Below are 144,179 nucleotides of genomic sequence, written 5' to 3' on the forward strand. Positions count from 1 at the left end.
TGGGCCAAGGAGCGCCGGGAAACGTTCCAAAACCATATCAGGACTCTCGGCACCACCTAAATGTGCCAAAAAAGTTGACTTTTGGAAAAAGTCAATTTTTGACTTTTTCGTAAGGGGGGGAGGTTAGACATTTTTTCAAAATTTATAAAACGGTCAAAAATTACTTTTGGTCCAAGGAGCGCCGGGAAACCTTTCAAAACCACATCAGGACTCTCGGCACCACCCAAATGTGCCAAAAAAGTTGACTTTTGGGAAAAGTCAATTTTTGACTTTTTCGTAAGGGGGGGTGGTTACGCATTTTTTCAAAATTTCAAAACAGGTCAAAAAATACTTTTGGGCTGAGGAGCGCCTGGAAACGTTTCAAAACCACATCAGGACTCTCGGCACCACCCAAATGTGCCAAAAAAGTTGACTTTTGGGAAAAGTCAATTTTTGACTTTTTCGTAAGGGGGGGTGGTTACGCATTTTTTCAAATTTTCAAAAACGGTCAAAAAATACTTTTGGGCCAAGGAGCGCCTGGAAATATTTCAAAACCACATCGGGACTCTCGGAACCACCCAAATGTGCCAAAAAAGTTGACTTTTGGGAAAAGTCCATTTTTGACTTTTTCGTAAGGGGGGGTGGTTACACATTTTTTCAAAATTTCAAAAACGGTCAAAAAATACTTTTGGTCCAAGGAGCGCCGGGAAACCTTTCAAAACCACATCAGGACTCTCGGCACCACTCAAATGTGCCAAAAAAGTTGACTTTTGGAAAAAGTCCATTTTTGACTTTTCGTAAGGGGGGGTGGTTACGCATTTTTTCAAAATTTCAAAAACTGTCAAAAAATACTTTTGGGCCAAGGAGCGCCTGGAAACCTTTCAAAACCATATAAGGACTCTCGGCACCACGCAAATGTGCCAAAAATGTTGACTTTTGGTAAAAGTCAATTTTTGACTTTTTTGTAAGGGGGGGTGGTTACGCATTTTTTCAAAATTTTAAAAACGGTCAAAAAATACTTTTGGGCCAAGGAGCGCCGGGAAATGTTTCAAACCCACATCAGGACTCTCGGCACCACCCAAATGTGCCAGAAAAGTTGACTTTTGGGAAAAGTCAACTTTTTGACTTTTTCGTAAGGGGGGGTGGTTACGCATTTTTTCAAAATTTCAAAACAGGTCAAAAAATACTTTTGGGTCAAGGAGCGCCTGGAAACGTTTCAAAACCACATCAGGACTCTCGGCACCACCCAAATGTGCCAAAAAAGTTGACTTTTGGGAAAAGTCAATTTTTGACTTTTTCGTAAGGGGGGGTGGTTACGCATTTTTTCAAAATTTCAAAAACGGTCAAAAAATACTTTTGGGCCAAGGAGCGCCTGGAAATATTTCAAAACCACATCGGGACTCTCGGCACCACCCAAATGTGCCAAAAAAGTTGACTTTTGGGAAAAGTCAATTTTTGACTTTTTCGTAAGGGGGGGTGGTTACGCATTTTTTCAAAATTTCAAAAACGGTCAAAAAATACTTTTGGGCCAAGGAGCGCCTGGAAAAATTTCAAAACCACATCGGGACTCTCGGCACCACCCAAATGTGCCAAAAAAGTTGACTTTTGGGAAAAGTCCATTTTTGACTTTTTCGTAAGGGGGGGTGGTTACGCATTTTTTCAAAATTTCAAAAACGGTCAAAAAATACTTTTGGGCCAAGGAGCGCCGGGAAACCGTTCAAAACCACATCAGGACTCTCGGCACCACCCAAATGTGCCAAAAAAGTTGACATTTGGGAAAAGTCAATTTTTGACTTTTTCGTAAGGGGGGGTGGTTACGCATTTTTTCAAAATTTCAAAAACGGTCAAAAAATACTTTTGGGCCAAGGAGCGCCTGGAAATATTTCAAAACCACATCGGGACTCTCGGCACCACCCAAATGTGCCAAAAAAGTTGACTTTTGGGAAAAGTCAATTTTTGACTTTTTCGTAAGGGGGGGTGGTTACGCATTTTTTCAAAATTTCAAAAACGGTCAAAAAATACTTTTGGGCCAAGGAGCGCCGGGAAACCGTTCAAAACCACATCAGGACTCTCGGCACCACCCAAATGTGCCAAAAAAGTTGACATTTGGAAAAAGTCAATTTTTGACTTTTTTGTAAGGGGGGGTGGTTACGCATTTTTTCAAAATTTCAAAAACAGTCAAAAAATACTTTTGGGCCAAGGAGCGCCGGGAAACGTTCCAATACCACATCAGGACTCTCGGCACCACCCAAATGTGCCAAAAAAGTTGACTTTTGGGAAAAGTCAATTTTTGACTTTTTCGTAAGGGGGGGTGGTTACGCATTTTTTCAAAATTTCAAAAAAGGTCAAAAAATACTTTTGGTCCAAGGAGCGCCGGGAAACCTTTCAAAACCACATCAGGACTCTCGGCACCACTCAAATGTGCCAAAAAAGTTGACTTTTGGAAAAAGTCAATTTTTGACTTTTTCGTAAGGGGGGGTGGTTACGCATTTTTTCAAAATTTCAAAAACGGTCAAAAAATACTTTTGGGCCAAGGAGCGCCTGGAAATATTTCAAAACCACATCGGGACTCTCGGCACCACCCAAATGTGCCAAAAAAGTTGACTTTTGGTAAAAGTCAATTTTTGACTTTTTCGTAAGGGGGGGTGGTTACGCATTTTTTCAAAAACGGTCAAAAAATACTATTGGGCCAAGGAGCGCCGGGAAACGTTCCAAAACCATATCAGGACTCTCGGCACCACCCAAATGTGCCAGAAAAGTTGACTTTTGGGAAAAGTCAACTTTTTGACTTTTTCGTAAGGGGGGGTGGTTACGCATTTTTTCAAAATTTCAAAACAGGTCAAAAAATACTTTTGGGTCAAGGAGCGCCTGGAAACGTTTCAAAACCACATCAGGACTCTCGGCACCACCCAAATGTGCCAAAAAAGTTGACTTTTGGGAAAAGTCAATTTTTGACTTTTTCGTAAGGGGGGGTGGTTACGCATTTTTTCAAAATTTCAAAAACGGTCAAAAAATACTTTTGGGCCAAGGAGCGCCTGGAAATATTTCAAAACCACATCGGGACTCTCGGCACCACCCAAATGTGCCAAAAAAGTTGACTTTTGGGAAAAGTCAATTTTTGACTTTTTCGTAAGGGGGGGTGGTTACGCATTTTTTCAAAATTTCAAAAACGGTCAAAAAATACTTTTGGTCCAAGGAGCGCCGGGAAACCGTTCAAAACCACATCAGGACTCTCGGCACCACCCAAATGTGCCAAAAAAGTTGACATTTGGAAAAAGTCAATTCTTGACTTTTTTGTAAGGGGGGGTGGTTACGCATTTTTTCAAAATTTCAAAAACAGTCAAAAAATACTTTTGGGCCAAGGAGCGCCGGGAAACGTTCCAATACCACATCAGGACTCTCGGCACCACCCAAATGTGCCAAAAAAGTTGACTTTTGGGAAAAGTCAATTTTTGACTTTTTCGTAAGGGGGGGTGGTTACGCATTTTTTCAAAATTTCAAAAACGGTCAAAAAATACTCTTGGGCCAAGGAGCGCCGGGAAACGTTCCAAAACCATATCAGGACTCTCGGCACCACCCAAATGTGCCAAAAAAGTTGACTTTTGGAAAAAGTCAATTTTTGACTTTTTCGTAAGGGGGGGAGGTTAGACATTTTTTCAAAATTTATAAAACGGTCAAAAATTACTTTTGGTCCAAGGAGCGCCGGGAAACCTTTCAAAACCACATCAGGACTCTCGGCACCACCCAAATGTGCCAAAAAAGTTGACTTTTGGGAAAAGTCAATTTTTGACTTTTTCGTAAGGGGGGGTGGTTACGCATTTTTTCAAAATTTCAAAACAGGTCAAAAAATACTTTTGGGCTGAGGAGCGCCTGGAAACGTTTCAAAACCACATCAGGACTCTCGGCACCACCCAAATGTGCCAAAAAAGTTGACTTTTGGGAAAAGTCAATTTTTGACTTTTTCGTAAGGGGGGGTGGTTACGCATTTTTTCAAATTTTCAAAAACGGTCAAAAAATACTTTTGGGCCAAGGAGCGCCTGGAAATATTTCAAAACCACATCGGGACTCTCGGCACCACCCAAATGTGCCAAAAAAGTTGACTTTTGGGAAAAGTCCATTTTTGACTTTTTCGTAAGGGGGGGTGGTTACACATTTTTTCAAAATTTCAAAAACGGTCAAAAAATACTTTTGGTCCAAGGAGCGCGGGGAAACCTTTCAAAACCACATCAGGACTCTCGGCACCACTCAAATGTGCCAAAAAAGTTGACTTTTGGAAAAAGTCAATTTTTGACTTTTTCGTAAGGGGGGGTGGTTACGCATTTTTTCAAAATTTCAAAAACTGTCAAAAAATACTTTTGGGCCAAGGAGCGCCTGGAAACCTTTCAAAACCATATAAGGACTCTCGGCACCACGCAAATGTGCCAAAAAAGTTGACTTTTGGTAAAAGTCAATTTTTGACTTTTTTGTAAGGGGGGGTGGTTACGCATTTTTTCAAAATTTTAAAAACGGTCAAAAAATACTTTTGGGCCAAGGAGCGCCTGGAAATGTTTCAAACCCACATCAGGACTCTCGGCACCACCCAAATGTGCCAGAAAAGTTGACTTTTGGGAAAAGTCAACTTTTTGACTTTTTCGTAAGGGGGGGTGGTTACGCATTTTTTCAAAATTTCAAAACAGGTCAAAAAATACTTTTGGGTCAAGGAGCGCCTGGAAACGTTTCAAAACCACATCAGGACTCTCGGCACCACCCAAATGTGCCAAAAAAGTTGACTTTTGGGAAAAGTCAATTTTTGACTTTTTCGTAAGGGGGGGTGGTTACGCATTTTTTCAAAATTTCAAAAACGGTCAAAAAATACTTTTGGGCCAAGGAGCGCCTGGAAATATTTCAAAACCACATCGGGACTCTCGGCACCACCCAAATGTGCCAAAAAAGTTGACTTTTGGGAAAAGTCAATTTTTGACTTTTTCGTAAGGGGGGGTGGTTACGCATTTTTTCAAAATTTCAAAAACGGTCAAAAAATACTTTTGGGCCAAGGAGCGCCTGGAAATATTTCAAAACCACATCGGGACTCTCGGCACCACCCAAATGTGCCAAAAAAGTTGACTTTTGGGAAAAGTCCATTTTTGACTTTTTCGTAAGGGGGGGTGGTTACGCATTTTTTCAAAATTTCAAAAACGGTCAAAAAATACTTTTGGGCCAAGGAGCGCCGGGAAACGTTTCAAAACCACATCAGGACTCTCGGCACCACCCAAATGTGCCAAAAAAGTTGACATTTGAAAAAAGTCAATTTTTGACTTTTTTGTAAGGGGGGGTGGTTACGCATTTTTTCAAAATTTCAAAAACAGTCAAAAAATACTTTTGGGCCAAGGAGCGCCGGGAAACGTTCCAATACCACATCAGGACTCTCGGCACCACCCAAATGTGCCAAAAAAGTTGACTTTTGGGAAAAGTCAATTTTTGACTTTTTCGTAAGGGGGGGTGGTTACGCATTTTTTCAAAATTTCAAAAACGGTCAAAAAATACTTTTGGGCCAAGGAGCGCCGGGAAACGTTCCAAAAACATATCAGGACTCTCGGCACCACCCAAATGTGCCAAAAAAGTTGACTTTTGGGAAAAGTCAATTTTTGACTTTTTCGTAAGGGGGGGTGGTTACGCATTTTTTCAAAATTTCAAAAAAGGTCAAAAAATACTTTTGGTCCAAGGAGCGCCGGGAAACCTTTCAAAACCACATCAGGACTCTCGGCACCACTCAAATGTGCCAAAAAAGTTGACTTTTGGAAAAAGTCAATTTTTGACTTTTTCGTAAGGGGGGGTGGTTACGCATTTTTTCAAAATTTCAAAAACGGTCAAAAAATACTTTTGGGCCAAGGAGCGCCTGGAAATATTTCAAAACCACATCGGGACTCTCGGCACCACCCAAATGTGCCAAAAAAGTTGACTTTTGGTAAAAGTCAATTTTTGACTTTTTCGTAAGGGGGGGTGGTTACGCATTTTTTCAAAAACGGTCAAAAAATACTATTGGGCCAAGGAGCGCCGGGAAACGTTCCAAAACCATATCAGGACTCTCGGCACCACCCAAATGTGCCAGAAAAGTTGACTTTTGGGAAAAGTCAACTTTTTGACTTTTTCGTAAGGGGGGGTGGTTACGCATTTTTTCAAAATTTCAAAACAGGTCAAAAAATACTTTTGGGCCAAGGAGCGCCTGGAAATATTTCAAAACCACATCGGGTCTCTCGGCACCACCCAAATGTGCCAAAAAAGTTGACTTTTGGGAAAAGTCCATTTTTGACTTTTTCGTAAGGGGGGGTGGTTACGCATTTTTTCAAAATTTCAAAAACGGTCAAAAAATACTTTTGGGCCAAGGAGCGCCTGGAAATATTTCAAAACCACATCGGCACTCTCGGCACCACCCAAATGTGCCAAAAAAGTTTACTTTTGGGAAAAGTCCATTTTTGACTTTTTCGTAAGGGGGGGTGGTTACGCATTTTTTCAAAATTTCAAAAACGGTCAAAAAATACTTTTGGGCCAAGGAGCGCCGGGAAACCGTTCAAAACCACATCAGGACTCTCGGCACCACCCAAATGTGCCAAAAAAGTTGACTTTTGGTAAAAGTCAATTTTTGACTTTTTTGTAAGGGGGGGTGGTTACGCATTTTTTCAAAATTTTAAAAACGGTCAAAAAATACTTTTGGGCCAAGGAGCGCCTGGAAATGTTTCAAACCCACATCAGGACTCTCGGCACCACCCAAATGTGCCAGAAAAGTTGACTTTTGGGAAAAGTCAACTTTTTGACTTTTTCGTAAGGGGGGGTGGTTACGCATTTTTTCAAAATTTCAAAACAGGTCAAAAAATACTTTTGGGTCAAGGAGCGCCTGGAAACGTTTCAAAACCACATCAGGACTCTCGGCACCACCCAAATGTGCCAAAAAAGTTGACTTTTGGGAAAAGTCAATTTTTGACTTTTTCGTAAGGGGGGGTGGTTACGCATTTTTTCAAAATTTCAAAAACGGTCAAAAAATACTTTTGGGCCAAGGAGCGCCTGGAAATATTTCAAAACCACATCGGGACTCTCGGCACCACCCAAATGTGCCAAAAAAGTTGACTTTTGGGAAAAGTCAATTTTTGACTTTTTCGTAAGGGGGGGTGGTTACGCATTTTTTCAAAATTTCAAAAACGGTCAAAAAATACTTTTGGGCCAAGGAGCGCCTGGAAATATTTCAAAACCACATCGGGACTCTCGGCACCACCCAAATGTGCCAAAAAAGTTGACTTTTGGGAAAAGTCCATTTTTGACTTTTTCGTAAGGGGGGGTGGTTACGCATTTTTTCAAAATTTCAAAAACGGTCAAAAAATACTTTTGGGCCAAGGAGCGCCGGGAAACGTTTCAAAACCACATCAGGACTCTCGGCACCACCCAAATGTGCCAAAAAAGTTGACATTTGAAAAAAGTCAATTTTTGACTTTTTTGTAAGGGGGGGTGGTTACGCATTTTTTCAAAATTTCAAAAACAGTCAAAAAATACTTTTGGGCCAAGGAGCGCCGGGAAACGTTCCAATACCACATCAGGACTCTCGGCACCACCCAAATGTGCCAAAAAAGTTGACTTTTGGGAAAAGTCAATTTTTGACTTTTTCGTAAGGGGGGGTGGTTACGCATTTTTTCAAAATTTCAAAAACGGTCAAAAAATACTTTTGGGCCAAGGAGCGCCGGGAAACGTTCCAAAAACATATCAGGACTCTCGGCACCACCCAAATGTGCCAAAAAAGTTGACTTTTGGGAAAAGTCAATTTTTGACTTTTTCGTAAGGGGGGGTGGTTACGCATTTTTTCAAAATTTCAAAAAAGGTCAAAAAATACTTTTGGTCCAAGGAGCGCCGGGAAACCTTTCAAAACCACATCAGGACTCTCGGCACCACTCAAATGTGCCAAAAAAGTTGACTTTTGGAAAAAGTCAATTTTTGACTTTTTCGTAAGGGGGGGTGGTTACGCATTTTTTCAAAATTTCAAAAACGGTCAAAAAATACTTTTGGGCCAAGGAGCGCCTGGAAATATTTCAAAACCACATCGGGACTCTCGGCACCACCCAAATGTGCCAAAAAAGTTGACTTTTGGTAAAAGTCAATTTTTGACTTTTTCGTAAGGGGGGGTGGTTACGCATTTTTTCAAAAACGGTCAAAAAATACTATTGGGCCAAGGAGCGCCGGGAAACGTTCCAAAACCATATCAGGACTCTCGGCACCACCCAAATGTGCCAGAAAAGTTGACTTTTGGGAAAAGTCAACTTTTTGACTTTTTCGTAAGGGGGGGTGGTTACGCATTTTTTCAAAATTTCAAAACAGGTCAAAAAATACTTTTGGGCCAAGGAGCGCCTGGAAATATTTCAAAACCACATCGGGTCTCTCGGCACCACCCAAATGTGCCAAAAAAGTTGACTTTTGGGAAAAGTCCATTTTTGACTTTTTCGTAAGGGGGGGTGGTTACGCATTTTTTCAAAATTTCAAAAACGGTCAAAAAATACTTTTGGGCCAAGGAGCGCCTGGAAATATTTCAAAACCACATCGGCACTCTCGGCACCACCCAAATGTGCCAAAAAAGTTTACTTTTGGGAAAAGTCCATTTTTGACTTTTTCGTAAGGGGGGGTGGTTACGCATTTTTTCAAAATTTCAAAAACGGTCAAAAAATACTTTTGGGCCAAGGAGCGCCGGGAAACCGTTCAAAACCACATCAGGACTCTCGGCACCACCCAAATGTGCCAAAAAAGTTGACATTTGGAAAAAGTCAATTTTTGACTTTTTTGTAAGGGGGGGTGGTTACGCATTTTTTCAAAATTTCAAAAACAGTCAAAAAATACTTTTGGGCCAAGGAGCGCCGGGAAACGTTCCAATACCACATCAGGACTCTCGGCACCACCCAAATGTGCCAAAAAAGTTGACTTTTGGGAAAAGTCAATTTTTGACTTTTTCGTAAGGGGGGGTGGTTACGCATTTTTTCAAAATTTCAAAAACGGTCAAAAAATACTTTTGGTCCAAGGAGCGCCTGGAAACCTTTCAAAACCACATCAGGACTCTCGGCACCACTCAAATGTGCCAAAAAAGTTGACTTTTGGAAAAAGTCCATTTTTGACTTTTTCGTAAGGGGGGGTGGTTAGACATTTTTTCAAAATTTATAAAACGGTCAAAAAATACTTTTGGTCCAAGGAGCGCCGGGAAACCTTTCAAAACCACATCAGGACTCTCGGCACCACCCAAATGTGCCAAAAAAGTTGACTTTTGGGAAAAGTCAATTTTTGACTTTTTCGTAAGGGGGGGTGGTTACGCATTTTTTCAAAATTTCAAAAACGGTCAAAAAATACTTTTGGGCCAAGGAGCGCCGGGAAACGTTCCAAAACCATATCAGGACTCTCGGCACCACCCAAATGTGCCAAAAAAGTTGACTTTTGGAAAAAGTCAATTTTTGACTTTTTCGTAAGGGGGGGAGGTTAGACATTTTTTCAAAATTTATAAAACGGTCAAAAATTACTTTTGGTCCAAGGAGCGCCGGGAAACCTTTCAAAACCACATCAGGACTCTCGGCACCACCCAAATGTGCCAAAAAAGTTGACTTTTGGGAAAAGTCAATTTTTGACTTTTTCGTAAGGGGGGGTGGTTACGCATTTTTTCAAAATTTCAAAACAGGTCAAAAAATACTTTTGGGCTGAGGAGCGCCTGGAAACGTTTCAAAACCACATCAGGACTCTCGGCACCACCCAAATGTGCCAAAAAAGTTGACTTTTGGGAAAAGTCAATTTTTGACTTTTTCGTAAGGGGGGGTGGTTACGCATTTTTTCAAATTTTCAAAAACGGTCAAAAAATACTTTTGGGCCAAGGAGCGCCTGGAAATATTTCAAAACCACATCGGGACTCTCGGCACCACCCAAATGTGCCAAAAAAGTTGACTTTTTGGAAAAGTCCATTTTTGACTTTTTCGTAAGGGGGGGTGGTTACACATTTTTTCAAAATTTCAAAAACGGTCAACAAATACTTTTGGTCCAAGGAGCGCGGGGAAACCTTTCAAAACCACATCAGGACTCTCGGCACCACTCAAATGTGCCAAAAAAGTTGACTTTTGGGAAAAGTCAATTTTTGACTTTTTCGTAAGGGGGGGTGGTTACGCATTTTTTCAAAATTTCAAAAACGGTCAAAAAATACTTTTGGGCCAAGGAGCGCCGGGAAACGTTCCAAAACCATATCAGGACTCTCGGCACCACCCAAATGTGCCAAAAAAGTTGACTTTTGGAAAAAGTCAATTTTTGACTTTTTCGTAAGGGGGGGAGGTTAGACATTTTTTCAAAATTTATAAAACGGTCAAAAATTACTTTTGGTCCAAGGAGCGCCGGGAAACCTTTCAAAACCACATCAGGACTCTCGGCACCACCCAAATGTGCCAAAAAAGTTGACTTTTGGGAAAAGTCAATTTTTGACTTTTTCGTAAGGGGGGGTGGTTACGCATTTTTTCAAAATTTCAAAACAGGTCAAAAAATACTTTTGGGCTGAGGAGCGCCTGGAAACGTTTCAAAACCACATCAGGACTCTCGGCACCACCCAAATGTGCCAAAAAAGTTGACTTTTGGGAAAAGTCAATTTTTGACTTTTTCGTAAGGGGGGGTGGTTACGCATTTTTTCAAATTTTCAAAAACGGTCAAAAAATACTTTTGGGCCAAGGAGCGCCTGGAAATATTTCAAAACCACACCGGGACTCTCGGAACCACCCAAATGTGCCAAAAAAGTTGACTTTTGGGAAAAGTCCATTTTTGACTTTTTCGTAAGGGGGGGTGGTTACACATTTTTTCAAAATTTCAAAAACGGTCAAAAAATACTTTTGGTCCAAGGAGCGCCGGGAAACCTTTCAAAACCACATCAGGACTCTCGGCACCACTCAAATGTGCCAAAAAAGTTGACTTTTGGAAAAAGTCCATTTTTGACTTTTCGTAAGGGGGGGTGGTTACGCATTTTTTCAAAATTTCAAAAACTGTCAAAAAATACTTTTGGGCCAAGGAGCGCCTGGAAACCTTTCAAAACCATATAAGGACTCTCGGCACCACGCAAATGTGCCAAAAATGTTGACTTTTGGTAAAAGTCAATTTTTGACTTTTTTGTAAGGGGGGGTGGTTACGCATTTTTTCAAAATTTTAAAAACGGTCAAAAAATACTTTTGGGCCAAGGAGCGCCTGGAAATGTTTCAAACCCACATCAGGACTCTCGGCACCACCCAAATGTGCCAGAAAAGTTGACTTTTGGGAAAAGTCAACTTTTTGACTTTTTCGTAAGGGGGGGTGGTTACGCATTTTTTCAAAATTTCAAAACAGGTCAAAAAATACTTTTGGGTCAAGGAGCGCCTGGAAACGTTTCAAAACCACATCAGGACTCTCGGCACCACCCAAATGTGCCAAAAAAGTTGACTTTTGGGAAAAGTCAATTTTTGACTTTTTCGTAAGGGGGGGTGGTTACGCATTTTTTCAAAATTTCAAAAACGGTCAAAAAATACTTTTGGGCCAAGGAGCGCCTGGAAATATTTCAAAACCACATCGGGACTCTCGGCACCACCCAAATGTGCCAAAAAAGTTGACTTTTGGGAAAAGTCAATTTTTGACTTTTTCGTAAGGGGGGGTGGTTACGCATTTTTTCAAAATTTCAAAAACGGTCAAAAAATACTTTTGGGCCAAGGAGCGCCTGGAAATATTTCAAAACCACATCGGGACTCTCGGCACCACCCAAATGTGCCAAAAAAGTTGACTTTTGGGAAAAGTCCATTTTTGACTTTTTCGTAAGGGGGGGTGGTTACGCATTTTTTCAAAATTTCAAAAACGGTCAAAAAATACTTTTGGGCCAAGGAGCGCCGGGAAACCGTTCAAAACCACATCAGGACTCTCGGCACCACCCAAATGTGCCAAAAAAGTTGACATTTGGAAAAAGTCAATTTTTGACTTTTTTGTAAGGGGGGGTGGTTACGTATTTTTTCAAAATTTCAAAAACAGTCAAAAAATACTTTTGGGCCAAGGAGCGCCGGGAAACGTTCCAATACCACATCAGGACTCTCGGCACCACCCAAATGTGCCAAAAAAGTTGACTTTTGGGAAAAGTCAATTTTTGACTTTTTCGTAAGGGGGGGTGGTTACGCATTTTTTCAAAATTTCAAAAACGGTCAAAAAATACTTTTGGTCCAAGGAGCGCCTGGAAACCTTTCAAAACCACATCAGGACTCTCGGCACCACTCAAATGTGCCAAAAAAGTTGACTTTTGGAAAAAGTCCATTTTTGACTTTTTCGTAAGGGGGGGGTGGTTAGACATTTTTTCAAAATTTATAAAACGGTCAAAAAATACTTTTGGTCCAAGGAGCGCCGGGAAACCTTTCAAAACCACATCAGGACTCTCGGCACCACCCAAATGTGCCAAAAAAGTTGACTTTTGGGAAAAGTCAATTTTTGACTTTTTCGTAAGGGGGGGTGGTTACGCATTTTTTCAAAATTTCAAAAACGGTCAAAAAATACTTTTGGGCCAAGGAGCGCCGGGAAACGTTCCAAAACCATATCAGGACTCTCGGCACCACCCAAATGTGCCAAAAAAGTTGACTTTTGGAAAAAGTCAATTTTTGACTTTTTCGTAAGGGGGGGAGGTTAGACATTTTTTCAAAATTTCAAAACAGGTCAAAAAATACTTTTGGGCTGAGGAGCGCCTGGAAACGTTTCAAAACCACATCAGGACTCTCGGCACCACCCAAATGTGCCAAAAAAGTTGACTTTTGGGAAAAGTCAATTTTTGACTTTTTCGTAAGGGGGGGTGGTTACGCATTTTTTCAAATTTTCAAAAACGGTCAAAAAATACTTTTGGGCCAAGGAGCGCCTGGAAATATTTCAAAACCACATCGGGACTCTCGGCACCACCCAAATGTGCCAAAAAAGTTGACTTTTGGGAAAAGTCCATTTTTGACTTTTTCGTAAGGGGGGGTGGTTACACATTTTTTCAAAATTTCAAAAACGGTCAAAAAATACTTTTGGTCCAAGGAGCGCCGGGAAACCTTTCAAAACCACATCGGGACTCTCGGCACCACTCAAATGTGCCAAAAAAGTTGACTTTTGGAAAAAGTCCATTTTTGACTTTTTCGTAAGGGGGGGTGGTTACGCATTTTTTCAAAATTTCAAAAACGGTCAAAAAATACTTTTGGTCCAAGGAGCGCCGGAAAACCTTTCAAAACCACATCAGGACTCTCGGCACCACTCAAATGTGCCAAAAAAGTTGACTTTTGGAAAAAGTCAATTTTTGACTTTTCGTAAGGGGGGGTGGTTACGCATTTTTTCAAAATTTCAAAAACTGTCAAAAAATACTTTTGGGCCAAGGAGCGCCTGGAAACCTTTCAAAACCATATAAGGACTCTCGGCACCACGCAAATGTGCCAAAAAAGTTGACTTTTGGTAAAAGTCAATTTTTGACTTTTTTGTAAGGGGGGGTGGTTACGCATTTTTTCAAAATTTTAAAAACGGTCAAAAAATACTTTTGGGCCAAGGAGCGCCTGGAAACGTTTCAAACCCACATCAGGACTCTCGGCACCACCCAAATGTGCCAGAAAAGTTGACTTTTGGGAAAAGTCAACTTTTTGACTTTTTCGTAACGGGGGGTGGTTACGCATTTTTTCAAAATTTCAAAAACGGTCAAAAAATACTTTTGGTCCAAGGAGCGCCGGAAAACCTTTCAAAACCACATCAGGACTCTCGGCACCACTCAAATGTGCCAAAAAAGTTGACTTTTGGAAAAAGTCAATTTTTGACTTTTCGTAAGGGGGGGTGGTTACGCATTTTTTCAAAATTTCAAAAACTGTCAAAAAATACTTTTGGGCCAAGGAGCGCCTGGAAACCTTTCAAAACCGTATAAGGACTCTCGGCACCACGCAAATGTGCCAAAAAAGTTGACTTTTGGTAAAAGTCAATTTTTGACTTTTTTGTAAGGGGGGGTGGTTACGCATTTTTTCAAAATTTTAAAAACGGTCAAAAAATACTTTTGGGCCAAGGAGCGCCTGGAAACGTTTCAAACCCACATCAGGACTCTCGGCACCACCCAAATGTGCCAGAAAAGTTGACTTTTGGGAAAAGTCAACTTTTTGACTTTTTCGTAAGGGGGGGTGGTTACGCATTTTTTCAAAATTTCAAAACAGGTCAAAAAATACTTTTGGGTCAAGGAGCGCCTGGAAACGTTTCAAAACCACATCAGGACTCTCGGCACCACCCAAATGTGCCAAAAAAGTTGACTTTTGGGAAAAGTCAATTTTTGACTTTTTCGTAAGGGGGGGTGGTTACGCATTTTTTCAAAATTTCAAAAACGGTCAAAAAATACTTTTGGGCCAAGGAGCGCCTGGAAATATTTCAAAACCACATCGGGACTCTCGGCACCACCCAAATGTGCCAAAAAAGTTGACTTTTGGGAAAAGTCAATTTTTGACTTTTTCGTAAGGGGGGGTGGTTACGCATTTTTTCAAAATTTCAAAAAAGGTCAAAAAATACTTTTGGGCCAAGGAGCGCCTGGAAATATTTCAAAACCACATCGGGACTCTCGGCACCACCCAAATGTGCCAAAAAAGTTTACTTTTGGGAAAAGTCCATTTTTGACTTTTTCGTAAGGGGGGGTGGTTACGCATTTTTTCAAAATTTCAAAAACGGTCAAAAAATACTTTTGGGCCAAGGAGCGCCGGGAAACCGTTCAAAACCACATCAGGACTCTCGGCACCACCCAAATGTGCCAAAAAAGTTGACATTTGGAAAAAGTCAATTTTTGACTTTTTTGTAAGTGGGGGTGGTTACGCATTTTTTCAAATTTTCAAAAACAGTCAAAAAATACTTTTGGGCCAAGGAGCGCCGGGAAACGTTCCAATACCACATCAGGACTCTCGGCACCACCCAAATGTGCCAAAAAAGTTGACTTTTGGGAAAAGTCAATTTTTGACTTTTTCGTAAGGGGGGGTGGTTACGCATTTTTTCAAAATTTCAAAAACGGTCAAAAAATACTTTTGGGCCAAGGAGCGCCGGGAAACGTTCCAAAAACATATCAGGACTCTCGGCACCACCCAAATGTGCCAAAAAAGTTGACTTTTGGGAAAAGTCAATTTTTGACTTTTTCGTAAGGGGGGGTGGTTACGCATTTTTTCAAAATTTCAAAAAAGGTCAAAAAATACTTTTGGTCCAAGGAGCGCCGGGAAACCTTTCAAAACCACATCAGGACTCTCGGCACCACTCAAATGTGCCAAAAAAGTTGACTTTTGGAAAAAGTCCATTTTTGACTTTTTCGTAAGGGGGGGTGGTTACGCATTTTTTCAAAATTTCAAAAACGGTCAAAAAATACTTTTGGGCCAAGGAGCGCCTGGAAATATTTCAAAACCACATCGGGACTCTCGGCACCACCCAAATGTGCCAAAAAAGTTGACTTTTGGTAAAAGTCAATTTTTGACTTTTTCGTAAGGGGGGGTGGTTACGCATTTTTTCAAAAACGGTCAAAAAATACTTTTGGGCCAAGGAGCGCCGGGAAACGTTCCAAAACCATATCAGGACTCTCGGCACCACCCAAATGTGCCAGAAAAGTTGACTTTTGGGAAAAGTCAACTTTTTGACTTTTTCGTAAGGGGGGGTGGTTACGCATTTTTTCAAAATTTCAAAACAGGTCAAAAAATACTTTTGGGTCAAGGAGCGCCTGGAAACGTTTCAAAACCACATCAGGACTCTCGGCACCACCCAAATGTGCCAAAAAAGTTGACTTTTGGGAAAAGTCAATTTTTGACTTTTTCGTAAGGGGGGGTGGTTACGCATTTTTTCAAAATTTCAAAAACGGTCAAAAAATACTTTTGGGCCAAGGAGCGCCTGGAAATATTTCAAAACCACATCGGGACTCTCGGCACCACCCAAATGTGCCAAAAAAGTTGACTTTTGGGAAAAGTCAATTTTTGACTTTTTCGTAAGGGGGGGTGGTTACGCATTTTTTCAAATTTTCAAAAACGGTCAAAAAATACTTTTGGGCCAAGGAGCGCCTGGAAATATTTCAAAACCACATCGGGACTCTCGGCACCACCCAAATGTGCCAAAAAAGTTGACTTTTGGGAAAAGTCCATTTTTGACTTTTTCGTAAGGGGGGGTGGTTACACATTTTTTCAAAATTTCAAAAACGGTCAAAAAATACTTTTGGTCCAAGGAGCGCCGGGAAACCTTTCAAAACCACATCAGGACTCTCGGCACCACTCAAATGTGCCAAAAAAGTTGACTTTTGGAAAAAGTCCATTTTTGACTTTTTCGTAAGGGGGGGTTGGTTACGCATTTTTTCAAATTTTCAAAAACGGTCATAAAATACTTTTGGGCCAAGGAGCGCCTGGAAACATTTCAAAACCACATCGGGACTCTCGGCACCACCCAAATGTGCCAAAAAAGGTGACTTTTGGGAAAAGTCAATTTTTGACTTTTTCGTAAGGGGGGGTGGTTACGCATTTTTTCAAAATTTCAAAAACGGTCAAAAAATACTTTTGGTCCAAGGAGCGCCGGAAAACCTTTCAAAACCACATCAGGACTCTCGGCACCACTCAAATGTGCCAAAAAAGTTGAATTTTGGAAAAAGTCAATTTTTGACTTTTCGTAAGGGGGGGTGGTTACGCATTTTTTCAAAATTTCAAAAACTGTCAAAAAATACTTTTGGGTCAAGGAGCGCCTGGAAACCTTTCAAAACCATATAAGGACTCTCGGCACCACGCAAATGTGCCAAAAAAGTTGACTTTTGGTAAAAGTCAATTTTTGACTTTTTCGTAAGGGGGGGTGGTTACGCATTTTTTCAAAAACGGTCAAAAAATACTTTTGGGCCAAGGAGCGCCGGGAAACGTTCCAAAACCATATCAGGACTCTCGGCACCACCCAAATGTGCCAGAAAAGTTGACTTTTGGGAAAAGTCAACTATTTGACTTTTTCGTAAGGGGGGGTGGTTACGCATTTTTTCAAAATTTCAAAACAGGTCAAAAAATACTTTTGGGTCAAGGAGCGCCTGGAAACGTTTCAAAACCACATCAGGACTCTCGGCACCACCCAAATGTGCCAAAAAAGTTGACTTTTGGGAAAAGTCAATTTTTGACTTTTTCGTAAGGGGGGGTGGTTACGCATTTTTTCAAAATTTCAAAAACGGTCAAAAAATACTTTTGGGCCAAGGAGCGCCTGGAAATATTTCAAAACCACATCGGGACTCTCGGCACCACCCAAATGTGCCAAAAAAGTTGACTTTTGGGAAAAGTCCATTTTTGACTTTTTCGTAAGGGGGGGTGGTTACGCATTTTTTCAAAATTTCAAAAACGGTCAAAAAATACTTTTGGGCCAAGGAGCGCCTGGAAATATTTCAAAACCACATTGGGACTCTCGGCACCACCCAAATGTGCCAAAAAAGTTGACTTTTGGGAAAAGTCCATTTTTGACTTTTTCGTAAGGGGGGGTGGTTACGCATTTTTTCAAAATTTCAAAAACGGTCAAAAAATACTTTTGGGCCAAGGAGCGCCGGGAAACGTTCCAAAACCATATCAGGACTCTCGGCACCACCCAAATGTGCCAGAAAAGTTGACTTTTGGGAAAAGTCAACTTTTTGACTTTTTCGTAAGGGGGGGTGGTTACGCATTTTTTCAAAATTTCAAAACAGGTCAAAAAATACTTTTGGGTCAAGGAGCGCCTGGAAACGTTTCAAAACCACATCAGGACTCTCGGCACCACCCAAATGTGCCAAAAAAGTTGACTTTTGGGAAAAGTCAATTTTTGACTTTTTCGTAAGGGGGGGTGGTTACGCATTTTTTCAAAATTTCAAAAACGGTCAAAAAATACTTTTGGGCCAAGGAGCGCCTGGAAATATTTCAAAACCACATCGGGACTCTCGGCACCACCCAAATGTGCCAAAAAAGTTGACTTTTGGGAAAAGTCAATTTTTGACTTTTTCGTAAGGGGGGGTGGTTACGCATTTTTTCAAAATTTCAAAAACGGTCAAAAAATACTTTTGGGCCAAGGAGCGCCTGGAAATATTTCAAAACCACATCGGGACTCTCGGCACCACCCAAATGTGCCAAAAAAGTTGACTTTTGGGAAAAGTCCATTTTTGACTTTTTCGTAAGGGGGGGTGGTTACGCATTTTTTCAAAATTTCAAAAACGGTCAAAAAATACTTTTGGGCCAAGGAGCGCCGGGAAACCGTTCAAAACCACATCAGGACTCTCGGCACCACCCAAATGTGCCAAAAAAGTTGACATTTGGAAAAAGTCAATTTTTGACTTTTTTGTAAGGGGGGGTGGTTACGCATTTTTTCAAAATTTCAAAAACAGTCAAAAAATACTTTTGGGCCAAGGAGCGCCGGGAAACGTTCCAATACCACATCAGGACTCTCGGCACCACCCAAATGTGCCAAAAAAGTTGACTTTTGGGAAAAGTCAATTTTTGACTTTTTCGTAAGGGGGGGTGGTTACGCATTTTTTCAAAATTTCAAAAACGGTCAAAAAATACTTTTGGGCCAAGGAGCGCCGGGAAACGTTCCAAAAACATATCAGGACTCTCGGCACCACCCAAATGTGCCAAAAAAGTTGACTTTTGGGAAAAGTCAATTTTTGACTTTTTCGTAAGGGGGGGTGGTTACGCATTTTTTCAAAATTTCAAAAAAGGTCAAAAAATACTTTTGGTCCAAGGAGCGCCGGGAAACCTTTCAAAACCACATCAGGACTCTCGGCACCACTCAAATGTGCCAAAAAAGTTGACTTTTGGAAAAAGTCCATTTTTGACTTTTTCGTAAGGGGGGGTGGTTACGCATTTTTTCAAAATTTCAAAAACGGTCAAAAAATACTTTTGGGCCAAGGAGCGCCTGGAAATATTTCAAAACCACATCGGGACTCTCGGCACCACCCAAATGTGCCAAAAAAGTTGACTTTTGGTAAAAGTCAATTTTTGACTTTTTCGTAAGGGGGGGTGGTTACGCATTTTTTCAAATTTTCAAAAACGGTCAAAAAATACTTTTGGGCCAAGGAGCGCCGGGAAACGTTCCAAAACCATATCAGGACTCTCGGCACCACCCAAATGTGCCAAAAAAGTTGACTTTTGGAAAAAGTCCATTTTTGACTTTTTCGTAAGGGGGGGTGGTTACGCATTTTTTCAAAATTTCAAAACAGGTCAAAAAATACTTTTGGGCCAAGGAGCGCCTGGAAACGTTTCAAAACCACATCAGGACTCTCGGCACCACCCAAATGTGCCAAAAAAGTTGACTTTTGGGAAAAGTCAATTTTTGACTTTTTCGTAAGGGGGGGTGGTTACGCATTTTTTCAAAATTTCAAAAACGGTCAAAAAATACTTTTGGGCCAAGGAGCGCCAGGAAACGTTCCAAAAACATATCAGGACTCTCGGCATCACCCAAATGTGCCAAAAAAGTTGACTTTTGGGAAAAGTCAATTTTTGACTTTTTCGTAAGGGGGGGGTGGTTACGCATTTTTTCAAAATTTCAAAAACGGTCAAAAAATACTTTTGGTCCAAGGAGCGCCGGGAAACCTTTCAAAACCACATCAGGACTCTCGGCACCACTCAAATGTGCCAAAAAAGTTGACTTTTGGAAAAAGTCAATTTTTGACTTTTTCGTAAGGGGGGGTGGTTACGCATTTTTTCAAAATTTCAAAAACGGTCAAAAAATACTTTTGGGCCAAGGAGCGCCTGGAAATATTTCAAAACCACATCGGGACTCTCGGCACCACCCAAATGTGCCAAAAAAGTTGACTTTTGGTAAAAGTCAATTTTTGACTTTTTCGTAAGGGGGGGTGGTTACGCATTTTTTCAAATTTTCAAAAACGGTCAAAAAATACTTTTGGGCCAAGGAGCGCCTGGAAACGTTCCAAAACCATATCAGGACTCTCGGCACCACCCAAATGTGCCAAAAAAGTTGACTTTTGGAAAAAGTCCATTTTTGACTTTTTCGTAAGGGGGGGTGGTTACGCATTTTTTCAAAATTTCAAAACAGGTCAAAAAATACTTTTGGGCCAAGGAGCGCCTGGAAACGTTTCAAAACCACATCAGGACTCTCGGCACCACCCAAATGTGCCAAAAAAGTTGACTTTTGGGAAAAGTCAATTTTTGACTTTTTCGTAAGGGGGGGTGGTTACGCATTTTTTCAAAATTTCAAAAAAGGTCAAAAAATACTTTTGGTCCAAGGAGCGCCGGGAAACCTTTCAAAACCACATCAGGACTCTCGGCACCACTCAAATGTGCCAAAAAAGTTGACTTTTGGAAAAAGTCCATTTTTGACTTTTTCGTAAGGGGGGGTGGTTACGCATTTTTTCAAAATTTCAAAAACGGTCAAAAAATACTTTTGGGCCAAGGAGCGCCTGGAAATATTTCAAAACCACATCGGGACTCTCGGCACCACCCAAATGTGCCAAAAAAGTTGACTTTTGGTAAAAGTCAATTTTTGACTTTTTCGTAAGGGGGGGTGGTTACGCATTTTTTCAAATTTTCAAAAACGGTCAAAAAATACTTTTGGGCCAAGGAGCGCCGGGAAACGTTCCAAAACCATATCAGGACTCTCGGCACCACCCAAATGTGCCAAAAAAGTTGACTTTTGGAAAAAGTCCATTTTTGACTTTTTCGTAAGGGGGGGTGGTTACGCATTTTTTCAAAATTTCAAAACAGGTCAAAAAATACTTTTGGGCCAAGGAGCGCCTGGAAACGTTTCAAAACCACATCAGGACTCTCGGCACCACCCAAATGTGCCAAAAAAGTTGACTTTTGGGAAAAGTCAATTTTTGACTTTTTCGTAAGGGGGGGTGGTTACGCATTTTTTCAAATTTTCAAAAACGGTCAAAAAATACTTTTGGGCCAAGGAGCGCCTGGAAACGTTTCAAAACCACATCAGGACTCTCGGCACCACCCAAATGTGCCAAAAAATTTGACTTTTGGGATAAGTCAATTTTTGACTTTTTTGTAAGGGGGGGTGGTTACGCATTTTTTCAAAATTTCAAAAACAGTCAAAAAATACTTTTGGGCCAAGGAGCGCCGGGAAACGTTCCAAAACCACATCAGGACTCTCGGCACCACCCAAATGTGCCAAAAAAGTTGACTTTTGGGAAAAGTCCATTTTTGACTTTTTCGTAAGGGGGGGTGGTTACGCATTTTTTCAAAATTTCAAAAACGGTCCAGAAATACTTTTGGGCCAAGGAGCGCCGGGAAACGTTCCAAAACCATATCAGGACTCTCGGCACCACACAAATGTGCCCAAAAAGTTGACTTTTGGAAAAAGTCCATTTTTGACTTTTTCGTAAGGGGGGGTGGTTACGCATTTTTTCAAAATTTCAAAACAGGTCAAAAAATACTTTTGGGCCAAGGAGCGCCTGGAAACGTTTCAAAACCACATCAGGACTCTCGGCACCACCCAAATGTGCCAAAAAAGTTGACTTTTGGGAAAAGTCAATTTTTGACTTTTTCGTAAGGGGGGGTGGTTACGCATTTTTTCAAAATTTCAAAAACGTTCAAAAAATACTTTTGGGCCAAGGAGCGCCGGGAAACGTTCCAAAACCACATCAGGACTCTCGGCACCACCCAAATGTGCCAAAAAAGTTGACTTTTGGGAAAAGTCAATTTTTGACTTTTTCGTAAGGGGGGGTGGTTACGCATTTTTTCAAATTTTCAAAAACGGTCAAGAAATACTTTTGGGCCAAGGAGCGCCGGGAAACGTTCCAAAACCATATCAGGACTCTCGGCACCACACAAATGTGCCCAAAAAGTTGACTTTTGGAAAAAGTCCATTTTTGACTTTTTCGTAAGGGGGGGTGGTTACGCATTTTTTCAAAATTTCAAAACAGGTCAAAAAATACTTTTGGGCCAAGGAGCGCCTGGAAACGTTTCAAAACCACATCAGGACTCTCGGCACCACCCAAATGTGCCAAAAAAGTTGACTTTTGGGAAAAGTCAATTTTTGACTTTTTCGTAAGGGGGGGTGGTTACGCATTTTTTCAAATTTTCAAAAACGGTCAAAAAATACTTTTGGGCCAAGGAGCGCCTGGAAACGTTTCAAAACCACATCAGGACTCTCGGCACCACCCAAATGTGCCAAAAAATTTGACTTTTGGGATAAGTCAATTTTTGACTTTTTTGTAAGGGGGGGTGGTTACGCATTTTTTCAAAATTTCAAAAACAGTCAAAAAATACTTTTGGGCCAAGGAGCGCCGGGAAACGTTCCAAAACCACATCAGGACTCTCGGCACCACCCAAATGTGCCAAAAAAGTTGACTTTTGGGAAAAGTCCATTTTTGACTTTTTCGTAAGGGGGGGTGGTTACGCATTTTTTCAAAATTTCAAAAACGGTCCAGAAATACTTTTGGGCCAAGGAGCGCCGGGAAACGTTCCAAAACCATATCAGGACTCTCGGCACCACACAAATGTGCCCAAAAAGTTGACTTTTGGAAAAAGTCCATTTTTGACTTTTTCGTAAGGGGGGGTGGTTATGCATTTTTTCAAAATTTCAAAACAGGTCAAAAAATACTTTTGGGCCAAGGAGCGCCTGGAAACCTTTCAAAACCACATCAGGACTCTCGGCACCACCCAAATGTGCCAAAAAAGTTGACTTTTGGGAAAAGTCAATTTTTGACTTTTTCGTAAGGGGGGGTGGTTACGCATTTTTTCAAAATTTCAAAAACGGTCAAAAAATACTTTTGGGCCAAGGAGCGCCGGGAAACGTTCCAAAACCACATCAGGACTCTCGGCACCACCCAAATGTGCCAAAAAAGTTGACTTTTGGGAAAAGTCCATTTTTGACTTTTTCGTAAGGGGGGGTGGTTACGCATTTTTTCAAAATTTCAAAAACGGTCAAAAAATACTTTTGGTCCAAGGAGCGCCTGGAAACCTTTCAAAACCACATCAGGACTCTCGGCACCACTCAAATGTGCCAAAAAAGTTGACTTTTGGAAAAAGTCAATTTTTGACTTTTTCGTAAGGGGGGGTGGTTACGCATTTTTTCAAAATTTCAAAAACGGTCAAAAAATACTTTTGGGCCAAGGAGCGCCTGGAAATATTTCAAAACCACATCGGGACTCTCGGCACCACCCAAATGTGCCAAAAAAGTTGACTTTTGGAAAAAGTCCATTTTTGACTTTTTCGTAAGGGGGGGTGGTTACGCATTTTTTCAAAATTTCAAAACAGGTCAAATAATACTTTTGGGCCAAGGAGCGCCTGGAAACGTTTCAAAACCACATCAGGACTCTCGGCACCACCCAAATGTGCCAAAAAAGTTGACTTTTGGGAAAAGTCAATTTTTGACTTTTTCGTAAGGGGGGGTGGTTACGCATTTTTTCAAATTTTCAAAAACGGTCAAAAAATACTTTTGGGCCAAGGAGCGCCTGGAAATATTTCAAAACCACATCGGGACTCTCGGCACCACCCAAATGTGCCAAAAAAGTTGACTTTTGGGAAAAGTCAATTTTTGACTTTTTCGTAAGGGGGGGTGGTTACGCATTTTTTCAAAATTTCAAAAACGGTCAAAAAATACTTTTGGGCCAAGGAGCGCCTGGAAATATTTCAAAACCACATCGGGACTCTCGGCACCACCCAAATGTGCCAAAAAAGTTTACTTTTGGGAAAAGTCCATTTTTGACTTTTTCGTAAGGTGGGGTGGTTACGCATTTTTTCAAAATTTCAAAAACGGTCAAAAAATACTTTTGGGCCAAGGAGCGCCGGGAAACCGTTCAAAACCACATCAGGACTCTCGGCACCACCCAAATGTGCAAAAAAAGTTGAAATTTTGGAAAAAGTCAATTTTTGACTTTTTTGTAAGGGGGGGTGGTTACGCATTTTTTCAAAATTTCAAAAACAGTCAAAAAATACTTTTGGGCCAAGGAGCGCCGGGAAACCTTCCAATACCACATCAGGACTCTCGGCACCACCCAAATGTGCCAAAAAAGTTGACTTTTGGGAAAAGTCCATTTTTGACTTTTTCGTAAGGGGGGGTGGTTACGCATTTTTTCAAAATTTCAAAAACGGTCAAAAAATACTTTTGGGCCAAGGAGCGCCGGGAAACGTTCCAAAAACATATCAGGACTCTCGGCACCACCCAAATGTGCCAAAAAAGTTGACTTTTGGGAAAAGTCAATTTTTGACTTTTTCGTAAGGGGGGGTGGTTACGCATTTTTTCAAAATTTCAAAAAAGGTCAAAAAATACTTTTGGTCCAAGGAGCGCCGGGAAACCTTTCCAAACCACATCAGGACTCTCGGCACCACTCAAATGTGCCAAAAAAGTTGACTTTTGGAAAAAGTCAATTTTTGACTTTTTCGTAAGGGGGGGTGGTTACGCATTTTTTCAAAATTTCAAAAACGGTCAAAAAATACTTTTGGGCCAAGGAGCGCCTGGAAATATTTCAAAACCACATCAGGACTCTCGGCACCACACAAATGTGCCCAAAAAGTTGACTTTTTCGTAAGGGGGGGTGGTTACGCATTTTTTCAAAATTTCAAAACAGGTCAAAAAATACTTTCGGGCCAAGGAGCGCCTGGAAACGTTTCAAAACCACATCAGGACTCTCGGCACCACCCAAATGTGCCAAAAAAGTTGACTTTTGGGAAAAGTCAATTTTTGACTTTTTCGTAAGGGGGGGTGGTTACGCATTTTTTCAAAATTTCAAAAACGGTCAAAAAATACTTTTGGGCCAAGGAGCGCCGGGAAACGTTCCAAAACCACATCAGGACTCTCGGCACCACCCAAATGTGCCAAAAAAGTTGACTTTTGGGAAAAGTCAATTTTTGACTTTTTCGTAAGGGGGGGTGGTTACGCATTTTTTCAAAATTTCAAAAACGGTCAAAAAATACTTTTGGGCCAAGGAGCGCCGGGAAACGTTCCAAAAACATATCAGGACTCTCGGCACCACCCAAATGTGCCAAAAAAGTTGACTTTTGGGAAAAGTCAATTTTTGACTTTTTCGTAAGGGGGGGTGGTTACGCATTTTTTCAAAATTTCAAAAACGGTCAAAAAATACTTTTGGGCCAAGGAGCGCCGGGAAACGTTCCAAAACCACATCAGGACTCTCGGCACCACCCAAATGTGCCAAAAAAGTTGACTTTTGGGAAAAGTCCATTTTTGACTTTTTCGTAAGGGGGGGTGGTTACGCATTTTTTCAAAATTTCAAAAACGGTCAAAAAATACTTTTGGGCCAAGGAGCGCCGGGAAACCGTTCAAAACCACATCAGGACTCTCGGCACCACCCAAATGTGCCAAAAAAGTTGAAATTTTGGAAAAAGTCAATTTTTGACTTTTTTGTAAGGGGGGGTGGTTACGCATTTTTTCAAAATTTCAAAAACAGTCAAAAAATACTTTTGGGCCAAGGAGCGCCGGGAAACCTTCCAATACCACATCAGGACTCTCGGCACCACCCAAATGTGCCAAAAAAGTTGACTTTTGGGAAAAGTCCATTTTTGACTTTTTCGTAAGGGGGGGTGGTTACGCATTTTTTCAAAATTTCAAAAACGGTCAAAAAATACTTTTGGGCCAAGGAGCGCCGGGAAACGTTCCAAAAACATATCAGGACTCTCGGCACCACCCAAATGTGCCAAAAAAGTTGACTTTTGGGAAAAGTCAATTTTTGACTTTTTCGTAAGGGGGGGTGGTTACGCATTTTTTCAAAATTTCAAAAAAGGTCAAAAAATACTTTTGGTCCAAGGAGCGCCGGGAAACCTTTCCAAACCACATCAGGACTCTCGGCACCACTCAAATGTGCCAAAAAAGTTGACTTTTGGAAAAAGTCAATTTTTGACTTTTTCGTAAGGGGGGGTGGTTACGCATTTTTTCAAAATTTCAAAAACGGTCAAAAAATACTTTTGGGCCAAGGAGCGCCTGGAAATATTTCAAAACCACATCAGGACTCTCGGCACCACACAAATGTGCCCAAAAAGTTGACTTTTTCGTAAGGGGGGGTGGTTACGCATTTTTTCAAAATTTCAAAACAGGTCAAAAAATACTTTTGGGCCAAGGAGCGCCTGGAAACGTTTCAAAACCACATCAGGATTCTCGGCACTACCCAAATGTGCCAAAAAAGTTGACTTTTGGGAAAAGTCCATTTTTGACTTTTTCGTAAGGGGGGGTGGTTACGCATTTTTTCAAAATTTCAAAAACGGTCAAAAAATACTTTTGGGCCAAGGAGTGCCGGGAAACGTTCCAAAAACATATCAGGACTCTCGGCACCACCCAAATGTGCCAAAAAAGTTGACTTTTGGGAAAAGTCAATTTTTGACTTTTTCGTAAGGGGGGGTGGTTACGCATTTTTTCAAAATTTCAAAACAGGTCAAAAAATACTTTTGGGCCAAGGAGCGCCTGGAAACGTTTCAAAACCACATCAGGACTCTCGGCACCACCCAAATGTGCCAAAAAAGTTGACTTTTGGGAAAAGTCAATTTTTGACTTTTTCGTAAGGGGGGGTGGTTACGCATTTTTTCAAAATTTCAAAAACGGTCAAAAAAATACTTTTGGGCCAAGGAGCGCCTGGAAATATTTCAAAACCACATCAGAACTCTCGGCACCACCCAAATGTGCCAAAAAAGTTGACTTTTGGGAAAAGTCCATTTTTGACTTTTTCGTAAGGGGGGGTGGTTACGCATTTTTTCAAAATTTCAAAAACGGTCAAAAAATACTTTTGGTCCAAGGAGCGCCGGGAAACCTTTCAAAACCACATCACGACTCTCGGCACCACTCAAATGTGCCAAAAAAGTTGACTTTTGGAAAAAGTCAATTTTTGACTTTTTCGTAAGGGGGGGGTGGTTACGCATTTTTTCAAAATTTCAAAAACGGTCAAAAAATACTTTTGGGCCAAGGAGCGCCGGGAAACGTTCCAAAACCATATCAGGACTCTCGGCACCACCCAAATGTGCCAGAAAAGTTGACTTTTGGGAAAAGTCAACTTTTGACTTTTTCGTAAGGGGGGGTGGTTACGCATTTTTTCAAATTTTCAAAAACGGTCAAAAAATACTTTTGGGCCAAGGAGCGCCGGGAGACGTTCCAAAACCATATCAGGACTCTCGGCACCACCCAAATGTGCCAAAAAAGTTGACTTTTGGAAAAAGTCCATTTTTGACTTTTTCGTAAGGGGGGGTGGTTACGCATTTTTTCAAAATTTCAAAAACGGACAAAAAATACTTTTGGGCCAAGGAGCGCCGGGAAACGTTCCAAAACCACATCAGGACTCTCGGCACCACCCAAATGTGCCAAAAAAGTTGACTTTTGGGAAAAGTCCATTTTTGACTTTTTCGTAAGGGGGGGTGGTTACGCATTTTTTCAAAATTTCAAAAACGGTCAAAAAATACTTTTGGTCCAAGGAGCGCCTGGAAACCTTTCAAAACCACATCAGGACTCTCGGCACCACTCAAATGTGCCAAAAAAGTTGACTTTTGGAAAAAGTCAATTTTTGACTTTTTCGTAAGGGGGGGTGGTTACGCATTTTTTCAAAATTTCAAAAACGGTCAAAAAATACTTTTGGTCCAAGGAGCTCTTGGAAATATTGCAAAACCACATCGCGACTCTCGGCACCACCCAAATGTGCCAAAAAAGTTGACTTTTGGGAAAAGTCAATTTTTGACTTTTTCGTAAGGGGGGGTGGTTATGCATTTTTTCAAATTTTCAAAAACGGTCAAAAAATACTTTTGGGCCAAGGAGCGCCGGGAAACGTTCCAAAAACATATCAGGACTCTCGGCACCACCCAAATGTGCCAAAAAAGTTGACTTTTGGGAAAAGTCAATTTTTGACTTTTTCGTAAGGGGGGGTGGTTACGCATTTTTTCAAAATTTCAAAACAGGTCAAAAAATACTTTTGGGCCAAGGAGCGCCTGGAAACGTTTCAAAACCACATCAGGACTCTCGGCACCACCCAAATGTGCCAAAAAAGTTGACTTTTGGGAAAAGTCAATTTTTGACTTTTTCGTAAGGGGGGGTGGTTACGCATTTTTTCAAAATTTCAAAAACGGTCAAAAAATACTTTTGGGCCAAGGAGCGCCTGGAAATATTTCAAAACCACATCGGAACTCTCGGCACCACCCAAATGTGCCAAAAAAGTTGACTTTTGGGAAAAGTCCATTTTTGACTTTTTCGTAAGGGGGGGTGGTTACGCATTTTTTCAAAATTTCAAAAACGGTCAAAAAATACTTTTGGTCCAAGGAGCGCCGGGAAACCTTTCAAAACCACATCACGACTCTCGGCACCACTCAAATGTGCCAAAAAAGTTGACTTTTGGAAAAAGTCAATTTTTGACTTTTTCGTAAGGGGGGGGTGGTTACGCATTTTTTCAAAATTTCAAAAACGGTCAAAAAATACTTTTGGGCCAAGGAGCGCCGGGAAACGTTCCAAAACCATATCAGGACTCTCGGCACCACCCAAATGTGCCAGAAAAGTTGACTTTTGGGAAAAGTCAACTTTTGACTTTTTCGTAAGGGGGGGTGGTTACGCATTTTTTCAAATTTTCAAAAACGGTCAAAAAATACTTTTGGGCCAAGGAGCGCCGGGAGACGTTCCAAAACCATATCAGGACTCTCGGCACCACCCAAATGTGCCAAAAAAGTTGACTTTTGGAAAAAGTCCATTTTTGACTTTTTCGTAAGGGGGGGTGGTTACGCATTTTTTCAAAATTTCAAAAACGGTCAAAAAATACTTTTGGGCCAAGGAGCGCCTGGAAATATTTCAAAACCACATCGGGACTCTCGGCACCACCCAAATGTGCCAAAAAAGTTGACTTTTGGTAAAAGTCAATTTTTGACTTTTTCGTAAGGGGGGGTGGTTACGCATTTTTTCAAATTTTCAAAAACGGTCAAAAAATACTTTTGGGCTAAGGAGCGCCGGGAAACGTTCCAAAACCATATCAGGACTCTCGGCACCACCCAAATGTGCCAAAATAGTTGACTTTTGGAAAAAGTCCATTTTTGACTTTTTCGTAAGGGGGGGTGGTTACGCATTTTTTCAAAATTTCAAAAACGGTCAAAAAATACTTTTGGTCCAAGGAGCGCCGGGAAACCTTTCAAAACCACATCAGGACTCTCGGCACCACTCAAATGTGCCAAAAAAGTTGACTTTTGGAAAAAGTCAATTTTTGACTTTTTCGTAAGGGGGGGTGATTACGCATTTTTTCAAAATTTCAAAAACGGTCAAAAAATACTTTTGGGCCAAGGAGCGCCGGGAAACGTTCCAAAACCATATCAGGACTCTCGGCACCACCCAAATGTGCCAGAAAAGTTGACTTTTGGGAAAAGTCAATTTTTGACTTTTTCGTAAGGGGGGGTGGTTACGCATTTTTTCAAAATTTCAAAAACGGTCAAGAAATACTTTTGGGCCAAGGAGCGCCGGGAAACGTTCCAAAACCATATCAGGACTCTCGGCACCACACAAATGTGCCCAAAAAGTTGACTTTTGGAAAAAGTCCATTTTTGACTTTTTCGTAAGGGGGGGTGGTTACGCATTTTTTCAAAATTTCAAAACAGGTCAAAAAATACTTTCGGGCCAAGGAGCGCCTGGAAACGTTTCAAAACCACATCAGGACTCTCGGCACCACCCAAATGTGCCAAAAAAGTTGACTTTTGGGAAAAGTCAATTTTTGACTTTTTCGTAAGGGGGGGTGGTTACGCATTTTTTCAAATTTTCAAAAACGGTCAAAAAATACTTTTGGGCCAAGGAGCGCCGGGAGACGTTCCAAAACCATATCAGGACTCTCGGCACCACCCAAATGTGCCAAAAAAGTTGACTTTTGGGAAAAGTCAATTTTTGACTTTTTCGTAAGGGGGGGTGGTTACGCATTTTTTCAAAATTTCAAAAACGGTCAAAAAATACTTTTGGGCCAAGGAGCGCCGGGAAACGTTCCAAAAACATATCAGGACTCTCGGCACCACCCAAATGTGCCAAAAAAGTTGACTTTTGGGAAAAGTCAATTTTTGACTTTTTCGTAAGGGGGGGTGGTTACGCATTTTTTCAAAATTTCAAAAAAAGGTCAAAAAATACTTTTGGTCCAAGGAGCGCCGGGAAACCTTTCCAAACCACATCAGGACTATCGGCACCACTCAAATGTGCCAAAAAAGTTGACTTTTGGAAAAAGTCAATTTTTGACTTTTTCGTAAGGGGGGGTGGTTACGCATTTTTTCAAAATTTCAAAAACGGTCAAAAAATACTTTTGGGCCAAGGAGCGCCTGGAAATATTTCAAAACCACATCAGGACTCTCGGCACCACACAAATGTGCCCAAAAAGTTGACTTTTTCGTAAGGGGGGGTGGTTACGCATTTTTTCAAAATTTCAAAACAGGTCAAAAAATACTTTTGGGCCAAGGAGCGCCTGGAAACGTTTCAAAACCACATCAGGATTCTCGGCACCACCCAAATGTGCCAAAAAAGTTGACTTTTGGGAAAAGTCCATTTTTGACTTTTTCGTAAGGGGGGGTGGTTACGCATTTTTTCAAAATTTCAAAAACGGTCAAAAAATACTTTTGGGCCAAGGAGTGCCGGGAAACGTTCCAAAAACATATCAGGACTCTCGGCACCACCCAAATGTGCCAAAAAAGTTGACTTTTGGGAAAAGTCAATTTTTGACTTTTTCGTAAGGGGGGGTGGTTACGCATTTTTTCAAAATTTCAAAACAGGTCAAAAAATACTTTTGGGCCAAGGAGCGCCTGGAAACGTTTCAAAACCACATCAGGACTCTCGGCACCACCCAAATGTGCCAAAAAAGTTGACTTTTGGGAAAAGTCAATTTTTGACTTTTTCGTAAGGGGGGGTGGTTACGCATTTTTTCAAAATTTCAAAAACGGTCAAAAAAATACTTTTGGGCCAAGGAGCGCCTGGAAATATTTCAAAACCACATCGGAACTCTCGGCACCACCCAAATGTGCCAAAAAAGTTGACTTTTGGGAAAAGTCCATTTTTGACTTTTTCGTAAGGGGGGGTGGTTACGCATTTTTTCAAAATTTCAAAAACGGTCAAAAAATACTTTTGGTCCAAGGAGCGCCGGGAAACCTTTCAAAACCACATCACGACTCTCGGCACCACTCAAATGTGCCAAAAAAGTTGACTTTTGGAAAAAGTCAATTTTTGACTTTTTCGTAAGGGGGGGGTGGTTACGCATTTTTTCAAAATTTCAAAAACGGTCAAAAAATACTTTTGGGCCAAGGAGCGCCGGGAAACGTTCCAAAACCATATCAGGACTCTCGGCACCACCCAAATGTGCCAGAAAAGTTGACTTTTGGGAAAAGTCAACTTTTGACTTTTTCGTAAGGGGGGGTGGTTACGCATTTTTTCAAATTTTCAAAAACGGTCAAAAAATACTTTTGGGCCAAGGAGCGCCGGGAGACGTTCCAAAACCATATCAGGACTCTCGGCACCACCCAAATGTGCCAAAAAAGTTGACTTTTGGAAAAAGTCCATTTTTGACTTTTTCGTAAGGGGGGGTGGTTACGCATTTTTTCAAAATTTCAAAAACGGACAAAAAATACTTTTGGGCCAAGGAGCGCCGGGAAACGTTCCAAAACCACATCAGGACTCTCGGCACCACCCAAATGTGCCAAAAAAGTTGACTTTTGGGAAAAGTCCATTTTTGACTTTTTCGTAAGGGGGGGTGGTTACGCATTTTTTCAAAATTTCAAAAACGGTCAAAAAATACTTTTGGTCCAAGGAGCGCCTGGAAACCTTTCAAAACCACATCAGGACTCTCGGCACCACTCAAATGTGCCAAAAAAGTTGACTTTTGGAAAAAGTCAATTTTTGACTTTTTCGTAAGGGGGGGTGGTTACGCATTTTTTCAAAATTTCAAAAACGGTCAAAAAATACTTTTGGTCCAAGGAGCTCTTGGAAATATTGCAAAACCACATCGCGACTCTCGGCACCACCCAAATGTGCCAAAAAAGTTGACTTTTGGGAAAAGTCAATTTTTGACTTTTTCGTAAGGGGGGGTGGTTATGCATTTTTTCAAATTTTCAAAAACGGTCAAAAAATACTTTTGGGCCAAGGAGCGCCGGGAAACGTTCCAAAAACATATCAGGACTCTCGGCACCACCCAAATGTGCCAAAAAAGTTGACTTTTGGGAAAAGTCAATTTTTGACTTTTTCGTAAGGGGGGGTGGTTACGCATTTTTTCAAAATTTCAAAACAGGTCAAAAAATACTTTTGGGCCAAGGAGCGCCTGGAAACGTTTCAAAACCACATCAGGACTCTCGGCACCACCCAAATGTGCCAAAAAAGTTGACTTTTGGGAAAAGTCAATTTTTGACTTTTTCGTAAGGGGGGGTGGTTACGCATTTTTTCAAAATTTCAAAAACGGTCAAAAAATACTTTTGGGCCAAGGAGCGCCTGGAAATATTTCAAAACCACATCGGAACTCTCGGCACCACCCAAATGTGCCAAAAAAGTTGACTTTTGGGAAAAGTCCATTTTTGACTTTTTCGTAAGGGGGGGTGGTTACGCATTTTTTCAAAATTTCAAAAACGGTCAAAAAATACTTTTGGTCCAAGGAGCGCCGGGAAACCTTTCAAAACCACATCACGACTCTCGGCACCACTCAAATGTGCCAAAAAAGTTGACTTTTGGAAAAAGTCAATTTTTGACTTTTTCGTAAGGGGGGGGTGGTTACGCATTTTTTCAAAATTTCAAAAACGGTCAAAAAATACTTTTGGGCCAAGGAGCGCCGGGAAACGTTCCAAAACCATATCAGGACTCTCGGCACCACCCAAATGTGCCAGAAAAGTTGACTTTTGGGAAAAGTCAACTTTTGACTTTTTCGTAAGGGGGGGTGGTTACGCATTTTTTCAAATTTTCAAAAACGGTCAAAAAATACTTTTGGGCCAAGGAGCGCCGGGAGACGTTCCAAAACCATATCAGGACTCTCGGCACCACCCAAATGTGCCAAAAAAGTTGACTTTTGGAAAAAGTCCATTTTTGACTTTTTCGTAAGGGGGGGTGGTTACGCATTTTTTCAAAATTTCAAAAACGGTCAAAAAATACTTTTGGGCCAAGGAGCGCCTGGAAATATTTCAAAACCACATCGGGACTCTCGGCACCACCCAAATGTGCCAAAAAAGTTGACTTTTGGTAAAAGTCAATTTTTGACTTTTTCGTAAGGGGGGGTGGTTACGCATTTTTTCAAATTTTCAAAAACGGTCAAAAAATACTTTTGGGCTAAGGAGCGCCGGGAAACGTTCCAAAACCATATCAGGACTCTCGGCACCACCCAAATGTGCCAAAATAGTTGACTTTTGGAAAAAGTCCATTTTTGACTTTTTCGTAAGGGGGGGTGGTTACGCATTTTTTCAAAATTTCAAAAACGGTCAAAAAATACTTTTGGTCCAAGGAGCGCCGGGAAACCTTTCAAAACCACATCAGGACTCTCGGCACCACTCAAATGTGCCAAAAAAGTTGACTTTTGGAAAAAGTCAATTTTTGACTTTTTCGTAAGGGGGGGTGATTACGCATTTTTTCAAAATTTCAAAAACGGTCAAAAAATACTTTTGGGCCAAGGAGCGCCGGGAAACGTTCCAAAACCATATCAGGACTCTCGGCACCACCCAAATGTGCCAGAAAAGTTGACTTTTGGGAAAAGTCAATTTTTGACTTTTTCGTAAGGGGGGGTGGTTACGCATTTTTTCAAAATTTCAAAAACGGTCAAGAAATACTTTTGGGCCAAGGAGCGCCGGGAAACGTTCCAAAACCATATCAGGACTCTCGGCACCACACAAATGTGCCCAAAAAGTTGACTTTTGGAAAAAGTCCATTTTTGACTTTTTCGTAAGGGGGGGTGGTTACGCATTTTTTCAAAATTTCAAAACAGGTCAAAAAATACTTTCGGGCCAAGGAGCGCCTGGAAACGTTTCAAAACCACATCAGGACTCTCGGCACCACCCAAATGTGCCAAAAAAGTTGACTTTTGGGAAAAGTCAATTTTTGACTTTTTCGTAAGGGGGGGTGGTTACGCATTTTTTCAAATTTTCAAAAATGGTCAAAAAATACTTTTGGGCCAAGGAGCGCCGGGAGACGTTCCAAAACCATATCAGGACTCTCGGCACCACCCAAATGTGCCAAAAAAGTTGACTTTTGGAAAAAGTCCATTTTTGACTTTTTCGTAAGGGGGGGTGGTTACGCATTTTTTCAAAATTTCAAAAACGGTCAAAAAATACTTTTGGGCCAAGGAGCGCCTGGAAATATTTCAAAACCACATCGGGACTCTCGGCACCACCCAAATGTGCCAAAAAAGTTGACTTTTGGTAAAAGTCAATTTTTGACTTTTTCGTAAGGGGGGGTGGTTACGCATTTTTTCAAATTTTCAAAAACGGTCAAAAAATACTTTTGGGCTAAGGAGCGCCGGGAAACGTTCCAAAACCATATCAGGACTCTCGGCACCACCCAAATGTGCCAAAATAGTTGACTTTTGGAAAAAGTCCATTTTTGACTTTTTCGTAAGGGGGGGTGGTTACGCATTTTTTCAAAATTTCAAAAACGGTCAAAAAATACTTTTGGTCCAAGGAGCGCCGGGAAACCTTTCAAAACCACATCAGGACTCTCGGCACCACTCAAATGTGCCAAAAAAGTTGACTTTTGGAAAAAGTCAATTTTTGACTTTTTCGTAAGGGGGGGTGATTACGCATTTTTTCAAAATTTCAAAAACGGTCAAAAAATACTTTTGGGCCAAGGAGCGCCGGGAAACGTTCCAAAACCATATCAGGACTCTCGGCACCACCCAAATGTGCCAGAAAAGTTGACTTTTGGGAAAAGTCAATTTTTGACTTTTTCGTAAGGGGGGGTGGTTACGCATTTTTTCAAAATTTCAAAAACGGTCAAGAAATACTTTTGGGCCAAGGAGCGCCGGGAAACGTTCCAAAACCATATCAGGACTCTCGGCACCACACAAATGTGCCCAAAAAGTTGACTTTTGGAAAAAGTCCATTTTTGACTTTTTCGTAAGGGGGGGTGGTTACGCATTTTTTCAAAATTTCAAAACAGGTCAAAAAATACTTTCGGGCCAAGGAGCGCCTGGAAACGTTTCAAAACCACATCAGGACTCTCGGCACCACCCAAATGTGCCAAAAAAGTTGACTTTTGGGAAAAGTCAATTTTTGACTTTTTCGTAAGGGGGGGTGGTTACGCATTTTTTCAAATTTTCAAAAACGGTCAAAAAATACTTTTGGGCCAAGGAGCGCCGGGAGACGTTCCAAAACCATATCAGGACTCTCGGCACCACCCAAATGTGCCAAAAAAGTTGACTTTTGGAAAAAGTCCATTTTTGACTTTTTCGTAAGGGGGGGTGGTTACGCATTTTTTCAAAATTTCAAAAACGGTCAAAAAATACTTTTGGGCCAAGGAGCGCCTGGAAATATTTCAAAACCACATCGGGACTCTCGGCACCACCCAAATGTGCCAAAAAAGTTGACTTTTGGTAAAAGTCAATTTTTGACTTTTTCGTAAGGGGGGGTGGTTACGCATTTTTTCAAATTTTCAAAAACGGTCAAAAAATACTTTTGGGCTAAGGAGCGCCGGGAAACGTTCCAAAACCATATCAGGACTCTCGGCACCACCCAAATGTGCCAGAAAAGTTGACTTTTGGGAAAAGTCAATTTTTGACTTTTTCGTAAGGGGGGGTGGTTACGCATTTTTTCAAAATTTCAAAAACGGTCAAGAAATACTTTTGGGCCAAGGAGCGCCGGGAAACGTTCCAAAACCATATCAGGACTCTCGGCACCACACAAATGTGCCCAAAAAGTTGACTTTTGGAAAAAGTCCATTTTTGACTTTTTCGTAAGGGGGGGTGGTTACGCATTTTTTCAAAATTTCAAAACAGGTCAAAAAATACTTTCGGGCCAAGGAGCGCCTGGAAACGTTTCAAAACCACATCAGGACTCTCGGCACCACCCAAATGTGCCAAAAAAGTTGACTTTTGGGAAAAGTCAATTTTTGACTTTTTCGTAAGGGGGGGTGGTTACGCATTTTTTCAAATTTTCAAAAACGGTCAAAAAATACTTTTGGGCCAAGGAGCGCCGGGAGACGTTCCAAAACCATATCAGGACTCTCGGCACCACCCAAATGTGCCAAAAAAGTTGACTTTTGGAAAAAGTCCATTTTTGACTTTTTCGTAAGGGGGGGTGGTTACGCATTTTTTCAAAATTTCAAAAACGGTCAAAAAATACTTTTGGGCCAAGGAGCGCCTGGAAATATTTCAAAACCACATCGGGACTCTCGGCACCACCCAAATGTGCCAAAAAAGTTGACTTTTGGTAAAAGTCAATTTTTGACTTTTTCGTAAGGGGGGGTGGTTACGCATTTTTTCAAATTTTCAAAAACGGTCAAAAAATACTTTTGGGCTAAGGAGCGCCGGGAAACGTTCCAAAACCATATCAGGACTCTCGGCACCACCCAAATGTGCCAAAATAGTTGACTTTTGGAAAAAGTCCATTTTTGACTTTTTCGTAAGGGGGGGTGGTTACGCATTTTTTCAAAATTTCAAAAACGGTCAAAAAATACTTTTGGTCCAAGGAGCGCCGGGAAACCTTTCAAAACCACATCAGGACTCTCGGCACCACTCAAATGTGCCAAAAAAGTTGACTTTTGGAAAAAGTCAATTTTTGACTTTTTCGTAAGGGGGGGTGATTACGCATTTTTTCAAAATTTCAAAAACGGTCAAAAAATACTTTTGGGCCAAGGAGCGCCGGGAAACGTTCCAAAACCATATCAGGACTCTCGGCACCACCCAAATGTGCCAGAAAAGTTGACTTTTGGGAAAAGTCAATTTTTGACTTTTTCGTAAGGGGGGGTGGTTACGCATTTTTTCAAAATTTCAAAAACGGTCAAGAAATACTTTTGGGCCAAGGAGCGCCGGGAAACGTTCCAAAACCATATCAGGACTCTCGGCACCACACAAATGTGCCCAAAAAGTTGACTTTTGGAAAAAGTCCATTTTTGACTTTTTCGTAAGGGGGGGTGGTTACGCATTTTTTCAAAATTTCAAAACAGGTCAAAAAATACTTTCGGGCCAAGGAGCGCCTGGAAACGTTTCAAAACCACATCAGGACTCTCGGCACCACCCAAATGTGCCAAAAAAGTTGACTTTTGGGAAAAGTCAATTTTTGACTTTTTCGTAAGGGGGGGTGGTTACGCATTTTTTCAAATTTTCAAAAACGGTCAAAAAATACTTTTGGGCCAAGGAGCGCCGGGAGACGTTCCAAAACCATATCAGGACTCTCGGCACCACCCAAATGTGCCAAAAAAGTTGACTTTTGGAAAAAGTCCATTTTTGACTTTTTCGTAAGGGGGGGTGGTTACGCATTTTTTCAAAATTTCAAAAACGGTCAAAAAATACTTTTGGGCCAAGGAGCGCCTGGAAATATTTCAAAACCACATCGGGACTCTCGGCACCACCCAAATGTGCCAAAAAAGTTGACTTTTGGTAAAAGTCAATTTTTGACTTTTTCGTAAGGGGGGGTGGTTACGCATTTTTTCAAATTTTCAAAAACGGTCAAAAAATACTTTTGGGCTAAGGAGCGCCGGGAAACGTTCCAAAACCATATCAGGACTCTCGGCACCACCCAAATGTGCCAAAATAGTTGACTTTTGGAAAAAGTCCATTTTTGACTTTTTCGTAAGGGGGGGTGGTTACGCATTTTTTCAAAATTTCAAAAACGGTCAAAAAATACTTTTGGTCCAAGGAGCGCCGGGAAACCTTTCAAAACCACATCAGGACTCTCGGCACCACTCAAATGTGCCAAAAAAGTTGACTTTTGGAAAAAGTCAATTTTTGACTTTTTCGTAAGGGGGGGTGATTACGCATTTTTTCAAAATTTCAAAAACGGTCAAAAAATACTTTTGGGCCAAGGAGCGCCGGGAAACGTTCCAAAACCATATCAGGACTCTCGGCACCACCCAAATGTGCCAGAAAAGTTGACTTTTGGGAAAAGTCAATTTTTGACTTTTTCGTAAGGGGGGGTGGTTACGCATTTTTTCAAAATTTCAAAAACGGTCAAGAAATACTTTTGGGCCAAGGAGCGCCGGGAAACGTTCCAAAACCATATCAGGACTCTCGGCACCACACAAATGTGCCCAAAAAGTTGACTTTTGGAAAAAGTCCATTTTTGACTTTTTCGTAAGGGGGGGTGGTTACGCATTTTTTCAAAATTTCAAAACAGGTCAAAAAATACTTTCGGGCCAAGGAGCGCCTGGAAACGTTTCAAAACCACATCAGGACTCTCGGCACCACCCAAATGTGCCAAAAAAGTTGACTTTTGGGAAAAGTCAATTTTTGACTTTTTCGTAAGGGGGGGTGGTTACGCATTTTTTCAAAATTTCAAAAACGGTCAAAAAATACTTTTGGGCCAAGGAGCGCCGGGAAACGTTCCAAAACCACATCAGGACTCTCGGCACCACCCAAATGTGCCAAAAAAGTTGACTTTTGGGAAAAGTCCATTTTTGACTTTTTCGTAAGGGGGGGTGGTTACGCATTTTTTCAAAATTTCAAAAACGGTCAAGAAATACTTTTGGGCCAAGGAGCGCCGGGAAACGTTCCAAAACCATATCAGGACTCTCGGCACCACACAAATGTGCCCAAAAAGTTGACTTTTGGAAAAAGTCCATTTTTGACTTTTTCGTAAGGGGGGGTGGTTACGCATTTTTTCAAAATTTCAAAACAGGTCAAAAAATACTTTCGGGCCAAGGAGCGCCTGGAAACGTTTCAAAACCACATCAGGACTCTCGGCACCACCCAAATGTGCCAAAAAAGTTGACTTTTGGGAAAAGTCAATTTTTGACTTTTTCGTAAGGGGGGGTGGTTACGCATTTTTTCAAATTTTCAAAAACGGTCAAAAAATACTTTTGGGCCAAGGAGCGCCGGGAGACGTTCCAAAACCATATCAGGACTCTCGGCACCACCCAAATGTGCCAAAAAAGTTGACTTTTGGAAAAAGTCCATTTTTGACTTTTTCGTAAGGGGGGGTGGTTACGCATTTTTTCAAAATTTCAAAAACGGTCAAAAAATACTTTTGGGCCAAGGAGCGCCTGGAAATATTTCAAAACCACATCGGGACTCTCGGCACCACCCAAATGTGCCAAAAAAGTTGACTTTTGGTAAAAGTCAATTTTTGACTTTTTCGTAAGGGGGGGTGGTTACGCATTTTTTCAAATTTTCAAAAACGGTCAAAAAATACTTTTGGGCTAAGCAGCGCCGGGAAACGTTCCAAAACCATATCAGGACTCTCGGCACCACCCAAATGTGCCAAATTAGTTGACTTTTGGAAAAAGTCCATTTTTGACTTTTTCGTAAGGGGGGGTGGTTACGCATTTTTTCAAAATTTCAAAAACGGTCAAAAAATACTTTTGGTCCAAGGAGCGCCGGGAAACCTTTCAAAACCACATCAGGACTCTCGGCACCACTCAAATGTGCCAAAAAAGTTGACTTTTGGAAAAAGTCAATTTTTGACTTTTTCGTAAGGGGGGGTGATTACGCATTTTTTCAAAATTTCAAAAACGGTCAAAAAATACTTTTGGGCCAAGGAGCGCCGGGAAACGTTCCAAAACCATATCAGGACTCTCGGCACCACCCAAATGTGCCAGAAAAGTTGACTTTTGGGAAAAGTCAATTTTTGACTTTTTCGTAAGGGGGGGTGGTTACGCATTTTTTCAAAATTTCAAAAACGGTCAAGAAATACTTTTGGGCCAAGGAGCGCCGGGAAACGTTCCAAAACCATATCAGGACTCTCGGCACCACACAAATGTGCCCAAAAAGTTGACTTTTGGAAAAAGTCCATTTTTGACTTTTTCGTAAGGGGGGGTGGTTACGCATTTTTTCAAAATTTCAAAACAGGTCAAAAAATACTTTCGGGCCAAGGAGCGCCTGGAAACGTTTCAAAACCACATCAGGACTCTCGGCACCACCCAAATGTGCCAAAAAAGTTGACTTTTGGGAAAAGTCAATTTTTGACTTTTTCGTAAGGGGGGGTGGTTACGCATTTTTTCAAAATTTCAAAAACGGTCAAAAAATACTTTTGGGCCAAGGAGCGCCGGGAAACGTTCCAAAACCACATCAGGACTCTCGGCACCACCCAAATGTGCCAAAAAAGTTGACTTTTGGGAAAAGTCCATTTTTGACTTTTTCGTAAGGGGGGGTGGTTACGCATTTTTTCAAAATTTCAAAAACGGTCAAAAAATACTTTTGGGCCAAGGAGCGCCGGGAAACGTTCCAAAAACATATCAGGACTCTCGGCACCACCCAAATGTGCCAAAAAAGTTGACTTTTGGGAAAAGTCAATTTTTGACTTTTTCGTAAGGGGGGGTGGTTACGCATTTTTTCAAAATTTCAAAAACGGTCAAAAAATACTTTTGGGCCAAGGAGCGCCGGGAAACGTTCCAAAACCACATCAGGACTCTCGGCACCACCCAAATGTGCCAAAAAAGTTGACTTTTGGGAAAAGTCAATTTTTGACTTTTTCGTAAGGGGGGGTGGTTACGCATTTTTTCAAAATTTCAAAACAGGTCAAAAAATACTTTTGGGCCAAGGAGCGCCTGGAAACGTTTCAAAACCACATCAGGACTCTCGGCACCACCCAAATGTGCCAAAAAAGTTGACTTTTGGGAAAAGTCAATTTTTGACTTGTTCGTAAGGGGGGGTGGTTACGCATTTTTTCAAAATTTCAAAAACGGTCAAAAAATACTTTTGGTCCAAGGAGCGCCGGGAAACCTTTCAAAACCACATCACGACTCTCGGCACCACTCAAATGTGCCAAAAAAGTTGACTTTTGGAAAAAGTCAATTTTTGACTTTTTCGTAAGGGGGGGTGGTTACGCATTTTTTCAAAATTTCAAAAACGGTCAAAAAATACTTTTGGGCCAAGGAGCGCCGGGAAACGTTCCAAAACCATATCAGGACTCTCGGCACCACCCAAATGTGCCAGAAAAGTTGACTTTTGGGAAAAGTCAACTTTTGACTTTTTCGTAAGGGGGGGTCGTTACGCATTTTTTCAAATTTTCAAAAACGGTCAAAAAATACTTTTGGGCCAAGGAGCGCCGGGAGACGTTCCAAAACCATATCAGGACTCTCGGCACCACCCAAATGTGCCAAAAAAGTTGACTTTTGGAAAAAGTCCATTTTTGACTTTTTCGTAAGGGGGGGTGGTTACGCATTTTTTCAAAATTTCAAGACAGGTCAAAAAATACTTTTGGGCCAAGGAGCGCCTGGAAACGTTTCAAAACCACATCAGGACTCTCGGCACCACCCAAATGTGCCAAAAAAGTTGACTTTTGGGAAAAGTCAATTTTTGACTTTTTCGTAAGGGGGGGTGGTTACGCATTTTTTCAAAATTTCAAAAACGGTCAAAAAATACTTTTGGGCCAAGGAGCGCCGGGAAACGTTCCAAAACCACATCAGGACTCTCGGCACCACCCAAATGTGCCAAAAAAGTTGACTTTTGGGAAAAGTCCATTTTTGACTTTTTCGTAAGGGGGGGTGGTTACGCATTTTTTCAAAATTTCAAAAACGGTCAAAAAATACTTTTGGTCCAAGGAGCGCCTGGAAACCTTTCAAAACCACATCAGGACTCTCGGCACCACTCAAATGTGCCAAAAAAGTTGACTTTTGGGAAAAGTCAATTTTTGACTTTTTCGTAAGGGGGGGTGGTTATGCATTTTTTCAAATTTTCAAAAACGGTCAAAAAATACTTTTGGGCCAAGGAGCGCCGGGAAACGTTCCAAAAACATATCAGGACTCTCGGCACCACCCAAATGTGCCAAAAAAGTTGACTTTTGGGAAAAGTCAATTTTTGACTTTTTCGTAAGGGGGGGTGGTTACGCATTTTTTCAAAATTTCAAAACAGGTCAAAAAATACTTTTGGGCCAAGGAGCGCCTGGAAACGTTTCAAAACCACATCAGGACTCTCGGCACCACCCAAATGTGCCAAAAAAGTTGACTTTTGGGAAAAGTCCATTTTTGACTTTTTCGTAAGGGGGGGTGGTTACGCATTTTTTCAAAATTTCAAAAACGGTCAAAAAATACTTTTGGGCCAAGGAGCGCCTGGAAATATTTCAAAACCACATCGGAACTCTCGGCACCACCCAAATGTGCCAAAAAAGTTGACTTTTGGGAAAAGTCCATTTTTGACTTTTTCGTAAGGGGGGGTGGTTACGCATTTTTTCAAAATTTCAAAAACGGTCAAAAAATACTTTTGGTCCAAGGAGCGCCGGGAAACCTTTCAAAACCACATCACGACTCTCGGCACCACTCAAATGTGCCAAAAAAGTTGACTTTTGGAAAAAGTTAATTTTTGACTTTTTCGTAAGGGGGGGTGGTTACGCATTTTTTCAAAATTTCAAAAACGGTCAAAAAATACTTTTGGGCCAAGGAGCGCCTGGAAATATTTCAAAACCACATCGGAACTCTCGGCACCACCCAAATGTGCCAAAAAAGTTGACTTTTGGGAAAAGTCCATTTTTGACTTGTTCGTAAGGGGGGGTGGTTACGCATTTTTTCAAAATTTCAAAAACGGTCAAAAAATACTTTTGGTCCAAGGAGCGCCGGGAAACCTTTCAAAACCACATCACGACTCTCGGCACCACTCAAATGTGCCAAAAAAGTTGACTTTTGGAAAAAGTCAATTTTTGACTTTTTCGTAAGGGGGGGGTGGTTACGCATTTTTTCAAAATTTCAAAAACGGTCAAAAAATACTTTTGGGCCAAGGAGCGCCGGGAAACGTTCCAAAACCATATCAGGACTCTCGGCACCACCCAAATGTGCCAGAAAAGTTGACTTTTGGGAAAAGTCAACTTTTGACTTTTTCGTAAGGGGGGGTGGTTACGCATTTTTTCAAATTTTCAAAAACGGTCAAAAAATACTTTTGGGCCAAGGAGCGCCGGGAGACGTTCCAAAACCATATCAGGACTCTCGGCACCACCCAAATGTGCCAAAAAAGTTGACTTTTGGAAAAAGTCCATTTTTGACTTTTTCGTAAGGGGGGGTGGTTACGCATTTTTTCAAAATTTCAAGACAGGTCAAAAAATACTTTTGGGCCAAGGAGCGCCTGGAAACGTTTCAAAACCACATCAGGACTCTCGGCACCACCCAAATGTGCCAAAAAAGTTGACTTTTGGGAAAAGTCAATTTTTGACTTTTTCGTAAGGGGGGGTGGTTACGCATTTTTTCAAAATTTCAAAAACGGTCAAAAAATACTTTTGGGCCAAGGAGCGCCGGGAAACGTTCCAAAACCACATCAGGACTCTCGGCACCACCCAAATGTGCCAAAAAAGTCGACTTTTGGGAAAAGTCCATTTTTGACTTTTTCGTAAGGGGGGGTGGTTACGCATTTTTTCAAAATTTCAAAAACGGTCAAAAAATACTTTTGGTCCAAGGAGCGCCTGGAAACCTTTCAAAACCACATCAGGACTCTCGGCACCACTCAAATGTGCCAAAAAAGTTGACTTTTGGGAAAAGTCAATTTTTGACTTTTTCGTAAGGGGGGGTGGTTATGCATTTTTTCAAATTTTCAAAAACGGTCAAAAAATACTTTTGGGCCAAGGAGCGCCGGGAAACGTTCCAAAAACATATCAGGACTCTCGGCACCACCCAAATGTGCCAAAAAAGTTGACTTTTGGGAAAAGTCAATTTTTGACTTTTTCGTAAGGGGGGGTGGTTACGCATTTTTTCAAAATTTCAAAACAGGTCAAAAAATACTTTTGGGCCAAGGAGCGCCTGGAAACGTTTCAAAACCACATCAGGACTCTCGGCACCACCCAAATGTGCCAAAAAAGTTGACTTTTGGGAAAAGTCAATTTTTGACTTTTTCGTAAGGGGGGGTGGTTACGCATTTTTTCAAAATTTCAAAAACGGTCAAAAAATACTTTTGGGCCAAGGAGCGCCTGGAAATATTTCAAAACCACATCGGAACTCTCGGCACCACCCAAATGTGCCAAAAAAGTTGACTTTTGGGAAAAGTCCATTTTTGACTTTTTCGTAAGGGGGGGTGGTTACGCATTTTTTCAAAATTTCAAAAACGGTCAAAAAATACTTTTGGTCCAAGGAGCGCCGGGAAACCTTTCAAAACCACATCACGACTCTCGGCACCACTCAAATGTGCCAAAAAAGTTGACTTTTGGAAAAAGTCAATTTTTGACTTTTTCGTAAGGGGGGGGTGGTTACGCATTTTTTCAAAATTTCAAAAACGGTCAAAAAATACTTTTGGGCCAAGGAGCGCCGGGAAACGTTCCAAAACCATATCAGGACTCTCGGCACCACCCAAATGTGCCAGAAAAGTTGACTTTTGGGAAAAGTCAACTTTTGACTTTTTCGTAAGGGGGGGTGGTTACGCATTTTTTCAAATTTTCAAAAACGGTCAAAAAATACTTTTGGGCCAAGGAGCGCCGGGAGACGTTCCAAAACCATATCAGGACTCTCGGCACCACCCAAATGTGCCAAAAAAGTTGACTTTTGGTAAAAGTCAATTTTTGACTTTTTCGTAAGGGGGGGTGGTTACGCATTTTTTCAAAATTTCAAAAACGGTCAAAAAATACTTTTGGGCCAAGGAGCGCCTGGAAATATTTCAAAACCACATCGGGACTCTCGGCACCACCCAAATGTACCAAAAAAGTTGACTTTTGGTAAAAGTCAATTTTTGACTTTTTCGTAAGGGGGGGTGGTTACGCATTTTTTCAAATTTTCAAAAACGGTCAAAAAATACTTTTGGGCTAAGGAGCGCCGGGAAACGTTCCAAAACCATATCAGGACTCCCGGCACCACCCAAATGTGCCAAAATAGTTGACTTTTGGAAAAAGTCCATTTTTGACTTTTTCGTAAGGGGGGGTGGTTACGCATTTTTTCAAAATTTCAAAACAGGTCAAAAAATACTTTTGGGCCAAGGAGCGCCTGGAAACGTTTCAAAACCACATCAGGACTCTCGGCACCACCCAAATGTGCCAAAAAAGTTGACTTTTGGGAAAAGTCCATTTTTGACTTTTTCGTAAGGGGGGGTGGTTACGCATTTTTTCAAAATTTCAAAAACGGTCAAAAAATACTTTTGGTCCAAGGAGCGCCGGGAAACCTTTCAAAACCACATCAGGACTCTCGGCACCACTCAAATGTGCCAAAAAAGTTGACTTTTGGAAAAAGTCAATTTTTGACTTTTTCGTAAGGGGGGGTGATTACGCATTTTTTCAAAATTTCAAAAACGGTCAAAAAATACTTTTGGGCCAAGGAGCGCCGGGAAACGTTCCAAAACCATATCAGGACTCTCGGCACCAACCAAATGTGCCAGAAAAGTTGACTTTTGGGAAAAGTCAATTTTTGACTTTTTCGTAAGGGGGGGTGGTTACGCATTTTTTCAAAATTTCAAAAACGGTCAAGAAATACTTTTGGGCCAAGGAGCGCCGGGAAACGTTCCAAAACCATATCAGGACTCTCGGCACCACACAAATGTGCCCAAAAAGTTGACTTTTGGAAAAAGTCCATTTTTGACTTTTTCGTAAGGGGGGGTGGTTACGCATTTTTTCAAAATTTCAAAACAGGTCAAAAAATACTTTCGGGCCAAGGAGCGCCTGGAAACGTTTCAAAACCACATCAGGACTCTCGGCACCACCCAAATGTGCCAAAAAAGTTGACTTTTGGGAAAAGTCAATTTTTGACTTTTTCGTAAGGGGGGGTGGTTACGCATTTTTTCAAAATTTCAAAAACGGTCAAAAAATACTTTTGGGCCAAGGAGCGCCGGGAAACGTTCCAAAACCACATCAGGACTCTCGGCACCACCCAAATGTGCCAAAAAAGTTGACTTTTGGGAAAAGTCCATTTTTGACTTTTTCGTAAGGGGGGGTGGTTACGCATTTTTTCAAAATTTCAAAAACGGTCAAAAAATACTTTTGGGCCAAGGAGCGCCGGGAAACGTTCCAAAAACATATCAGGACCCTCGGCACCACCCAAATGTGCCAAAAAATTTGACTTTTGGGAAAAGTCAATTTTTGACTTTTTCGTAAGGGGGGGTGGTTACGCATTTTTTCAAAATTTCAAAAACGGTCAAAAAATACTTTTGGGCCAAGGAGCGCCGGGAAACCTTTCAAAACCACATCACGACTCTCGGCACCACTCAAATGTGCCAAAAAAGTTGACTTTTGGAAAAAGTCCATTTTTGACTTTTTCGTAAGGGGGGGGTGGTTACGCATTTTTTCAAAATTTCAAAAACGGTCAAAAAATACTTTTGGGCCAAGGAGCGCCGGGAAACGTTCCAAAACCATATCAGGACTCTCGGCACCACACAAATGTGCCAGAAAAGTTGACTTTTGGGAAAAGTCAACTTTTGACTTTTTCGTAAGGGGGGGTGGTTACGCATTTTTTCAAATTTTCAAAAACGGTCAAAAAATACTTTTGGGCCAAGGAGCGCCGGGAGACGTTCCAAAACCATATCAGGACTCTCGGCACCACCCAAATGTGCCAAAAAAGTTGACTTTTGGAAAAAGTCCATTTTTGACTTTTTCGTAAGGGGGGTGGTTACGCATTTTTTCAAAATTTCAAGACAGGTCAAAAAATACTTTTGGGCCAAGGAGCGCCTGGAAACGTTTCAAAACCACATCAGGACTCTCGGCACCACCCAAATGTGCCAAAAAAGTTGACTTTTGGGAAAAGTCAATTTTTGACTTTTTCGTAAGGGGGGGTGGTTACGCATTTTTTCAAAATTTCAAAAACGGTCAAAAAATACTTTTGGGCCAAGGAGCGCCTGGAAATATTTCAAAACCACATCGGAACTCTCGGCACCACCCAAATGTGCCAAAAAAGTTGACTTTTGGGAAAAGTCCATTTTTGACTTTTTCGTAAGGGGGGGTGGTTACGCATTTTTTCAAAATTTCAAAAACGGTCAAAAAATACTTTTGGTCCAAGGAGCGCCGGGAAACCTTTCAAAACCACATCACGACTCTCGGCACCACTCAAATGTGCCAAAAAAGTTGACTTTTGGAAAAAGTCCATTTTTGACTTTTTCGTAAGGGGGGGGTGGTTACGCATTTTTTCAAAATTTCAAAAACGGTCAAAAAATACTTTTGGGCCAAGGAGCGCCGGGAAACGTTCCAAAACCATATCAGGACTCTCGGCACCACCCAAATGTGCCAGAAAAGTTGACTTTTGGGAAAAGTCAACTTTTGACTTTTTCGTAAGGGGGGGTGGTTACGCATTTTTTCAAATTTTCAAAAACGGTCAAAAAATACTTTTGGGCCAAGGAGCGCCGGGAGACGTTCCAAAACCATATCAGGACTCTCGGCACCACCCAAATGTGCCAAAAAAGTTGACTTTTGGAAAAAGTCCATTTTTGACTTTTTCGTAAGGGGGGGTGGTTACGCATTTTTTCAAAATTTCAAGACAGGTCAAAAAATACTTTTGGGCCAAGGAGCGCCTGGAAACGTTTCAAAACCACATCAGGACTCTCGGCACCACCCAAATGTGCCAAAAAAGTTGACTTTTGGGAAAAGTCAATTTTTGACTTTTTCGTAAGGGGGGGTGGTTACGCATTTTTTCAAAATTTCAAAAACGGTCAAAAAATACTTTTGGGCCAAGGAGCGCCGGGAAACGTTCCAAAACCACATCAGGACTCTCGGCACCACCCAAATGTGCCAAAAAAGTTGACTTTTGGGAAAAGTCAATTTTTGACTTTTTCGTAAGGGGGGGTGGTTACGCATTTTTTCAAAATTTCAAAACAGGTCAAAAAATACTTTTGGGCCAAGGAGCGCCTGGAAACGTTTCAAAACCACATCAGGACTCTCGGCACCACCCAAATGTGCCAAAAAAGTTGACTTTTGGGAAAAGTCAATTTTTGACTTTTTCGTAAGGGGGGGTGGTTACGCATTTTTTCAAATTTTCAAAAACGGTCAAAAAATACTTTTGGGCCAAGGAGCGCCTGGAAATATTTCAAAACCACATCGGGACTCTCGGCACCACCCAAATGTGCCAAAAAAGTTGACTTTTGGGAAAAGTCAATTTTTGACTTTTTCGTAAGGGGGGGTGGTTACGCATTTTTTCAAAATTTCAAAAACGGTCAAAAAATACTTTTGGTCCAAGGAGCGCCGGGAAACCTTTCAAAACCACATCAGGACTCTCGGCACCACTCAAATGTGCCAAAAAAGTTGACTTTTGGGAAAAGTCAATTTTTGACTTTTTCGTAAGGGGGGGTGGTTACGCATTTTTTCAAAATTTCAAAAACGGTCAAGAAATACTTTTGGGCCAAGGAGCGCCGGGAAACGTTCCAAAACCATATCAGGACTCTCGGCACCACACAAATGTGCCCAAAAAGTTGACTTTTGGAAAAAGTCCATTTTTGACTTTTTCGTAAGGGGGGGTGGTTACGCATTTTTTCAAAATTTCAAAACAGGTCAAAAAATACTTTCGGGCCAAGGAGCGCCTGGAAACGTTTCAAAACCACATCAGGACTCTCGGCACCACCCAAATGTGCCAAAAAAGTTGACATTTGGGAAAAGTCAATTTTTGACTTTTTCGTAAGGGGGGGTGGTTACGCATTTTTTCAAAATTTCAAAAACGGTCAAAAAATACTTTTGGGCCAAGGAGCGCCGGGAAACGTTCCAAAACCACATCGGGACTCTCGGCACCATCCAAATGTGCCAAAAAAGTTGACTTTTGGGAAAAGTCCATTTTTGACTTTTTCGTAAGGGGGGGTGGTTACGCATTTTTTCAAAATTTCAAAAACGGTCAAAAAATACTTTTGGGCCAAGGAGCGCCGGGAAACGTTCCAAAAACATATCAGGACTCTCGGCACCACCCAAATGTGCCAAAAAAGTTGACTTTTGGGAAAAGTCAATTTTTGACTTTTTCGTAAGGGGGGGTGGTTACGCATTTTTTCAAAATTTCAAAACAGGTCAAAAAATACTTTTGGGCCAAGGAGCGCCTGGAAACGTTTCAAAACCACATCAGGACTCTCGGCACCACCCAAATGTGCCAAAAAAGTTGACTTTTGGGAAAAGTCAATTTTTGACTTTTTCGTAAGTGGGGGTGGTTACGCATTTTTTCAAAATTTCAAAAACGGTCAAAAAATACTTTTGGGCCAAGGAGCGCCTGGAAATATTTCAAAACCACATCGGAACTCTCGGCACCACCCAAATGTGCCAAAAAAGTTGACTTTTGGGAAAAGTCCATTTTTGACTTTTTCGTAAGGGGGGGTGGTTACGCATTTTTTCAAAATTTCAAAAACGGTCAAAAAATACTTTTGGTCCAAGGAGCGCCGGGAAACCTTTCAAAACCACATCACGACTCTCGGCACCACTCAAATGTGCCAAAAAAGTTGACTTTTGGAAAAAGTCCATTTTTGACTTTTTCGTAAGGGGGGGTGGTTACGCATTTTTTCAAAATTTCAAAAACGGTCAAAAAATACTTTTGGGCCAAGGAGCGCCGGGAAACGTTCCAAAACCATATCAGGACTCTCGGCACCACCCAAATGTGCCAGAAAAGTTGACTTTTGGGAAAAGTCAACTTTTGACTTTTTCGTAAGGGGGGGTGGTTACGCATTTTTTCAAATTTTCAAAAACGGTCAAAAAATACTTTTGGGCCAAGGAGCGCCGGGAGACGTTCCAAAACCATATCAGGACTCTCGGCACCACCCAAATGTGCCAAAAAAGTTGACTTTTGGAAAAAGTCCATTTTTGACTTTTTCGTAAGGGGGGGTGGTTACGCATTTTTTCAAAATTTCAAGACAGGTCAAAAAATACTTTTGGGCCAAGGAGCGCCTGGAAACGTTTCAAAACCACATCAGGACTCTCGGCACCACCCAAATGTGCCAAAAAAGTTGACTTTTGGGAAAAGTCAATTTTTGACTTTTTCGTAAGGGGGGGTGGTTACGCATTTTTTCAAAATTTCAAAAACGGTCAAAAAATACTTTTGGGCCAAGGAGCGCCGGGAAACGTTCCAAAACCACATCAGGACTCTCGGCACCACCCAAATGTGCCAAAAAAGTTGACTTTTGGGAAAAGTCAATTTTTGACTTTTTCGTAAGGGGGGGTGGTTACGCATTTTTTCAAAATTTCAAAACAGGTCAAAAAATACTTTTGGGCCAAGGAGCGCCTGGAAACGTTTCAAAACCACATCAGGACTCTCGGCACCACCCAAATGTGCCAAAAAAGTTGACTTTTGGGAAAAGTCCATTTTTGACTTTTTCGTAAGGGGGGGTGGTTACGCATTTTTTCAAATTTTCAAAAACGGTCAAAAAATACTTTTGGGCCAAGGAGCGCCTGGAAATATTTCAAAACCACATCGGGACTCTCGGCACCACCCAAATGTGCCAAAAAAGTTGACTTTTGGGAAAAGTCAATTTTTGACTTTTTCGTAAGGGGGGGTGGTTACGCATTTTTTCAAAATTTCAAAAACGGTCAAAAAATACTTTTGGTCCAAGGAGCGCCGGGAAACCTTTCAAAACCACATCAGGACTCTCGGCACCACTCAAATGTGCCAAAAAAGTTGACTTTTGGAAAAAGTCAATTTTTGACTTTTTCGTAAGGGGGGGTGGTTACGCATTTTTTCAAAATTTCAAAAACGGTCAAAAAATACTTTTGGGCCAAGGAGCGCCGGGAAACGTTCCAAAACCATATCAGGACTCTCGGCACCACCCAAATGTGCCAGAAAAGTTGACTTTTGGGAAAAGTCAATTTTTGACTTTTTCGTAAGGGGGGGTGGTTACGCATTTTTTCAAAATTTCAAAAACGGTCAAGAAATACTTTTGGGCCAAGGAGCGCCGGGAAACGTTCCAAAACCATATCAGGACTCTCGGCACCACACAAATGTGCCCAAAAAGTTGACTTTTGGAAAAAGTCCATTTTTGACTTTTTCGTAAGGGGGGGTGGTTACGCATTTTTTCAAAATTTCAAAACAGGTCAAAAAATACTTTCGGGCCAAGGAGCGCCTGGAAACGTTTCAAAACCACATCAGGACTCTCGGCACCACCCAAATGTGCCAAAAAAGTTGACTTTTGGGAAAAGTCAATTTTTGACTTTTTCGTAAGGGGGGGTGGTTACGCATTTTTTCAAAATTTCAAAAACGGTCAAAAAATACTTTTGGGCCAAGGAGCGCCGGGAAACGTTCCAAAACCACATCAGGACTCTCGGCACCACCCAAATGTGCCAAAAAAGTTGACTTTTGGGAAAAGTCCATTTTTGACTTTTTCGTAAGGGGGGGTGGTTACGCATTTTTTCAAAATTTCAAAAACGGTCAAAAAATACTTTTGGGCCAAGGAGCGCCGGGAAACGTTCCAAAAACATATCAGGACTCTCGGCACCACCCAAATGTGCCAAAAAAGTTGACTTTTGGGAAAAGTCAATTATTGACTTTTTCGTAAGGGGGGGTGGTTACGCATTTTTTCAAAATTTCAAAAACGGTCAAAAAATACTTTTGGGCCAAGGAGCGCCGGGAAACGTTCCAAAACCACATCAGGACTCTCGGCACCACCCAAATGTGCCAAAAAAGTTGACTTTTGGGAAAAGTCAATTTTTGACTTTTTCGTAAGGGGGGGTGGTTACGCATTTTTTCAAAATTTCAAAAACGGTCAAAAAATACTTTTGGGCCAAGGAGCGCCGGGAAACGTTCCAAAAACATATCAGGACTATCGGCACCACCCAAATGTGCCAAAAAAGTTGACTTTTGGGAAAAGTCAATTATTGACTTTTTCGTAAGGGGGGGTGGTTACGCATTTTTTCAAAATTTCAAAACAGGTCAAAAAATACTTTTGGGCCAAGGAGCGCCTGGAAACGTTTCAAAACCACATCAGGACTCTCGGCACCACCCAAATGTGCCAAAAAAGTTGACTTTTGGGAAAAGTCAATTTTTGACTTTTTCGTAAGGGGGGGTGGTTACGCATTTTTTCAAAATTTCAAAACAGGTCAAAAAATACTTTTGGGCCAAGGAGCGCCTGGAAACGTTTCAAAACCACATCAGGACTCTCGGCACCACCCAAATGTGCCAAAAAAGTTGACTTTTGGGAAAAGTCAATTTTTGACTTTTTCGTAAGGGGGGGTGGTTACGCATTTTTTCAAAATTTCAAAAACGGTCAAAAAATACTTTTGGGCCAAGGAGCGCCGGGAAACGTTCCAAAACCACATCAGGACTCTCGGCACCACCCAAATGTGCCAAAAAAGTTGACTTTTGGGAAAAGTCCATTTTTGACTTTTTCGTAAGGGGGGGTGGTTACGCATTTTTTCAAAATTTCAAAAACGGTCAAAAAATACTTTTGGGCCAAGGAGCGCCGGGAAACGTTCCAAAAACATATCAGGACTCTCGGCACCACCCAAATGTGCCAAAAAAGTTGACTTTTGGGAAAAGTCAATTATTGACTTTTTCGTAAGGGGGGGTGGTTACGCATTTTTTCAAAATTTCAAAAACGGTCAAAAAATACTTTTGGGCCAAGGAGCGCCGGGAAACGTTCCAAAACCACATCAGGACTCTCGGCACCACCCAAATGTGCCAAAAAAGTTGACTTTTGGGAAAAGTCAATTTTTGACTTTTTCGTAAGGGGGGGTGGTTACGCATTTTTTCAAAATTTCAAAAACGGTCAAAAAATACTTTTGGGCCAAGGAGCGCCGGGAAACGTTCCAAAAACATATCAGGACTCTCGGCACCACCCAAATGTGCCAAAAAAGTTGACTTTTGGGAAAAGTCAATTATTGACTTTTTCGTAAGGGGGGGTGGTTACGCATTTTTTCAAAATTTCAAAACAGGTCAAAAAATACTTTTGGGCCAAGGAGCGCCTGGAAACGTTTCAAAACCACATCAGGACTCTCGGCACCACCCAAATGTGCCAAAAAAGTTGACTTTTGGAAAAAGTCAATTTTTGACTTTTTCGTAAGGGGGGGTGGTTACGCATTTTTTCAAAATTTCAAAACAGGTCAAAAAATACTTTTGGGCCAAGGAGCGCCTGGAAACGTTTCAAAACCACATCAGGACTCTCGGCACCACCCAAATGTGCCAAAAAAGTTGACTTTTGGGAAAAGTCAATTTTTGACTTTTTCGTAAGGGGGGGTGGTTACGCATTTTTTCAAAATTTCAAAAACGGTCAAAAAATACTTTTGGGCCAAGGAGCGCCTGGAAATATTTCAAAACCACATCGGAACTCTCGGCACCACCCAAATGTGCCAAAAAAGTTGACTTTTGGGAAAAGTCCATTTTTGACTTTTTCGTAAGGGGGGGTGGTTACGCATTTTTTCAAAATTTCAAAAACGGTCAAAAAATACTTTTGGTCCAAGGAGCGCCGGGAAACCTTTCAAAACCACATCACGACTCTCGGCACCACTCAAATGTGCCAAAAAAGTTGACTTTTGGAAAAAGTCCATTTTTGACTTTTTCGTAAGGGGGGGGTGGTTACGCATTTTTTCAAAATTTCAAAAACGGTCAAAAAATACTTTTGGGCCAAGGATCGCCGGGAAACGTTCCAAAACCATATCAGGACTCTCGGCACCACCCAAATGTGCCAGAAAAGTTGACTTTTGGGAAAAGTCAACTTTTGACTTTTTCGTAAGGGGGGGTGGTTACGCATTTTTTCAAATTTTCAAAAACGGTCAAAAAATACTTTTGGGCCAAGGAGCGCCGGGAGACGTTCCAAAACCATATCAGGACTCTCGGCACCACCCAAATGTGCCAAAAAAGTTGACTTTTGGAAAAAGTCCATTTTTGACTTTTTCGTAAGGGGGGGTGGTTACGCATTTTTTCAAAATTTCAAGACAGGTCAAAAAATACTTTTGGGCCAAGGAGCGCCTGGAAACGTTTCAAAACCACATCAGGACTCTCGGCACCACCCAAATGTGCCAAAAAAGTTGACTTTTGGGAAAAGTCAATTTTTGACTTTTTCGTAAGGGGGGGTGGTTACGCATTTTTTCAAAATTTCAAAAACGGTCAAAAAATACTTTTGGGCCAAGGAGCGCCGGGAAACGTTCCAAAACCACATCAGGACTCTCGGCACCACCCAAATGTGCCAAAAAAGTTGACTTTTGGGAAAAGTCAATTTTTGACTTTTTCGTAAGGGGGGGTGGTTACGCATTTTTTCAAAATTTCAAAAACGGTCAAAAAATACTTTTGGTCCAAGGAGCGCCTGGAAACCTTTCAAAACCACATCAGGACTCTCGGCACCACTCAAATGTGCCAAAAAAGTTGACTTTTGGAAAAAGTCAATTTTTGACTTTTTCGTAAGGGGGGGTGGTTACGCATTTTTTCAAAATTTCAAAAACGGTCAAAAAATACTTTTGGGCCAAGGAGCGCCTGGAAATATTTCAAAACCACATCGGGACTCTCGGCACCACCCAAATGTGCCAAAAAAGTTGACTTTTGGGAAAAGTCCATTTTTGACTTTTTCGTAAGGGGGGGTGGTTACGCATTTTTTCAAATTTTCAAAAACGGTCAAAAAATACTTTTGGGCCAAGGAGCGCCGGGAAACGTTCCAAAACCACATCAGGACTCTCGGCACCACCCAAATGTGCCAAAAAAGTTGACTTTTGGGAAAAGTCCATTTTTGACTTTTTCGTAAGGGGGGGTGGTTACGCATTTTTTCAAAATTTCAAAAACGGTCAAAAAATACTTTTGGTCCAAGGAGCGCCTGGAAATATTTCAAAACCACATCAGGACTCTCGGCACCACTCAAATGTGCCAAAAAAGTTGACTTTTGGAAAAAGTCAATTTTTGACTTTTTCGTAAGGGGGGGTGGTTACGCATTTTTTCAAAATTTCAAAAACGGTCAAAAAATACTTTTGGGCCAAGGAGCGCCTGGAAATATTTCAAAACCACATCGGGACTCTCGGCACCACCCAAATGTGCCAAAAAAGTTGACTTTTGGTAAAAGTCAATTTTTGACTTTTTCGTAAGGGGGGGTGGTTACGCATTTTTTCAAATTTTCAAAAACGGTCAAAAAATACTTTTGGGCTAAGGAGCGCCGGGAAACGTTCCAAAACCATATCAGGACTCTCGGCACCACCCAAATGTGCCAAAATAGTTGACTTTTGGAAAAAGTCCATTTTTGACTTTTTCGTAAGGGGGGGTGGTTACGCATTTTTTCAAAATTTCAAAACAGGTGAAAAAATACTTTTGGGCCAAGGAGCGCCTGGAAACGTTTCAAAACCACATCAGGACTCTCGGCACCACCCAAATGTGCCAAAAAAGTTGACTTTTGGGAAAAGTCCATTTTTGACTTTTTCGTAAGGGGGGGTGGTTACGCATTTTTTCAAATTTTCAAAAACGGTCAAAAAATACTTTTGGGCCAAGGAGCGCCTGGAAATATTTCAAAACCACATCGGGACTCTCGGCACCACCCAAATGTGCCAAAAAAGTTGACTTTTGGGAAAAGTCAATTTTTGACTTTTTCGTAAGGGGGGGTGGTTACGCATTTTTTCAAAATTTCAAAAACGGTCAAAAAATACTTTTGGTCCAAGGAGCGCCGGGAAACCTTTCAAAACCACATCAGGACTCTCGGCACCACTCAAATGTGCCAAAAAAGTTGACTTTTGGAAAAAGTCAATTTTTGACTTTTTCGTAAGGGGGGGTGGTTACGCATTTTTTCAAAATTTCAAAACAGGTCAAAAAATACTTTTGGGCCAAGGAGCGCCGGGAAACGTTCCAAAACCATATCAGGACTCTCGGCACCACTCAAATGTGCCAAAAAAGTTGACTTTTGGAAAAAGTCAATTTTTGACTTTTTCGTAAGGGGGGGTGGTTACGCATTTTTTCAAAATTTCAAAAACGGTCAAAAAATACTTTTGGGCCAAGGAGCGCCGGGAAACGTTCCAAAACCATATCAGGACTCTCGGCACCACCCAAATGTGCCAAAAAAGTTGACTTTTGGGAAAAGTCAATTTTTGACTTTTTCGTAAGGGGGGGGTGGTTACGCATTTTTTCAAAATTTCAAAAACGGTCAAGAAATACTTTTGGGCCAAGGAGCGCCGGGAAACGTTCCAAAACCATATCAGGACTCTCGGCACCACACAAATGTGCCCAAAAAGTTGACTTTTGGAAAAAGTCCATTTTTGACTTTTTCGTAAGGGGGGGTGGTTACGCATTTTTTCAAAATTTCAAAACAGGTCAAAAAATACTTTTGGGCCAAGGAGCGCCTGGAAACGTTTCAAAACCACATCAGGACTCTCGGCACCACCCAAATGTGCCAAAAAAGTTGACTTTTGGGAAAAGTCAATTTTTGACTTTTTCGTAAGGGGGGGTGGTTACGCATTTTTTCAAATTTTCAAAAACGGTCAAAAAATACTTTTGGGCCAAGGAGCGCCGGGAAACGTTCCAAAATCATATCAGGACTCTCGGCACCACCCAAATGTGCCAAAAAAGTTGACTTTTGGAAAAAGTCCATTTTTGACTTTTTCGTAAGGGGGGGTGGTTACGCATTTTTTCAAAATTTCAAAAACGGTCAAAAAATACTTTTGGGCCAAGGAGCGCCGGGAAACGTTCCAAAACCACATCAGGACTCTCGGCACCACCCAAATGTGCCAAAAAATTTGACTTTTGGGAAAAGTCCATTTTTGACTTTTTCGTAAGGGGGGGTGGTTACGCATTTTTTCAAAATTTCAAAACAGGTCAAAAAATACTTTTGGGCCAAATAGCGCCTGGAAACGTTTCAAAACCACATCAGGACTCTCGGCACCACCCAAATGTGCCAAAAAATTTGACTTTTGGGAAAAGTCAATTTTTGACTTTTTCGTAAGGGGGCTGGTTACGCATTTTTTCAAATTTTCAAAAACGGTCAAAAAATACTTTTGGGCCAAGGAGCGCCTGGAAACGTTTCAAAACCACATCAGGACTCTCGGCACCACCCAAATGTGCCAAAAAAGTTGACTTTTGGGAAAAGTCAATTTTTGACTTTTTCGTAAGGGGGGGTGGTTACGCATTTTTTCAAATTTTCAAAAACGGTCAAAAAATACTTTTGGGCCAAGGAGCGCCGGGAAACGTTTCAAAACCATATCAGGACTCTCGGCACCACCCAAATGTGCCAAAAAAGTTGACTTTTGGAAAAATTCCATTTTTGACTTTTTCGTAAGGGGGGGTGGTTACGCATTTTTTCAAAATTTCAAAAACGGTCAAAAAATACTTTTGGGCCAAGGAGCGCCGGGAAACGTTCCAAAACCACATCAGGACTCTCGGCACCACCCAAATGTGCCAAAAAAGTTGACTTTTGGGAAAATTCAATTTTTGACTTTTTCGTAAGGGGGGGTGGTTACGCATTTTTTCAAAATTTCAAAACAGGTCAAAAAATACTTTTGGGCCAAGGAGCGCCTGGAAACGTTTCAAAACCACATCAGGACTCTCGGCACCACCCAAATGTGCCAAAAAAGTTGACTTTTGGGAAAAGTCAATTTTTGACTTTTTCGTAAGGGGGCTGGTTACGCATTTTTTCAAATTTTCAAAAACGGTCAAAAAATACTTTTGGGCCAAGGAGCGCCTGGAAATATTTCAAAACCACATCGGGACTCTCGGCACCACCCAAATGTGCCAAAAAATTTGACTTTTGGGAAAAGTCAATTTTTGACTTTTTCGTAAGGGGGGGTGGTTACGCATTTTTTCAAAATTTCAAAAACGGTCAAAAAATACTTTTGGGCCAAGGAGCGCCGGGAAACCTTTCAAAACCACATCAGGACTCTCGGCACCACTCAAATGTGCCAAAAAAGTTGACTTTTGGAAAAAGTCAATTTTTGAATTTTTCGTAAGGGGGGGTGGTTACGCATTTTTTCAAAATTTCAAAAACGGTCAAAAAATACTTTTGGGCCAAGGAGCGCCGGGAAACGTTCCAAAACCATATCAGGACTCTCGGCACCACCCAAATGTGCCAGAAAAGTTGACTTTTGGGAAAAGTCAATTTTTGACTTTTTCGTAAGGGGGGGTGGTTACGCATTTTTTCAAAATTTCAAAACAGGTCAAAAAATACTTTTGGGCCAAGGAGCGCCTGGAAACGTTTCAAAACCACATCAGGACTCTCGGCACCACCCAAATGTGCCAAAAAAGTTGACTTTTGGGAAAAGTCCATTTTTGACTTTTTCGTAAGGGGGGGTGGTTACGCATTTTTTCAAACTTTCAAAAACGGTCAAAAAATACTTTTGGGCCAAGGAGCGCCGGGAAACGTTCCAAAACCATATCAGGACTCTCGGCACCACCCAAATGTGCCAAAAAAGTTGACTTTTGGAAAAAGTCCATTTTTGACTTTTTCGTAAGGGGGGGTGGTTACGCATTTTTTCAAAATTTCAAAAACGGTCAAAAAATACTTTTGGGCCAAGGAGCGCCGGGAAACGTTCCAAAACCACATCAGGACTCTCGGCACCACCCAAATGTGCCAAAAAAGTTGACTTTTGGGAAAAGTCAATTTTTGACTTTTTCGTAAGCGGGGGTGGTTACGCATTTTTTCAAAATTTCAAAAACGGTCAAAAAATACTTTTGGGCCAAGGAGCGCCGGGAAACGTTCCAAAAAAATATCAGGACTCTCGGCACCACCCAAATGTGCCAAAAAAGTTGACTTTTGGGAAAAGTCAATTTTTGACTTTTTCGTAAGGGGGGGTGGTTACGCATTTTTTCAAAATGTCAAAACAGGTCAAAAAATACTTTTGGGCCAAGGACCGCCTGGAAACGTTTCAAAACCACATCAGGACTCTCGGCACCACCCAAATGTGCCAAAAAAGTTGACTTTTGGGAAAAGTCAATTTTTGACTTTTTCGTAAGGGGGGGTGGTTACGCATTTTTTCAAATTTTATGAACGGTCAAAAAATACTTTTGGGCCAAGGAGCGCCTGGAAATATTTCAAAACCACATCGGGACTCTCGGCACCACCCAAATGTGCCAAAAAAGTTGACTTTTGGGAAAAGTCAATTTTTGACTTTTTCGTAAGGGGGGGTGGTTACGCATTTTTTCAAAATTTCAAAAACGGTCAAAAAATACTTTTGGTCCAAGGAGCGCCGGGAAACCTTTCAAAACCACATCAGGACTCTCGGCACCACTCAAATGTGCCAAAAAAGTTGACTTTTGGAAAAAGTCAATTTTTGACTTTTTCGTAAGGGGGGGTGGTTACGCATTTTTTCAAAATTTCAAAAACGGTCAAAAAATACTTTTGGGCCAAGGAGCGCCGGGAAACGTTCCAAAACCATATCAGGACTCTCGGCACCACCCAAATGTGCCAAAAAAGTTGACTTTTGGGAAAAGTCAATTTTTGACTTTTTCGTAAGGGGGGGGTGGTTACGCATTTTTTCAAAATTTCAAAAACGGTCAAGAAATACTTTTGGGCCAAGGAGCGCCGGGAAACGTTCCAAAACCATATCAGGACTCTCGGCACCACACAAATGTGCCCAAAAAGTTGACTTTTGGAAAAAGTCCATTTTTGACTTTTTCGTAAGGGGGGGTGGTTACGCATTTTTTCAAAATTTCAAAACAGGTCAAAAAATACTTTTGGGCCAAGGAGCGCCTGGAAACGTTTCAAAACCACATCAGGACTCTCGGCACCACTCAAATGTGCCAAAAAAGTTGACTTTTGGGAAAAGTCAATTTTTGACTTTTTCGTAAGGGGGGGTGGTTACGCATTTTTTCAAATTTTCAAAAACGGTCAAAAAATACTTTTGGGCCAAGGAGCGCCGGGAAACGTTCCAAAACCATATCAGGACTCTCGGCACCACCCAAATGTGCCAAAAAAGTTGACTTTTGGAAAAAGTCCATTTTTGACTTTTTCGTAAGGGGGGGTGGTTACGCATTTTTTCAAAATTTCAAAAACGGTCAAAAAATACTTTTGGGCCAAGGAGCGCCGGGAAACGTTCCAAAACCACATCAGGACTCTCGGCACCACCCAAATGTGCCAAAAAATTTGACTTTTGGGAAAAGTCAATTTTTGACTTTTTCGTAAGGGGGGGTGGTTACGCATTTTTTCAAAATTTCAAAACAGGTCAAAAAATACTTTTGGGCCAAATAGCGCCTGGAAACGTTTCAAAACCACATCAGGACTCTCGGCACCACCCAAATGTGCCAAAAAATTTGACTTTTGGGAAAAGTCAATTTTTGACTTTTTCGTAAGGGGGCTGGTTACGCATTTTTTCAAATTTTCAAAAACGGTCAAAAAATACTTTTGGGCCAAGGAGCGCCTGGAAACGTTTCAAAACCACATCAGGACTCTCGGCACCACCCAAATGTGCCAAAAAAGTTGACTTTTGGGAAAAGTCAATTTTTGACTTTTTCGTAAGGGGGCTGGTTACGCATTTTTTCAAATTTTCAAAAACGGTCAAAAAATACTTTTGGGCCAAGGAGCGCCTGGAAATATTTCAAAACCACATCGGGACTCTCGGCACCACCCAAATGTGCCAAAAAAGTTGACTTTTGGAAAAAGTCCATTTTTGACTTTTTCGTAAGGGGGGGTGGTTACGCATTTTTTCAAAATTTCAAAAACGGTCAAAAAATACTTTTGGGCCAAGGAGCGCCGGGAAACGTTCCAAAACCACATCAGGACTCTCGGCACCACCCAAATGTGCCAAAAAAGTTGACTTTTGGGAAAAGTCAATTTTTGACTTTTTCGTAAGCGGGGGTGGTTACGCATTTTTTCAAAATTTCAAAAACGGTCAAAAAATACTTTTGGGCCAAGGAGCGCCGGGAAACGTTCCAAAAACATATCAGGACTCTCGACACCACCCAAATGTGCCAAAAAAGTTGACTTTTGGGAAAAGTCAATTTTTGACTTTTTCGTAAGGGGGGGTGGTTACGCATTTTTTCAAAATGTCAAAACAGGTCAAAAAATACTTTTGGGCCAAGGAGCGCCTGGAAACGTTTCAAAACCACATCAGGACTCTCGGCACCACCCAAATGTGCCAAAAAAGTTGACTTTTGGGAAAAGTCAATTTTTGACTTTTTCGTAAGGGGGGGTGGTTACGCATTTTTTCAAAATTTCAAAAACGGTCAAAAAATACTTTTGGTCCAAGGAGCGCCGGGAAACCTTTCAAAACCACATCAGGACTCTCGGCACCACTCAAATGTGCCAAAAAAGTTGACTTTTGATAAAAAGTCAATTTTTGACTTTTTCGTAAGGGGGGGTGGTTACGCATTTTTTCAAAATTTCAAAAACGGTCAAAAAATACTTTTGGGCCAAGGAGCGCCTGGAAACGTTTCAAAACCACATCAGGACTCTCGGCACCACCCAAATGTGCCAAAAAAGTTGACTTTTGGGAAAAGTCAATCTTTGACTTTTTCGTAAGGGGGCTGGTTACGCATTTTTTCAAATTTTCAAAAACGGTCAAAAAATACTTTTGGGCCAAGGAGCGCCTGGAAATATTTCAAAACCACATCGGGACTCTCGGCACCACCCAAATGTGCCAAAAAAGTTGACTTTTGGGAAAAGTCAATTTTTGACTTTTTCGTAAGGGGGGGTGGTTACGCATTTTTTCAAAATTTCAAAAACGGTCAAAAAATACTTTTGGTCCAAGGAGCGCCGGGAAACCTTTCAAAACCACATCAGGACTCTCGGCACCACTCAAATGTGCCAAAAAAGTTGACTTTTGGAAAAAGTCAATTTTTGACTTTTTCGTAAGGGGGGGTGGTTACGCATTTTTTCAAAATTTCAAAAACGGTCAAAAAATACTTTTGGGCCAAGGAGCGCCGGGAAACGTTCCAAAACCATATCAGGACTCTCGGCACCACCCAAATGTGCCAAAAAAGTTGACTTTTGGGAAAAGTCAATTTTTGACTTTTTCGTAAGGGGGGGTGGTTACGCATTTTTTCAAAATTTCAAAAACGGTCAAGAAATACTTTTGGGCCAAGGAGCGCCGGGAAACGTTCCAAAACCATATCAGGACTCTCGGCACCACACAAATGTGCCCAAAAAGTTGACTTTTGGAAAAAGTCCATTTTTGACTTTTTCGTAAGGGGGGGTGGTTACGCATTTTTTCAAAATTTCAAAACAGGTCAAAAAATACTTTTGGGCCAAGGAGCGCCTGGAAACGTTTCAAAACCACATCAGGACTCTCGGCACCACCCAAATGTGCCAAAAAAGTTGACTTTTGGGAAAAGTCCATTTTTGACTTTTTCGTAAGGGGGGGTGGTTACGCATTTTTTCAAATTTTCAAAAACGGTCAAAAAATACTTTTGGTCCAAGGAGCGCCGGGAAACCTTTCAAAACCACATCAGGACTCTCGGCACCACTCAAATGTGCCAAAAAAGTTGACTTTTGGAAAAAGTCAATTTTTGACTTTTTCGTAAGGGGGGGTGGTTACGCATTTTTTCAAAATTTCAAAAACGGTCAAAAAATACTTTTGGGCCAAGGAGCGCCGGGAAACGTTCCAAAACCACATCAGGACTCTCGGCACCACCCAAATGTGCCAAAAAAGTTGACTTTTGGGAAAAGTCAATTTTTGACTTTTTCGTAAGCGGGGGTGGTTACGCATTTTTTCAAAATTTCAAAAACGGTCAAAAAATACTTTTGGGCCAAGGAGCGCCGGGAAACGTTCCAAAAACATATCAGGACTCTCGGCACCACCCAAATGTGCCAAAAAAGTTGACTTTTGGGAAAAGTCAATTTTTGACTTTTTCGTAAGGGGGGGTGGTTACGCATTTTTTCAAAATTTCAAAAACGGTCAAAAAATACTTTTGGTCCAAGGAGCGCCGGGAAACCTTTCAAAACCACATCAGGACTCTCGGCACCACTCAAATGTGCCAAAAAAGTTGACTTTTGGAAAAAGTCAATTTTTGACTTTTTCGTAAGGGGGGGTGGTTACGCATTTTTTCTAAATTTCAAAAACGGTCAAAAAATACTTTTGGGCCAAGGAGCGCCTGGAAACGTTTCAAAACCACATCAGGACTCTCGGCACCACCCATATGTGCCAAAAAAGTTGACTTTTGGGAAAAGTCAATCTTTGACTTTTTCGTAAAGGGGCTGGTTACGCATTTTTTCAAATTTTCAAAAACGGTCAAAAAATACTTTTGGGCCAAGGAGCGCCTGGAAATATTTCAAAACCACATCGGGACTCTCGGCACCACCCAAATGTGCCAAAAAAGTTGACTTTTGGGAAAAGTCAATTTTTGACTTTTTCGTAAGGGGGGGTGGTTACGCATTTTTTCAAAATTTCAAAAACGGTCAAAAAATACTTTTGGTCCAAGGAGCGCCGGGAAACCTTTCAAAACCACATCAGGACTCTCGGCACCACTCAAATGTGCCAAAAAAGTTGACTTTTGGAAAAAGTCAATTTTTGACTTTTTCGTAAGGGGGGGTGGTTACGCATTTTTTCAAAATTTCAAAAACGGTCAAAAAATACTTTTGGGCCAAGGAGCGCCGGGAAACGTTCCAAAACCATATCAGGACTCTCGGCACCACCCAAATGTGCCAAAAAAGTTGACTTTTGGGAAAAGTCAATTTTTGACTTTTTCGTAAGGGGGGGTGGTTACGCATTTTTTCAAAATTTCAAAAACGGTCAAGAAATACTTTTGGGCCAAGGAGCGCCGGGAAACGTTCCAAAACCATATCAGGACTCTCGGCACCACACAAATGTGCCCAAAAAGTTGACTTTTGGAAAAAGTCCATTTTTGACTTTTTCGTAAGGGGGGGTGGTTACGCATTTTTTCAAAATTTCAAAACAGGTCAAAAAATACTTTTGGGCCAAGGAGCGCCTGGAAACGTTTCAAAACCACATCAGGACTCTCGGCACCACCCAAATGTGCCAAAAAAGTTGACTTTTGGGAAAAGTCAATTTTTGACTTTTTCGTAAGGGGGGGTGGTTACGCATTTTTTCAAATTTTCAAAAACGGTCAAAAAATACTTTTGGGCCAAGGAGCGCCGGGAAACGTTCCAAAACCATATCAGGACTCTCGGCACCACCCAAATGTGCCAAAAAAGTTGACTTTTGGAAAAAGTCCATTTTTGACTTTTTCGTAAGGGGGGGTGGTTACGCATTTTTTCAAAATTTCAAAAACGGTCAAAAAATACTTTTGGGCCAAGGAGCGCCGGGAAACGTTCCAAAACCACATCAGGACTCTCGGCACCACCCAAATGTGCCAAAAAAGTTGACTTTTGGGAAAAGTCAATTTTTGACTTTTTCGTAAGGGGGGGTGGTTACGCATTTTTTCAAAATTTCAAAACAGGTCAAAAAATACTTTTGGGCCAAGGAGCGCCTGGAAACGTTTCAAAACCACATCAGGACTCTCGGCACCACCCAAATGTGCCAAAAAATTTGACTTTTGGGAAAAGTCAATTTTTGACTTTTTCGTAAGGGGGCTGGTTACGCATTTTTTCAAATTTTCAAAAACGGTCAAAAAATACTTTTGGGCCAAGGAGCGCCTGGAAATATTTCAAAACCACATCGGGACTCTCGGCACCACCCAAATGTGCCAAAAAAGTTGACTTTTGGGAAAAGTCCATTTTTGACTTTTTCGTAAGGGGGGGTGGTTACGCATTTTTTCAAAATTTCAAAAACGGTCAAAAAATACTTTTGGTCCAAGGAGCGCCGGGAAACCTTTCAAAACCACATCAGGACTCTCGGCACCACTCAAATGTGCCAAAAAAGTTGACTTTTGGAAAAAGTCAATTTTTGACTTTTTCGTAAGGGGGGGTGGTTACGCATTTTTTCAAAATTTCAAAAACGGTCAAAAAATACTTTTGGGCCAAGGAAAGCCGGGAAACGTTCCAAAAGCATATCAGGACTCTCGGCACCACCCAAATGTGCCAGAAAAGTTGACTTTTGGGAAAAGTCAATTTTTGACTTTTTCGTAAGGGGGGGTGGTTACGCATTTTTTCAAAATTTCAAAACAGGTCAAAAAATACTTTTGGGCCAAGGAGCGCCTGGAAACGTTTCAAAACCACATCAGGACTCTCGGCACCACCCAAATGTGCCAAAAAAGTTGACTTTTGGGAAAAGTCAATTTTTGACTTTTTCGTAAGGGGGGGTGGTTACGCATTTTTTCAAATTTTCAAAAACGGTCAAAAAATACTTTTGGGCCAAGGAGCGCCGGGAAACGTTCCAAAACCATATCAGGACTCTCGGCACCACCCAAATGTGCCAAAAAAGTTGACTTTTGGAAAAAGTCCATTTTTGACTTTTTCGTAAGGGGGGGTGGTTACGCATTTTTTCAAAATTTCAAAAACGGTCAAAAAATACTTTTGGGCCAATGAGCGCCGGGAAACGTTCCAAAACCACATCAGGACTCTCGGCACCACCCAAATGTGCCAAAAAATTTGACTTTTGGGAAAAGTCCATTTTTGACTTTTTCGTAAGGGGGGGTGGTTACGCATTTTTTCAAAATTTCAAAAACGGTCAAAAAATACTTTTGGGCCAAGGAGCGCCTGGAAATATTTCAAAACCACATCGGGACTCTCGGCACCACCCAAATGTGCCAAAAAAGTTGACTTTTGGGAAAAGTCAATTTTTGACTTTTTCGTAAGGGGGGGTGGTTACGCATTTTTTCAAAATTTTAAAAACGGTCAAAAAATACTTTTGGTCCAAGGAGCGCCGGGAAACCTTTCAAAACCACATCAGGACTCTCGGCACCACTCAAATGTGCCAAAAAAGTTGACTTTTGGAAAAAGTCAATTTTTGACTTTTTCGTAAGGGGGGGTGGTTACGCATTTTTTCAAAATTTCAAAACAGGTCAAAAAATACTTTTGGGCCAAGGAGCGCCTGGAAACGTTCCAAAACCACATCAGGACTCTCGGCACCACCCAAATGTGCCATAAAAGTTGACTTTTGGGAAAAGTCAATTTTTGACTTTTTCGTAAGGGGGGGTGGTTACGCATTTTTTCAAAATTTCAAAAACGGTCAAAAAATACTTTTGGGCCAAGGAGCGCCTGGAAATATTTCAAAACCACATCGGGACTCTCGGCACCACCCAAATGTGCCAAAAAAGTTGACTTTTGGGAAAAGTCAATTTTTGACTTTTTCGTAAGGGGGGGTGGTTACGCATTTTTTCAAAATTTCAAAAACGGTCAAAAAATACTTTTGGGCCAAGGAGCGCCGGGAAACCTTTCAAAACCACATCAGGACTCTCGGCACCACTCAAATGTGCCAAAAAAGTTGACTTTTGGAAAAAGTCAATTTTTGAATTTTTCGTAAGGGGGGGTGGTTACGCATTTTTTCAAAATTTCAAAAACGGTCAAAAAATACTTTTGGGCCAAGGAGCGCCGGGAAACGTTCCAAAACCATATCAGGACTCTCGGCACCACCCAAATGTGCCAGAAAAGTTGACTTTTGGGAAAAGTCAATTTTTGACTTTTTCGTAAGGGGGGGTGGTTACGCATTTTTTCAAAATTTCAAAACAGGTCAAAAAATACTTTTGGGCCAAGGAGCGCCTGGAAACGTTTCAAAACCACATCAGGACTCTCGGCACCACCCAAATGTGCCAAAAAAGTTGACTTTTGGGAAAAGTCAATTTTTGACTTTTTCGTAAGGGGGGGTGGTTACGCATTTTTTCAAACTTTCAAAAACGGTCAAAAAATACTTTTGGGCCAAGGAGCGCCGGGAAACGTTCCAAAACCATATCAGGACTCTCGGCACCACCCAAATGTGCCAAAAAAGTTGACTTTTGGAAAAAGTCCATTTTTGACTTTTTCGTAAGGGGGGGTGGTTACGCATTTTTTCAAAATTTCAAAAACGGTCAAAAAATACTTTTGGGCCAAGGAGCGCCGGGAAACGTTCCAAAACCACATCAGGACTCTCGGCACCACCCAAATGTGCCAAAAAAGTTGACTTTTGGGAAAAGTCAATTTTTGACTTTTTCGTAAGCGGGGGTGGTTACGCATTTTTTCAAAATTTCAAAAACGGTCAAAAAATACTTTTGGGCCAAGGAGCGCCGGGAAACGTTCCAAAAACATATCAGGACTCTCGACACCACCCAAATGTGCCAAAAAAGTTGACTTTTGGGAAAAGTCAATTTTTGACTTTTTCGTAAGGGGGGGTGGTTACGCATTTTTTCAAAATGTCAAAACAGGTCAAAAAATACTTTTGGGCCAAGGAGCGCCTGGAAACGTTTCAAAACCACATCAGGACTCTCGGCACCACCCAAATGTGCCAAAAAAGTTGACTTTTGGGAAAAGTCAATTTTTGACTTTTTCGTAAGGGGGGGTGGTTACGCATTTTTTCAAAATTTCAAAAACGGTCAAAAAATACTTTTGGTCCAAGGAGCGCCGGGAAACCTTTCAAAACCACATCAGGACTCTCGGCACCACTCAAATGTGCCAAAAAAGTTGACTTTTGATAAAAAGTCAATTTTTGACTTTTTCGTAAGGGGGGGTGGTTACGCATTTTTTCAAAATTTCAAAAACGGTCAAAAAATACTTTTGGTCCAAGGAGCGCCGGGAAACCTTTCAAAACCACATCAGGACTCTCGGCACCACTCAAATGTGCCAAAAAAGTTGACTTTTGATAAAAAGTCAATTTTTGACTTTTTCGTAAGGGGGGGTGGTTACGCATTTTTTCAAAATTTCAAAAACGGTCAAAAAATACTTTTGGGCCAAGGAGCGCCTGGAAACGTTTCAAAACCACATCAGGACTCTCGGCACCACCCAAATGTGCCAAAAAAGTTGACTTTTGGGAAAAGTCAATCTTTGACTTTTTCGTAAGGGGGCTGGTTACGCATTTTTTCAAATTTTCAAAAACGGTCAAAAAATACTTTTGGGCCAAGGAGCGCCTGGAAATATTTCAAAACCACATCGGGACTCTCGGCACCACCCAAATGTGCCAAAAAAGTTGACTTTTGGGAAAAGTCAATTTTTGACTTTTTCGTAAGGGGGGGTGGTTACGCATTTTTTCAAAATTTCAAAAACGGTCAAAAAATACTTTTGGTCCAAGGAGCGCCGGGAAACCTTTCAAAACCACATCAGGACTCTCGGCACCACTCAAATGTGCCAAAAAAGTTGACTTTTGGAAAAAGTCAATTTTTGACTTTTTCGTAAGGGGGGGTGGTTACGCATTTTTTCAAAATTTCAAAAACGGTCAAAAAATACTTTTGGGCCAAGGAGCGCCGGGAAACGTTCCAAAACCATATCAGGACTCTCGGCACCACCCAAATGTGCCAAAAAAGTTGACTTTTGGGAAAAGTCAATTTTTGACTTTTTCGTAAGGGGGGGTGGTTACGCATTTTTTCAAAATTTCAAAAACGGTCAAGAAATACTTTTGGGCCAAGGAGCGCCGGGAAACGTTCCAAAACCATATCAGGACTCTCGGCACCACACAAATGTGCCCAAAAAGTTGACTTTTGGAAAAAGTCCATTTTTGACTTTTTCGTAAGGGGGGGTGGTTACGCATTTTTTCAAAATTTCAAAACAGGTCAAAAAATACTTTTGGGCCAAGGAGCGCCTGGAAACGTTTCAAAACCACATCAGGACTCTCGGCACCACCCAAATGTGCCAAAAAAGTTGACTTTTGGGAAAAGTCCATTTTTGACTTTTTCGTAAGGGGGGGTGGTTACGCATTTTTTCAAATTTTCAAAAACGGTCAAAAAATACTTTTGGTCCAAGGAGCGCCGGGAAACCTTTCAAAACCACATCAGGACTCTCGGCACCACTCAAATGTGCCAAAAAAGTTGACTTTTGGAAAAAGTCAATTTTTGACTTTTTCGTAAGGGGGGGTGGTTACGCATTTTTTCAAAATTTCAAAAACGGTCAAAAAATACTTTTGGGCCAAGGAGCGCCGGGAAACGTTCCAAAACCACATCAGGACTCTCGGCACCACCCAAATGTGCCAAAAAAGTTGACTTTTGGGAAAAGTCAATTTTTGACTTTTTCGTAAGCGGGGGTGGTTACGCATTTTTTCAAAATTTCAAAAACGGTCAAAAAATACTTTTGGGCCAAGGAGCGCCGGGAAACGTTCCAAAAACATATCAGGACTCTCGGCACCACCCAAATGTGCCAAAAAAGTTGACTTTTGGGAAAAGTCAATTTTTGACTTTTTCGTAAGGGGGGGTGGTTACGCATTTTTTCAAAATGTCAAAACAGGTCAAAAAATACTTTTGGGCCAAGGAGCGCCTGGAAACGTTTCAAAACCACATCAGGACTCTCGGCACCACCCAAATGTGCCAAAAAAGTTGACTTTTGGGAAAAGTCAATTTTTGACTTTTTCGTAAGGGGGGGTGGTTACGCATTTTTTCAAAATTTCAAAAACGGTCAAAAAATACTTTTGGTCCAAGGAGCGCCGGGAAACCTTTCAAAACCACATCAGGACTCTCGGCACCACTCAAATGTGCCAAAAAAGTTGACTTTTGGAAAAAGTCAATTTTTGACTTTTTCGTAAGGGGGGGTGGTTACGCATTTTTTCTAAATTTCAAAAACGGTCAAAAAATACTTTTGGGCCAAGGAGCGCCTGGAAACGTTTCAAAACCACATCAGGACTCTCGGCACCACCCATATGTGCCAAAAAAGTTGACTTTTGGGAAAAGTCAATCTTTGACTTTTTCGTAAAGGGGCTGGTTACGCATTTTTTCAAATTTTCAAAAACGGTCAAAAAATACTTTTGGGCCAAGGAGCGCCTGGAAATATTTCAAAACCACATCGGGACTCTTGGCACCACCCAAATGTGCCAAAAAAGTTGACTTTTGGGAAAAGTCAATTTTTGACTTTTTCGTAAGGGGGGGTGGTTACGCATTTTTTCAAAATTTCAAAAACGGTCAAAAAATACTTTTGGTCCAAGGAGCGCCGGGAAACCTTTCAAAACCACATCAGGACTCTCGGCACCACTCAAATGTGCCAAAAAAGTTGACTTTTGGAAAAAGTCAATTTTTGACTTTTTCGTAAGGGGGGGTGGTTACGCATTTTTTCAAAATTTCAAAAACGGTCAAAAAATACTTTTGGGCCAAGGAGCGCCGGGAAACGTTCCAAAACCATATCAGGACTCTCGGCACCACCCAAATGTGCCAAAAAAGTTGACTTTTGGGAAAAGTCCATTTTTGACTTTTTCGTAAGGGGGGGTGGTTACGCATTTTTTCAAAATTTCAAAAACGGTCAAGAAATACTTTTGGGCCAAGGAGCGCCGGGAAACGTTCCAAAACCATATCAGGACTCTTGGCACCACACAAATGTGCCCAAAAAGTTGACTTTTGGAAAAAGTCCATTTTTGACTTTTTCGTAAGGGGGGGTGGTTACGCATTTTTTCAAAATTTCAAAACAGGTCAAAAAATACTTTTGGGCCAAGGAGCGCCTGGAAACGTTTCAAAACCACATCAGGACTCTCGGCACCACCCAAATGTGCCAAAAAAGTTGACTTTTGGGAAAAGTCAATTTTTGACTTTTTCGTAAGGGGGGGTGGTTACGCATTTTTTCAAATTTTCAAAAACGGTCAAAAAATACTTTTGGGCCAAGGAGCGCCGGGAAACGTTCCAAAACCATATCAGGACTCTCGGCACCACCCAAATGTGCCAAAAAAGTTGACTTTTGGAAAAAGTCCATTTTTGACTTTTTCGTAAGGGGGGGTGGTTACGCATTTTTTCAAAATTTCAAAAACGGTCAAAAAATACTTTTGGGCCAAGGAGCGCCGGGAAACGTTCCAAAACCACATCAGGACTCTCGGCACCACCCAAATGTGCCAAAAAAGTTGACTTTTGGGAAAAGTCAATTTTTGACTTTTTCGTAAGGGGGGGTGGTTACGCATTTTTTCAAAATTTCAAAACAGGTCAAAAAATACTTTTGGGCCAAGGAGCGCCTGGAAACGTTTCAAAACCACATCAGGACTCTCGGCACCACCCAAATGTGCCAAAAAATTTGACTTTTGGGAAAAGTCAATTTTTGACTTTTTCGTAAGGGGGCTGGTTACGCATTTTTTCAAATTTTCAAAAACGGTCAAAAAATACTTTTGGGCCAAGGAGCGCCTGGAAATATTTCAAAACCACATCGGGACTCTCGGCACCACCCAAATGTGCCAAAAAAGTTGACTTTTGGGAAAAGTCCATTTTTGACTTTTTCGTAAGGGGGGGTGGTTACGCATTTTTTCAAAATTTCAAAAACGGTCAAAAAATACTTTTGGTCCAAGGAGCGCCGGGAAACCTTTCAAAACCACATCAGGACTCTCGGCACCACTCAAATGTGCCAAAAAAGTTGACTTTTGGAAAAAGTCAATTTTTGACTTTTTCGTAAGAGGGGGTGGTTACGCATTTTTTCAAAATTTCAAAAACGGTCAAAAAATACTTTTGGGCCAAGGAAAGCCGGGAAACGTTCCAAAAGCATATCAGGACTCTCGGCACCACCCAAATGTGCCAGAAAAGTTGACTTTTGGGAAAAGTCAATTTTTGACTTTTTCGTAAGGGGGGGTGGTTACGCATTTTTTCAAAATTTCAAAACAGGTCAAAAAATACTTTTGGGCCAAGGAGCGCCTGGAAACGTTTCAAAACCACATCAGGACTCTCGGCACCACCCAAATGTGCCAAAAAAGTTGACTTTTGGGAAAAGTCAATTTTTGACTTTTTCGTAAGGGGGGGTGGTTACGCATTTTTTCAAATTTTCAAAAACGGTCAAAAAATACTTTTGGGCCAAGGAGCGCCGGGAAACGTTCCAAAACCATATCAGGACTCTCGGCACCACCCAAATGTGCCAAAAAAGTTGACTTTTGGAAAAAGTCCATTTTTGACTTTTTCGTAAGGGGGGGTGGTTACGCATTTTTTCAAAATTTCAAAAACGGTCAAAAAATACTTTTGGGCCAATGAGCGCCGGGAAACGTTCCAAAACCACATCAGGACTCTCGGCACCACCCAAATGTGCCAAAAAATTTGACTTTTGGGAAAAGTCCATTTTTGACTTTTTCGTAAGGGGGGGTGGTTACGCATTTTTTCAAAATTTCAAAAACGGTCAAAAAATACTTTTGGGCCAAGGAGCGCCTGGAAATATTTCAAAACCACATCGGGACTCTCGGCACCACCCAAATGTGCCAAAAAAGTTGACTTTTGGGAAAAGTCAATTTTTGACTTTTTCGTAAGGGGGGGTGGTTACGCATTTTTTCAAAATTTTAAAAACGGTCAAAAAATACTTTTGGTCCAAGGAGCGCCGGGAAACCTTTCAAAACCACATCAGGACTCTCGGCACCACTCAAATGTGCCAAAAAATTTGACTTTTGGAAAAAGTCAATTTTTGACTTTTTCGTAAGGGGGGGTGGTTACGCATTTTTTCAAAATTTCAAAACAGGTCAAAAAATACTTTTGGGCCAAGGAGCGCCTGGAAACGTTCCAAAACCACATCAGGACTCTCGGCACCACCCAAATGTGCCAAAAAAGTTGACTTTTGGGAAAAGTCAATTTTTGACTTTTTCGTAAGGGGGGGTGGTTACGCATTTTTTCAAAATTTCAAAAACGGTCAAAAAATACTTTTGGGCCAAGGAGCGCCTGGAAATATTTCAAAACCACATCGGGATTCTCGGCACCACCCAAATGTGCCAAAAAAGTTGACTTTTGGGAAAAGTAAATTTTTGACTTTTTCGTAAGGGTGGTTGACGCATTTTTTCAAAATTTCAAAAACGATCAAAAAATACTTTTGGGCCAAGGAGCGCCTGGAAATATTTCAAAACCACATCGGGACTCTCGGCACCACCCAAATGTGCCAAAAAAGTTGACTTTTGGGAAAAGTCCATTTTTGACTTTTTCGTAAGGGGGGGTGGTTACGCATTTTTTCAAAATTTCAAAAACGGTCAAAAAATACTTTTGGGCCAAGGAGCGCCGGGAAACCTTTCAAAACCACATCAGGACTCTCGGCACCACCCAAATGTGCCAAAAAAGTTGACATTTGGAAAAAGTCAATTTTTGACTTTTTTGTAAGGGGGGGTGGTTACGCATTTTTTCAAAATTTCAAAAACGGTCAAGAAATACTTTTGGGCCAAGGAGCGCCGGGAAACGTTCCAAAACCACATCAGGACTCTCGGCACCACACAAATGTGCCCAAAAAGTTGACTTTTGGAAAAAGTCCATTTTTGACTTTTTCGTAAGGGGGGGTGGTTACGCATTTTTTCAAACTTTCAAAACAGGTCAAAAAATACTTTTGGGCCAAGGAGCGCCTGGAAACGTTTCAAAACCACATCAGGACTCTCGGCACCACCCAAATGTGCCAAAAAAGTTGACTTTTGGGAAAAGTCAATTTTTGACTTTTTTGTAAGGGGGGGTGGTTACGCATTTTTTCAAATTTTCAAAAACGGTCAAAAAATACTTTTGGGCCAAGGAGCGCCGGGAAACGTTCCAAAACCATATCAGGACTCTCGGCACCACCCAAATGTGCCAAAAAAGTTGACTTTTGGAAAAAGTCCATTTTTGACTTTTTCGTAAGGGGGGGTGGTTACGCATTTTTTCAAAATTTCAAAAACGGTCAAAAAATACTTTTGGGCCAAGGAGCGCCGGGAAACGTTCCAAAAACACACAGTAGGACTCTCGGCACCACCCAAATGTGCCAAAAAAGTTGACTTTTGGGAAAATTCAATTTTTGACTTTTTCGTAAGGGGGGGTGGTTACGCATTTTTTCAAAATTTCAAAACAGGTCAAAAAATACTTTTGGGCCAAGGAGCGCCTGGAAACGTTTCAAAACCACATCAGGACTCTCGGCACCACCCAAATGTGCCAAAAAAGTTGACTTTTGGGAAAAGTCAATTTTTGACTTTTTCGTAAGGGGGCTGGTTACGCATTTTTTCAAATTTTCAAAAGCGGTCAAAAAATACTTTTGGGCCAAGGAGCGCCTGGAAATATTTCAAAACCACATCGGGACTCTCGGCACCACCCAAATGTGACAAAAAAGTTGACTTTTGGGAAAAGTCAATTTTTGACTTTTTCGTAAGGGGGGGTGGTTACGCATTTTTTCAAAATTTCAAAAACGGTCAAAAAATACTTTTGGGCCAAGGAGCGCCGGGAAACCTTTCAAAACCACATCAGGACTCTCGGCACCACTCAAATGTGCCAAAAAAGTTGACTTTTGAAAAAAGTCAATTTTTGAATTTTTCGTAAGGGGGGGTGGTTACGCATTTTTTCAAAATTTCAAAAACGGTCAAAAAATACTTTTGGGCCAAGGAGCGCCGGGAAACGTTCCAAAACCATATCAGGACTCTCGGCACCACCCAAATGTGCCAGAAAAGTTGACTTTTGGGAAAAGTCAATTTTTGACTTTTTCGTAAGGGGGGGTGGTTACGCATTTTTTCAAAATTTCAAAACAGGTCAAAAAATACTTTTGGGCCAAGGAGCGCCTGGAAACGTTTCAAAACCACATCAGGACTCTCGGCACCACCCAAATGTGCCAAAAAAGTTGACTTTTGGGAAAAGTCAATTTTTGACTTTTTCGTAAGGGGGGGTGGTTACGCATTTTTTCAAATTTTCAAAAACGGTCAAAAAATACTTTTGGGCCAAGGAGCGCCGGGAAACGTTCCAAAACCATATCAGGACTCTCGGCACCACCCAAATGTGCCAAAAAAGTTGACTTTTGGAAAAAGTCCATTTTTGACTTTTTCGTAAGGGGGGGTGGTTACGCATTTTTTCAAAATTTCAAAAACGGTCAAAAAATACTTTTGGGCCAAGGAGCGCCGGGAAACGTTCCAAAACCACATCAGGACTCTCGGCACCACCCAAATGTGCCAAAAAAGTTGACTTTTGGGAAAAGTCCATTTTTGACTTTTTCGTAAGGGGGGGTGGTTACGCATTTTTTCAAAATTTCAAAAACGGTCAAAAAATACTTTTGGGCCAAGGAGCGCCTGGAAATATTTCAAAACCACATCGGGACTCTCGGCACCACCCAAATGTGCCAAAAAAGTTGACTTTTGGGAAAAGTCAATTTTTGACTTTTTCGTAAGGGGGGGTGGTTACGCATTTTTTCAAAATTTTAAAAACGGTCAAAAAATACTTTTGGTCCAAGGAGCGCCGGGAAACCTTTCAAAACCACATCAGGACTCTCGGCACCACTCAAATGTGCCAAAAAAGTTGACTTTTGGAAAAAGTCAATTTTTGACTTTTTCGTAAGGGGGGGTGGTTACGCATTTTTTCAAAATTTCAAAACAGGTCAAAAAATACTTTTAGGCCAAGGAGCGCCTGGAAACGTTCCAAAACCACATCAGGACTCTCGGCACCACCCAAATGTGCCAAAAAAGTTGACTATTGGGAAAAGTCAATTTTTGACTTTTTCGTAAGGGGGGGTGGTTACGCATTTTTTCAAAATTTCAAAAACGGTCAAAAAATACTTTTGGGCCAAGGAGCGCCTGGAAATATTTCAAAACCACATCGGGATTCTCGGCACCACCCAAATGTGCCAAAAAAGTTGACTTTTGGGAAAAGTAAATTTTTGACTTTTTCGTAAGGGGGGTTGGTTACGCATTTTTTCAAAATTTCAAAAACGATCAAAAAATACTTTTGGGCCAAGGAGCGCCTGGAAATATTTCAAAACCACATCGGGACTCTCGGCACCACCCAAATGTGCCAAAAAAGTTGACTTTTGGGAAAAGTCCATTTTTGACTTTTTCGTAAGGGGGGGTGGTTACGCATTTTTTCAAAATTTCAAAAACGGTCAAAAAATACTTTTGGGCCAAGGAGCGCCGGGAAACCTTTCAAAACCACATCAGGACTCTCGGCACCACCCAAATGTGCCAAAAAAGTTGACATTTGGAAAAAGTCAATTTTTGACTTTTTTGTAAGGGGGGGTGGTTACGCATTTTTTCAAAATTTCAAAAACGGTCAAGAAATACTTTTGGGCCAAGGAGCGCCGGGAAACGTTCCAAAACCACATCAGGACTCTCGGCACCACACAAATGTGCCCAAAAAGTTGACTTTTGGAAAAAGTCCATTTTTGACTTTTTCGTAAGGGGGGGTGGTTACGCATTTTTTCAAAATTTCAAAACAGGTCAAAAAATACTTTTGGGCCAAGGAGCGCCTGGAAACGTTTCAAAACCACATCAGGACTCTCGGCACCACCCAAATGTGCCAAAAAAGTTGACTTTTGGGAAAAGTCAATTTTTGACTTTTTTGTAAGGGGGGGTGGTTACGCATTTTTTCAAATTTTCAAAAACGGTCAAAAAATACTTTTGGGCCAAGGAGCGCCGGGAAACGTTCCAAAACCATATCAGGACTCTCGGCACCACCCAAATGTGCCAAAAAAGTTGACTTTTGGAAAAAGTCCATTTTTGACTTTTTCGTAAGGGGGGGTGGTTACGCATTTTTTCAAAATTTCAAAAACGGTCAAAAAATACTTTTGGGCCAAGGAGCGCCGGGAAACGTTCCAAAAACACACAGCAGGACTCTCGGCACCACCCAAATGTGCCAAAAAAGTTGACTTTTGGGAAAATTCAATTTTTGACTTTTTCGTAAGGGGGGGTGGTTACGCATTTTTTCAAAATTTCAAAACAGGTCAAAAAATACTTTTGGGCCAAGGAGCGCCTGGAAACGTTTCAAAACCACATCAGGACTCTCGGCACCACCCAAATGTGCCAAAAAAGTTGACTTTTGGGAAAAGTCAATTTTTGACTTTTTCGTAAGGGGGCTGGTTACGCATTTTTTCAAATTTTCAAAAACGGTCAAAAAATACTTTTGGGCCAAGGAGCGCCTGGAAATATTTCAAAACCACATCGGGACTCTCGGCACCACCCAAATGTGCCAAAAAAGTTGACTTTTGGGAAAAGTCAATTTTTGACTTTTTCGTAAGGGGGGGTGGTTACGCATTTTTTCAAAATGTCAAAACAGGTCAAAAAATACTTTTGGGCCAAGGAGCGCCTGGAAACGTTTCAAAACCACATCAGGACTCTCGGCACCACCCAAATGTGCCAAAAAAGTTGACTTTTGGGAAAAGTCAATTTTTGACTTTTTCGTAAGGGGGGGTGGTTACGCATTTTTTCAAAATTTCAAAAACGGTCAAAAAATACTTTTGGTCCAAGGAGCGCCGGGAAACCTTTCAAAACCACATCAGGACTCTCGGCACCACTCAAATGTGCCAAAAAAGTTGACTTTTGGAAAAAGTCAATTTTTGACTTTTTCGTAAGGGGGGGTGGTTACGCATTTTTTCAAATTTTCAAAAACGGTCAAAAAATACTTTTGGGCCAAGGAGCGCCGGGAAACGTTCCAAAACCATATCAGGACTCTCGGCACCACCCAAATGTGCCAAAAAAGTTGACTTTTGGAAAAAGTCCATTTTTGACTTTTTCGTAAGGGGGGGTGGTTACGCATTTTTTCAAAATTTCAAAAACGGTCAAAAAATACTTTTGGGCCAAGGAGCGCCGGGAAACATTCCAAAACCACATCAGGACTCTCGGCACCACCCAAATGTGCCAAAAAAGTTGACTTTTGGGAAAAGTCAATTTTTGACTTTTTCGTAAGGGGGGGTGGTTACGCATTTTTTCAAAATTTCAAAAACGGTCAAAAAATACTTTTGGGCCAAGGAGCGCCGGGAAACGTTCCAAAAACATATCAGGACTCTCGGCACCACCCAAATGTGCCAAAAAAGTTGACTTTTGGGAAAAGTCCATTTTTGACTTTTTCGTAAGGGGGGGTGGTTACGCATTTTTTCAAAATGTCAAAACAGGTCAAAAAATACTTTTGGGCCAAGGAGCGCCTGGAAACGTTTCAAAACCACATCAGGACTCTCGGCACCACCCAAATGTGCCAAAAAAGTTGACTTTTGGGAAAAGTCAATTTTTGACTTTTTCGTAAGGGGGGGTGGTTACGCATTTTTTCAAAATTTCAAAAACGGTCAAAAAATACTTTTGGGCCAAGGAGCGCCGGGAAACCTTTCAAAACCACATCAGGACTCTCGGCACCACTCAAATGTGCCAAAAAAGTTGACTTTTGGAAAAAGTCAATTTTTGACTTTTTCGTAAGGGGGGGTGGTTACGCATTTTTTCAAATTTTCAAAAACGGTCAAAAAATACTTTTGGGCCAAGGAGCGCCGGGAAACGTTCCAAAACCATATCAGGACTCTCGGCACCACCCAAATGTGCCAAAAAAGTTGACTTTTGGAAAAAGTCAATTTTTGACTTTTTCGTAAGGGGGGGTGGTTACGCATTTTTTCAAAATTTCAAAACAGGTCAAAAAATACTTTTGGGCCAAGGAGCGCCTGGAAACGTTTCAAAACCACATCAGGACTCTCGGCACCACCCAAATGTGCCAAAAAAGTTGACTTTTGGGAAAAGTCAATTTTTGACTTTTTCGTAAGGGGGCTGGTTACGCATTTTTTCAAATTTTCAAAAACGGTCAAAAAATACTTTTGGGCCAAGGAGCGCCTGGAAATATTTCAAAACCACATCGGGACTCTCGGCACCACCCAAATGTGACAAAAAAGTTGACTTTTGGGAAAAGTCAATTTTTGACTTTTTCGTAAGGGGGGGTGGTTACGCATTTTTTCAAAATTTCAAAAACGGTCAAAAAATACTTTTGGGCCAAGGAGCGCCGGGAAACCTTTCAAAACCACATCAGGACTCTCGGCACCACTCAAATGTGCCAAAAAAGTTGACTTTTGAAAAAAGTCAATTTTTGAATTTTTCGTAAGGGGGGGTGGTTACGCATTTTTTCAAAATTTCAAAAACGGTCAAAAAATACTTTTGGGCCAAGGAGCGCCGGGAAACGTTCCAAAACCATATCAGGACTCTCGGCACCACCCAAATGTGCCAGAAAAGTTTACTTTTGGGAAAAGTCAATTTTTGACTTTTTCGTAAGGGGGGGTGGTTACGCATTTTTTCAAAATTTCAAAACAGGTCAAAAAATACTTTTGGGCCAAGGAGCGCCTGGAAACGTTTCAAAACCACATCAGGACTCTCGGCACCACCCAAATGTGCCAAAAAAGTTGACTTTTGGGAAAAGTCAATTTTTGACTTTTTCGTAAGGGGGGGTGGTTACGCATTTTTTCAAATTTTCAAAAACGGTCAAAAAATACTTTTGGGCCAAGGAGCGCCGGGAAACGTTCCAAAACCATATCAGGACTCTCGGCACCACCCAAATGTGCCAAAAAAGTTGACTTTTGGAAAAAGTCCATTTTTGACTTTTTCGTAAGGGGGGGTGGTTACGCATTTTTTCAAAATTTCAAAAACGGTCAAAAAATACTTTTGGGCCAAGGAGCGCCGGGAAACGTTCCAAAACCACATCAGGACTCTCGGCACCACCCAAATGTGCCAAAAAAGTTGACTTTTGGGAAAAGTCAATTTTTGACTTTTTCGTAAGGGGGGGTGGTTACGCATTTTTTCAAAATTTCAAAAACGGTCAAAAAATACTTTTGGGCCAAGGAGCGCCGGGAAACGTTCCAAAAACATATCAGGACTCTCGGCACCACCCAAATGTGCCAAAAAAGTTGACTTTTGGGAAAAGTCAATTTTTGACTTTTTCGTAAGGGGGGGTGGTTACGCATTTTTTCAAAATGTCAAAACAGGTCAAAAAATACTTTTGGGCCAAGGAGCGCCTGGAAACGTTTCAAAACCACATCAGGACTCTCGGCACCACCCAAATGTGCCAAAAAAGTTGACTTTTGGGAAAAGTCAATTTTTGACTTTTTCGTAAGGGGGGGTGGTTACGCATTTTTTCAAAATTTCAAAAACGGTCAAAAAATACTTTTGGTCCAAGGAGCGCCGGGAAACCTTTCAAAACCACATCAGGACTCTCGGCACCACTCAAATGTGCCAAAAAAGTTGACTTTTGGAAAAAGTCAATTTTTGACTTTTTCGTAAGGGGGGGTGGTTACGCATTTTTTCAAATTTTCAAAAACGGTCAAAAAATACTTTTGGGCCAAGGAGCGCCGGGAAACGTTCCAAAACCATATCAGGACTCTCGGCACCACCCAAATGTGCCAAAAAAGTTGACTTTTGGAAAAAGTCCATTTTTGACTTTTTCGTAAGGGGGGGTGGTTACGCATTTTTTCAAAATTTCAAAACAGGTCAAAAACTACTTTTGGGCCAAGAAACGCCTGGAAACGTTTCAAAACCACATCAGGACTCTCGGCACCACCCAAATGTGCCAAAAAAGTTGACTTTTGGGAAAAGTCAATCTTTGACTTTTTCGTATGGGGGCTGGTTACGCATTTTTTCAAATTTTCAAAAACGGTCAAAAAATACTTTTGGGCCAAGGAGCGCCTGGAAATATTTCAAAACCACATCGGGACTCTCGGCACCACCCAAATGTGCCAAAAAAGTTGACTTTTGGGAAAAGTCAATTTTTGACTTTTTCGTAAGGGGGGGTGGTTACGCATTTTTTCAAAATTTCAAAAACGGTCAAAAAATACTTTTGGTCCAAGGAGCGCCGGGAAACCTTTCAAAACCACATCAGGACTCTCGGCACCACTCAAATGTGCCAAAAAAGTTGACTTTTGGAAAAAGTCAATTTTTGACTTTTTCGTAAGGGGGGGTGGTTACGCATTTTTTCAAAATTTCAAAAACGGTCAAAAAATACTTTTGGGCCAAGGAGCGCCGGGAAACGTTCCAAAATCATATCAGGACTCTCGGCACCACCCAAATGTGCCAAAAAAGTTGACTTTTGGGAAAAGTCAATTTTTGACTTTTTCGTAAGGGGGGGTGGTTACGCATTTTTTCAAAATTTCAAAAACGGTCAAGAAATACTTTTGGGCCAAGGAGCGCCGGGAAACGTTCCAAAACCATATCAGGACTCTCGGCACCACACAAATGTGCCCAAAAAGTTGACTTTTGGAAAAAGTCCATTTTTGACTTTTTCGTAAGGGGGGGTGGTTACGCATTTTTTCAAAATTTCAAAACAGGTCAAAAAATACTTTTGGGCCAAGGAGCGCCTGGAAACGTTTCAAAACCACATCAGGACTCTCGGCACAACCCAAATGTGCCAAAAAAGTTGACTTTTGGGAAAAGTCAATTTTTGACTTTTTCGTAAGGGGGGGTGGTTACGCATTTTTTCAAATTTTCAAAAACGGTCAAAAAATACTTTTGGGCCAATGAGCGCCGGGAAACGTTCCAAAACCACATCAGGACTCTCGGCACCACCCAAATGTGCCAAAAAAGTTGACTTTTGGGAAAAGTCCATTTTTGACTTTTTCGTAAGGGGGGGTGGTTACGCATTTTTTCAAAATTTCAAAAACGGTCAAAAAATACTTTTGGGCCAAGGAGCGCCTGGAAATATTTCAAAACCACATCGGGACTCTCGGCACCACCCAAATGTGCCAAAAAAGTTGACTTTTGGGAAAAGTAAATTTTTGACTTTTTCGTAAGGGGGGTTGGTTACGCATTTTTTCAAAATTTCAAAAACGGTCAAAAAATACTTTTGGGCCAAGGAGCGCCTGGAAATATTTCAAAACCACATCGGGACTCTCGGAACCACCCAAATGTGCCAAAAAAGTTGACTTTTGGGAAAAGTCCATTTTTGACTTTTTCGTAAGGGGGGGTGGTTACGCATTTTTTCAAAATTTCAAAAACGGTCAAAAAATACTTTTGGGCCAAGGAGCGCCTGGAAACGTTTCAAAACCACATCAGGACTCTCGGCACCACCCAAATGTGCCAAAAAAGTTGACTTTTGGGAAAAGTCAATCTTTGACTTTTTCGTAAGGGGGCTGGTTACGCATTTTTTCAAATTTTCAAAAACGGTCAAAAAATACTTTTGGGCCAAAGAGCGCCTGGAAATATTTCAAAACCACATCGGGACTCTCGGCACCACCCAAATGTGCCAAAAAAGTTGACTTTTGGGAAAAGTCAATTTTTGACTTTTTCGTAAGGGGGGGTGGTTACGCATTTTTTCAAAATTTCAAAAACGGTCAAAAAATACTTTTGGTCCAAGGAGCGCCGGGAAACCTTTCAAAACCACATCAGGACTCTCGGCACCACTCAAATGTGCCAAAAAAGTTGACTTTTGGAAAAAGTAAATTTTTGACTTTTTCGTAAGGGGGGGTGGTTAAGCATTTTTTCAAAATTTCAAAAACGGTCATAAAATACTTTTGGGCCAATGAGCGCCTGGAAATATTTCAAAACCACATCGGGACTCTCGGCACCACCCAAATGTGCCAAAAAAGTTGACTTTTGGGAAAAGTAAATTTTTGACTTTTTCGTAAGGGGGGTTGGTTACGCATTTTTTCAAAATTTCAAAAACGGTCAAAAAATACTTTTGGGCCAAGGAGCGCCTGGAAATATTTCAAAACCACATCGGGACTCTCGGAACCACCCAAATGTGCCAAAAAAGTTGACTTTTGGGAAAAGTCCATTTTTGACTTTTTCGTAAGGGGGGGTGGTTACGCATTTTTTCAAAATTTCAAAAACGGTCAAAAAATACTTTTGGGCCAAGGAGCGCCGGGAAACCTTTCAAAACCACATCAGGACTCTCGGCACCAACCAAATGTGCCAAAAAAGTTGACATTTGGAAAAAGTCAATTTTTGACTTTTTTGTAAGGGGGGGTGGTTACGCATTTTTTCAAAATTTCAAAAACAGTCAAAAAATACTTTTGGGCCAAGGAGCGCCGGGGAACGTTCCAAAACCACATCAGGACTCTCGGCACCACCCAAATGTGCCAAAAAAGTTGACTTTTGGGAAAAGTCCATTTGTGACTTTTTCGTAAGGGGGGGTGGTTACGCATTTTTTCAAAATTTCAAAAACGGTCAAGAAATACTTTTGGGCCAAGGAGCGCCGGGAAACGTTCCAAAACCATATCAGGACTCTCGGCACCACACAAATGTGCCCAAAAAGTTGACTTTTGGAAAAAGTCCATTTTTGACTTTTTCGTAAGGGGGGGTGGTTACGCATTTTTTCAAAATTTCAAAAACGGTCAAAAAATACTTTTGGGCCAAGGAGCGCCGGGAAACGTTCCAAAACCATATCAGGACTCTCGGCACCACCCAAATGTGCCAGAAAAGTTGACTTTTGGGAAAAGTCAATTTTTGACTTTTTCGTAAGGGGGGGTGGTTACGCATTTTTTCAAAATTTCAAAACAGGTCAAAAAATACTTTTGGGCCAAGGAGCGCCTGGAAACGTTTCAAAACCACATCAGGACTCTCGGCACCACCCAAATGTGCCAAAAAAGTTGACTTTTGGGAAAAGTCAATTTTTGACTTTTTCGTAAGGGGGGGTGGTTACGCATTTTTTCAAAATTTCAAAAACGGTCAAAAAATACTTTTGGGCCAAGGAGCGCCTGGAAATATTTCAAAACCACATCGGGACTCTCGGCACCACCCAAATGTGCCAAAAAAGTTGACTTTTGGGAAAAGTCATTTTTTGACTTTTTCGTAAGGGGGGGTGTTTACGCATTTTTTCAAAATTTCAAAAACGGTCAAGAAATACTTTTGGGCCAAGGAGCGCCGGGAAACGTTCCAAAACCATATCAGGACTCTCGGCACCACACAAATGTGCCCAAAAAGTTGACTTTTGGAAAAAGTCGATTTTTGACTTTTTCGTAAGGGGGGGTGGTTACGCATTTTTTCAAAATTTCAAAACAGGTCAAAAAATACTTTTGGGCCAAGGAGCGCCTGGAAACGTTTCAAAACCACATCAGGACTCTCGGCACAACCCAAATGTGCCAAAAAAGTTGACTTTTGGGAAAAGTCAATTTTTGACTTTTTCGTAAGGGGGGTTGGTTACGCATTTTTTCAAAATTTCAAAAACGGTCAAAAAATACTTTTGGGCCAAGGAGCGCCGGGAAACGTTCCAAAACCACATCAGGACTCTCGGCACCACCCAAATGTGCCAAAAAAGTTGACATTTGGAAAAAGTCCATTTTTTACTTTTTCGTAAGGGGGGGTGGTTACGCATTTTTTCAAAATTTCAAAAACGGTCAAAAAATACTTTTGGGCCAAGGAGCGCCGGGAAACCTTTCAAAACCACATCAGGACTCTCGGCACCACCCAAATGTGCCAAAAAAGTTGACATTTGGAAAAAGTCAATTTTTGACTTTTTTGTAAGGGGGGGTGGTTACGCATTTTTTCAAAATTTCAAAAACAGTCAAAAAATACTTTTGGGCCAAGGAGCGCCGGGAAACGTTCCAAAACCACATCAGGACTCTCGGCACCACCCAAATGTGCCAAAAAAGTTGACTTTTGGGAAAAGTTCATTTTTGACTTTTTCGTAAGGGGGGGTGGTTACGCATTTTTTCAAAATTTCAAAAACGGTCAAAAAATACTTTTGGGCCAAGGAGCGCCTGGAAATATTTCAAAACCACGTCAGGACTCTCGGCACCACCCAAATGTGCCAAAAAAGTTGACTTTTGGGAAAAGTCAATTTTTGACTTTTTCGTAAGGGGGGGTGGTTACGCATTTTTTCAAATTTTCAAAAACGGTCAAAAAATACTTTTGGGCCAAGGAGCGCCTGGAAATATTTCAAAACCACATCGGGACTCTCGGCACCACCCAAATGTGCCAAAAAAGTTGACTTTTGGGAAAAGTCATTTTTTGACTTTTTCGTAAGGGGGGGTGTTTACGCATTTTTTCAAAATTTCAAAAACGGTCAAGAAATACTTTTGGGCCAAGGAGCGCCGGGAAACGTTCCAAAACCATATCAGGACTCTCGGCACCACACAAATGTGCCCAAAAAGTTGACTTTTGGAAAAAGTCCATTTTTGACTTTTTCGTAAGGGGGGGTGGTTACGCATTTTTTCAAAATTTCAAAACAGGTCAAAAAATACTTTTGGGCCAAGGAGCGCCTGGAAACGTTTCAAAACCACATCAGGACTCTCGGCACAACCCAAATGTGCCAATAAAGTTGACTTTTGGGAAAAGTCAATTTTTGACTTTTTCGTAAGGGGGGGTGGTTACGCATTTTTTCAAATTTTCAAAAACGGTCAAAAAATACTTTTGGGCCAATGAGCGCCGGGAAACGTTCCAAAACCACATCAGGACTCTCGGCACCACCCAAATGTGCCAAAAAAGTTGACTTTTGGGAAAAGTCCATTTTTGACTTTTTCGTAAGGGGGGGTGGTTACGCATTTTTTCAAAATTTCAAAAACGGTCAAAAAATACTTTTGGGCCAAGGAGCGCCTGGAAATATTTCAAAACCACATCGGGACTCTCGGCACCACCCAAATGTGCCAAAAAAGTTGACTTTTGGGAAAAGTAAATTTTTGACTTTTTCGTAAGGGGGGTTGGTTACGCATTTTTTCAAAATTTCAAAAACGGTCAAAAAATACTTTTGGGCCAAGGAGCGCCTGGAAATATTTCAAAACCACATCGGGACTCTCGGAACCACCCAAATGTGCCAAAAAAGTTGACTTTAGGGAAAAGTCCATTTTTGACTTTTTCGTAAGGGGGGGTGGTTACGCATTTTTTCAAAATTTCAAAAACGGTCAAAAAATACTTTTGGGCCAAGGAGCGCCTGGAAACGTTTCAAAACCACATCAGGACTCTCGGCACCACCCAAATGTGCCAAAAAAGTTGACTTTTGGGAAAAGTCAATCTTTGACTTTTTCGTAAGGGGGCTGGTTACGCATTTTTTCAAATTTTCAAAAACGGTCAAAAAATACTTTTGGGCCAAGGAGCGCCTGGAAATATTTCAAAACCACATCGGGACTCTCGGCACCACCCAAATGTGCCAAAAAAGTTGACTTTTGGGAAAAGTCAATTTTTGACTTTTTCGTAAGGGGGGGTGGTTACGCATTTTTTCAAAATTTCAAAAACGGTCAAAAAATACTTTTGGTCCAAGGAGCGCCGGGAAACCTTTCAAAACCACATCAGGACTCTCGGCACCACTCAAATGTGCCAAAAAAGTTGACTTTTGGGAAAAGTCAATTTTTGACTTTTTCGTAAGGGGGGGTGGTTACGCATTTTTTCAAATTTTCAAAACAGGTCAAAAAATACTTTTGGGCCAAGGAGCGCCTGGAAACGTTTCAAAACCACATCAGGACTCTCGGCACAACCCAAATGTGCCAATAAAGTTGACATTTGGAAAAAGTCCATTTTTTACTTTTTCGTAAGGGGGGGTGGTTACGCATTTTTTCAAAATTTCAAAAACGGTCAAAAAATACTTTTGGGCCAAGGAGCGCCGGGAAACCTTTCAAAACCACATCAGGACTCTCGGCACCACCCAAATGTGCCAAAAAAGTTGACATTTGGAAAAAGTCAATTTTTGACTTTTTTGTAAGGGGGGGTGGTTACGCATTTTTTCAAAATTTCAAAAACAGTCAAAAAATACTTTTGGGCCAAGGAGCGCCGGGAAACGTTCCAAAACCACATCAGGACTCTCGGCACCACCCAAATGTGCCAAAAAAGTTGACTTTTGGGAAAAGTTCATTTTTGACTTTTTCGTAAGGGGGGGTGGTTACGCATTTTTTCAAAATTTCAAAAACGGTCAAAAAATACTTTTGGGCCAAGGAGCGCCTGGAAATATTTCAAAACCACGTCAGGACTCTCGGCACCACCCAAATGTGCCAAAAAAGTTGACTTTTGGGAAAAGTCAATTTTTGACTTTTTCGTAAGGGGGGGTGGTTACGCATTTTTTCAAAATTTCAAAAACGGTCAAAAAATACTTTTGGGCCAAGGAGCGCCTGGAAATATTTCAAAACCACATCGGGACTCTCGGCACCACCCAAATGTGCCAAAAAAGTTGACTTTTGGGAAAAGTAAATTTTTGACTTTTTCGTAAGGGGGGTTGGTTACGCATTTTTTCAAAATTTCAAAAACGGTCAAAAAATACTTTTGGGCCAAGGAGCGCCTGGAAATATTTCAAAACCACATCGGGACTCTCGGAACCACCCAAATGTGCCAAAAAAGTTGACTTTAGGGAAAAGTCCATTTTTGACTTTTTCGTAAGGGGGGGTGGTTACGCATTTTTTCAAAATTTCAAAAACGGTCAAAAAATACTTTTGGGCCAAGGAGCGCCTGGAAACGTTTCAAAACCACATCAGGACTCTCGGCACCACCCAAATGTGCCAAAAAAGTTGACTTTTGGGAAAAGTCAATCTTTGACTTTTTCGTAAGGGGGCTGGTTACGCATTTTTTCAAATTTTCAAAAACGGTCAAAAAATACTTTTGGGCCAAGGAGCGCCTGGAAATATTTCAAAACCACATCGGGACTCTCGGCACCACCCAAATGTGCCAAAAAAGTTGACTTTTGGGAAAAGTCAATTTTTGACTTTTTCGTAAGGGGGGGTGGTTACGCATTTTTTCAAAATTTCAAAAACGGTCAAAAAATACTTTTGGTCGAAGGAGCGCCGGCAAACCTTTCAAAACCACATCAGGACTCTCGGCACCACTCAAATGTGCCGAAAAAGTTGACTTTTGGAAAAAGTCCATTTTTGACTTTTTCGTAAGGGGGGGTGTTTACGCATTTTTTCAAAATTTCAAAAACGGTCAAGAAATACTTTTGGGCCAAGGAGCGCCGGGAAACGTTCCAAAACCATATCAGGACTCTCGGCACCACACAAATGTGCCCAAAAAGTTGACTTTTGGAAAAAGTCCATTTTTGACTTTTTCGTAAGGGGGGGTGGTTACGCATTTTTTCAAAATTTCAAAACAGGTCAAAAAATACTTTTGGGCCAAGGAGCGCCTGGAAACGTTTCAAAACCACATCAGGACTCTCGGCACAACCCAAATGTGCCAATAAAGTTGACTTTTGGGAAAAGTCAATTTTTGACTTTTTCGTAAGGGGGGGTGGTTACGCATTTTTTCAAATTTTCAAAAACGGTCAAAAAATACTTTTGGGCCAATGAGCGCCGGGAAACGTTCCAAAACCACATCAGGACTCTCGGCACCACCCAAATGTGCCAAAAAAGTTGACTTTTGGGAAAAGTCCATTTTTGACTTTTTCGTAAGGGGGGGTGGTTACGCATTTTTTCAAAATTTCAAAAACGGTCAAAAAATACTTTTGGGCCAAGGAGCGCCTGGAAATATTTCAAAACCACATCGGGACTCTCGGCACCACCCAAATGTGCCAAAAAAGTTGACTTTTGGGAAAAGTAAATTTTTGACTTTTTCGTAAGGGGGGTTGGTTACGCATTTTTTCAAAATTTCAAAAACGGTCAAAAAATACTTTTGGACCAAGGAGCGCCTGGAAATATTTCAAAACCACATCGGGACTCTCGGAACCACCCAAATGTGCCAAAAAAGTTGACTTTAGGGAAAAGTCCATTTTTGACTTTTTCGTAAGGGGGGGTGGTTACGCATTTTTTCAAAATTTCAAAAACGGTCAAAAAATACTTTTGGGCCAAGGAGCGCCTGGAAACGTTTCAAAACCACATCAGGACTCTCGGCACCACCCAAATGTGCCAAAAAAGTTGACTTTTGGGAAAAGTCAATCTTTGACTTTTTCGTAAGGGGGCTGGTTACGCATTTTTTCAAATTTTCAAAAACGGTCAAAAAATACTTTTGGGCCAAGGAGCGCCTGGAAATATTTCAAAACCACATCGGGACTCTCGGCACCACCCAAATGTGCCAAAAAAGTTGACTTTTGGGAAAAGTCAATTTTTGACTTTTTCGTAAGGGGGGGTGGTTACGCATTTTTTCAAAATTTCAAAAACGGTCAAAAAATACTTTTGGTCCAAGGAGCGCCGGGAAACCTTTCAAAACCACATCAGGACTCTCGGCACCACTCAAATGTGCCAAAAAAGTTGACTTTTGGAAAAAGTCAATTTTTGACTTTTTCGTAAGGGGGGGTGGTTACGCATTTTTTCAAAATTTCAAAAACGGTCAAAAAATACTTTTGGGCCAATGAGCGCCTGGAAATATTTCAAAACCACATCGGGACTCTCGGCACCACCCAAATGTGCCAAAAAAGTTGACTTTTGGGAAAAGTAAATTTTTGACTTTTTCGTAAGGGGGGTTGGTTACGCATTTTTTCAAAATTTCAAAAACGGTCAAAAAATACTTTTGGGCCAAGGAGCGCCTGGAAATATTTCAAAACCACATCGGGACTCTCGGAACCACCCAAATGTGCCAAAAAAGTTGACTTTTGGGAAAAGTCCATTTTTGACTTTTTCGTAAGGGGGGGTGGTTACGCATTTTTTCAAAATTTCAAAAACGGTCAAAAAATACTTTTGGGCCAAGGAGCGCCGGGAAACCTTTCAAAACCACATCAGGACTCTCGGCACCAACCAAATGTGCCAAAAAAGTTGACATTTGGAAAAAGTCAATTTTTGACTTTTTTGTAAGGGGGGGTGGTTACGCATTTTTTCAAAATTTCAAAAACAGTCAAAAAATACTTTTGGGCCAAGGAGCGCCGGGAAACGTTCCAAAACCACATCAGGACTCTCGGCACCACCCAAATGTGCCAAAAAAGTTGACTTTTGGGAAAAGTCCATTTGTGACTTTTTCGTAAGGGGGGGTGGTTACGCATTTTTTCAAAATTTCAAAAACGGTCAAGAAATACTTTTGGGCCAAGGAGCGCCGGGAAACGTTCCAAAACCATATCAGGACTCTCGGCACCACACAAATGTGCCCAAAAAGTTGACTTTTGGAAAAAGTCCATTTTTGACTTTTTCGTAAGGGGAGGTGGTTACGCATTTTTTCAAAATTTCAAAAACGGTCAAAAAATACTTTTGGGCCAAGGAGCGCCGGGAAACGTTCCAAAACCATATCAGGACTCTCGGCACCACCCAAATGTGCCAGAAAAGTTGACTTTTGGGAAAAGTCAATTTTTGACTTTTTCGTAAGGGGGGGTGGTTACGCATTTTTTCAAAATTTCAAAACAGGTCAAAAAATACTTTTGGGCCAAGGAGCGCCTGGAAACGTTTCAAAACCACATCAGGACTCTCGGCACCACCCAAATGTGCCAAAATTTGACTTTTGGGAAAAGTCAATTTTTGACTTTTTCGTAAGGGGGGGTGGTTACGCATTTTTTCAAAATTTCAAAAACGGTCAAAAAATACTTTTGGGCCAAGGAGCGCCTGGAAATATTTCAAAACCACATCGGGACTCTCGGCACCACCCAAATGTGCCAAAAAAGTTGACTTTTGGGAAAAGTCAATTTTTGACTTTTTCGTAAGGGGGGTTGGTTACGCATTTTTTCAAAATTTCAAAAACGGTCAAAAAATACTTTTGGGCCAAGGAGCGCCTGGAAACCTTTCAAAACCACATCGGGACTCTCGGCACCACCCAAATGTGCCAAAAAATTTGACTTTTGGAAAAATTCCATTTTTGACTTTTTCGTAAGGGGGGGTGGTTACGCATTTTTTCAAAATTTCAAAAACGGTCAAAAAATACTTTTGGGCCAAGGAGCGCCGGGAAACGTTCCAAAACCACATCAGGACTCTCGGTACCACCCAAATGTGCCAAAAAAGTTGACTTTTGGAAAAAGTCCATTTTTGACTTTTTCGTAAGGGGGGGTGGTTACGCATTTTTTCAAAATTTCAAAACAGGTCAAAAAATACTTTTGGGCCAAGGAGCGCCTGGAAACATTTCAAAACCACATCAGGACTCTCGGCACCACCCAAATGTGCCAAAAATTTGACTTTTGGGAAAAGTCAATTTTTGACTTTTTCGTAAGGGGGGGTGGTTACGCATTTTTTCAAATTTTCAAAAACGGTCAAAAAATACTTTTGGGCCAAAGAGCGCCGGGAAACGTTCCAAAACCACATCAGGACTCTCGGCACCACCCAAATGTGCCAAAAAAGTTGACTTTTAGGAAAAGTCCATTTTTGACTTTTCGTGAGGGGGGGTGGTTACGCATTTTTTCAAAATTTCAAAACAGGTCAAAAAATACTTTTGGGCCAAGGAGCGCCTGGAAACGTTTCAAAACCACATCAGGACTCTCGGCACCACCCAAATGTGCCAAAAGAGTTGACTTTTGGGAAAAGACAATTTTTGACTTTTTCGTAAGGGGGGGTGGTTACGCATTTTTTCAAAATTTCAAAAACGGTCAAGAAATACTTTTGGTCCAAGGAGCGCCGGGAAACCTTTCAAAACCACATCAGGACTCTCGGCACCACTCAAATGTGCCAAAAAAGTTGACTTTTGGAAAAAGTCAATTTTTGACTTTTTCGTAAGGGGGGGTGGTTACGCATTTTTTCAAAATTTCAAAAACGGTCAAAAAATACTTTTGGGCCAATGAGCGCCTGGAAATATTTCAAAACCACATCGGGACTCTCGGCACCACCCAAATGTGCCAAAAAAGTTGACTTTTGGGAAAAGTAAATTTTTGACTTTTTCGTAAGGGGGGTTGGTTACGCATTTTTTCAAAATTTCAAAAACGGTCAAAAAATACTTTTGGGCCAAGGAGCGCCTGGAAACCTTTCAAAACCACATCGGGACTCTCGGCACCACCCAAATGTGCCAAAAAATTTGACTTTTGGAAAAATTCCATTTTTGACTTTTTCGTAAGGGGGGGTGGTTACGCATTTTTTCAAAATTTCAAAAACGGTCAAAAAATACTTTTGGGCCAAGGAGCGCCGGGAAACGTTCCAAAACCACATCAGGACTCTCGGTACCACCCAAATGTGCCAAAAAAGTTGACTTTTGGAAAAAGTCCATTTTTGACTTTTTCGTAAGGGGGGGTGGTTACGCATTTTTTCAAAATTTCAAAACAGGTCAAAAAATACTTTTGGGCCAAGGAGCGCCTGGAAACATTTCAAAACCACATCAGGACTCTCGGCACCACCCAAATGTGCCAAAAATTTGACTTTTGGGAAAAGTCAATTTTTGACTTTTTCGTAAGGGGGGGTGGTTACGCATTTTTTCAAATTTTCAAAAACGGTCAAAAAATACTTTTGGGCCAAAGAGCGCCGGGAAACGTTCCAAAACCACATCAGGACTCTCGGCACCACCCAAATGTGCCAAAAAAGTTGACTTTTAGGAAAAGTCCATTTTTGACTTTTCGTGAGGGGGGGTGGTTACGCATTTTTTCAAAATTTCGAAACAGGTCAAAAAATACTTTTGGGCCAAGGAGCGCCTGGAAACGTTTCAAAACCACATCAGGACTCTCGGCACCACCCAAATGTGCCAAAAGAGTTGACTTTTGGGAAAAGACAATTTTTGACTTTTTCGTAAGGGGGGGTGGTTACGCATTTTTTCAAATTTTCAAAAACGGTCAAGAAATACTTTTGGGCCAAGGAGCGCCGGGAAACGTTCCAAAACCATATCAGGACTCTCGGCACCACACAAATGTGCCAAAAAAGTTGACTTTTGGGAAAAGTCAATTTTTGACTTTTTCGTAAGGGGGGGTGGTTACGCATTTTTTCAAATTTTCAAAGACGGTCAAAAAATACTTTTGGGCCAAGGAGCGCCTGGAAATATTTCAAAACCACATCGGGACACTCGGCACCACCCAAATGTGCCAAAAAATTTGACTTTTGGGAAAAGTCAATTTTTGACTTTTTCGTAAGGGGGGGTGGTTACGCATTTTTTCTAAATTTCAAAAAAGGTCAAAAAATACTTTTGGTCCAAAGAGCGTCGGGAAACCTTTCAAAACCACATCAGGACTCTCGGCACCACTCAAATGTGCCAAAAAAGTTGACTTTTGGAAAAAGTAAATTTTTGACTTTTTCGTAAGGGGGGGTGGTTACGCATTTTTTCAAAATTTCAAAAACGGTCAAAAAATACTTTTGGGCCAAGGAGCGCCTGGAAATATTTCAAAACCACGTCAGGACTCTCGGCACCACCCAAATGTGCCAAAAAAGTTGACTTTTGGGAAAAGTCAATTTTTGACTTTTTCGTAAGGGGGGGTGGTTACGCATTTTTTCAAATTTTCAAAAACGGTCAAAAAATACTTTTGGGCCAAGGAGCGCCTGGAAATATTTCAAAACCACATCGGGACTCTCGGCACCACCCAAATGTGCCAAAAAAGTTGACTTTTGGGAAAAGTCAATTTTTGACTTTTTCTTAAGGGGGGGTGGTTACGCATTTTTTCAAAATTTCAAAACAGGTCAAAAAATACTTTTGGGCCAAGGAGCGCCTGGAAAAGTTTCAAAACCACATCAGGACTCTCGGCACCACCCAAATGTGCCAAAAAAGTTGACATTTGGGAAAAGTCAATTTTTGACTTTTTCGTAAGGGGGGGTGGTTACGCATTTTTTCAAAATTTCAAAAACGGTCAAAAAATACTTTTGGGCCAAGGAGCGCCTGGAAATATTTCAAAACCACATCGGGACTCTCCGCACCACCCAAATGTGCCAAAAAAGTTGACTTTTGGGAAAAGTCCATTTTTGACTTTTTCGTAAGGGGGGGTGGTTACGCATTTTTTCAAAATTTCAAAACAGGTCAAAAAATACTTTTGGGCCAAGGAGCGCCTGGAAACGTTTCAAAACCACATCAGGACTCTCGGCACCACCCAAATGTGCCAAAAAAGTTGACTTTTGGGAAAAGTCAATTTTTGACTTTTTCGTAAGGGGGGGTGGTTACGCATTTTTTCAAATTTTCAAAAACGGTCAAAAAATACTTTTGGGCCAAGGAGCGCCGGGAAACGTTCCAAAACCATATCAGGACTCTCGGCACCACCCAAATGTGCCAAAAAATTTGACTTTTGGAAAAATTCCATTTTTGACTTTTTCGTAAGGGGGGGTGGTTACGCATTTTTTCAAAATTTCAAAAACGGTCAAAAAATACTTTTGGGCCAAGGAGCGCCGGGAAACGTTCCAAAACCACATCAGGACTCTCGGTACCACCCAAATGTGCCAAAAAAGTTGACTTTTGGAAAAAGTCCATTTTTGACTTTTTCGTAAGGGGGGGTGGTTACGCATTTTTTCAAAATTTCAAAACAGGTCAAAAAATACTTTTGGGCCAAGGAGCGCCTGGAAACATTTCAAAACCACATCAGGACTCTCGGCACCACCCAAATGTGCCAAAAATTTGACTTTTGGGAAAAGTCAATTTTTGACTTTTTCGTAAGGGGGGGTGGTTACGCATTTTTTCAAATTTTCAAAAACGGTCAAAAAATACTTTTTGGCCAAAGAGCGCCGGGAAACGTTCCAAAACCACATCAGGACTCTCGGCACCACCCAAATGTGCCAAAAAAGTTGACTTTTAGGAAAAGTCCATTTTTGACTTTTCGTGAGGGGGGGTGGTTACGCATTTTTTCTAAATTTCAAAAAAGGTCAAAAAATACTTTTGGTCCAAAGAGCGTCGGGAAACCTTTCAAAACCACATCAGGACTCTCGGCACCACTCAAATGTGCCAAAAAAGTTGACTTTTGGAAAAAGTAAATTTTTGACTTTTTCGTAAGGGGGGGTGGTTACGCATTTTTTCAAAATTTCAAAAACGGTCAAAAAATACTTTTGGGCCAAGGAGCGCCTGGAAATATTTCAAAACCACGTCAGGACTCTCGGCACCACCCAAATGTGCCAAAAAAGTTGACTTTTGGGAAAAGTCAATTTTTGACTTTTTCGTAAGGGGGGGTGGTTACGCATTTTTTCAAATTTTCAAAAACGGTCAAAAAATACTTTTGGGCCAAGGAGCGCCTGGAAATATTTCAAAACCACATCGGGACTCTCGGCACCATCAAAATGTGCCAAAAAAGTTGACTTTTGGGAAAAGTCATTTTTTGACTTTTTCGTAAGGGGGGGTGGTTACACATTTTTTCAAAATTTCAAAAACGGTCAAAAAATACTTTTGGTCCAAGGAGCGCCGGGAAACGTTTCAAAACCACATCAGGACTCTCGGCACCACCCAAATGTGCCAAAAAAGTTGACTTTTAGGAAAAGTCAATTTTTGACTTTTCGTGAGGGGGGGTGGTTACGCATTTTTTCAAAATTTCAAAAACGGACAAAAAAAACTTTTGGTCCAAGGAGCGCCGGGAAACCTTTCAAAACTACATCAGGATTCTCGGCACCACCCAAATGTGCCAAAAAAGTTGACATTTGGAAAAAGTCAATTTTTGACTTTTTTGTAAGGGGGGGTGGTTACGCATTTTTTCAAAATTTCAAAAACAGTCAAAAAATACTTTTGGGCCAAGGAGCGCCGGGAAACGTTCCAAAACCATATCAGGACTCTCGGCACCACCCAAATGTGCCAAAAATTTGACTTTTGGGAAAAGTCAATTTTTGACTTTTTCGTAAGGGGGGGTGGTTACGCATTTTTTCAAATTTTCAAAAACGGTCAAAAAATACTTTTTGGCCAAAGAGCGCCGGGAAACGTTCCAAAACCACATCAGGACTCTCGGCACCACCCAAATGTGCCAAAAAAGTTGACTTTTAGGAAAAGTCCATTTTTGACTTTTCGTGAGGGGGGGTGGTTACGCATTTTTTCTAAATTTCAAAAAAGGTCAAAAAATACTTTTGGTCCAAAGAGCGTCGGGAAACCTTTCAAAACCACATCAGGACTCTCGGCACCACTCAAATGTGCCAAAAAAGTTGACTTTTGGAAAAAGTAAATTTTTGACTTTTTCGTAAGGGGGGGTGGTTACGCATTTTTTCAAAATTTCAAAAACGGTCAAAAAATACTTTTGGGCCAAGGAGCGCCTGGAAATATTTCAAAACCACGTCAGGACTCTCGGCACCACCCAAATGTGCCAAAAAAGTTGACTTTTGGGAAAAGTCAATTTTTGACTTTTTCGTAAGGGGGGGTGGTTACGCATTTTTTCAAATTTTCAAAAACGGTCAAAAAATACTTTTGGGCCAAGGAGCGCCTGGAAATATTTCAAAACCACATCGGGACTCTCGGCACCATCAAAATGTGCCAAAAAAGTTGACTTTTGGGAAAAGTCATTTTTTGACTTTTTCGTAAGGGGGGGTGGTTACACATTTTTTCAAAATTTCAAAAACGGTCAAAAAATACTTTTGGTCCAAGGAGCGCCGGGAAACGTTTCAAAACCACATCAGGACTCTCGGCACCACCCAAATGTGCCAAAAAAGTTGACTTTTAGGAAAAGTCAATTTTTGACTTTTCGTGAGGGGGGGTGGTTACGCATTTTTTCAAAATTTCAAAAACGGACAAAAAAAACTTTTGGTCCAAGGAGCGCCGGGAAACCTTTCAAAACTACATCAGGATTCTCGGCACCACCCAAATGTGCCAAAAAAGTTGACATTTGGAAAAAGTCAATTTTTGACTTTTTTGTAAGGGGGGGTGGTTACGCATTTTTTCAAAATTTCAAAAAATGTCAAAAAATACTTTTGGGCCAAGGAGCGCCGGGAAACATTCCAAAACCATATCAGGACTCTCGGCACCACCCAAATGTGCCAAAAAAGTTGACATTTGGAAAAAGTCAATTTTTGACTTTTTCGTGAGGGGGGGTGGTTACGCATTTTTTCAAATTTTCAAAAACGGTCAAAAAATACTTTTGGGCCAAGGAGCGCCTGGAAATATTTCAAAACCACATCGGGACACTCGGCACCACCCAAATGTGCCAAAAAAGTTGACTTTTGGGAAAAGACCATTTTTGACTTTTTCGTAAGGGAGGGGTGGTTACGCATTTTTTCAAATTTTCAAAAACGGTCAAAAAATACTTTTGGGCCAAGGAGCGCCTGGAAATATTTCAAAACCACATCGGGACTCTCGGCACCACCCAAATGTGCCAAAAAAGTTGACTTTTGGGAAAAGTCAATTTTTGACTTTTTCGTAAGGGGGGGTGGTTACGCATTTTTTCAAATTTTCAAAGACGGTCAAAAAATACTTTTGGGCCAAGGAGCGCCTGGAAATATTTAAAAACCACATCGGGACTCTCGGCACCACCCAAATGTGCCAAAAAAGTTGACTTTTGGGAAAAGTCCATTTTTGACTTTTTCGTAAGGGGGGGTGGTTACGCATTTTTTCAAATTTTCAAAAACGGTCAAAAAATACTTTTGGGCAAAGGAGCGCCTGGAAATATTTCAAAACCACATCGGGACTCTCGGCACCATCCAAATGTGCCAAAAAAGTTGACTTTTGGGAAAAGTCAATTTTTGACTTTTTCTTAAGGGGGGGTGGTTACGCATTTTTTCAAAATTTCAAAACAGGTCAAAAAATACTTTTGGGCCAAGGAGCGCCTGGAAAAGTTTCAAAACCACATCAGGACTCTCGGCACCACCCAAATGTGCCAAAAAAGTTGACTTTTGGGAAAAGTCCATTTTTGACTTTTTCGTAAGGGGGGGTGGTTACGCATTTTTTCAAAATTTCAAAAACGGTCAAAAAATACTTTTGGCCAAGGAGCGCCTGGAAATATTTCAAAACCACATCGGGACTCTCGGCACCACCCAAATGTGCCAAAAAAGTTGACTTTTGGGAAAAGTCAATTTTTGACTTTTTCGTAAGGGGGGGTGGTTACGCATTTTTTCAAATTTTCAAAAACGGTAAAAAAATACTTTTGGGCCAAGGAGCGCCGGGAAACGTTCCAAAACCATATCAGGACTCTCGGCACCACTCAAATGTGCCAAAAAAGTTGACTTTTGGGAAAAGTCCATTTTTGACTTTTTCGTAAGGGGGGGTGGTTACGCATTTTTTCAAAATTTCAAAACAGGTCAAAAAATACTTTTGGGCCAAGGAGCGCCTGGAAATATTTCAAAACCACATCGGGACTCTCGGCACCACCCAAATGTGCCAAAAAAGTTGACTTTTGGAAAAAGTCAATTTTTGACTTTTTTGTAAGGGGGGGTGGTTACGCATTTTTTCAAAATTTCAAAAACAGTCAAAAAATACTTTTGGGCCAAGGAGCGCCGGGAAACGTTCCAAAACCATATCAGGACTCTCGGCACCACCCAAATGTGCCAAAAATTTGACTTTTGGGAAAAGTCAATTTTTGACTTTTTCGTAAGGGGGGGTGGTTACGCATTTTTTCAAATTTTCAAAAACGGTCAAAAAATACTTTTTGGCCAAAGAGCGCCGGGAAACGTTCCAAAACCACATCAGGACTCTCGGCACCACCCAAATGTGCCAAAAAAGTTGACTTTTAGGAAAAGTCCATTTTTGACTTTTCGTGAGGGGGGGTGGTTACGCATTTTTTCTAAATTTCAAAAAAGGTCAAAAAATACTTTTGGTCCAAAGAGCGTCGGGAAACCTTTCAAAACCACATCAGGACTCTCGGCACCACTCAAATGTGCCAAAAAAGTTGACTTTTGGAAAAAGTAAATTTTTGACTTTTTCGTAAGGGGGGGTGGTTACGCATTTTTTCAAAATTTCAAAAACGGTCAAAAAATACTTTTGGGCCAAGGAGCGCCTGGAAATATTTCAAAACCACGTCAGGACTCTCGGCACCACCCAAATGTGCCAAAAAAGTTGACTTTTGGGAAAAGTCAATTTTTGACTTTTTCGTAAGGGGGGGTGGTTACGCATTTTTTCAAATTTTCAAAAACGGTCAAAAAATACTTTTGGGCCAAGGAGCGCCTGGAAATATTTCAAAACCACATCGGGACTCTCGGCACCATCAAAATGTGCCAAAAAAGTTGACTTTTGGGAAAAGTCATTTTTTGACTTTTTCGTAAGGGGGGGTGGTTACACATTTTTTCAAAATTTCAAAAACGGTCAAAAAATACTTTTGGTCCAAGGAGCGCCGGGAAACGTTTCAAAACCACATCAGGACTCTCGGCACCACCCAAATGTGCCAAAAAAGTTGACTTTTAGGAAAAGTCAATTTTTGACTTTTCGTGAGGGGGGGTGGTTACGCATTTTTTCAAAATTTCAAAAACGGACAAAAAAAACTTTTGGTCCAAGGAGCGCCGGGAAACCTTTCAAAACTACATCAGGATTCTCGGCACCACCCAAATGTGCCAAAAAAGTTGACATTTGGAAAAAGTCAATTTTTGACTTTTTTGTAAGGGGGGGTGGTTACGCATTTTTTCAAAATTTCAAAAAATGTCAAAAAATACTTTTGGGCCAAGGAGCGCCGGGAAACGTTCCAAAACCATATCAGGACTCTCGGCACCACCCAAATGTGCCAAAAAAGTTGACATTTGGAAAAAGTCAATTTTTGACTTTTTCGTGAGGGGGGGTGGTTACGCATTTTTTCAAATTTTCAAAAACGGTCAAAAAATACTTTTGGGCCAAGGAGCGCCTGGAAATATTTCAAAACCACATCGGGACACTCGGCACCACCCAAATGTGCCAAAAAAGTTGACTTTTGGGAAAAGACCATTTTTGACTTTTTCGTAAGGGAGGGGTGGTTACGCATTTTTTCAAATTTTCAAAAACGGTCAAAAAATACTTTTGGGCCAAGGAGCGCCTGGAAATATTTCAAAACCACATCGGGACTCTCGGCACCACCCAAATGTGCCAAAAAAGTTGACTTTTGGGAAAAGTCAATTTTTGACTTTTTCGTAAGGGGGGGTGGTTACGCATTTTTTCAAATTTTCAAAGACGGTCAAAAAATACTTTTGGGCCAAGGAGCGCCTGGAAATATTTAAAAACCACATCGGGACTCTCGGCACCACCCAAATGTGCCAAAAAAGTTGACTTTTGGGAAAAGTCCATTTTTGACTTTTTCGTAAGGGGGGGTGGTTACGCATTTTTTCAAATTTTCAAAAACGGTCAAAAAATACTTTTGGGCAAAGGAGCGCCTGGAAATATTTCAAAACCACATCGGGACTCTCGGCACCATCCAAATGTGCCAAAAAAGTTGACTTTTGGGAAAAGTCAATTTTTGACTTTTTCTTAAGGGGGGGTGGTTACGCATTTTTTCAAAATTTCAAAACAGGTCAAAAAATACTTTTGGGCCAAGGAGCGCCTGGAAAAGTTTCAAAACCACATCAGGACTCTCGGCACCACCCAAATGTGCCAAAAAAGTTGACTTTTGGGAAAAGTCCATTTTTGACTTTTTCGTAAGGGGGGGTGGTTACGCATTTTTTCAAAATTTCAAAAACGGTCAAAAAATACTTTTGGCCAAGGAGCGCCTGGAAATATTTCAAAACCACATCGGGACTCTCGGCACCACCCAAATGTGCCAAAAAAGTTGACTTTTGGGAAAAGTCAATTTTTGACTTTTTCGTAAGGGGGGGTGGTTACGCATTTTTTCAAATTTTCAAAAACGGTAAAAAAATACTTTTGGGCCAAGGAGCGCCTGGAAATATTTCAAAACCACATCGGGACTCTCGGCACCACCCAAATGTGCCAAAAAAGTTGACTTTTGTGAAAAGTCCATTTTTGACTTTTTCGTAAGGGGGGGTGGTTACGAATTTTTTCAAAATTTCAAAAACGGTCAAAAAATACTTTTGGGCCAAGGAGCGCCGGGAAACCTTTCAAAACCACATCAGGACTCTCGGCACCACCCAAATGTGCCAAAAAAGTTGACATTTGGAAAAAGTCAATTTTTGACTTTTTTGTAAGGGGGGGTGGTTACGCATTTTTTCAAAATTTCAAAAACAGTCAAAAATTACTTTTGGGCCAAGGAGCGCCGGGAAACGTTCCAAAACCACATCAGGACTCTCGGCACCACCCAAATGTGCCAAAAAAGTTGACTTTTGGGAAAAGTCAATTTTTGACTTTTTCGTAAGGGGGGGTGGTTACGCATTTTTTCAAAATTTCAAAAACGGTCAAGAAATACTTTTGGGCCAAGGAGCGCCGGGAAACGTTCCAAAACCATATCAGGACTCTCGGCACCACACAAATGTGCCCAAAAAGTTGACTTTTGGAAAAAGTCCATTTTTGACTTTTTCGTAAGGGGGGGTGGTTACGCATTTTTTCAAAATTTCAAAACAGGTCAAAAAATACTTTTGGGCCAAGGAGCGCCTGGAAACGTTTCAAAACCACATCAGGACTCTCGGCACCACCCAAATGTGCCAAAAAAGTTGACTTTTGGGAAAAGTCCATTTTTGACTTTTTCGTAAGGGGGGGTGGTTACGCATTTTTTCAAATTTTCAAAAACGGTCAAAAAATACTTTTGGGCCAAGGAGCGCCGGGAAACGTTCCAAAACCATATCAGGACTCTCGGCACCACCCAAATGTGCCAAAAAAGTTGACTTTTGGAAAAAGTCCATTTTTGACTTTTTCGTAAGGGGGGGTGGTTACGCATTTTTTCAAAATTTCAAAAACGGTCAAAAAATACTTTTGGGCCAAGGAGCGCCGGGAAACGTTCCAAAACCATATCAGGACTCTCGGTACCACCCAAATGTGCCAAAAAAGTTGACTTTTGGAAAAAGTCCATTTTTGACTTTTTCGTAAGGGGGGGTGGTTACGCATTTTTTCAAAATTTCAAAACAGGTCAAAAAATACTTTTGGGCCAAGGAGCGCCTGGAAACGTTTCAAAACCACATCAGGACTCTCGGCACCACCCAAATGTGCCAAAAATTTGACTTTTGGGAAAAGTCAATTTTTGACTTTTTCGTAAGGGGGGGTGGTTACGCATTTTTTCAAAATTTCAAAAACGGTCAAAAAATACTTTTGGGCCAAGGAGCGCCGGGAAACCTTTCAAAACCACATCAGGACTCTCGGCACCACCCAAATGTGCCAAAAAAGTTGACATTTGGAAAAAGTCAATTTTTGACTTTTTTGTAAGGGGGGGTGGTTACGCATTTTTTCAAAATTTCAAAAACAGTCAAAAAATACTTTTGGGCCAAGGAGCGCCGGGAAACGTTCCAAAACCACATCAGGACTCTCGGCACCACCCAAATGTGCCAAAAAAGTTGACTTTTGGGAAAAGTCAATTTTTGACTTTTTCGTAAGGGGGGGTGGTTACGCATTTTTTCAAAATTTCAAAAACGGTCAAGAAATACTTTTGGGCCAAGGAGCGCCGGGAAACGTTCCAAAACCATATCAGGACTCTCGGCACCACACAAATGTGCCCAAAAAGTTGACTTTTGGAAAAAGTCCATTTTTGACTTTTTCGTAAGGGGGGGTGGTTACGCATTTTTTCAAAATTTCAAAACAGGTCAAAAAATACTTTTGGGCCATGGAGCGCCTGGAAACGTTTCAAAACCACATCAGGACTCTCGGCACCACCCAAATGTGCCAAAAAAGTTGACTTTTGGGAAAAGTCCATTTTTGACTTTTTCGTAAGGGGGGGTGGTTACGCATTTTTTCAAATTTTCAAAAACGGTCAAAAAATACTTTTGGGCCAAAGAGCGCCGGGAAACTTTCCAAAACCACATCAGGACTCTCGGCACCACCCAAATGTGCCAAAAAAGTTGACTTTTAGGAAAAGTCAATTTTTGACTTTTCGTGAGGGGGGGTGGTTACGCATTTTTTCAAAATTTCAAAACAGGTCAAAAAATACTTTTGGGCCAAGGAGCGCCTGGAAACGTTTCAAAACCACATCAGGACTCTCGGCACCACCCAAATGTGCCAAAAGAGTTGACTTTTGGGAAAAGACCATTTTTGACTTTTTCGTAAGGGGGGGTGGTTACGCATTTTTTCAAAATTTCAAAAACGGTCAAAAAATACTTTTGGGCCAAGGAGCGCCGGGAAATATTTCAAAACCACATCGGGACTCTCGGCACCACCCAAATGTGCCAAAAAAGTTGACATTTGGAAAAAGTCAATTTTTGACTTTTTTGTAAGGGGGGGTGGTTACGCATTTTTTCAAAATTTCAAAAACAGTCAAAAAATACTTTTGGGCCAAGGAGCGCCGGGAAACGTTCCAAAACCACATCAGGACTCTCGGCACCACCCAAATGTGCCAAAAAAGTTGACTTTTGGGAAAAGTCAATTTTTGACTTTTTCGTAAGGGGGGGTGGTTACGCATTTTTTCAAAATTTCAAAAACGGTCAAGAAATACTTTTGGGCCAAGGAGCGCCGGGAAACGTTCCAAAACCATATCAGGACTCTCGGCACCACACAAATGTGCCCAAAAAGTTGACTTTTGGAAAAAGTCCATTTTTGACTTTTTCGTAAGGGGGGGTGGTTACGCATTTTTTCAAAATTTCAAAACAGGTCAAAAAATACTTTTGGGCCAAGGAGCGCCTGGAAACGTTTCAAAACCACATCAGGACTCTCGGCACCACCCAAATGTGCCAAAAAAGTTGACTTTTGGGAAAAGTCAATTTTTGACTTTTTCGTAAGGGGGGGTGGTTACGCATTTTTTCAAATTTTCAAAAACGGTCAAAAAATACTTTTGGGCCAAGGAGCGCCGGGAAACGTTCCAAACCCATATCAGGACTCTCGGCACCACCCAAATGTGCCAAAAAAGTTGACTTTTGGAAAAAGTCCATTTTTGACTTTTTCGTAAGGGGGGGTGGTTACGCATTTTTATCAAAATTTCAAAAACGGTCAAAAAATACTTTTGGGCCAAGGAGCGCCGGGAAACGTTCCAAAACCATATCAGGACTCTCGGTACCACCCAAATGTGCCAAAAAAGTTGACTTTTGGAAAAAGTCCATTTTTGACTTTTTCGTAAGGGGGGGTGGTTACGCATTTTTTCAAATTTTAAAAAAACGGTCAAAAAATACTTTTGGGCCAAGGAGCGCCTGGAAATATTTCAAAACCACATCGGGACTCTCGGCACCACCCAAATGTGCCTAAAAAAGTTGACTTTTGGGAAAAGTCAATTTTTGACTTTTTCGTAAGGGGGGGTGGTTACGCATTTTTTCAAATTTTCAAAGACGGTCAAAAAATACTTTTGGGCCAAGGAGCGCCTGGAAATATTTCAAAACCACATCGGGACACTCGGCACCACCCAAATGTGCCAAAAAAGTTGACTTTTGGAAAAAGTCAATTTTTGACTTTTTCGTAAGGGGGGGTGGTTACGCATTTTTTCAAATTTTCAAAAACGGTCAAAAAATACTTTTGAGCCAAGGAGCGCCTGGAAATATTTCAAAACCACATCGGGACTCTCGGCACCACCCAAATGTGCCAAAAAAGTTGACTTTTGGGAAAAGTCCATTTTTGACTTTTTCGTAAGGGGGGGTGGTTACGCATTTTTTCAAAATTTCAAAAACGGTCAAAAAATACTTTTGGGCCAAGGAGCGCCGGGAAACCTTTCAAAACCACATCAGGACTCTCGGCACCACCCAAATGTGCCAAAAAAGTTGACATTTGAAAAAAGTCAATTTTTGACTTTTTTGTAAGGGGGGGTGGTTACGCATTTTTTCAAAATTTCAAAAACAGTCAAAAAATACTTTTGTGCCAAGGAGCGCCGGGAAACGTTCCAAAACCACATCAGGACTCTCGGCACCACCCAAATGTGCCAAAAAAGTTGACTTTTGGGAAAAGTCCATTTTTGACTTTTTCGTAAGGGGGGGGTGGTTACGCATTTTTTCAAAATTTCAAAACAGGTCAAAAAATACTTTTGGGCCAAGGAGCGCCTGGAAACGTTTCAAAACCACATCAGGACTCTCGGCACCACCCAAATGTGCCAAAAAAGTTGACTTTTGGGAAAAGTCAATTTTTGACTTTTTCGTAAGGGGGGGTGGTTACGCATTTTTTCAAATTTTCAAAAACGGTCAAAAAATACTTTTGGGCCAAGGAGCGCCGGGAAACGTTCCAAAACCATATCAGGACTCTCGGCACCACCCAAATGTGCCAAAAAAGTTGACTTTTGGAAAAAGTCCATTTTTGACTTTTTCGTAAGGGGGGGTGGTTACGCATTTTTTCAAAATTTCAAAACAGGTCAAAAAATACTTTTGGGCCAAGGAGCGCCTGGAAACGTTTCAAAACCACATCAGGACTCTCGGCACCACCCAAATGTGCCAAAAAAGTTGACTTTTGGGAAAAGACAATTTTTGACTTTTTCGTAAGGGGGGGTGGTTACGCATTTTTTCAAATTTTCAAAAACGGTCAAAAAATACTTTTGGGCCAAGGAGCGCCTGGAAATATTTCAAAACCACATCGGGACTCTCGGCACCACCCAAATGTACCAAAAAAGTTGACTTTTGGGAAAAGTCAATTTTTGACTTTTTCGTAAGGGGGGGTGGTTACGCATTTTTTCAAATTTTCAAAGACGGTCAAAAAATACTTTTGGGCCAAGGAGCGCCTGGAAATATTTCAAAACCACATCGGGACACTTTGCACCACCCAAATGTGCCAAAAAAGTTGACTTTTGGGAAAAGTCAATTTTTGACTTTTTCGTAAGGGGGGGTGGTTACGCATTTTTTCTAAATTTCAAAAAAGGTCAAAAAATACTTTTGGTCCAAAGAGCGTCGGGAAACCTTTCAAAACCACATCAGGACTCTCGGCACCACTCAAATGTGCCAAAAAAGTTGACTTTTGGAAAAAGTAAATTTTTGACTTTTTCGTAAGGGGGGGTGGTTACGCATTTTTTCAAATTTTCAAAAACGGTCAAAAAATACTTTTGGGCCAAAAAGCGCCGGGAAACGTTCCAAAACCACATCAGGACTCTCGGCACCACCCAAATGTGCCAAAAAAGTTGACTTTTAGGAAAAGTCAATTTTTGACTTTTCGTGAGGGGGGGTGGTTACGCATTTTTTCAAAATTTCAAAAACGGACAAAAAAACTTTTGGTCCAAGGAGCGCCGGGAAACCTTTCAAAACTACATCAGGATTCTCGGCACCACCCAAATGTGCCAAAAAAGTTGACATTTGGAAAAAGTCCATTTTTGACTTTTTCGTAAGGTGGGGTGGTTACGCATTTTTTCAAAATTTCAAAAACGGTCAAAAAATACTTTTGGTCCAAGGAGCGCCGGGAAACCTTTCAAAACTACATCAGGATTCTCGGCACCACCCAAATGTGCCAAAAAAGTTGACTTTTAGGAAAAGTCAATTTTTGACTTTTCGTGAGGGGGGGTGGTTACGCATTTTTTCAAAATTTCAAAAACGGACAAAAAAACTTTTGGTCCAAGGAGCGCCGGGAAACCTTTCAAAACCACATCAGGACTCTCGGCACCACCCAAATGTGCCAAAAAAGTTGACTTTTAGGAAAAGTCAATTTTTGACTTTTCGTGAGGGGGGGTGGTTACGCATTTTTTCAAAATTTCAAAAACGGACAAAAAAACTTTTGGTCCAAGGAGCGCCGGGAAACCTTTCAAAACTACATCAGGATTCTCGGCACCACCCAAATGTGCCAAAAAAGTTGACATTTGGAAAAAGTCCATTTTTGACTTTTTCGTAAGGGGGGGTGGTTACGCATTTCTTTCAAAATTTCAAAAACGGTCAAAAAATACTTTTGGGCCAAGTAGCGCCTGGAAATATTTCAAAACCACGTCAGGACTCTCGGCACCACCCAAATGTGCCAAAAAAGTTGACTTTTGGGAAAAGTCAATTTTTGACTTTTTCGTAAGGGGGGGTGGTTACGCATTTTTTCAAATTTTCAAAAACGGTCAAAAAATACTTTTGGGCCAAGGAGCGCCTGGAAATATTTCAAAACCACATCGGGACTCTCGGCACCACCCAAATGTGCCAAAAAAGTTGACTTTTGGGAAAAGTCATTTTTTGACTTTTTCGTAAGGGGGGGTGGTTACACATTTTTTCAAAATTTCAAAACAGGTCAAAAAATACTTTTGGGCCAAGGAGCGCCTGGAAAAGTTTCAAAACCACATCAGGACTCTCGGCACCACCCAAATGTGCCAAAAAAGTTGACTTTTGGGAAAAGTCAATTTTTGACTTTTTCGTAAGGGGGGGTGGTTACGCATTTTTTCAAAATTTCAAAAACGGTCAAAAAATACTTTTGGGCCAAGGAGCGCCTGGAAATATTTCAAAACCACATCGGGACTCTCCGCACCACCCAAATGTGCCAAAAAAGTTGACTCTTGGGAAAAGTCCATTTTTGACTTTTTCGTAAGGGGGGGTGGTTACGCATTTTTTCAAAATTTCAAAAACAGTCAAAAAATACTTTTGGTCCAAGGAGCGCCGGGAAACCTTTCAAAACCACATCAGGACTCTCGGCACCACTCAAATGTGCCAAAAAAGTTGACTTTTGGAAAAAGTCAATTTTTGACTTTTTCGTAAGGGGGGGTGGTTACGCATTTTTTCAAATTTTCAAAAACGGTCAAAAAATACTTTTGGGCCAAGGAGCGCCTGGAAATATTTCAAAACCACATCGGGACTCTCGGCACCACCCAAATGTGCCAAAAAAGTTGACTTTTGGGAAAAGTCCATTTTTGACTTTTTCGTAAGGGGGGGTGGTTACGCATTTTTTCAAAATTTCAAAACAGGTCAAAAAATACTTTTGGGCCAAGGAGCGCCTGGAAACGTTTCAAAACCACATCAGGACTATCGGCACCACCCAAATGTGCCAAAAATTTGACTTTTGGGAAAAGTCCATTTTTAACTTTTTCGTAAGGGGGGGTGGTTACGCATTTTTTCAAATTTTCAAAAACGGTCAAAAAATACTTTTGGGCCAAGGAGCGCCGGGAAATGTTCCAAAACCACATCAGGACTCTCGGCACAACCCAAATGTGCCAAAAAAGTTGACTTTTGAAAAAAGTCAATTTTTGAAATTTTCGTAAGGGGGGGTGGTCACGCATTTTTTCAAAATTTCAAAAACGGTCAAAAAATACTTTTGGGAAAAGGAGCGCCGGGAAACGTTCCAAAACCGTATCAGGACTCTCGGCACCACCCAAATGTGCCAAAAAAGTTGACTTTTGGGAAAAGTCAATTTTTGACTTTTTCGTAAGGGGGGGTGGTTAAGCATTTTTTCAAAATTTCAAAAACGGTCAAGAAATACTTTTGGGCCAAGGAGCGCCGGGAAACGTTCCAAAACCATATCAGGACTCTCGGCACCACACAAATGTGATCAAAAAGTTGACTTTTGGAAAAAGTCCATTTTTGACTTTTTCGTAAGGGGGGGTGGTTACGCATTTTTTCAAAATTTCAAAACAGGTCAAAAAATACTTTTGGGCCAAGGAGCGCCTGGAAATATTTCAAAACCACATCGGGACTCTCGGCACCACCCAAATGTGCCAAAAAAGTTGACTTTTGGGAAAAGTAAATTTTTGACTTTTTCGTAAGGGGGGTTGGTTACGCATTTTTTCAAAATTTCAAAAACGGTCAAAAAATACTTTTGGGCCAAGGAGCGCCTGGAAATATTTCAAAACCACATCGGGACTCTCGGCACCACCCAAATGTGCCAAAAAAGTTGACTTTTGGGAAAAGTCCATTTTTGACTTTTTCGTAAGGAGGGGTGGTTACGCATTTTTTCAAAATTTCAAAAACGGTCAAAAAATACTTTTGGGCCAAGGAGCGCCGGGAAACCTTTCAAAACCACATCAGGACTCTCGGCACCACCCAAATGTGCCAAAAAAGTTGACATTTGGAAAAAGTCAATTTTTGACTTTTTTGTAAGGGGGGGTGGTTACGCATTTTTTCAAAATTTCAAAAACAGTCAAAAAATACTTTTGGGCCAAGGAGCGCCGGGAAACGTTCCAAAACCACATCAGGACTCTCGGCACCACCCAAATGTGCCAAAAAAGTTGACTTTTGGGAAAAGTCAATTTTTGACTTTTTCGTAAGGGGGGGTGGTTACGCATTTTTTCAAATATTCAAAAACGGTCAAAAAATACTTTTGGGCCAAGGAGCGCCGGGAAACGTTCCAAAACCATATCAGGACTCTCGGCACCACCCAAATGTGCCAAAAAAGTTGACTTTTGGGAAAAGTCCATTTTTGACTTTTTCGTAAGGGGGGGGTGGTTACGCATTTTTTCAAAATTTCAAAACAGGTCAAAAAATACTTTTGGGCCAAGGAGCGCCTGGAAACGTTTCAAAACCACATCAGGACTCTCGGCACCACCCAAATGTGCCAAAAAAGTTGACTTTTGGGAAAAGTCAATTTTTGACTTTTTCGTAAGGGGGGGTGGTTACGCATTTTTTCAAATTTTCAAAAACGGTCAAAAAATACTTTTGGGCCAAGGAGCGCCGGGAAACGTTCCAAAACCATATCAGGACTCTCGGCACCACCCAAATGTGCCAAAAAAGTTGACTTTTGGAAAAAGTCCATTTTTGACTTTTTCGTAAGGGGGGGTGGTTACGCATTTTTTCAAAATTTCAAAACAGGTCAAAAAATACTTTTGGGCCAAGGAGCGCCTGGAAACGTTTCAAAACCACATCAGGACTCTCGGCACCACCCAAATGTGCCAAAAAAGTTGACTTTTGGGAAAAGACAATTTTTGACTTTTTCGTAAGGGGGGGTGGTTACGCATTTTTTCTAAATTTCAAAAAAGGTCAAAAAATACTTTTGGTCCAAAGAGCGTCGGGAAACCTTTCAAAACCACATCAGGACTCTCGGCACCACTCAAATGTGCCAAAAAAGTTGACTTTTGGAAAAAGTAAATTTTTGACTTTTTCGTAAGGGGGGGTGGTTACGCATTTTTTCAAATTTTCAAAAACGGTCAAAAAATACTTTTGGGCCAAAAAGCGCCGGGAAACGTTCCAAAACCACATCAGGACTCTCGGCACCACCCAAATGTGCCAAAAAAGTTGACTTTTAGGAAAAGTCAATTTTTGACTTTTCGTGAGGGGGGGTGGTTACGCATTTTTTCAAAATTTCAAAAACGGACAAAAAAACTTTTGGTCCAAGGAGCGCCGGGAAACCTTTCAAAACTACATCAGGATTCTCGGCACCACCCAAATGTGCCAAAAAAGTTGACATTTGGAAAAAGTCCATTTTTGACTTTTTCGTAAGGTGGGGTGGTTACGCATTTTTTCAAAATTTCAAAAACGGTCAAAAAATACTTTTGGTCCAAGGAGCGCCGGGAAACCTTTCAAAACTACATCAGGATTCTCGGCACCACCCAAATGTGCCAAAAAAGTTGACTTTTGGGAAAAGTCAATTTTTGACTTTTTCGTAAGGGGGGGTGGTTACGCATTTTTTCAAAATTTCAAAAACGGTCAAGAAATACTTTTGGTCCAAAGAGCGTCGGGAAACCTTCCAAAACCACATCAGGACTCTCGGCACCACTCAAATGTGCCAAAAAAGTTGACTTTTGGAAAAAGTAAATTTTTGACTTTTTCGTAAGGGGGGGTGGTTACGCATTTCTTTCAAAATTTCAAAAACGGTCAAAAAATACTTTTGGGCCAAGTAGCGCCTGGAAATATTTCAAAACCACGTCAGGACTCTCGGCACCACCCAAATGTGCCAAAAAAGTTGACTTTTGGGAAAAGTCAATTTTTGACTTTTTCGTAAGGGGGGGTGGTTACGCATTTTTTCAAATTTTCAAAAACGGTCAAAAAATACTTTTGGGCCAAGGAGCGCCTGGAAATATTTCAAAACCACATCGGTACTCTCGGCACCACCCAAATGTGCCAAAAAAGTTGACTTTTGGGAAAAGTCATTTTTTGACTTTTTCGTAAGGGGGGGTGGTTACACATTTTTTCAAAATTTCAAAACAGGTCAAAAAATACTTTTGGGCCAAGGAGCGCCTGGAAAAGTTTCAAAACCACATCAGGACTCTCGGCACCACCCAAATGTGCCAAAAAAGTTGACTTTTGGGAAAAGTCAATTTTTGACTTTTTCGTAAGGGGGGGTGGTTACGCATTTTTTCAAAATTTCAAAAACGGTCAAAAAATACTTTTGGGCCAAGGAGCGCCTGGAAATATTTCAAAACCACATCGGGACTCTCCGCACCACCCAAATGTGCCAAAAAAGTTGACTCTTGGGAAAAGTCCATTTTTGACTTTTTCGTAAGGGGGGGTGGTTACGCATTTTTTCAAAATTTCAAAAACAGTCAAAAAATACTTTTGGTCCAAGGAGCGCCGGGAAACCTTTCAAAACCACATCAGGACTCTCGGCACCACTCAAATGTGCCAAAAAAGTTGACTTTTGGGAAAAGTCCATTTTTGACTTTTTCGTAAGGGGGGGTGGTTACGCATTTTTTCAAATTTTCAAAAACGGTCAAAAAATACTTTTGGGCCAAGGAGCGCCGGGAAATGTTCCAAAACCACATCAGGACTCTCGGCACAACCCAAATGTGCCAAAAAAGTTGACTTTTGAAAAAAGTCAATTTTTGAAATTTTCGTAAGGGGGGGTGGTCACGCATTTTTTCAAAATTTCAAAAACGGTCAAAAAATACTTTTGGGAAAAGGAGCGCCGGGAAACGTTCCAAAACCGTATCAGGACTCTCGGCACCACCCAAATGTGCCAAAAAAGTTGACTTTTGGGAAAAGTCAATTTTTGACTTTTTCGTAAGGGGGGGTGGTTAAGCATTTTTTCAAAATTTCAAAAACGGTCAAGAAATACTTTTGGGCCAAGGAGCGCCGGGAAACGTTCCAAAACCATATCAGGACTCTCGGCACCACACAAATGTGATCAAAAAGTTGACTTTTGGAAAAAGTCCATTTTTGACTTTTTCGTAAGGGGGGGTGGTTACGCATTTTTTCAAAATTTCAAAACAGGTCAAAAAATACTTTTGGGCCAAGGAGCGCCTGGAAATATTTCAAAACCACATCGGGACTCTCGGCACCACCCAAATGTGCCAAAAAAGTTGACTTTTGGGAAAAGTAAATTTTTGACTTTTTCGTAAGGGGGGTTGGTTACGCATTTTTTCAAAATTTCAAAAACGGTCAAAAAATACTTTTGGGCCAAGGAGCGCCTGGAAATATTTCAAAACCACATCGGGACTCTCGGCACCACCCAAATGTGCCAAAAAAGTTGACTTTTGGGAAAAGTCCATTTTTGACTTTTTCGTAAGGAGGGGTGGTTACGCATTTTTTCAAAATTTCAAAAACGGTCAAAAAATACTTTTGGGCCAAGGAGCGCCGGGAAACGTTCCAAAACCATATCAGGACTCTCGGCACCACCCAAATGTGCCAAAAAAGTTGACTTTTGGAAAAAGTCCATTTTTGACTTTTTCGTAAGGGGGGGTGGTTACGCATTTTTTCAAAATTTCAAAAACGGTCAAAAAATACTTTTGGGCCAAGGAGCGCCGGGAAACGTTCCAAAACCACATCAGGACTCTCGGCACCACCCAAATGTGCCAAAAAAGTTGACTTTTGGGAAAAGTCAATTTTTGACTTTTTCGTAAGGGGGGGTGGTTATGCATTTTTTCAAAATTTCAAAACAGGTCAAAAAATACTTTTGGGCCAAGGACCGCCTGGAAACGTTTCAAAACCACATCAGGACTCTCGGCACCACCCAAATGTGCCAAAAAAGTTGACTTTTGGGAAAAGTCAATTTTTGACTTTTTCGTAAGGGGGCTGGTTACGCATTTTTTCAAATTTTCAAAAACGGTCAAAAAATACTTTTGGGCCAAGGACCGCCTGGAAATATTTCAAAACCACATCGGGACTCTCGGCACCACCCAAATGTGCCAAAAAAGTTGACTTTTGGGAAAAGTCAATTTTTGACTTTTTCGTAAGGGGGGGTGGTTACGCATTTTTTCAAAATTTCAAAAACGGTCAAAAAATACTTTTGGGCCAAGGAGCGCCGGGAAACCTTTCAAAACCACATCAGGACTCTCGGCACCACTCAAATGTGCCAAAAAAGTTGACTTTTGGAAAAAGTCAATTTTTGAATTTTTCGTAAGGGGGGGTGGTTACGCATTTTTTCAAAATTTCAAAAACGGTCAAAAAATACTTTTGGGCCAAGGAGCGCCGGGAAACGTTCCAAAACCATATCAGGACTCTCGGCACCACCCAAATGTGCCAGAAAAGTTGACTTTTGGGAAAAGTCAATTTTTGACTTTTTCGTAAGGGGGGGTGGTTACGCATTTTTTCAAAATTTCAAAACAGGTCAAAAAATACTTTTGGGCCAAGGAGCGCCTGGAAACGTTTCAAAACCACATCAGGACTCTCGGCACCACCCAAATGTGCCAAAAAAGTTGACTTTTGGGAAAAGTCAATTTTTGACTTTTTCGTAAGGGGGGGTGGTTACGCATTTTTTTCAAATTTTCAAAAACGGTCAAAAAATACTTTTGGGCCAAGGAGCGCCGGGAAACGTTCCAAAACCATATCAGGACTCTCGGCACCACCCAAATGTGCCAAAAAAGTTGACTTTTGGAAAAAGTCCATTTTTGACTTTTTCGTAAGGGGGGGTGGTTACGCATTTTTTCAAAATTTCAAAAACGGTCAAAAAATACTTTTGGGCCAAGGAGCGCCGGGAAACGTTCCAAAACCACATCAGGACTCTCGGCATCACCCAAATGTGCCAAAAAAGTTGACTTTTGGGAAAAGTCAATTTTTGACTTTTTCGTAAGGGGAGGTGGTTACGCATTTTTTCAAAATTTCAAAAACGGTCAAAAAATACTTTTGGGCCAAGGAGCGCCGGGAAACGTTCCAAAAACATATCAGGACTCTCGGCACCACCCAAATGTGCCAAAAAAGTTGACTTTTGGGAAAAGTCAATTTTTGACTTTTTCGTAAGGGGGGGTGGTTACGCATTTTTTCAAAATTTCAAAACAGGTCAAAAAATACTTTTGGGCCAAGGAGCGCCTGGAAACGTTTCAAAACCACATCAGGACTCTCGGCACCACCCAAATGTGCCAAAAAAGTTGACTTTTGGGAAAAGTCAATTTTTGACTTTTTCGTAAGGGGGGGTGGTTACGCATTTTTTCAAAATTTCAAAAACGGTCAAAAAATACTTTTGGTCCAAGGAGCGCCGGGAAACCTTTCAAAACCACATCAGGACTCTCGGCACCACTCAAATGTGCCAAAAAAGTTGACTTTTGGAAAAAGTCAATTTTTGACTTTTTCGTAAGGGGGGGTGGTTACGCATTTTTTCAAATTTTCAAAAACGGTCAAAAAATACTTTTGGGCCAAGGAGCGCCGGGAAACGTTCCAAAACCATATCAGGACTCTCGGCACCACCCAAATGTGCCAAAAAAGTTGACTTTTGGAAAAAGTCCATTTTTGACTTTTTCGTAAGGGGGGGTGGTTACGCATTTTTTCAAAATTTCAAAACAGGTCAAAAAATACTTTTGGGCCAAGGAGCGCCTGGAAACGTTTCAAAACCACATCAGGACTCTCGGCACCACCCAAATGTGCCAAAAAAGTTGACTTTTGGGAAAAGTCAATTTTTGACTTTTTCGTAAGGGGGGGTGGTTACGCATTTTTTCAAATTTTCAAAGACGGTCAAAAAATACTTTTGGGCCAAGGAGCGCCTGGAAATATTTCAAAACCACATCGGGACTCTCGGCACCACCCAAATGTGCCAAAAAAGTTGACTTTTGGAAAAAGTCCATTTTTGACTTTTTCGTAAGGGGGGGTGGTTACGCATTTTTTCAAAATTTCAAAACAGGTCAAAAAATACTTTTGGGCCAAGGAGCGCCTGGAAACATTTCAAAAACTCATTAGGACTCTCGGCACCACCCAAATGTGCCAAAAAAGTTTACTTTTGGGAAAAGTCCATTTTTGACTTTTTCGTAAGGGGGGGTGGTTACGCATTTTTTCAAATTTTCAAAAACGGTCAAAAAATACTTTTGGGCCAAGGAGCGCCGGCAAACCTTTCAAAACCACATCAGGACTCTCGGCACCACTCAAATTTGCCAAAAAAGTTGACTTTTGGAAAAAGTCAGTTTTTAACTTTTTCGTAAGGGGGGGGTGGTTACGCATTTTTTCAAAATTTCAAAAACGGTCAAAAAACTAATTTTGGGCCAAGGAGCGCCTGGAAATATTTCAAAACCACATCGGGACTCTCTTCACCACCCAAATGTGCCAAAAAAGTTGACTTTTGGTAAAAGTCCATTTTTGACTTTTTCGTAAGGGGGGGTGGTTACGCATTTTTTCAAATTTTCAAAAACGGTCAAAAAATACTTTTGGGCCAAGGAGCGCCGGGAAACGTTCCAAAACCATATCAGGACTCTCGGCACCACCCAAATGTGCCAAAAAAGTTGACTTTTGGAAAAAGTCCATTTTTGACTTTTTCGTAAGGGGGGGTGGTTACGCATTTTTTCAAAATTTCAAAACAGGTCAAAAAATACTTTTGGGCCAAGGAGCGCCTGGAAACGTTTCAAAACCACATCAGTACTCTCGGCACCACCCAAATGTGCAAAAAAAGTTGACTTTTGGGAAAAGTCAATTTTTGACTTTTTCGTAAGGGGGGGTGGTTACGCATTTTTTCAAAATTTCAAAAACGGTCAAAAAATACTTTTGGGCCAAGGAGCGCCTGGAAATATTTCAAAACCACATCGGGACTCTCGGCACCACCCAAATGTGCCAAAAAAGTTGACTTTTGGAAAAAGTCAATTTTTGACTTTTTCGTAAGGGGGGGTGGTTACGCATTTTTTCAAAATTTCAAAAACGGTCAAAAAATACTTTTGGGCCAAGGAGCGCCTGGAAATATTTCAAAACCACATCGGGACTCTCCGCACCACCCAAATGTGCCAAAAAAGTTGACTTTTGGGAAAAGTCAATTTTTGACTTTTTCGTAAGGGGGGGTGGTTACGCATTTTTTCAAAATTTCAAAAACAGTCAAAAAATACTTTAGGTCCAAGGAGCGCCGGGAAACCTTTCAAAACCACATCAGGACTCTCGGCACCACTCAAATGTGCCAAAAAAGTTGACTTTTGGAAAAAGTCAATTTTTGACTTTTTCGTAAGGGGGGGGGTGGTTACGCATTTTTTCAAAATTTCAAAAACGGTCAAAAAATACTTTTGGGACAAGGAGCGCCGGGAAACGTTCCAAAACCATATCAGGACTCTCGGCACCACCCAAATGTGCCAAAAAAGTTGACTTTTGGAAAAAGTCAATTTTTGACTTTTTCGTAAGGGGGGGTGGTTACGCATTTTTTCAAAATTTCAAAACAGGTCAAAAAATACTTTTGGGCCAAGGAGCGCCTGGAAACGTTTCAAAACCACATCAGGACTCTCGGCACCACCCAAATGTGCCAAAAAAGTTGACTTTTGGGAAAAGTCAATTTTTGACTTTTTCGTAAGGGGGGGTGGTTACGCATTTTTTCAAATTTTCAAAAACGGTCAAAAAATACTTTTGGGCCAAGGAGCGCCTGGAAATATTTCAAAACCACATCGGGACTCTCGGCACCACCCAAATGTGCCAAAAAAGTTGACTTTTGGGAAAAGTCAATTTTTGACTTTTTCGTAAGGGGGGGTGGTTACGCATTTTTTCAAAATTTCAAAAACGGTCAAAAAATACTTTTGGTCCAAGGAGCGCCGGGAAACCTTTCAAAACCACATCAGGACTCTCGGCACCACCCAAATGTGCCAAAAAAGTTGACTTTTGGGAAAAGTCAATTTTTGACTTTTTCGTAAGGGGGGGTGGTTACGCATTTTTTCAAATTTTCATAAACGGCCAAAAAATACTTTTGGGCCAAGGAGCGCCTGGAAATATTTCAAAACCACATCGGGACTCTCGGCACCACCCAAATGTGCCAAAAAAGTTGACTTTTGGGAAAAGTCAATTTTTGACTTTTTCGTAAGGGGGGGTGGTTACGCATTTTGTCAAAATTTCAAAAACGGTCAAAAAATTCTTTTGGTCCAAGGAGCGCCGGGAAACCTTTCAAAACCACATCAGGACTCTCGGCACCACTCAAATGTGCCAAAAAAGTTGACTTTTGGAAAAAGTCAATTTTTGACTTTTTCGTAAGGGGGGGTGGTTACGCATTTTTTCAAAATTTCAAAAACGGTCAAAAAATACTTTTGGGCCAAGGAGCACCTGGAAATATTTCAAAACCACGTCAGGACTCTCGGCACCACCCAAATGTGCCAAAAAAGTTGACTTTTGGGAAAAGTCAATTTTTGACTTTTTCGTAAGGGGGGGTGGTTACGCATTTTTTCAAAATTTCAAAAACGGTCAAAAAATACTTTTGGGCCAAGGAGCGCCGGGAAACGTTCCAAAACCACATCAGGACTCTCGGCACCACCCAAATGTGTCAAAAAAGTTGTCTTTTGGGAAAAGTCCATTTTTGACTTTTTCGTAAGGGGGGGTGGTTACGCATTTTTTCAAATTTTCAAAAACGGTCAAAAAATACTTTTGGGCCAAGGAGCGCCGGGAAACCTTTCAAAACCACATCAGGACTCTCGGCACCACTCAAATGTGCCAAAAAAGTTGACATTTGGAAAAAGTCAATTTTTGACTTTTTCGTAAGGTGGGGTGGTTACGCATTTTTTCAAAATTTCAAAAACGGTCAAAAAATACTTTTGGGCCAAGGAGCGCCTGGAAATATTTCAAAACCACATCGGGACTCTCGGCACCACCCAAATGTGTCAAAAAAGTTTACTTTTGAGAAAAGTCAATTTTTGACTTTTCGTGAGGGGGGGTGGTTACGCATTTTTTCAAAATTTCAAAAACTGTCAAAAAATACTTTTGGTCCAAGGAGCGCCGGGAAACCTTTCAAAACCACATCAGGACTCTCGCCACCACCCAAATGTGCCAAAAAAGTTGACATTTGGAAAAAGTCAATTTTTAACTTTTTCGTAAGGGGTGGTGGCTACACATTTTTTCAAAATTTCAAAAACGGTCAAAAAATACTTTTGGGCCAAGGAGCGCCGGGAAACGTTCCAAAACCATATCAGGACTCTCGGCACCACCCAAATGTGCCAAAAAAGTTGACTTTTGGAAAAAGTCCATTTTTGACTTTTTCGTAAGGGGGGGTGGTTACGCATTTTTTCAAAATTTCAAAACAGGTCAAAAAATACTTTTGGGCCAAGGAGCGCCTGGAAACGTTTCAAAAACACATCAGGACTCTCGGCACAACCCAAATGTGCCAAAAAAGTTGACTTTTGGGAAAAGACAATTTTTGACTTTTTCGTAAGGGGTGGTGGCTACGCATTTTTTCAAATTTTCAAAAACGGTCAAAAAATACTTTTGGGCCAAGGAGCGCCGGGAAACGTTCCAAAACCACATCAGGACTCTCGGCACAACCCAAATGTGCCAAAAAAGTTGACTTTTGGAAAAAGTCAATTTTTGACTTTTTCGTAAGGTGGGGTGGTTACGCATTTTTTCAAATTTTCAAAAACGGTCAAAAAATACTTTTGGGCCAAGGAGCGCCTGGAAATATTTCAAAACCACATCGGGACTCTCGGCACCACCCAAATGTGCCAAAAAAGTTGACTTTTGGGAAAAGTCCATTTTTGACTTTTTCGTAAGGGGGGGGTGGTTACGCATTTTTTCAAAATTTCAAAAACGGTCAAAAAATACTTTTGGGCCAAGGAGCGCCGGGAAACCATTCAAAACCACATCAGGACTCTCGGCACCACCCAAATGTGCCAAAAAAGTTGACATTTGGAAAAAGTCCATTTTTGACTTTTTCGTAAGGGGGGGTGGTTACGCATTTTTTCAAAATTTCAAAACAGGTCAAAAAATACTTTTGGGCCAAGGAGCGCCTGGAAACGTTTCAAAACCACATCAGGACTCTCGGCACCACCCAAATGTGCCAAAAAAGTTGACTTTTGGGAAAAGTCAATTTTTGACTTTTTCGTAAGGGGGGGTGGTTACGCATTTTTTCAAATTTTCAAAAACGGTCAAAAAATACTTTTGGGCCAAGGAGCGCCGGGAAACGTTCCAAAACCATATCAGGACTCTCGGCACCACCCAAATGTGCCAAAAAAGTTGACTTTTGGAAAAAGTCCATTTTTGACTTTTTCGTAAGGGGGGGTGGTTACGCATTTTTTCAAAATTTCAAAACAGGTCAAAAAATACTTTTGGGCCAAGGAGCGCCTGGAAACGTTTCAAAACCACATCAGGACTCTCGGCACCACCCAAATGTGCCAAAAAAGTTGTCTTTTGGGAAAAGACAATTTTTGACTTTTTCGTAAGGGGGGGTGGTTACACATTTTTTCAAATTTTCAAAAACGGTCAAAAAATACTTTTGGGCCAATGAGCGCCTGGAAACATTTCAAAACCACATCAGGACTCTCGGCACCACCCAAATGTGCCAAAAAAGTTGACTTTTAGGAAAAGTCAATTTTTGACTTTTTCGTAAGGGGGGGTGGTTACGCATTTTTTCAAAATTTCAAAAAAGGTCAAAAAATACTTTTGGGCCAAGGAGCGCCGGGAAACGTTCCAAAACCATATCAGGACTCTCGGTACCACCCAAATGTGCCAAAAAAGTTGACTTTTGGAAAAAGTCCATTTTTGACTTTTTCGTAAGGGGGGGTGGTTACGCATTTTTTCAAAATTTCAAAACATGTCAAAAAATACTTTTGGGCCAAGGAGCGCCTGGAAACGTTTCAAAACCACATCAGGACTCTCGGCACCACCCAAATGTGCCAAAAATTTGACTTTTGGGAAAAGTCAATTTTTGACTTTTTCGTAAGGGGGGGTGGTTACGCATTTTTTCAAATTTTCAAAAACGGTCAAAAAATACTTTTGGGCCAAGGAGCGCCGGGAAACGTTCCAAAACCACATCAGGACTCTCGGCACAACCCAAATGTGCCAAAAAAGTTGACATTTGGAAAAAGTCAATTTTTGACTTTTTTGTAAGGGGGGGTGGTTACGCATTTTTTCAAAATTTCAAAAACAGTCAAAAAATACTTTTGGGCCAAGGAGCGCCGGGAAACGTTCCAAAACCACATCAGGACTCTCGGCACCACCCAAATGTGCCAAAAAAGTTGACTTTTGGGAAAAGTCAATTTTTGACTTTTTCGTAAGGGGGGGTGGTTACGCATTTTTTCAAAATTTCAAAAACGGTCAAGAAATACTTTTGGGCCAAGGAGCGCCAGGAAACGTTCCAAAACCATATCAGGACTCTCGGCATCACACAAATGTGCCCAAAAAGTTGACTTTTGGAAAAAGTCCATTTTTGACTTTTTCGTAAGGGGGGGTGGTTACGCATTTTTTCAAAATTTCAAAACAGGTCAAAAAATACTTTTGGGCCAAGGAGCGCCTGGAAACATTTCAAAAACTCATCAGGACTCTCGGCACCACCCAAATGTGCCAAAAAAGTTTACTTTTGGGAAAAGTCCATTTTTGACTTTTTCGTAAGGGGGGGTGGTTACGCATTTTTTCAAATTTTCAAAAACGGTCAAAAAATACTTTTGGGCCAAGGAGCGCCGGCAAACCTTTCAAAACCACATCAGGACTCTCGGCACCACTCAAATGTGCCAAAAAAGTTGACTTTTGGAAAAAGTCAGTTTTTAACTTTTTCGTAAGGGGGGGGTGGTTACGCATTTTTTCAAAATTTCAAAAACGGTCAAAAAACTAATTTTGGGCCAAGGAGCGCCTGGAAATATTTCAAAACCACATCGGGACTCTCTGCACCACCCAAATGTGCCAAAAAAGTTGACTTTTGGTAAAAGTCCATTTTTGACTTTTTCGTAAGGGGGGGTGGTTACGCATTTTTTCAAAATTTCAAAACAGGTCAAAAAATACTTTTGGGCCAAGGAGCGCCGGGAAATGTTCCAAAACCATATCAGGACTCTCGGCACCACCCAAATGTGCAAAAAAAGTTGACTTTTGGGAAAAGTCAATTTTTGACTTTTTCGTAAGGGGGGGTGGTTACGCATTTTTTCAAAATTTCAAAAACGGTCAAAAAATACTTTTGGGCCAAGGAGCGCCTGGAAATATTTCAAAACCACATCGGGACTCTCGGCACCACCCAAATGTGCCAAAAAAGTTGACTTTTGGAAAAAGTCAATTTTTGACTTTTTCGTAAGGGGGGGTGGTTACGCAATTTTTCAAAATTTCAAAAACGGTCAAAAAATACTTTTGGGCCAAGGAGCGCCTGGAAATATTTCAAAACCACATCGGGACTCTCCGCACCACCCAAATGTGCCAAAAAAGTTGACTTTTGGGAAAAGTCAATTTTTGACTTTTTCGTAAGGGGGGGTGGTTACGCATTTTTTCAAAATTTCAAAAACAGTCAAAAAATACTTTAGGTCCAAGGAGCGCCGGGAAACCTTTCAAAACCACATCAGGACTCTCGGCACCACTCAAATGTGCCAAAAAAGTTGACTTTTGGAAAAAGTCAATTTTTGACTTTTTCGTAAGGGGGGGGGTGGTTACGCATTTTTTCAAAATTTCAAAAACGGTCAAGAAATACTTTTGGGCCAAGGAGCGCCGGGAAACTTTCCAAAACCATATCAGGACTCTCGGCACCACACAAATGTGCCAAAAAAGTTGACTTTTGGGAAAAGTCAATTTTTGACTTTTTCGTAAGGGGGGGTGGTTACGCATTTTTTCAAATTTTCAAAGACGGTCAAAAAATACTTTTGGGCCAAGGAGCGCCTGGAAATATTTCAAAACCACATCGGGACTCTCGGCACCACCCAAATGTGCCAAAAAAGTTGACTTTTGGAAAAAGTCCATTTTTGACTTTTTCGTAAGGGGGGGTGGTTACGCATTTTTTCAAAATTTCAAAACAGGTCAAAAAATACTTTTGGGCCAAGGAGCGCCTGGAAACATTTCAAAAACTCATCAGGACTCTCGGCACCACCCAAATGTGCCAAAAAAGTTTACTTTTGGGAAAAGTCCATTTTTGACTTTTTCGTAAGGGGGGGTGGTTACGCATTTTTTCAAATTTTCAAAAACGGTCAAAAAATACTTTTGGGCCAAGGAGCGCCGGCAAACCTTTCAAAACCACATCAGGACTCTCGGCACCACTCAAATGTGCCAAAAAAGTTGACTTTTGGAAAAAGTCAGTTTTTAACTTTTTCGTAAGGGGGGGGTGGTTACGCATTTTTTCAAAATTTCAAAAACGGTCAAAAAACTAATTTTGGGCCAAGGAGCGCCTGGAAATATTTCAAAACCACATCGGGACTCTCTGCACCACCCAAATGTGCCAAAAAAGTTGACTTTTGGTAAAAGTCCATTTTTGACTTTTTCGTAAGGGGGGGTGGTTACGCATTTTTTCAAAATTTCAAAACAGGTCAAAAAATACTTTTGGGCCAAGGAGCGCCGGGAAACGTTCCAAAACCATATCAGGACTCTCGGCACCACCCAAATGTGCAAAAAAAGTTGACTTTTGGGAAAAGTCAATTTTTGACTTTTTCGTAAGGGGGGGTGGTTACGCATTTTTTCAAAATTTCAAAAACGGTCAAAAAATACTTTTGGGCCAAGGAGCGCCTGGAAATATTTCAAAACCACATCGGGACTCTCGGCACCACCCAAATGTGCCAAAAAAGTTGACTTTTGGAAAAAGTCAATTTTTGACTTTTTCGTAAGGGGGCGTGGTTACGCATTTTTTCAAAATTTCAAAAACGGTCAAAAAATACTTTTGGGCCAAGGAGCGCCTGGAAATATTTCAAAACCACATCGGGACTCTCCGCACCACCCAAATGTGCCAAAAAAGTTGACTTTTGGGAAAAGTCAATTTTTGACTTTTTCGTAAGGGGGGGTGGTTACGCATTTTTTCAAAATTTCAAAAACAGTCAAAAAATACTTTAGGTCCAAGGAGCGCCGGGAAACCTTTCAAAACCACATCAGGACTCTCGGCACCACTCAAATGTGCCAAAAAAGTTGACTTTTGGAAAAAGTCAATTTTTGACTTTTTCGTAAGGGGGGGGGTGGTTACGCATTTTTTCAAAATTTCAAAAACGGTCAAAAAATACTTTTGGGACAAGGAGCGCCGGGAAACGTTCCAAAACCATATCAGGACTCTCGGCACCACCCAAATGTGCCAAAAAAGTTGACTTTTGGAAAAAGTCAATTTTTGACTTTTTCGTAAGGGGGGGTGGTTACGCATTTTTACAAAATTTCAAAACAGGTCAAAAAATACTTTTGGGCCAAGGAGCGCCTGGAAACGTTTCAAAACCACATCAGGACTCTCGGCACCACCCAAATGTGCCAAAAAAGTTGACTTTTGGGAAAAGTCAATTTTTGACTTTTTCGTAAGGGGGGGTGGTTACGCATTTTTTCAAATTTTCAAAAACGGTCAAAAAATACTTTTGGGCCAAGGAGCGCCTGGAAATATTTCAAAACCACATCGGGACTCTCGGCACCACCCAAATGTGCCAAAAAAGTTGACTTTTGGGAAAAGTCAATTTTTGACTTTTTCGTAAGGGGGGGTGGTTACGCATTTTTTCAAAATTTCAAAAACGGTCAAAAAATACTTTTGGTCCAAGGAGCGCCGGGAAACCTTTCAAAACCACATCAGGACTCTCGGCACCACCCAAATGTGCCAAAAAAGTTGACTTTTGGGAAAAGTCAATTTTTGACTTTTTCGTAAGGGGGGGTGGTTACGCATTTTTTCAAATTTTCATAAACGGCCAAAAAATACTTTTGGGCCAAGGAGCGCCTGGAAATATTTCAAAACCACATCGGGACTCTCGGCACCACCCAAATGTGCCAAAAAAGTTGACTTTTGGGAAAAGTCAATTTTTGACTTTTTCGTAAGGGGGGGTGGTTACGCATTTTTTCAAAATTTCAAAAACGGTCAAAAAATTCTTTTGGTCCAAGGAGCGCCGGGAAACCTTTCAAAACCACATCAGGACTCTCGGCACCACTCAAATGTGCCAAAAAAGTTGACTTTTGGAAAAAGTCAATTTTTGACTTTTTCGTAAGGGGGGGTGGTTACGCATTTTTTCAAAATTTCAAAAACGGTCAAAAAATACTTTTGGGCCAAGGAGCACCTGGAAATATTTCAAAACCACGTCAGGACTCTCGGCACCACCCAAATGTGCCAAAAAAGTTGACTTTTGGGAAAAGTCAATTTTTGACTTTTTCGTAAGGGGGGGTGGTTACGCATTTTTTCAAAATTTCAAAAACGGTCAAAAAATACTTTTGGGCCAAGGAGCGCCGGGAAACGTTCCAAAACCACATCAGGACTCTCGGCACCACCCAAATGTGCCAAAAAAGTTGACTTTTGGGAAAAGTCAATTTTTGACTTTTTCGTAAGGGGGGGTGGTTACGCATTTTTTCAAATTTTCAAAAACGGTCAAAAAATACTTTTGGGCCAAGGAGCGCCGGGAAACGTTCCAAAACCACATCAGGACTCTCGGCACCACCCAAATGTGCCAAAAAAGTTGACTTTTGGAAAAAGTCAATTTTTGAATTTTTAATAAGGGGGGGTGGTTACGCATTTTTTCAAAATTTCAAAAACGGTCAAAAAATACTTTTGGGCAAAGGAGCGCCGGGAAACGTTCCAAAACCACATCAGGACTCTCGGCACCACCCAAATGTGCCAAAAAAGTTGACTTTTAGGAAAAGTCAATTTTTGACTTTTCGTGAGGGGGGGTGGTTACGCATTTTTTCACAATTTCAAAAACTGTCAAAAAATACTTTTGGTCCAAGGAGCGCCGGGAAACCTTTCAAAACCACATCAGGACTCTCGCCACCACCCAAATGAGCCAAAAAAGTTGACATTTGGAAAAAGTCAATTTTTAACTTTTTCGTAAGGGGGGGTGGTTACGCATTTTTTCAAATTTTCAAAAACGGTCAAAAAATACTTTTGGGCCAAGGAGCGCCGGGAAACGTTCCAAAACCATATCAGGACTCTCGGCACGACCCAAATGTGCCAAAAAAATTGACTTTTGGAAAAAGTCCATTTTTGACTTTTTCGTAAGGGGGGGTGGTTACGCATTTTTTTAAAATTTCAAAACAGGTCAAAAAATACTTTTGGGCCAAGGAGCGCCTGGAAACATTTCAAAAACACATCAGGACTCTCGGCACCACCCAAATGTGTCAAAAAAGTTTACTTTTGGGAAAAGTCCATTTTTGACTTTTTCGTAAGGGGGGGTGGTTACGCATTTTTTCAAATTTTCAAAAACGGTCAAAAAATACTTTTGGTCCAAGGAGCGCCGGGAAACCTTTCAAAACCACATCAGGACTCTCGGCACCACTCAAATGTGCCAAAAAAGTTGACTTTTGGAAAAAGTCAATTTTTGACTTTTTCGTAAGGGGGGGTGGTTACGCATTTTTTCAAAATTTCAAAAACGGTCAAAAAACTACTTTTGGGCCAAGGAGCGCCGGGAAACCTTTCAAAACCACATCAGGACTCTCGGCACCACTCAAATGTGCCAAAAAAGTTGACTTTTGGAAAAAGTCAATTTTTGACTTTTTCGTAAGGGGGGGTGGTTACGCATTTTTTCAAAATTTCAAAAACGGTCAAAAAATACTTTTGGGCCAAGGAGCGCCTGGAAATATTTCAAAACCACATCGGGACTCTCGGCACCACCCAAATGTGTCAAAAAAGTTTACTTTTGAGAAAAGTCAATTTTTGACTTTTCGTGAGGGGGGGTGGTTACGCATTTTTTCAAAATTTCAAAAACTGTCAAAAAATACTTTTGGTCCAAGGAGCGCCGGGAAACCTTTCAAAACCACATCAGGACTCTCGCCACCACCCAAATGTGCCAAAAAAGTTGACATTTGGAAAAAGTCAATTTTTTAATTTTTCGTAAGGGGTGGTGGCTACGCATTTTTTCAAAATTTCAAAAACGGTCAAAAAATACTTTTGGGCCAAGGAGCGCCGGGAAACGTTCCAAAACCATATCAGGACTCTCGGCACCACCCAAATGTGCCAAAAAAGTTGACTTTTGGAAAAAGTCCATTTTTGACTTTTTCGTAAGGGGGGGTGGTTACGCATTTTTTCAAAATTTCAAAACAGGTCAAAAAATACTTTTGGGCCAAGGAGCGCCTGGAAACGTTTCAAAAACACATCAGGACTCTCGGCACAACCCAAATGTGCCAAAAAAGTTGACTTTTGGGAAAAGACAATTTTTGACTTTTTCGTAAGGGGTGGTGGCTACGCATTTTTTCAAATTTTCAAAAACGGTCAAAAAATACTTTTGGGCCAAGGAGCGCCTGGAAATATTTCAAAACCACATCGGGACTCTCGGCACCACCCAAATGTGCCAAAAAAGTTGACTTTTGAGAAAAGTCAATTTTTGAATTTTTCGTAAGGGGGGGTGGTTACGCATTTTTTCAAATTTTCAAAAACGGTCAAAAAATACTTTTGGGCCAAGGAGCGCCTGGAAATATTTCAAAACCACGTCAGGACTCTCGGCACCACCCAAATGTGCCAAAAAAGTTGACTTTTGGGAAAAGTCCATTTTTGACTTTTTCGTAAGGGGGGGTGGTTACGCATTTTTTCAAATTTTCAAAAACGGTCAAAAAATACTTTTGGGCCAAGGAGTGCCTGGAAATATTTCAAAACCACATCGGGACTCTCGGCACCACCCAAATGTGCCAAAAAAGTTGACTTTTGGAAAAAGTCCATTTTTGACTTTTTCGTAAGGGGGGTGGTTACGCATTTTTTCAAATTTTCAAAAACGGTCAAAAAATACTTTTGGGCCAAGGAGTGCCTGGAAATATTTCAAAACCACATCGGGACTCTCGGCACCACCCAAATGTGCCAAAAAAGTTGACTTTTGGAAAAAGTCCATTTTTGACTTTTTCGTAAGGGGGGTGGTTACGCATTTTTTCAAATTTTCAAAAACGGTCAAAAAATACTTTTGGGCCAAGGAGCGCCGGGAAACGTTCCAAAACCATATCAGGACTCTCGGCACCACCCAAATGTGCCAAAAAAATTGACTTTTGGAAAAAGTCCATTTTTGACTTTTTCGTAAGGGGGGGTGGTTACGCATTTTTTCAAAATTTCAAAAACGGTCAAAAAATACTTTTGGGCCAAGGAGCGCCGGGAAACGTTCCAAAACCATATCAGGACTCTCGGCACCACCCAAATGTGCCAAAAAATTTGACTTTTGGGAAAAGTCAATTTTTGACTTTTTCGTAAGGGGGGGTGGTTACGCATTTTTCAAAATTTCAAAACAGGTCAAAAAATACTTTTGGGCCAAGGAGCGCCTGGAAACGTTTCAAAACCACATCAGGACTCTCGGCACCACCCAAATGTGTCAAAAAAGTTTACTTTTGGGAAAAGTCCATTTTTGACTTTTTCGTAAGGGGGGGTGGTTACGCATTTTTTCAAAATTTCAAAAACGGTCAAAAAATACTTTTGGGCCAAGGAGCGCCGGGAAACCTTTCAAAACCACATCAGGACTCTCGGCACCACCCAAATGTGCCAAAAAAATTGACTTTTGGAAAAAGTCAGTTTTTAACTTTTTCGTAAGGGGGGGTGGTTACGCATTTTTTCAAAATTTCAAAAACGGTCAAAAAATACTTTTGGGCCAAGGAGCGCCGGGAAACGTTCCAAAACCATATCAGGACTCTCGGCACCACCCAAATGTGCCAAAAAATTTGACTTTTGGGAAAAGTCAATTTTTGACTTTTTCGTAAGGGGGGGTGGTTACGCATTTTTCAAAATTTCAAAACAGGTCAAAAAATACTTTTGGGCCAAGGAGCGCCTGGAAACGTTTCAAAACCACATCAGGACTCTCAGCACCACCCAAATGTGTCAAAAAAGTTTACTTTTGGGAAAAGTCCATTTTTGACTTTTTCGTAAGGGGGGGTGGTTACGCATTTTTTCAAAATTTCAAAAACGGTCAAAAAATACTTTTGGTCCAAGGAGCACCGGGAAACCTTTCAAAAACACATCAGGACTCTCGGCACCACTCAAATGTGCCAAAAAAGTTGACTTTTGGAAAAAGTCAATTTTTGACTTTTTCGTAAGGGGGGGTGGTTACGCATTTTTTCAAAATTTCAAAAACGGTCAAAAAACTACTTTTGGGCCAAGGAGCGCCTGGAAACGTTTCAAAACCACATCAGGACTCTCGGCACCACCCAAATGTGTCAAAAAAGTTTACTTTTGGGAAAAGTCCATTTTTGACTTTTTCGTAAGGGGGGGTGGTTACGCATTTTTTCAAAATTTCAAAAACGGTCAAAAAATACTTTTGGTCCAAGGAGCGCCGGGAAACCTTTCAAAACCACATCAGGACTCTCGGCACCACTCAAATGTGCCAAAAAAGTTGACTTTTGGAAAAAGTCAGTTTTTAACTTTTTCGTAAGGGGGGGTGGTTACGCATTTTTTCAAAATTTCAAAAACGGTCAAAAAACTACTTTTGGGCCAAGGAGCGCCTGGAAATATTTCAAAACCACATCGGGACTCTCGGCACCACCCAAATGTGCCAAAAAAGTTGACTTTTGGTAAAAGTCAATTTTTGACTTTTTCGTAAGGGGGGGTGGTTACGCATTTTTTCAAATTTTCAAAAACGTTCAAAAAATACTTTTGGGCCAAGGAGCGCCGGGAAACGTTCCAAAACCACATCAGGACTCTCGGCACCACCCAAATGTGCCAAAAAAGTTGACTTTTAGGAAAAGTCAATTTTTGACTTTTCGTGAGGGGGGGTGGTTACGCATTTTTTCAAAATTTCAAAAACTGTAAAAAAATACTTTTGGTCCAAGGAGCGCCGGGAAACCTTTCAAAACCACATCAGGACTCTCGCCACCACCCAAATGTGCCAAAAAAGTTGACATTTGGAAAAAGTCAATTTTTAACTTTTTCGTAAGGGGGGGTGGTTACGCATTTTTTCAAAATTTCAAAAACGGTCAAAAAATACTTTTGGGCCAAGGAGCGCCGGGAAACGTTCCAAAACCATATCAGGACTCTCGGCACCACCCAAATGTGCCAAAAAAGTTGACTTTTGGAAAAAGTCCATTTTTGACTTTTTCGTAAGGGGGGGTGGTTACGCATTTTTTCAAAATTTCAAAACAGGTCAAAAAATACTTTTGGGCCAAGGAGCGCCTGGAAACGTTTCAAAAACACATCAGGACTCTCGGCACAACCCAAATGTGCCAAAAAAGTTGACTTTTGGGAAAAGACAATTTTTGACTTTTTCGTAAGGGGTGGTGGCTACGCATTTTTTCAAATTTTCAAAAACGGTCAAAAAATACTTTTGGGCCAAGGAGCGCCTGGAAATATTTCAAAACCACATCGGGACTCTCGGCACCACCCAAATGTGCCAAAAAAGTTGACTTTTGAGAAAAGTCAATTTTTGACTTTTTCGTAAGGGGGGTGGTTACGCATTTTTTCAAATTTTCAAAAACGGTCAAAAAATACTTTTGGGCCAAGGAGCGCCTGGAAATATTTCAAAACCACGTCAGGACTCTCGGCACCACCCAAATGTGCCAAAAAAGTTGACTTTTGGGAAAAGTCCATTTTTGACTTTTTCGTAAGGGGGGGTGGTTACGCATTTTTTCAAATTTTCAAAAACGGTCAAAAAATACTTTTGGGCCAAGGAGTGCCTGGAAATATTTCAAAACCACATCGGGACTCTCGGCACCACCCAAATGTGCCAAAAAAGTTGACATTTGGAAAAAGTCAATTTTTGACTTTTTTGTAAGGGGGGGTGGTTACGCATTTTTTCAAAATTTCAAAAACAGTCAAAAAATACTTTTGGGCCAAGGAGCGCCGGGAAACGTTCCAAAACCACATCAGGACTCTCGGCACCACCCAAATGTGCCAAAAAAGTTGACTTTTAGGAAAAGTCAATTTTTGACTTTTCGTGAGGGGGGGTGGTTACGCATTTTTTCACAATTTCAAAAACTGTCAAAAAATACTTTTGGTCCAAGGAGCGCCGGGAAACCTTTCAAAACCACATCAGGACTCTCGCCACCACCCAAATGAGCCAAAAAAGTTGACATTTGGAAAAAGTCAATTTTTAACTTTTTCGTAAGGGGGGGTGGTTACGCATTTTTTCAAATTTTCAAAAACGGTCAAAAAATACTTTTGGGCCAAGGAGCGCCGGGAAACGTTCCAAAACCATATCAGGACTCTCGGCACGACCCAAATGTGCCAAAAAAATTGACTTTTGGAAAAAGTCCATTTTTGACTTTTTCGTAAGGGGGGGTGGTTACGCATTTTTTTAAAATTTCAAAACAGGTCAAAAAATACTTTTGGGCCAAGGAGCGCCTGGAAACATTTCAAAAACACATCAGGACTCTCGGCACCACCCAAATGTGTCAAAAAAGTTTACTTTTGGGAAAAGTCCATTTTTGACTTTTTCGTAAGGGGGGGTGGTTACGCATTTTTTCAAATTTTCAAAAACGGTCAAAAAATACTTTTGGTCCAAGGAGCGCCGGGAAACCTTTCAAAACCACATCAGGACTCTCGGCACCACTCAAATGTGCCAAAAAAGTTGACTTTTGGAAAAAGTCAATTTTTGACTTTTTCGTAAGGGGGGGTGGTTACGCATTTTTTCAAAATTTCAAAAACGGTCAAAAAACTACTTTTGGGCCAAGGAGCGCCGGGAAACCTTTCAAAACCACATCAGGACTCTCGGCACCACTCAAATGTGCCAAAAAAGTTGACTTTTGGAAAAAGTCAATTTTTGACTTTTTCGTAAGGGGGGGTGGTTACGCATTTTTTCAAAATTTCAAAAACGGTCAAAAAATACTTTTGGGCCAAGGAGCGCCTGGAAATATTTCAAAACCACATCGGGACTCTCGGCACCACCCAAATGTGTCAAAAAAGTTTACTTTTGAGAAAAGTCAATTTTTGACTTTTCGTGAGGGGGGGTGGTTACGCATTTTTTCAAAATTTCAAAAACTGTCAAAAAATACTTTTGGTCCAAGGAGCGCCGGGAAACCTTTCAAAACCACATCAGGACTCTCGCCACCACCCAAATGTGCCAAAAAAGTTGACATTTGGAAAAAGTCAATTTTTTAATTTTTCGTAAGGGGTGGTGGCTACGCATTTTTTCAAAATTTCAAAAACGGTCAAAAAATACTTTTGGGCCAAGGAGCGCCGGGAAACGTTCCAAAACCATATCAGGACTCTCGGCACCACCCAAATGTGCCAAAAAAGTTGACTTTTGGAAAAAGTCCATTTTTGACTTTTTCGTAAGGGGGGGTGGTTACGCATTTTTTCAAAATTTCAAAACAGGTCAAAAAATACTTTTGGGCCAAGGAGCGCCTGGAAACGTTTCAAAAACACATCAGGACTCTCGGCACAACCCAAATGTGCCAAAAAAGTTGACTTTTGGGAAAAGACAATTTTTGACTTTTTCGTAAGGGGTGGTGGCTACGCATTTTTTCAAATTTTCAAAAACGGTCAAAAAATACTTTTGGGCCAAGGAGCGCCTGGAAATATTTCAAAACCACATCGGGACTCTCGGCACCACCCAAATGTGCCAAAAAAGTTGACTTTTGAGAAAAGTCAATTTTTGAATTTTTCGTAAGGGGGGGTGGTTACGCATTTTTTCAAATTTTCAAAAACGGTCAAAAAATACTTTTGGGCCAAGGAGCGCCTGGAAATATTTCAAAACCACGTCAGGACTCTCGGCACCACCCAAATGTGCCAAAAAAGTTGACTTTTGGGAAAAGTCCATTTTTGACTTTTTCGTAAGGGGGGGTGGTTACGCATTTTTTCAAATTTTCAAAAACGGTCAAAAAATACTTTTGGGCCAAGGAGTGCCTGGAAATATTTCAAAACCACATCGGGACTCTCGGCACCACCCAAATGTGCCAAAAAAGTTGACTTTTGGAAAAAGTCCATTTTTGACTTTTTCGTAAGGGGGGTGGTTACGCATTTTTTCAAATTTTCAAAAACGGTCAAAAAATACTTTTGGGCCAAGGAGTGCCTGGAAATATTTCAAAACCACATCGGGACTCTCGGCACCACCCAAATGTGCCAAAAAAGTTGACTTTTGGAAAAAGTCCATTTTTGACTTTTTCGTAAGGGGGGTGGTTACGCATTTTTTCAAATTTTCAAAAACGGTCAAAAAATACTTTTGGGCCAAGGAGCGCCGGGAAACGTTCCAAAACCATATCAGGACTCTCGGCACCACCCAAATGTGCCAAAAAAATTGACTTTTGGAAAAAGTCCATTTTTGACTTTTTCGTAAGGGGGGGTGGTTACGCATTTTTTCAAAATTTCAAAAACGGTCAAAAAATACTTTTGGGCCAAGGAGCGCCGGGAAACGTTCCAAAACCATATCAGGACTCTCGGCACCACCCAAATGTGCCAAAAAATTTGACTTTTGGGAAAAGTCAATTTTTGACTTTTTCGTAAGGGGGGGTGGTTACGCATTTTTCAAAATTTCAAAACAGGTCAAAAAATACTTTTGGGCCAAGGAGCGCCTGGAAACGTTTCAAAACCACATCAGGACTCTCGGCACCACCCAAATGTGTCAAAAAAGTTTACTTTTGGGAAAAGTCCATTTTTGACTTTTTCGTAAGGGGGGGTGGTTACGCATTTTTTCAAAATTTCAAAAACGGTCAAAAAATACTTTTGGGCCAAGGAGCGCCGGGAAACCTTTCAAAACCACATCAGGACTCTCGGCACCACCCAAATGTGCCAAAAAAATTGACTTTTGGAAAAAGTCAGTTTTTAACTTTTTCGTAAGGGGGGGTGGTTACGCATTTTTTCAAAATTTCAAAAACGGTCAAAAAATACTTTTGGGCCAAGGAGCGCCGGGAAACGTTCCAAAACCATATCAGGACTCTCGGCACCACCCAAATGTGCCAAAAAATTTGACTTTTGGGAAAAGTCAATTTTTGACTTTTTCGTAAGGGGGGGTGGTTACGCATTTTTCAAAATTTCAAAACAGGTCAAAAAATACTTTTGGGCCAAGGAGCGCCTGGAAACGTTTCAAAACCACATCAGGACTCTCAGCACCACCCAAATGTGTCAAAAAAGTTTACTTTTGGGAAAAGTCCATTTTTGACTTTTTCGTAAGGGGGGGTGGTTACGCATTTTTTCAAAATTTCAAAAACGGTCAAAAAATACTTTTGGTCCAAGGAGCACCGGGAAACCTTTCAAAAACACATCAGGACTCTCGGCACCACTCAAATGTGCCAAAAAAGTTGACTTTTGGAAAAAGTCAATTTTTGACTTTTTCGTAAGGGGGGGTGGTTACGCATTTTTTCAAAATTTCAAAAACGGTCAAAAAACTACTTTTGGGCCAAGGAGCGCCTGGAAACGTTTCAAAACCACATCAGGACTCTCGGCACCACCCAAATGTGTCAAAAAAGTTTACTTTTGGGAAAAGTCCATTTTTGACTTTTTCGTAAGGGGGGGTGGTTACGCATTTTTTCAAAATTTCAAAAACGGTCAAAAAATACTTTTGGTCCAAGGAGCGCCGGGAAACCTTTCAAAACCACATCAGGACTCTCGGCACCACTCAAATGTGCCAAAAAAGTTGACTTTTGGAAAAAGTCAGTTTTTAACTTTTTCGTAAGGGGGGGTGGTTACGCATTTTTTCAAAATTTCAAAAACGGTCAAAAAACTACTTTTGGGCCAAGGAGCGCCTGGAAATATTTCAAAACCACATCGGGACTCTCGGCACCACCCAAATGTGCCAAAAAAGTTGACTTTTGGTAAAAGTCAATTTTTGACTTTTTCGTAAGGGGGGGTGGTTACGCATTTTTTCAAATTTTCAAAAACGTTCAAAAAATACTTTTGGGCCAAGGAGCGCCGGGAAACGTTCCAAAACCACATCAGGACTCTCGGCACCACCCAAATGTGCCAAAAAAGTTGACTTTTAGGAAAAGTCAATTTTTGACTTTTCGTGAGGGGGGGTGGTTACGCATTTTTTCAAAATTTCAAAAACTGTAAAAAAATACTTTTGGTCCAAGGAGCGCCGGGAAACCTTTCAAAACCACATCAGGACTCTCGCCACCACCCAAATGTGCCAAAAAAGTTGACATTTGGAAAAAGTCAATTTTTAACTTTTTCGTAAGGGGGGGTGGTTACGCATTTTTTCAAAATTTCAAAAACGGTCAAAAAATACTTTTGGGCCAAGGAGCGCCGGGAAACGTTCCAAAACCATATCAGAACTCTCGGCACCACCCAAATGTGCCAAAAAAGTTGACTTTTGGAAAAAGTCCATTTTTGACTTTTTCGTAAGGGGGGGTGGTTACGCATTTTTTCAAAATTTCAAAACAGGTCAAAAAATACTTTTGGGCCAAGGAGCGCCTGGAAACGTTTCAAAAACACATCAGGACTCTCGGCACAACCCAAATGTGCCAAAAAAGTTGACTTTTGGGAAAAGACAATTTTTGACTTTTTCGTAAGGGGTGGTGGCTACGCATTTTTTCAAATTTTCAAAAACGGTCAAAAAATACTTTTGGGCCAAGGAGCGCCTGGAAATATTTCAAAACCACATCGGGACTCTCGGCACCACCCAAATGTGCCAAAAAAGTTGACTTTTGAGAAAAGTCAATTTTTGACTTTTTCGTAAGGGGGGTGGTTACGCATTTTTTCAAATTTTCAAAAACGGTCAAAAAATACTTTTGGGCCAAGGAGCGCCTGGAAATATTTCAAAACCACGTCAGGACTCTCGGCACCACCCAAATGTGCCAAAAAAGTTGACTTTTGGGAAAAGTCCATTTTTGACTTTTTCGTAAGGGGGGGTGGTTACGCATTTTTTCAAATTTTCAAAAACGGTCAAAAAATACTTTTGGGCCAAGGAGTGCCTGGAAATATTTCAAAACCACATCGGGACTCTCGGCACCACCCAAATGTGCCAAAAAAGTTGACATTTGGAAAAAGTCAATTTTTGACTTTTTTGTAAGGGGGGGTGGTTACGCATTTTTTCAAAATTTCAAAAACAGTCAAAAAATACTTTTGGGCCAAGGAGCGCCGGGAAACGTTCCAAAACCACATCAGGACTCTCGGCACCACCCAAATGTGCCAAAAAAGTTGACTTTTGGGAAAAGTCAATTTTTGACTTTTTCGTAAGGGGGGGTGGTTACGCATTTTTTCAAAATTTCAAAAACGGTCAAGAAATACTTTTGGGCCAAGGAGCGCCGGGAAACGTTCCAAAACCATATCAGGACTCTCGGCATCACACAAATGTGCCCAAAAAGTTGACTTTTGGAAAAAGTCCATTTTTGACTTTTTCGTAAGGGGGGGTGGTTACGCATTTTTTCAAAATTTCAAAACAGGTCAAAAAATACTTTTGGGCCAAGGAGCGCCTGGAAACGTTTCAAAACCACATCAGGACTCTCGGCACCACCCAAATGTGCCAAAAAAGTTGACTTTTGGGAAAAGTCAATTTTTGACTTTTTCGTAAGGGGGGGTGGTTACGCATTTTTTCAAATTTTCAAAAACGGTCAAAAAATACTTTTGGGCCAAGGAGCGCCGGGAAACGTTCCAAAACCATATCAGGACTCTCGGCACGACCCAAATGTGCCAAAAAAATTGACTTTTGGAAAAAGTCCATTTTTGACTTTTTCGTAAGGGGGGGTGGTTACGCATTTTTTTAAAATTTCAAAACAGGTCAAAAAATACTTTTGGGCCAAGGAGCGCCTGGAAACATTTCAAAAACACATCAGGACTCTCGGCACCACCCAAATGTGTCAAAAAAGTTTACTTTTGGGAAAAGTCCATTTTTGACTTTTTCGTAAGGGGGGGTGGTTACGCATTTTTTCAAATTTTCAAAAACGGTCAAAAAATACTTTTGGTCCAAGGAGCGCCGGGAAACCTTTCAAAACCACATCAGGACTCTCGGCACCACTCAAATGTGCCAAAAAAGTTGACTTTTGGAAAAAGTCAATTTTTGACTTTTTCGTAAGGGGGGGTGGTTACGCATTTTTTCAAAATTTCAAAAACGGTCAAAAAACTACTTTTGGGCCAAGGAGCGCCGGGAAACCTTTCAAAACCACATCAGGACTCTCGGCACCACTCAAATGTGCCAAAAAAGTTGACTTTTGGAAAAAGTCAATTTTTGACTTTTTCGTAAGGGGGGGTGGTTACGCATTTTTTCAAAATTTCAAAAACGGTCAAAAAATACTTTTGGGCCAAGGAGCGCCTGGAAATATTTCAAAACCACATCGGGACTCTCGGCACCACCCAAATGTGTCAAAAAAGTTTACTTTTGAGAAAAGTCAATTTTTGACTTTTCGTGAGGGGGGGTGGTTACGCATTTTTTCAAAATTTCAAAAACTGTCAAAAAATACTTTTGGTCCAAGGAGCGCCGGGAAACCTTTCAAAACCACATCAGGACTCTCGCCACCACCCAAATGTGCCAAAAAAGTTGACATTTGGAAAAAGTCAATTTTTTAATTTTTCGTAAGGGGTGGTGGCTACGCATTTTTTCAAAATTTCAAAAACGGTCAAAAAATACTTTTGGGCCAAGGAGCGCCGGGAAACGTTCCAAAACCATATCAGGACTCTCGGCACCACCCAAATGTGCCAAAAAAGTTGACTTTTGGAAAAAGTCCATTTTTGACTTTTTCGTAAGGGGGGGTGGTTACGCATTTTTTCAAAATTTCAAAACAGGTCAAAAAATACTTTTGGGCCAAGGAGCGCCTGGAAACGTTTCAAAAACACATCAGGACTCTCGGCACAACCCAAATGTGCCAAAAAAGTTGACTTTTGGGAAAAGACAATTTTTGACTTTTTCGTAAGGGGTGGTGGCTACGCATTTTTTCAAATTTTCAAAAACGGTCAAAAAATACTTTTGGGCCAAGGAGCGCCTGGAAATATTTCAAAACCACATCGGGACTCTCGGCACCACCCAAATGTGCCAAAAAAGTTGACTTTTGAGAAAAGTCAATTTTTGAATTTTTCGTAAGGGGGGGTGGTTACGCATTTTTTCAAATTTTCAAAAACGGTCAAAAAATACTTTTGGGCCAAGGAGCGCCTGGAAATATTTCAAAACCACGTCAGGACTCTCGGCACCACCCAAATGTGCCAAAAAAGTTGACTTTTGGGAAAAGTCCATTTTTGACTTTTTCGTAAGGGGGGGTGGTTACGCATTTTTTCAAATTTTCAAAAACGGTCAAAAAATACTTTTGGGCCAAGGAGTGCCTGGAAATATTTCAAAACCACATCGGGACTCTCGGCACCACCCAAATGTGCCAAAAAAGTTGACTTTTGGAAAAAGTCCATTTTTGACTTTTTCGTAAGGGGGGTGGTTACGCATTTTTTCAAATTTTCAAAAACGGTCAAAAAATACTTTTGGGCCAAGGAGTGCCTGGAAATATTTCAAAACCACATCGGGACTCTCGGCACCACCCAAATGTGCCAAAAAAGTTGACTTTTGGAAAAAGTCCATTTTTGACTTTTTCGTAAGGGGGGTGGTTACGCATTTTTTCAAATTTTCAAAAACGGTCAAAAAATACTTTTGGGCCAAGGAGCGCCGGGAAACGTTCCAAAACCATATCAGGACTCTCGGCACCACCCAAATGTGCCAAAAAAATTGACTTTTGGAAAAAGTCCATTTTTGACTTTTTCGTAAGGGGGGGTGGTTACGCATTTTTTCAAAATTTCAAAAACGGTCAAAAAATACTTTTGGGCCAAGGAGCGCCGGGAAACGTTCCAAAACCATATCAGGACTCTCGGCACCACCCAAATGTGCCAAAAAATTTGACTTTTGGGAAAAGTCAATTTTTGACTTTTTCGTAAGGGGGGGTGGTTACGCATTTTTCAAAATTTCAAAACAGGTCAAAAAATACTTTTGGGCCAAGGAGCGCCTGGAAACGTTTCAAAACCACATCAGGACTCTCGGCACCACCCAAATGTGTCAAAAAAGTTTACTTTTGGGAAAAGTCCATTTTTGACTTTTTCGTAAGGGGGGGTGGTTACGCATTTTTTCAAAATTTCAAAAACGGTCAAAAAATACTTTTGGGCCAAGGAGCGCCGGGAAACCTTTCAAAACCACATCAGGACTCTCGGCACCACCCAAATGTGCCAAAAAAATTGACTTTTGGAAAAAGTCAGTTTTTAACTTTTTCGTAAGGGGGGGTGGTTACGCATTTTTTCAAAATTTCAAAAACGGTCAAAAAATACTTTTGGGCCAAGGAGCGCCGGGAAACGTTCCAAAACCATATCAGGACTCTCGGCACCACCCAAATGTGCCAAAAAATTTGACTTTTGGGAAAAGTCAATTTTTGACTTTTTCGTAAGGGGGGGTGGTTACGCATTTTTCAAAATTTCAAAACAGGTCAAAAAATACTTTTGGGCCAAGGAGCGCCTGGAAACGTTTCAAAACCACATCAGGACTCTCGGCACCACCCAAATGTGTCAAAAAAGTTTACTTTTGGGAAAAGTCCATTTTTGACTTTTTCGTAAGGGGGGGTGGTTACGCATTTTTTCAAAATTTCAAAAACGGTCAAAAAATACTTTTGGTCCAAGGAGCACCGGGAAACCTTTCAAAAACACATCAGGACTCTCGGCACCACTCAAATGTGCCAAAAAAGTTGACTTTTGGAAAAAGTCAATTTTTGACTTTTTCGTAAGGGGGGGTGGTTACGCATTTTTTCAAAATTTCAAAAACGGTCAAAAAACTACTTTTGGGCCAAGGAGCGCCTGGAAACGTTTCAAAACCACATCAGGACTCTCGGCACCACCCAAATGTGTCAAAAAAGTTTACTTTTGGGAAAAGTCCATTTTTGACTTTTTCGTAAGGGGGGGTGGTTACGCATTTTTTCAAAATTTCAAAAACGGTCAAAAAATACTTTTGGTCCAAGGAGCGCCGGGAAACCTTTCAAAACCACATCAGGACTCTCGGCACCACTCAAATGTGCCAAAAAAGTTGACTTTTGGAAAAAGTCAGTTTTTAACTTTTTCGTAAGGGGGGGTGGTTACGCATTTTTTCAAAATTTCAAAAACGGTCAAAAAACTACTTTTGGGCCAAGGAGCGCCTGGAAATATTTCAAAACCACATCGGGACTCTCGGCACCACCCAAATGTGCCAAAAAAGTTGACTTTTGGTAAAAGTCAATTTTTGACTTTTTCGTAAGGGGGGGTGGTTACGCATTTTTTCAAATTTTCAAAAACGTTCAAAAAATACTTTTAGGCCAAGGAGCGCCGGGAAACGTTCCAAAACCACATCAGGACTCTCGGCACCACCCAAATGTGCCAAAAAAGTTGACTTTTAGGAAAAGTCAATTTTTGACTTTTCGTGAGGGGGGGTGGTTACGCATTTTTTCAAAATTTCAAAAACTGTAAAAAAATACTTTTGGTCCAAGGAGCGCCGGGAAACCTTTCAAAACCACATCAGGACTCTCGCCACCACCCAAATGTGCCAAAAAAGTTGACATTTGGAAAAAGTCAATTTTTAACTTTTTCGTAAGGGGGGGTGGTTACGCATTTTTTCAAAATTTCAAAAACGGTCAAAAAATACTTTTGGGCCAAGGAGCGCCGGGAAACGTTCCAAAACCATATCAGGACTCTCGGCACCACCCAAATGTGCCAAAAAAGTTGACTTTTGGAAAAAGTCCATTTTTGACTTTTTCGTAAGGGGGGGTGGTTACGCATTTTTTCAAAATTTCAAAACAGGTCAAAAAATACTTTTGGGCCAAGGAGCGCCTGGAAACGTTTCAAAAACACATCAGGACTCTCGGCACAACCCAAATGTGCCAAAAAAGTTGACTTTTGGGAAAAGACAATTTTTGACTTTTTCGTAAGGGGTGGTGGCTACGCATTTTTTCAAATTTTCAAAAACGGTCAAAAAATACTTTTGGGCCAAGGAGCGCCTGGAAATATTTCAAAACCACATCGGGACTCTCGGCACCACCCAAATGTGCCAAAAAAGTTGACTTTTGAGAAAAGTCAATTTTTGACTTTTTCGTAAGGGGGGTGGTTACGCATTTTTTCAAATTTTCAAAAACGGTCAAAAAATACTTTTGGGCCAAGGAGCGCCTGGAAATATTTCAAAACCACGTCAGGACTCTCGGCACCACCCAAATGTGCCAAAAAAGTTGACTTTTGGGAAAAGTCCATTTTTGACTTTTTCGTAAGGGGGGGTGGTTACGCATTTTTTCAAATTTTCAAAAACGGTCAAAAAATACTTTTGGGCCAAGGAGTGCCTGGAAATATTTCAAAACCACATCGGGACTCTCGGCACCACCCAAATGTGCCAAAAAAGTTGACATCTGGAAAAAGTCAATTTTTGACTTTTTTGTAAGGGGGGGTGGTTACGCATTTTTTCAAAATTTCAAAAACAGTCAAAAAATACTTTTGGGCCAAGGAGCGCCGGGAAACGTTCCAAAACCACATCAGGACTCTCGGCACCACCCAAATGTGCCAAAAAAGTTGACTTTTGGGAAAAGTCAATTTTTGACTTTTTCGTAAGGGGGGGTGGTTACGCATTTTTTCAAAATTTCAAAAACGGTCAAGAAATACTTTTGGGCCAAGGAGCGCCGGGAAACGTTCCAAAACCATATCAGGACTCTCGGCATCACACAAATGTGCCCAAAAAGTTGACTTTTGGAAAAAGTCCATTTTTGACTTTTTCGTAAGGGGGGGTGGTTACGCATTTTTTCAAAATTTCAAAACAGGTCAAAAAATACTTTTGGGCCAAGGAGCGCCTGGAAACGTTTCAAAACCACATCAGGACTCTCGGCACCACCCAAATGTGCCAAAAAAGTTGACTTTTGGGAAAAGTCAATTTTTGACTTTTTCGTAAGGGGGGGTGGTTACGCATTTTTTCAAATTTTCAAAAACGGTCAAAAAATACTTTTGGGCCAAGGAGCGCCGGGAAACGTTCCAAAACCATGTCAGGACTCTCGGCACCACCCAAATGTGCCAAAAAAGTTGACTTTTGGGAAAAGACAATTTTTGACTTTTTCGTAAGGGGGGGTGGTTACGCATTTTTTCAAATTTTCAAAAACGGTCAAAAAATACTTTTGGGCCAATGAGCGCCTGGAAATATTTCAAAACCACATCAGGACTCTCGGCACCACCCAAATGTGCCAAAAAAGTTGACTTTTAGGAAAAGTCAATTTTTGACTTTTCGTGAGGGGGGGTGGTTACGCATTTTTTCAAAATTTCAAAAACGGACAAAAAAAACTTTTGGTCCAAGTAGCGCCGGGAAACCTTTCAAAACTACATCAGGACTCTCGGCACCACCCAAATGTGCCAAAAAAGTTGACATTTGGAAAAAGTCAATTTTTGACTTTTTCGTAAGGGGGGGTGGTTACGCATTTTTTCAAAATTTCAAAAACGGTCAAGAAATACTTTTGGGCCAAGGAGCGCCGGGAAACTTTCCAAAACCATATCAGGACTCTCGGCACCACACAAATGTGCCAAAAAAGTTGACTTTTGGGAAAAGTCAATTTTTGACTTTTTCGTAAGGGGGGGTGGTTACGCATTTTTTCAAATTTTCAAAGACGGTCAAAAAATACTTTTGGGCCAAGGAGCGCCTGGAAATATTTCAAAACCACATCGGGACTCTCGGCACCACCCAAATGTGCCAAAAAAGTTGACTTTTGGAAAAAGTCCATTTTTGACTTTTTCGTAAGGGGGGGTGGTTACGCATTTTTTCAAAATTTCAAAACAGGTCAAAAAATACTTTTGGGCCAAGGAGCGCCTGGAAACATTTCAAAAACTCATCAGGACTCTCGGCACCACCCAAATGTGCCAAAAAAGTTTACTTTTGGGAAAAGTCCATTTTTGACTTTTTCGTAAGGGGGGGTGGTTACGCATTTTTTCAAATTTTCAAAAACGGTCAAAAAATACTTTTGGGCCAAGGAGCGCCGGCAAACATTTCAAAACCACATCAGGACTCTCGGCACCACTCAAATGTGCCAAAAAAGTTGACTTTTGGAAAAAGTCAGTTTTTAACTTTTTCGTAAGGGGGGGGTGGTTACGCATTTTTTCAAAATTTCAAAAACGGTCAAAAAACTAATTTTGGGCCAAGGAGCGCCTGGAAATATTTCAAAACCACATCGGGACTCTCTGCACCACCCAAATGTGCCAAAAAAGTTGACTTTTGGTAAAAGTCCATTTTTGACTTTTTCGTAAGGGGGGGTGGTTACGCATTTTTTCAAATTTTCAAAAACGGTCAAAAAATACTTTTGGGCCAAGGAGCGCCGGGAAACGTTCCAAAACCATATCAGGACTCTCGGCACCACCCAAATGTGCCAAAAAAGTTGACTTTTGGAAAAAGTCCATTTTTGACTTTTTCGTAAGGGGGGGTGGTTACGCATTTTTTCAAAATTTCAAAACAGGTCAAAAAATACTTTTGGGCCAAGGAGCGCCTGGAAACGTTTCAAAACCACATCAGGACTCTCGGCACCACCCAAATGTGCAAAAAAAGTTGACTTTTGGGAAAAGTCAATTTTTGACTTTTTCGTAAGGGGGGGTGGTTACGCATTTTTTCAAAATTTCAAAAACGGTCAAAAAATACTTTTGGGCCAAGGAGCGCCTGGAAATATTTCAAAACCACATCGGGACTCTCGGCACCACCCAAATGTGCCAAAAAAGTTGACTTTTGGAAAAAGTCAATTTTTGACTTTTTCGTAAGGGGGGGTGGTTACGCATTTTTTCAAAATTTCAAAAACGGTCAAAAAATACTTTTGGGCCAAGGAGCGCCTGGAAATATTTCAAAACCACATCGGGACTCTCCGCACCACCCAAATGTGCCAAAAAAGTTGACTTTTGGGAAAAGTCAATTTTTGACTTTTTCGTAAGGGGGGGTGGTTACGCATTTTTTCAAAATTTCAAAAACAGTCAAAAAATACTTTAGGTCCAAGGAGCGCCGGGAAACCTTTCAAAACCACATCAGGACTTTCGGCACCACACAAATGTGCCAAAAAAGTTGACTTTTGGAAAAAGTCAATTTTTGACTTTTTCGTAAGGGGGGGGGGTGGTTACGCATTTTTTCAAAATTTCAAAAACGGTCAAAAAATACTTTTGGGACAAGGAGCGCCGGGAAACGTTCCAAAACCATATCAGGACTCTCGACACCACCCAAATGTGCCAAAAAAGTTGACTTTTGGAAAAAGTCAATTTTTGACTTTTTCGTAAGGGGGGGTGGTTACGCATTTTTTCAAAATTTCAAAACAGGTCAAAAAATACTTTTGGGCCAAGGAGCGCCTGGAAACGTTTCAAAACCACATCAGGACTCTCGGCACCACCCAAATGTGCCAAAAATGTTGACTTTTGGGAAAAGTCAATTTTTGACTTTTTCGTAAGGGGGGGTGGTTACGCATTTTTTCAAATTTTCAAAAACGGTCAAAAAATACTTTTGGGCCAAGGAGCGCCTGGAAATATTTCAAAACCACATCGGGACTCTCGGCACCACCCAAATGTGCCAAAAAAGTTGACTTTTGGGAAAAGTCAATTTTTGACTTTTTCGTAAGGGGGGGTGGTTACGCATTTTTTCAAAATTTCAAAAACGGTCAAAAAATACTTTTGGTCCAAGGAGCGCCGGGAAACCTTTCAAAACCACATCAGGACTCTCGGCACCACCCAAATGTGCCAAAAAAGTTGACTTTTGGGAAAAGTCAATTTTTGACTTTTTCGTAAGGGGGGGTGGTTACGCATTTTTTCAAATTTTCATAAACGGCCAAAAAATACTTTTGGGCCAAGGAGCACCTGGAAATATTTCAAAACCACATCGGGACTCTCGGCACCACCCAAATGTGCCAAAAAAGTTGACTTTTGGGAAAAGTCAATTTTTGACTTTTTCGTAAGGGGGGGTGGTTACGCATTTTTTCAAAATTTCAAAAACGGTCAAAAAATTCTTTTGGTCCAAGGAGCGCCGGGAAACCTTTCAAAACCACATCAGGACTGTCGGCACCACTCAAATGTGCCAAAAAAGTTGACTTTTGGAAAAAGTCAATTTTTGACTTTTTCGTAAGGGGGGGTGGTTACGCATTTTTTCAAAATTTCAAAAACGGTCAAAAAATACTTTTGGGCCAAGGAGCACCTGGAAATATTTCAAAACCACGTCAGGACTCTCGGCACCACCCAAATGTGCCAAAAAAGTTGACTTTTGGGAAAAGTCAATTTTTGACTTTTTCGTAAGGGGGGGTGGTTACGCATTTTTTCAAAATTTCAAAAACGGTCAAAAAATACTTTTGGGCCAAGGAGCGCCGGGAAACGTTCCAAAACCACATCAGGACTCTCGGCACCACCCAAATGTGCCAAAAAAGTTGACTTTTGGGAAAAGTCAATTTTTGACTTTTTCGTAAGGGGGGGTGGTTACGCATTTTTTCAAATTTTCAAAAACGGTCAAAAAATACTTTTGGGCCAAGGAGCGCCGGGAAACGTTCCAAAACCACATCAGGACTCTCGGCACCACCCAAATGTGCCAAAAAAGTTGACTTTTGGAAAAAGTCAATTTTTGATTTTTTAATAAGGGGGGGTGGTTACGCATTTTTTCAAAATTTCAAAAACGGTCAAAAAATACTTTTGGGCAAAGGAGCGCCGGGAAACGTTCCAAAACCACATCAGGACTCTCGGCACCACCCAAATGTGCCAAAAAAGTTGACTTTTAGGAAAAGTCAATTTTTGACTTTTCGTGAGGGGGGGTGGTTACGCATTTTTTCAAAATTTCAAAAACTGTCAAAAAATACTTTTGGTCCAAGGAGCGCCGGGAAACCTTTCAAAACCACATCAGGACTCTCGCCACCACCCAAATGAGCCAAAAAAGTTGACATTTGGAAAAAGTCAATTTTTAACTTTTTCGTAAGGGGGGGTGGTTACGCATTTTTTCAAATTTTCAAAAACGGTCAAAAAACTACTTTTGGGCCAAGGAGCGCCGGGAAACCTTTCAAAACCACATCAGGACTCTCGGCACCACTCAAATGTGCCAAAAAAGTTGACTTTTGGAAAAAGTCAATTTTTGACTTTTTCGTAAGGGGGGGTGGTTACGCATTTTTTCAAAATTTCAAAAACGGTCAAAAAATACTTTTGGGCCAAGGAGCGCCTGGAAATATTTCAAAACCACATCGGGACTCTCGGCACCACCCAAATGTGTCAAAAAAGTTTACTTTTGAGAAAAGTCAATTTTTGACTTTTCGTGAGGGGGGGTGGTTACGCATTTTTTCAAAATTTCAAAAACTGTCAAAAAATACTTTTGGTCCAAGGAGCGCCGGGAAACCTTTCAAAACCACATCAGGACTCTCGCCACCACCCAAATGTGCCAAAAAAGTTGACATTTGGAAAAAGTCAATTTTTTACTTTTTCGTAAGGGGTGGTGGCTACGCATTTTTTCAAAATTTCAAAAACGGTCAAAAAATACTTTTGGGCCAAGGAGCGCCGGGAAACGTTCCAAAACCATATCAGGACTCTCGGCACCACCCAAATGTGCCAAAAAAGTTGACTTTTGGAAAAAGTCCATTTTTGACTTTTTCGTAAGGGGGGGTGGTTACGCATTTTTTCAAAATTTCAAAACAGGTCAAAAAATACTTTTGGGCCAAGGAG

This window comes from Corythoichthys intestinalis, chromosome 12 (genome assembly GCF_030265065.1).
Source record: "Corythoichthys intestinalis isolate RoL2023-P3 chromosome 12, ASM3026506v1, whole genome shotgun sequence".
NCBI lineage: Eukaryota > Metazoa > Chordata > Actinopteri > Syngnathiformes > Syngnathidae > Corythoichthys > Corythoichthys intestinalis.